This window comes from Phacochoerus africanus, chromosome 14, assembly GCF_016906955.1.
Source record: "Phacochoerus africanus isolate WHEZ1 chromosome 14, ROS_Pafr_v1, whole genome shotgun sequence".
In the NCBI taxonomy this organism is placed as follows: domain Eukaryota; kingdom Metazoa; phylum Chordata; class Mammalia; order Artiodactyla; family Suidae; genus Phacochoerus; species Phacochoerus africanus.
In genome coordinates, this window is record NC_062557.1 from 60,606,591 (window position 1) to 60,727,263 (window position 120,673).

Consider the following 120,673-nt stretch of genomic DNA (forward strand, 5'->3'; position numbering starts at 1 on the left):
GTGTTAGTCCTGGATGCCGCGTCCTGAGAACTCACTTGGGGCCTGTAACTGTGCGCTGTGTGCACCGCCTGCCTTCGCATCACAGCCTCGGAGGCGGGTCCTGCCTGCGCACCCACTTTACAGGAGAGAAGACGGAGGCACAAAAAGTTAAGTAAATTCCCCCCAAGGCTTCCTGCTGGTAAGAGGCTGAGCCGAGATTCAAGCCCAGTCTGTCTGGCTCTGGTGCCAGCCTCTCGGGTGCTTTGACGGGGTAAGGTCAGCAGCCAAGAAGCAGAGAACGGCCACCAACCCGGGCTGGGGCAGTCAGGACGGCTTCCTGGAGGAGGTGACACCTCAGCGGAGCCTGAAGGAGGAAGAAGAGGAGATGACGGGGCAATGACCTGGCAGAGGGAAGGGCCCTGAGCCACACTTGCAGGCCCGAGAGCTGGTCCACCCTGGCTGAGCCTGGGGTATGTGGGGGGGGGGACCAGGCCCAGGGGGCAGCAAGACTGGGGGCTCAGCACCCAGCTGGACTCCTGGATCGTCAGGCCAAGTGAGCCCCCAGCTCCTGAGACGGAGCGCGCAGGCGCAGGCGCGGGGGGCGGGGGGGCTCATTTACATCCTCCAGGTTGGGGGGAAACCCCGGAAGTGCCGCCCGGGCGCTAATCAAATCTCAGGCTAAGAATAAGCGTCCTGAGGAAGGAGTGGCCTGGGCCGGAGCAGCGGAGGTGACGAGCCCGGCGGGCCAGGAGGAGCTGCGTGAGTAGCGGGGAGGCGGGGGCGCGAGCCGGGGCTGGGCCGGGGCGCCACGGGCACCGGGGGGCTCAGGGGTGGCGGTGCCCACGCGTGGCTCAGGGGTGGCGGGCCGCCCCGGGGGCCTCCCGGGCCTGCCCGCCGAGGGCCTGCAGGCTGCGGCCGCGGGGCCCGGCCTGCTTTCGGGGGCAGAGCCGCAGGGCCGGAGGTGGGCCACACCTGCAGGAACCCCCGGGCCTCCCAGCCCTCACGGGTCCCGGGCCCAGAGGCACATCCCCAGGACGCCGTGCTGACATCCTGAGGCCGAGAGTCATGGAAGGCAGAGCATCTAACTAACTAGCTCTCTGGCAGCCGGCAGCCGGCCTCCACCTTCACACCCCCCGGGCGGCTGGACGGCTGCGAAGAGACAGCCACGCCGTGCGTTTTTGATTTGTCAATCCCTCAGTATTTACCTCTTAAAGACAAAAACACCTTAAAAAACAAAGCCCCAACTTTTGGGGGGAGCCATGACAACGTCTGCAAAGCGCCACCACAGGGCCTGCGTCCAGACTTGCGACTGCCTGGCCAAGGCCCGTTCCCGCCGATTTGATGACATCAGGGCCCAGACGCGTCCCTTTGGTTGTACGTCCGAATCTAGAACATTCCCACCCTGTCTCATTTTGTTCCCTTGCTGGTTTTTGAATGAAGAGGCCGGATCGTTTACCCTGGAGAATTTCGAGCAGGGCTTCTTTTGAAGGTTGGTTCAAACCTGGCAGCGTGGCTGGGCTGGCATCTGGCCATGTGGGCACCGCGTGCACGGCAGGTCCAGTGGCTCAGTGGCCTCCAGACCCTGAGTGGGTCTGGGGGCTCCCTCGGGCGGCCTTCGGCCCAGCCAACCCACCGTCGCCCCGGCTTCCCTGTGGCCGGGGCGGCGGCTGCTCTCTCCCTCTAGTCTCCCCAAATGACGAGAGGCCCAGGTTGGGCTCTTTCCACTTGTGTTTGGTCCCCTTTGCTTTGCTTTGCTTTCTTTTACCAGAAGGATAGTTGATTTACAGTGTTGGGTTGGCTTCTGTGCCCAGCTTCACACGCACACACACCTTCTTCGTCAGATTCTGCTCCAGTCTGGTTTGTCACAGGATGTGGCATATAGTTCGCCGTGCGACACAGCAGGGCCTTGCTGTTCACCTATTTTCTATATAGTTGTGTGTATCTGCTCATCCCAAACTCTTAAGTCAGGTCCTCTTGCTATCTATTTGTGTCTTATTTATTGATTTATTTTGCTTTTTAGGGCTGCACAAGTGGCACACGGAAGTTCCCAGGCCAGGGGCTGAATCAGAGCTGCACCTGCCACAGCCACAGCAATGCAGGATCCAAGCTGCTTCTGTGACCTCCAATGCAGCTCACGGCAACGCTGGATCCTTAACCCACGGAGCGAGGCCAGAGATTGAACCTGCATCCTCTTGAATATGAGTCAGGTTCGTTACCACTGAGTCAGGACAGGAGCCCCCTCCGGCTGTTTAAATTTGCTTTGTGAACAGTCGTCCCAGGCTGGAAGCCCAGAGAGTAGATTGCGGTAAACACAGCCGCTTTCCTCCCGGCCCTCCGCCCGCCCCGTTCCTGCCTCCCCCAGAATCAACAGCTTTGTTGAGATAATTTACATGCCCGCTCACCCGTTTACAGTAAACAATTCAGCAGTTGTAGGATATTTACAGAGCTGGGCAGCCACCACATAACCTAATTTTAGAACATTTTCATCACCCCAAAAAGGAACGCTCGTCTCTCCTCGTTCCTCCCCACGCCCAGCCCTACGCTGCCACGAACGTACTTTCTGTCTCTCAAGAGTCACCTGTTTGGGACAGCTTATAAAACCGGAATATGCTGTCTGACGACGGGCTTCCACCATCAGCACAACGCCTTCGAGGGCCATCCATGCGGCCTGGACGTGTTGGGACGTCACTCCTTTCTCGTGGCCCAATAACGTTCCCCATACGGAGAGGGCACATCGTATCCTGCAGCCGGGGACCGACGCTTGGGCGGCTTCTGCTTTCCGGCTGTTGTGAATGACGCCCTGGGAACATCCATGTACACGTATTTCTTTTTAAAGATTTCTGCTCATTTTCTGTATTTTTTTGTTTTGATTGCCACATTTTATCTTTATTTTTTAAATTACTCCATACATTTTATTACATTTATAGCTGTACAACATCTATAAGTAATATCATATGATATTCGTCTTTCTTGGTCTCACTTACTTCACTTAGCACGGTAATTTCTAGGTCCATCCATGTTGCTACAGATGGCATTCTTTCACTCCTTTTAATGGCTGAGTAATACTCCACTGTGTGTACGTACCACCTCTTCTCGATCCACTCCTCTGTCGAGGGGCGTTTAGGTTGTGTCCGTGTCTTGGTTATTGCAAAGAGTGCTGCAGGGAACGTTGGAGTACATGTGTCTTTGCGAGTCGTGGTTTTCTCTGGGTAGAAGCCCAGGCGTGGGACTGCTGGATGCGGGGGGAATTCTGTGTTCGTTTTCTGAGGCATCGCCATCCTGTTTTCCAAGTGGTTGCACCAGCTTACATCCCCACCAACAGCGCAAGAGGGTTCCTTTTCCTCCACACCGTCTCCGGCACGTATGGTCTGTAGACCTGTGGGTGATGGCCATTCTGGCTGGTGGAAGGTGGCCCCTCGCCACGGTTTTGAGGTGCCCGTGTCAAATATTTGGACGGACATGTTTCCATTTCTCTGGGGAGTGGAATTGCTGGGCCATATACTACTTCTGTCGCCCGGAACTGCCACTCTGCTTCCCAAAGCTGCAGCACGGTTTGCATCATCCCCGTTAACACGCGGGCTCCAGGGTCTCTGAATCCTTGCTAACACATGTTGCTGCACCTTCTTTCGTTACCGCCGTCCCAGCCAGTGTCTCAGTGTGGTTTTCATTGCGTTTCCCTGACAACAAACGATACTGATCATCTTCCCACGTGCTGATGAGCCATTCGATCCGTGGTTAATCGAGGTCATCCGTCTTTTCATTACTCAGTTGTAAAGATATTTATGGATGCTGGATACAAACCCCTTATCAGATATACGCATTGCAAATATTTCCTCCAAGTCTGTGGATTATCTTTTTGTCTTTTCTTTTTTATGGCCGCATCTGTGGCACATGAAGTTCCCAGGCCAGACACTGAATCCGAGCCACAGCTGCAGCAACACCAGATCCTTTAACCCACCGTGCTGGGCCAGGGATCAAGCCTGCGCCTCTGCAGCAACCCGAGCTGCTCTAGTCAGAGTATTAATCCGCTGTACCACGACAAGAACACCTGCATTATCTTTTTATCATCATTATTTTTTGGCCACCCCTGAAGCCTGCGGAAGTTCCTGGGCCAGGGCTGAACCCACACCACAGCAGCAACCCAAGCCTCTGCAGGGACAGGGCTGGATCCTGAACCTGCAGAGCCACGCGAGAACCCCCACCTTTTTATTTTCTTGATGGTGTTCTGGGAAATACAAAAGTTTTCAATTTTGATGACGCCCACACTCTCCATCTTCTTTTTTTTTTTGTCTTTTTGTCTTTTTGTTATTGTTGTTGTTGTTGTTGCTATTTCTTGGGCCGCTCCTGCGGCATATGGAGGTTCCCAGGCTAGGGTTGAATCGGAGCTGTAGCCACCGGCCTACGCCAGAGCCACAGCAACGCGGGATCCGAGCCGCATCTGCAACCTACACCACAGCTCACGGCAACGCCAGATCGTTAACCCACTGAGCAAGGGCAGGGACCGAACCCGCAACCTCATGGTTCCTAGTCGGATTCGTTAACCACTGCGCCACGACGGGAACTCCTCCATCTTCTTTTTAATCTCATGGTTCCTAGTCGGGGTCGTCTCCGCTGCGCCACGAGGGGCTCTCCTAGCTTCTTTGCAGTCACGTGCGGGCTTGGTCTCCTCGCCGAACCCCAACCATGAGCGTTCACGCCTGGTTTCTTCTGCAGGCTCTCTGCTTACACTGAGGTCTACGATCCGCCGTGAGCTGGTTTCTGGGTGCGCTGTGAGGTAGGGTCCAAACCACTTCTTTTTTTTTTTTTTTTTTTTTTTTTTTTTGTCTTCTAGGGCCGCACCTGCAGCATGTGGAGGTTCCCAGGCGAGGGGTCGAATCGGAGCTGCAGCTGCCGGCCTCCGCCTCCGCCTCCGCCACGCGGGGTCTCAGTTGCGTCTGTGACCCACACGACAGCTCATGGCGTCACTGGATGGTTGAGTGAGGCCAGGGATGGAACCCACATCCTCTCGGATTCTAGTCGACTCAGCCACAGGGGAACTAGGGTCCAAATTAATTCTTTGGCACGTGGGTCTCAGCAGCACTTTTTCTCTGCGGAGTCCTCTTGGTGCCCTTTTGGGGAGAGTCAATTGATCATAAATGTTAGGCTTTCGTTTTTGACTCTACATTCTGTTCTCTTGACCCGTGTCTGTATTGACGCGGCTCCCACAGGGGCTCACTCGCAGGGACTGTTTGTAGTAAGTTTTGACATCGGGAAGTGGGTTCTCTGACGTTCTCTCTCAAGAGCGTTTTACCCCCTGCGTCTCTTGCGTTTCCATGTGGCGTTAGGATCAGCTTCTCGCATTTTGCAGAAAAGCCAGCTGGGAATTTAACTGAGACTGGGTTGAATCCGTGGAATAATTTCAGGACTCCTGCTGTCCTAGCACGAATCAGTCTTCCATCCATGAACGTGGGATATTTCCCACCTTTTTAGTTCTCCTTTGATCTTTTTCAGGAACATCTTGTAGTTTTCAATGAACAAGGTTTGTGCTTTTGTTCAGTTTATCCCTAAGCATTTTATTTAAAGCAGGTTTTTGGTTTCTTATATTTCCTTACAGTGTTTCTTTAGGCACAAACGCTTATAAATGTATATTCGAATTTCTCCCCTTTTGCAAAGAGAAAGAAAGGGGGCTCAGAAGCCATGCTGTTGTGGACCTCGGTTTATTTTGATTTTTGGTTACCCGCTCAATATATCCGGGCATTCTTTCCAAAGCAGTATACAAAGAGCTTCCTTATTCCATTTTTATTTTATGTTACTATTTTTAGGGCTGCACCCGGGGCATATTAGAGGTTCCCAGCCTAGGGGTCAAATCAGAGCTGCAGCTGCCGGTCTATACCACAACCACCGCAACACCAGATCCGAGCCACGACTGTGACGTACACCACAGCTCACGGCAACACCGGAGCCTTAACCCACTGAGCGAGGCCAGGGATCGAACCTGCATCCTCATGGATCCTAATCGGATTCATTTCCACTGAGCCACGACGGGAACGCCTCCTTTTTCCTTTTTTACAGCTGCATAATAGTCCCGTGTATAGGAGCATATGACTTCATCAGTCAATCCCTTATTGCTGGACATTCGGGTTACTTCGGATTTTCTGCTCTTACAAACACTGCCGCTGTGCACGTATCATTTTGCACTGGGAAACAGATCCCAGAGGTTAATCACTGCACGAGCAGGGAAACACATCCACAACTTTGACTCCAAACTTTGCCGCCAAACGGCCTCCGCGAGGCTTCTCCCCACTTCCTCTCCTCCCAAACTGAATGGGGCCACTGTTCCCATGGCCCTGCCAAGAGGAGCTGTTCCTGAGCTCCCGGGTTTTTAACCGTCTGTTAGGGAGGAGATGGTCTCGGCACAGTGAGAAGTTGCTTGTCTCTCAGGAAAGCGGCCGGGCATCTTTAGCTGTGCGTCGCTATCGGTGCGCCGCCTGCTCATCACCCTTGCCCAGTTCTCTGTCAGGGGACTTGTCCTTCCTTTCTGTTTATTCTTTAGATACAAGCAGCAAAGGTTTCCGTCTCATTTTTCGTTTGTCTTTGGACTCTCCTTAAGGTGCTTCAGGCTATGCAGACGTTGTTTGGTTGGTTGGTGTTTTGGCAGAGTCTATTTTATCCGTCTCTTATGTGACAGATTTGGGATTTGGGGTCACAGTGGGAAAGGCCTTTCAGACGCGAGGGTTAGAAAGAAGTTGCTGAGCCGTGCCTTCTCTGGAAGGTTTTATAATTGTATTCTCTGTCACACTGAAATCACTGATTGAGCTGTTTTCTTTAAGCGAGGGGAAATTATTTTCTGTGCTGCGTTCTGGCCCACAGTCACTGTGTACCGAGAGTCCTTTCCTCTAAGTCTTAAAGCAAAGGCCAGGCTCTCTGCCCTTCATCCCCTCGAAGGGAGGAGATGCCGGCGGGGAGGGGCCACACGAAACGCAGCCATCATCCCGGCCCAGGGCAAGAACGAGGACCTCTTTCCAGTCACCGTCCTTGCTGCAGCCCTGTCGGGGGTGTTTGGACCTGGCATGATGGCAGGTGCCCGGCTCAGGGATGGGAGGCCGACGGCTTCCCCGCAAACGTCAAATGACACCAGAAGCAACATCGCCTGGCAGAGGGTACACAGGCCGCATGGTCACCCAGGACGGCAACCTATGACATCTGAGAGGCCAGGTGACACGACACTGACAGGGACAAGGGGCTTTGGGGTGTCCTGGTGCTTGAGCCACAAACAGGTTCCGGGGTCAGTTCACAGGCCTGGTGACACTATCACTGTCACTGATACGATGATGAAACGGCTGTCACCAAGCCCTCATACCTTAAACCACTCAGATCCGACAGCAACTAGCAGGCGGCAACCTAGTCGTGGGCCGGTTCCATGCCGGTCGGGTGCGTGTCCTTGAGGAAACTTCGGCAAAGGAAGGGCCGAGTCCCCCTGTACAGAAGAGGGGGACCGAGGCTGGGCTGCCGGGGTCCCCCAGGTGACCGGGTGGTGACTCAGAGCTGAGCTGTCCCCCACGGGCACCGACGCGCTCACACACTGTCGCTGAACCGTGGCAAATCGGTTTTCAGAATGAGCCTGCGAGAGGAGGCAGAAATGACACCGAGGAGCAGTCATCCCTGCCCCCTCCTCCTCCTCCTTCCTGAATCACACACGCGAGGGCGTGAATGAGCACACGTGTGGCCCAGAACGTGGGACCCTCTGGGACCCGCAAGCCCACCAGGTGCCCAGCGACAGGCTGGCCTCTTTGCTGCCAGCTCATCCGTTTGCCCCAAAGGGAACCCTCTGCAGTTCCCCCGCCCCGTCCTTCCTGCCCTGCACGTCCTGCCACTGCCCTGCTCGTGGACAGGGTCTAAGGGCTGTGTCCCCTCTCACAGGCATGTGACTGCTCCGCAGGGGACAAGACCCAGTTACCCCCCGATCCCTGCTCACGGCTATGACGGGGTGATTTCCCTGGGGCTGAAACGCCTTGATTTTCTCAGGCATCCACCCGCAGTTCTGGGGGGACAGCCGAGCCGCCTGTCGGCCAGCCACACGGACTTTCTTTTTTTCTTTTTTTTTGTCTTTTTGCCATTTCTTGGGCCGCTCCCATGGCATATGGAGGTTCCCAGGCTAGGGGTCGAATCGGAGCTGTAGCCACCGGCCTACACCACAGCCACAGCAACGCAGGATCCGAGCCGCGTCTGCAGCCTACACCACAGCTCACGGCAACGCCGGATCCTTAACCCACTGAGCGAGGCCAGGGACCGAACCCGCAACCTCATGGTTCCTAGTGGGATTTGTTAACCACTGCGCCACGACGGGAACTCCGACTTTCTTATCTGGGTTCCTCGTTTCCACTGGAGACGTTTCTCCCTCCTTCCTCCTATTTTAGCTGAGACGGGGCGCCCCTGGCCTCCCTCCACCACCGCTGAGCACCTCCGCCTTCTTCTCTGGGCTGGGATGCGCCCCGCTTTCCCCGCTCCCCACCACTGAAAACCCGTTGACCGTGGAGAGCCTATTCTGGGATTTCGTCTATCCCACTGACCTGCATGTCTGTTTTTTGTGGGGGATTTTTGTTTTGTTTTTTCCCCTCTGCTTTTTAGGGCCACACCCACAGCATATGGAGGTTCCCAGGCTGGGGGTCAAATCGGAGCTGCCACTGTGGGCCTCCACCACAGCCACAGCAACGCCGGATCCCTGACCCACTGAGCAAGGCCAGGGATCGAACCCATAACCCCATAGATGCTAGTTGGATTCATTTCCACTGCACCACAACGGGAACTCCCTGTGGTAAGTTTTGTAAGCGGAACAGCTGCATCCTCCGCCTTTGCTCCTCTTCGGGATTGTCTGGGTTATTCAGGATGAAATGAATTTTGGGGGGCGGGTTAATCTATTTGTGTAAAAGAGTCATTGGGACTTTGTTAGGGATTGTACTGCATCTGTAAGTCACTTTGGGTGGCACTCACAGCGTAGCAATATTAAGTCTTCAAATCCATGGATATGGGATATCTTTTGTTCAGGTCTTCTTTAATTTCAAGGTAAAGGTCTTTCGCCAATTTGGTTAAATTCATGCCTAGGTATTTTATTTACTTTTATGCCTTCGTAAGTGGATTTGTTTCCATACATTCCTCTTAGAATCGTTCAAGTATACACAAATGCAACTACTTTGTGTGTGCTGATTTTGTACCTGCAACTTTGCCGAACTTTAGTTATTTAGCGGTTTCTTTGTGTGGGAAACTTTTTAGAGATTTTACGTATGAGACCATGTCGTCCATTAGCTTTAGTCTCTCCTCGCCGGTTCGGAGCCGTATTTCTCTTTCTTGCCGAATTACTCTGGCCAGGGCTTCCAGGACCACGTCGGATTGAAGTCGTAAAAGGGAGCGTTCTTGCCGTGTTACTGGGCACAGGGCGAGGCTTTCTGCGTTTCCCCACGGAGGATGACGTCAACGGTGGGCGTTTCACCTTCGGCCTTTAATCGCATTGAAGGAGTTCGCGTCCATTCCTCCTTTGCTGAATGTTTTGTCCTGAAAATGATTTTTCTTCATCGAGATGATTGTGTCGTTTTCTTTCCTTCATTCTTTTAATGTGGTGTATGACACTGATTGATTTCCAGATGTTGAACCATCCTTGCCTTCTGGGGACGAATTTCATTTGGTTATAATGTATAATCCTTGCAATGTGCTGTTGGATTAGATTGGCTAGTACTTTGTGGAGAGCTTTACACATATATTCTGAGGCATGTTGGTCTGCAGTCTCCTTAAGTTGTCTTTATTAGGCTTGGATAGCAGTGCAATGCTGACCTCCGAGAATGAGTCAGGAAGTGCTCCCTCTTTAACTTTTTTGAAAGTCTGAGAAGGATTAGTTTTGATTCTTTTTTGCATGATCGATAGAATTTGCCAGTGAAGCCATCTGGTCCTGGCCTTTTTGGGGGAGTTTTCTGATTACTGATTCAATCTCCTTGTTATTGGTCTATTCGGATATTCTTTCTCCATGTATCAGTTTCTGCCGATTGACTGTTCCTAGGAATTGTCCATTTGTGTAGATTATCTAATTTGTTGGTGCACAATTTTCAATCTATAAAATATGTACTAATGCCCCACTTTCATTCCTGACTTTAGTAATTTATTTATTTTTTCTAACTAATTTAATTTTCCTCTTTTTCTTAGTCAAACCAGGTAAGGGTTTGTCAACTTTATAAATCTATTCAAAAAACCAAATTTTGGCTGTGTTGATTTTGTTATAACTCTTCTATTCTCTCTTTTATTTACCTCCACTCTAACTTTCACGATTTCTTTTCTTCTTCTTGCTTTGAGCTTTGTTTCCTTTTCTTTCTCCAGTTCCTCACGACATAGCGGCTGTGATCTGAGAAATTCTTTTTTAGTGTATGCATTTATAGCTATAGATTTCCCTCTTAGCATTACTTTCACTATATCACATAACTTTAGGTATGTTGTGTTTTTATTTTCACTTATTTCCAGATATTTTCTAATTTCTCTTGTGACTTTTTCTTGGGCCCATTGGCTTTTTAAGAATGTATTGTTTAATGTCCATTTATTTGTGAACTTTCCAATTTTCCTTCTGTTATGTTTAGTTTCATTTCATTTTGATCATAAAAGATACTTTGAATTATTTTAATCTTTTAAAACATATTGACTTGTTTTGTGACCTAATACATGGTCTGTCCTGGAGAACGTTCCATGGGTACTTGAGAAGACTGTGTAGTCTGCTGTTGCTGAGTGTGGTATGTCTGCTCTATGTTTGGTTTTAGTGTTTTTCAGGTCCTCTCTCCCTTATTGTTTTTTTCCCTGGTTCTTCTCTTCATTACTGAAAGTGGGGTATTGAAATAACCAAATATTATCCTAGAACTATTTCTCCCCTCAACTTCACTGCTTTTTGTTTGGCATGTTCGGTGGTCAGGCAGCGGCATGATCGACTCTTTGAGCATCTCCCGTCAAGTGTCCCCAGGTCTTCTCCTTTCGGGCAGGTGTCTCAGAGCAGAGGCTGCTCATCGCGTGCCCAGTGCAGGATGGGGAAGGAGACGTCTTTACAAAGCTGCCCGCAGCACTCCTTAGGTATGGCTGTAGGGGGAGTGGACCCCACTGCCACCCTCAGCCTCCTGCCTGGGTGGGCGAGAGGCCATGGCTTGCTGGGGTCAAGTCTTCTTTATGTAAAGTGCACGGCTTCGCCCTCCCATCTGCTGCTCAGAGGTACCTGGTGCCTCCGGTTCCAGAAACTCCCGGGTTCTATGACTCAGTTCTGCCTCCCTCCCCAAGAGCATCGATGTCATGCTCTCCAACGGACACCAGTCACCCCAGGCCACCTGCCTCTATCTCCAAGTGCTGTGGACATCTGTGCCCTCCCACAGAAACCTCATTCATTCTATCTTTGAGGACAACTATCTTTTCCTGTCCTTTTAGTCTGGTTTCAAGAGGGAAGGAAGACAAACGCACGTGCTTAAGCTGCTGTGTCAAGTGGGAGCTGCTGGTCTTTGCTCAATTCATTCATTCTTTCTTTTTTTGGTCTTTTTAGGGCTGTACCTGTGGCATATGCAAGTTTCTGGGTTAGGGTTAAATAGGAGCTACAGCTGCAGGCCTACACCACAGCCACAGCAACGTGGGATCCGAGCCACATCTGCGACCTACACCACAGCTCACAGCAATGCCAGCTCCTTAACCCACTGAGCAGGGCCAGGGATCGAACCTGCATTTTCCTGGAACTAGTTGGGTCCGTTACCACTGTGTCACAATGGGAACTCCAGTACTTTCATTAAAGAAGAAACACATAGGAGTTCCCGTTGTGGCTCAGGCATCAAGAACCCAACATAGTGGATGTGGATTCAATCCCTAGCCTGGCTCAGTGGGTCCAGCATTGCAATGGCTGTGGTGTTGCACCTCTGATTTGACCCTTAGCCCAGGAACTTCCATCTGCTGCAGGTGAGGCCATAAAAAGAAAAAGAAAAGAAGAAGAAGAAACACATGTTCCACAGGTGTTCTGATAAAAAGTAGTTCCTGAGAGAGAGCTGTGCCCGTGGCCCTCACCCTCCCTGCCTCTCTGCCCCACAGGGCCAGCGGACAGGGTGGCCATGGATCCCTGCCCCGAAGAGCAGTACTGGGACCCCCGGCTGACCGCCTGCCTCCACTGCAGATCCATCTGCAGCCATCAGGTTCCGCGCACGTGTGCAGCCTTCTGCAGTGAGTCCTGGGGCCTGAGCCTGGGTGGAACTGGCCCTGCTGCCCCTGCTGCCCCTGCCCCCGGGCCCGAGGAGGGGTGGAGGGAGGCGGACAGTGTGGCACCCTCCGCCCTCTTGCTCTCCTTGCTGCTTCCTGCTCCCAGCCTCAGGGCCTCTGCACGGGGACTGCATTTCCCCACGTCCCCCGGGCTCCTCCGACCCACGCTTCGGGTCTTCTCCGACAGCGTCCTCCTTGGTCCTTCTCTGTCCACACTTTCTTCAGAAATTTTGTCATAGAACCTATCAGCCAGACAGTGGACAGCATAATCAACCTGTGTACCCAGCAGAAGACAACTCTGCGCTTGTGGTCCCAAACCAATTTTTTGCTCATGCGGGTTTTTTTTTTCACTGCCAAAACTCTCATTTTTGCATTCTTTGCTCTTTTGTCTTTTTTTAGGGCCGCACCCTCGGCATATGGAGGTTCCCGAGCTAGGGGCCCAGTCGGTGTCAGCCTCCAGCACAGCTCACAGCAACGCCAGATCCTTGACCCGCTGAGCGAGGCCAGGGATCGAACCCACCACCTCATGGCTCCTAGTGAGATTCATTTCCGCTGCGCCACGACGGGAACTCTATTTTTGCATTCTTATGAACAAATGCTTAAGTGTTTTAGAGCAAACCCACGAACTCCTATCATTTTACTTTTAAATAGTTGGTCATGAGTCCCTAACACACAAGGGTCTTTAAATACAACCTCAATCCTTCTCCGCCAGCAAGAATTCCTTGACATCCTCTGTACTCAGGCCACGTCCGCTTCTGTCTTGAAGTGTATTTGCTTTTTTTTGTCTTTATTTTATTTTGTCTTTCTTTTTTGTCTTTTTGCCTTTTCTAGGGCCGCTCCTGCAGCATATGGAGGTTCCCAGGCTAGGGGTCGAATCGGAGCTGTAGCCGCCAGCCTACACCCGAGCCACAGCAACGTGGGATTCGAGCCGCGTCTGTGACGTACACCACAGCTCACGGCAACGCCGGATCCTTAACCCACTGAGCGAGGCCAGGGATCGAACCTGCAACCTCATGGTTCTTAGTCGGATTCGTTAACCACTGCGCCACGACGGGAACTCCTGTATTTGCTTTTGCTGTTCTTTTCACAGCGTCGTCTTTGCCTGATGGAACTCGGCACACTGTGTGTTAGGTTCTTGCCTGTGTGGCTGTTGGGTGTCTGTCTCACCAGCGTACTGTGAACTCCTGTCCTTTCTCAGGCCTGGCACAGTGCCCGACACAGAGTAAGGGCTTCCTAAACCCTGGCTGCGTGGGGCTCAGGGAAACTGGGTAACTCGCCCAAGATGACCCCGCACACGAGTGGCAGAGTTGGGCTTTGCACACCGACTCAGACTCCAAAGCCGTGGCTCTGAGCCTCCCTCGGAGGTAGAGCCTCCCTCACTCTGACTCCCAAGCCCCCGAACAGGGACAGGCCCTCCCAGGAGGTTATCCCCTACTGGCCAAAAGGTGCCGTGCCACACGACGTCACAGTTGGGAGACACCAGCTTCGGCTGGGGGCTGGGAAGTGCCCCGAGACGCACTGCTATCACGTCTGTGGGCACAGAAGCTACATGCGGGAGGGCACCCTGGAGGGACCCGCGTGGACAGAGGCGTGGTGCAGGCAATCTCGACGGGGAGCAGCGAGGCCCAGCGGGGAGCTCGAGAGGCCGGGCGGGGGGGGACTGTCGCCTGCAAAGGCCAGACGGGGGTCCGAAACCAGGGACAGGCCTGCCGTCAATCAGATTACCTCTCATGAGTGTCGGGTCAGGGAGACCCGGGGCCGGGTTGGGGGAGGGGAGGGCACTGGTCCCCTCAGGGCCCCGCGTCTCCCCTGAGGCCCCAGATCCAGGCTTCCGCGACGGTCGTTACTCTGAAAAAGATGTCAGGATGTGTGTGTTTGGTTCAAAAAGAGGCAGAAGTGGGAGTTCCCACTGTGGCTCAGTGCAAATGAACCTGACTAGTATCCATGAGGATGCGGGTTCGATTCCTGGCCTCGCTCAGGGGGTTAAGGATCCCTCGTGGCTGTGGCTGTAGTTCCGATTAGACCCCTGGCCTGGGAACCTGCACATGCCGGGGGTATGGCCCTGAAAAGACAAAAAACAAAAAATGAACAAAAAAAGAAGCCAAGGTGTACATTCTACTCAAAGCTTGAGCATGACTGACTGTGTGGCAGGCGCCGTACGGGTCACTTCAAGTCCTCCTCACAAACCCGAGTCACCGTCAGCCCGTCCTCAGCCCTCCCGGGAAAGAGGCGGCCAGGACACGGCGACGCCAAGCCCCCACGCGCGGTGGCCCGTCAGGGCTTCCCCAAGCCCGCGTGGCTTCAGGCTCTGGGTTCTCGGCCTCTGCCTCGCACCGCCTCCAAAATGCACCCTTAGGACCTGCATGTGAGATGCATTTTGATACGAGCAGAATCTTATTAAAGACACAAGAAACACGCTGTCAACGTGGAAATTTCTGTTACGCCCGCGAAGCCGCTCTCGGGCAAGTGTGCTCAGTTTACGCGCCTTGGCACCGGTACCTGTTTATATTGCTGCAACTCTCATTTATTGTTAAGACAGGAAAAACACTTTTTTTTTTTTGCTCTTTTGTCTTTTTAGGGCCACACTCGCAGCATACGGAGGTTCCCAGGCTAGGGGTTGAATCGGAAAGCTACAGCTGCTGGCCTCCACCACAGCCACAGCAATGCTGGGTCCTTAACCCACTGAGCAAGCCCAAGGATCGAACCCGCATCCTCATGGATACTAGTTGGGTTCGTTAACCACTGAGCCATGATGGCAACTCCAGAAAAAACACTTTTTTTTTTTTTTTGGTCTTTTTTGCCTTTTCTAGGGCCACTCCTGTGGCACATGGAGGTTCCCAGGCTAGGGGTCAGATTGGAGCTGTAGCTGCCAGCCTACGCCAGAGCCACAGCAACTCGCTCTCTGAGCCGCCTCTGTGACCTACACCACAGCTCACGGCAACGCCGGATCCTCAACCCACTGAGCAAGGCCAGGGATCGAACCCGCAAACTCATGGCTCCTAGGTGGGTTCGTTAACCACTGCGCCACGACGGGAGCTCCCAGAAAACCACTCTTACTGTGAGTCTTCCCACCTTCCTTCCAGCCCCTGCCCCAGCTTCCTCTCCATTCCTTATGTTTACATGAAACGTTTCTCCTTTATGACACTCAAAAAGTCCACGTAAAGAAACCATGAGACAACCAAGTAACCTGGACATCAGCTTTAAAAGATAACTAAAAAGTCCTTGCGTGGTTACAACTAAGAAATACACTTTTAAGCAATATATATGTCAAAGGAGAAATAATAACGAAAAACGCAAACATTTTAAATTACATATAGAAAAAATACTACATACCAAAGTGTGTGTGATGCAGCTAAAATAGGACTCGCATATTGGAAAAGGACTTGGATTATTCTGGGATTGCTTTTGGAGAACTGGACTAGGATTTTTTCCCTTGCACCAGCGGCATATCGAAGCTCTTGGGACAGGGAATTGAATCTGAGCTGCAGGCGACACCTCTGCCGCAGTTCTGGCAATGCAGGATCCTTAACTCACTGCACTCAGCCGGGACTGAAACTGCACCTCTGCAGTGGCCTGAGACACTGCAGTTGGAGCCTTAACTCAGTGTGCCACAGTGAGAACTCCCTAGGACATTTTTATTTTTAAACTTTGACACCCTTTGAGGCCAGACCTACAGTTGCAGCAAGTGTGGGTCACCCAGCAGCATCACACATCTGTCTTCCAGAGTCATTCAGCTGCCGCAAGGAGCAGGGCAGGTACTACGACCAGCTGCTGAGGGACTGCATCAGCTGTGCCTCCGTTTGTGGACGTCACCCCAGGCAATGCACACTCTTCTGCGAGAACAAGGTCAGGAGCCAAGGGAACCTCCCACCAGAAGTCAGGAGGCAGCGGACCGGAGAGGCCTCGACCAGGGCAGACAGCCTGGGGCGGTACCAGGGGTCCGAGCACAGAGGATCGGATGCGGGTCCAGGTAAGCCACCCGAGGTCGGCCGCTGTGGCGTCCAAGGGTCGGAATGGGAGGGAAGCGGGCACCCGGCCTCAGCAGGGAGGCCCTGCCAGGCGGCGAGCCCAGTGCAGGCAGGGGACCAGAAGCTGGGTGGGGGGGGGGGGGGAGTGGGAGGTCATCACAGGAGGGGGACACCAGGCAAGGCCTGCGGGCAAGGAGGAGGCAGGAGAGGGAGAAAGGCCCGACAGGTGGGAGCCTCGCATCGCAGGACGAACGAGTTCCTGAAACAAAGGGGAGCAAGGGGCCCGCACAGGTGACCTGTGAGCAAGACTCGCTTCCAGTGACGGGGGGTGGACTTCCTGAGAACGACGGGGAACAGGTCACCAAAAAGCTCACGGTGGGGGGCAGCCAACTTGGACTGTGAGAAGGGCCCTTGGAGGGGCCTCCACGACGCGCGAGCGTTGGCCTTGACCTGAAAACGCCTCGGCTCAGCTGCTCCGCTCTGTGCCCAGAAGGGGCGTGTGGCTGAGGACCCGCAGACACTGGGGAGGGTGGTGACACTGCTCCTGGCCTGGCGGGGCTGGCTGCCTCCCTCCTGCACGTGACCTTCCACGTGACGTCGTTTCCATGAGGCCAAGCCCTGCGTGTCCCTGTAACGGAGGGGCCCAGCCTGGCCCTTCATGGTCAGACTGCCACCCTTTGCTCTGCTCTCCCGTCAGGGAGCTGCTGCCACGTAGCCAACAGCTCCAGGGCCAGGGCTGTTACTGCTCACCGGTGTGGGCCTGGCTGGAGGGAGCCGTGCTCTGTTTGTCTCGCACTCTCCTCCTGGGGCCAGAGGGCGGGCGGGAGTGTCGGAGGCAGACGCGCAGCCTCTGGGCCCTTGGCAGGAGGAGAGCAAAGCCTCCCTGTGGGAGGAACTGCCAGTGCACAGGCAGGAGGCGTGGATACGGGGCAGACGATCAGAACCAGGCCGGAGCCTCCCCGTGCCCTGGCTCTCCTGTCAGTCTGCCCCGTCGTGGGGCGGAGGGGCCTCAGTACCAAAACATGGGGGAGTGGGGACCCCAGGCCCTCGTGAGGGGCTCCTTCCTGCCAGGGGTTGGGCACGGGGAAGGGAGCGGCCGCCCCGGAGCAGTGGGTGCCCGGGCAGAAAGGGGGTGGGCCCCTTGCAGGAAGAAGCAGGGGGGCCAGCTGGAGGGGCCTGGGAAGGGGACAGACAGCAGAAGTCAGAGGCCCTGTCTGCCTGGCGTTTTCCTGGAGGCTGGGGGCAGCGTCGGAAGGAAGGCCGTAACTGGCACCCCTAAGAGAGCGCCCCCGTCACGCTGGGAGACAGGCGGCGGGTGGCACAGCCCCTCAAGGGGACAGGTGGCAAGGACGGGACCGAGAGCAAGGGGACCGATCTGTTTGGGATTGGCAGGATGAAAGGGCCTCAGCCCCATGGACCCCACGGCACCGGGGGGCCCAGCACCCTGCCGGGAACAATGTCCTGAGGTGTCTCAAACAAAGCCAGAGGGTTAGAACAACCAGCGACACGGAGATACCATCAACATGGTACCTCAAAATATTAAACCAAATTAAATACTAAATCTAAGTATTACCAAAACGGCACAGCCTGCAACATCAGAACAAATCTAGGTGCTTCTCTATAGAAGCGTTTCCATAACCAGACGGTGTGGCGGGGGCCGTGCTGGCGGCCCGAGGCCTGCGGGCGGGGGACTCCCTGTGGACGGGCGCGGCTACCGCTCGGACGCCGGGCCACGGCCTCCCCGACGTGGGAGCAAAGGCAAAGTTCAGTGAACGTAAGACCGGCTTTTTTTTTTTTTTTTTTGTCTTTTTGCCATTTCCTGGGCTGCTCCGGCGGCACATGGAGGTTCCCAGGCTAGGGGTCGAATCGGAGCTGTAGCCACCGGCCTACACCAGAGCCACAGCAGCACGGGATCCGAGCCGTGTCCACACTACAGCTCATGGCAACACTGGATCATTAACCCACTGAGCAAGGCCAGGGATCGAACCCACAACCTCACGGTTCCTAGTTGGATTCGTCAACCACTGAGCCACGACGGGAACTCTAAGACTGGCTTTTTTTATTGAAGCCCACGGGGCCCCCAGACCCTATGTGTGGGCCCCTGGGTCCCAAGTTCAGAACTCTGGGTGGCGTGACCAGGGCCCCCTCAGCCTCTGGGTGACCGGAAGGACTCTGGGTGACTCTGTGCTACCCGGCCCCCACCAGGACAGTCCCAGCAGTGCCCAGCTCCAGGGGCCTCGCTGGGCGGGGAGGGTGCACGCGGGTCCTCTCCTGGGTTGGGGCACACCAGCTTCCCGCGGCTGCCGTGTCGCCACGCCACCACTGGGGCTTGAACACAGACCTCCTCTCAGCCTGGAGGCTGGACGTGTGCGCCCCAGGGCACACCCCTGGCTCTAGTTCCGCAGCCACAGCCCCCCCACACCTCTGCCTGTCCCCACGTCCCCACGGGGCTTCCCTGCGTGTGTCTGCTAAGGACACCTGTGCCTGAATCAGGGCTACCCTTCCCCAAGCCAAGCCCATCTCAAGACCCTAACTGGATCACACCTGCCAAGACTCCTTTTCCCCAGACGCAGGTCCCATGTCCTCTTGTGGGAGGGCCGTGTCCATGATGGCTGGGGTGGACGTGGCGGGAGGGGCACGCGGCTCCCTCCCAGGAATGAGCGCAGGGGGTCATCTCCGGAGCATCCCCCCCCCCCCCGGCCACATGTCACAGTGGAGACTGCCCCAGCCCCCCACCCAGGGCTGAAGCCAGGTCCCAGGATGGTGTCCTCACTGACCCCGCTTGATAAGAGGCTGGGGGCAGAAGCCAGAGAGGAGAGGGGTAGCTGTCCGGGAAATCGGGGCTGGGGAGGGAGCCGGAATGGGAGCCATGTCCCCCTTCCCTCCCACTCCCGGCAGCAGGACTGGGGGCCCCAGGCCCTGATCGGGGAAGCGGGGGGCATTCTGGAAACAGCTCCTTGCCTATTCTGGCCCAGATGTGTCTCCCAGGATGATGGCGGCCAGGTGTCCCCCCCAACACACACACATGGAGGAGACCCAGGTGTGCGGGCATCGCCCTAGTTCCCAAGCAGGCAGGTTGACAGCAGGCCGGGGTGGCTGCAGGGCCCAGGCTCCAATCATGTCCTGCCCTCGGCTACACTGGCTGAAACAAGGCCCCTCTGGACGGTCACAGCACTGCTTCCCATCCCAAGCCCATCCCAGGCCGCCACTGCTGAGAAATCCTGTTTCTAGGTGACACCTGGCTCTAAAAAACAGTAAAACTGAACAAACCAAATGGAAAAGCCACTTCGAAGTAAACAGTGCTGCCCCCAGGTGGCGGTGCTTGGAACTGCACCTGCAGGCTTGGTTTTCCAACAGGACAGAGGTCAGAAGTCACATCCTTTCTGAACAAGAGCCCCCAGGTCACTGGGGTGAGCAGACGGTGAGGGGCCAGCTGAGGCTGCCCTGTCCTGAGGCCCAGGTCACCGAGGGCTGGCAAAAGGCAGCATCCAAGCCTGCAGATCTCCACGACTCAATGACAGAGCAAAGCAGTCAGAGGTGGTGGGGACTGCGTCCTGCAGCCTGCAAGCCGCTGGGACTCCCTGACCCCCTCCTCCCATCTGGCCGGCCTCTACCTCAGCCTCAGCAGTGCAGCGGCGGCGGGCAGGCCCTGCTGCTTCCCCAGCCGGAGCGGACGACACGCACAGGTGGCGGCAGACGACGGAGAGGGCACTGGACGAGACTTTGGAGACGCGGCACCTGCTGGGCTTGCTGGCTCACCCGGACTCTGACCTGCGCAGGTTCCACACCAGCCGCACTGCAGCACCACCTCGCCCTTCCTGTCCACCTCCTGCCTCTCGGGTCTGGCCTATCTCAAGCCCGACATGCCGTGCGTTCCCAGCCGTGGACACCCCCCGACATGCAGCTGGTCCCCGGCTTTGGTTACACACGAAGCTCCTGCAAACGCCTGTGTCCACGTCGGGTGGGCTGGGGTGTCCCCTGACATGGAAGTGGGGGATCAACAGGAAGCTGGAAAGTGCATGCCCCAGGAGGCCCTCAGGGGAGGCCACCCACCAAGGAGGGGCCTGTTTCTCCAGCCTCCTGACACAGGCGGAAAATGATACCTTTTGCAGTTTTAACAGCCTTTTGCCTCTGGGTCCAGAAGCTTTATAAAGCATGTGCCAGGGGCAGGTGGCCAGGCGGGCACTAGTTCACTTCCCTCAGGAAGCCCCAAATCACAGGTCTGCCCTCCACCCTCCACCCTCCGGAGCAGGTCCCGGCTCTGGTTGTCTAGCACAGCCACTAACAGCCACTGAGAACTCGGTGGCCTGCAGACAAGCCCCCGCATCTTCCCGGCTGTGGGCTGCGGGGCTCAGCGCCGACACTGGGCTGGCCAGGCCTCACTTCTCCCCCAGGTCAGGGCGGCGGCCCTGCCAGCTGCACTTCTCATGCGGTGGCTGAGGGCACCTGGGAGGGCGGAAGCCGCGCCAGGCCACCTCAGGGTGCAGACCAGGCCAGCCAGGCCTGATCGAAGGGCAGGACTCGGGGACCACCTCTGAACACTTGTCGCCAATCTTGAGTTATCTGGGTGTCAGAAATTGCGCTGAAAACATCGGCCGAAAGACGCACGATCTTCCTTCTTGCGCTGACCCGGAGCTTCACTGCGGACTTAGCAGCATTCTGGCCGCTGGGAGCTCCGGCGCTGACATGAAGGCTGCCCGCCTCTCCCTGATGGCCCAGGATGATGCTTTAATTTTACTCTGGAGATGACCAGGGGCAGGGGCGCAGGTGAAAGACCTGGGCATTGGGAAACCCAGCTATCGAGGGCCCTGTGACCGTTCCCTGGGTCGTCTCACCCCTTAGGGCCTCCGCCTCAGGTCTGCAGAGCCGGGTTCGGTGTGCTCCCCACCCCCGACCCGGGGGCTTGGCTTCCCCTGCCCCGTGGCCTCTCAGAGACCTGGACCAAGGACACAAACACCAGCATCACACGCCCGGAGTGCTGACGTCAGCCCACCTTTGTCACTTTACAAAACGGACTCTAAGGAGCACACGGGAGAGACAGCAGCCACCAGCCTTGTCACCTCTGTGCGGCCAGCCCGGAGCCCTGGCCTGGAGTCCATCAGACTTATCCGTTTACTGCTCTGCCTTTGGGACCATGGGAACTGCATAGCTCAGTTGTGTCATCTGCAAAATGGGCTATAAAACGGTGCAACCACCGTGGCAGAGTCTACAGGTTCCTCAAACAGTTCAACACAGAGGTGCCACGTGACCCAGAGATTCCACCCCCAGGTCCATGGCCACAGGAACCTGTGCACGAACGCTCACAGCATGAAGCAGGCGGAAACACCCACAGGCCCCTCGTGAACGAACAGAGCAAGGAAGCATCCTTCAGTCCTGCACCCACAGGGATGAGCCTGGGGAACGCGCAGAATGGGAGGGGCCGAGCCCAAGGAAGGCCCCGTGTCACATGACTCCACAGATGCCAAGTGTCCAGAACAGGCGGCCACAGGGACCAGGCACGCGGCTGTGGCTGGGGGCGTGGAGTCAGGTGGGACACGCCCAGGCGGTGGTGACACCACACAGCCACACATCCCCTTTAAGTGGCGTGTTTGAGGGCGTGTGATTGCATCTCAATTTCTAAACGGAGGCGGTGGATCCCCCCTTGCAGGATAGGGAGGGGTATCGAGACCCTGCAGCAGTGTCGGCGCAGCCTGAGGGCGCAGCGGGCGGCCAGGAGCACGTCACGCTCCCTTACGTTGGCTCGGGCTCAGCAGTCCTTGCCCGGCCTGGGGGTGGGGGGTGGATCTCGAGGGACCGTGTCACGCCAGCAGGCTCTGGCAGCCACACCAGAGGCTCAGGGCCCTGAGGGGGCCCCCCTGCTTACACCTGCAACACGTTGTGACCCCGTCAGGAGACAGAGACACCCTCCCCAGACACCTGTCCACCTGTGCTGCTGCCCCAACTACGCCCCCCAGTGAGGGAGGCGGCGCAAAGTCCCCTCTGGGTCTGAGATCACGCTGGCAGGCTGGGGCAGGCCTCAGGGCGGGGAAGGCCCCCAGAGGTCTGGGCCCCGTCCTCCAAGGGACACGGTACCGCCTCGTGGTCTGCCTAGGGCCTGAGGAGGAGAGAGCCCACAGGCCAAGGGGTTGCGGGCGGGACAGGAAGCTTCAGAGGAGGCCCCTGCTGACCTCGGGGCCTCCTGCTGTCTTGCAGCCTCCGCAGGGCTGAGGCTGAGCGCGGACCAGCTGGCCCTGGTCTACAGCACGCTGGGGCTCTGCCTCTGCGCCGTCATCTGCTGCTTCCTCCTGGCCGTGGCCTGCTTCTTCAGGAGGAGGCAGGGCCAGTTCTCCTGCCGGCCGCCCCCCGGGCCATGCCGCATCCAGGCCAAGTCCTCCAAGGGTGAGCACGCACGGGCCCCCGTCCCCGCTTTCAAGTGGAGAACCGTGACCGGCTCTTTCCCAGCGAGCTGGGGGCACGTCCTGCCTTGCTGAAGCCAGCTCGAAATCAAGGCGAGCAGAGAGAGCAGGCACCGGGGGAAGGGGGCGGGCCTGCAGGGCAAACAGCCGAGGAGGTGGGGCCCTGGGCCAGGGTGACTGGGGGGCGGGCCGGAAGGGTGCCGGTGGAGGCCAACGCCCTCCCCACCCCCCCTCCCCGTGCAGATCACTGGACGGCAGCGGGCAGCGCGGCTGGGGGGCTGCCGGAGCCGGTGGAGACTTGCAGCTTCTGCTTCCCCGAGCGCAGGGCGCCCACCCAGGAGAGCGCAGGCGCGCCCGCCTCACCAGGGCCCGGGCCCGAGCACGCGGGGAGGTGGGCGCGCTGCGGCCCGAGCGCAGCCGGACAGCCCTGCGTGCGCGCCCCCGACGGCGAGACGGCGGGCATCGAGGTCATGCGCACGCCCGCCCAGGAAGGAAGCCCTCCAACGTGAACCTGGCGGAACGGTGAGGGGAGCTGGGGAAAAAGCGAGGAGAGAATTGGGGGGGGGCGGACAGGGGCGAGAAGGGGAGCGAGGAGGAGGAACGGGGTGGGGGGCATGGGGGGGAAGGGCCGGGGGGGCGGGGCCAGGCCTTGACCCGGGTCTCCCTGCAGGTCCACCATCACCCCCCCACACACACACCCCTGCTGTCCAGGCGCCACACCTGCAGGACACGGCGAACCCCTCTGCAGAAATAAAACCGCCCTCGCTGCCCAGTCCCGTCTCCCCGTGATCACTGCGCGGTCGGGCCCCCCACCCCCCGCTCGAGGGCTGGGTCTCTCCAGGCAGGTGGCCTCTGCGGCGTCGGAGGTGGCAGGTGCGCTGCCGCTTCCGTGTAAGAGGAGAAAGCTGCCGGCCTCCTGTGCCTCCTCAGGGAGGCGTGACAGCTGCTGTGCGCGCGCGGGCACGGGGTGCTGGTCCCTGTGTGCGGAAGGCCGGCCGAGGGCGCAGAGGAAGGGCGGGCGGGCTGCGCCCGGCGCCAGGCTGCCGCGTCCCCAGACCACCGCAGGAGCGCGCTCACTTAGACACGAACCTGCACGCTTCTTTAGAGAATCTTTTCTTCCCTTGTTTTAAGGGCCGCCCCCGCGGCATATGGAGGTTCCCAGGCTAGGGGGCTAATGGGAGCTGTAGCCGCAGGGCTACACCACTGCCAAGCCACAGCCACATCCAGGCCGAGGCTGCGACCTGCTCCACAGCTCAGGGCGACGCTGGATCCTTAAACCACCGAGGGGGGAGGCCACCCTGCGTCCGCACGGGTTCTGGTCAGACTGGTTTACCTCTGAGCCGCGACAGGAACTCCAGTCATCGTTTTCTTTAACTTAACCTTTGCTTCCAGACCCCCTCTCACCTCCTGCTGAATTTTCACGCATCCTGACTGATGGCGCTCATGACATCCAAGCACCACGTATTCGATGTACACACATCCCTGTTAGCACTGAAACCTCCATTTCAGCAGCATTTAAACCTGAAAATGCACGACTCCGAGAAGCATTTGCACAGAGAGATAGAGGCAGGGTCACGCACATCACCAGCCACCTCCCGAAACGGCCTGGCACACGGACACACATCCAAGGTTCACACAACACACTCTGGGTGGTGTGGACAGGAAGGGTGATGCGCTGTCTTCGAGCCACCCGTGGGCTAAGAGGCCCTGCCCGCTTCCAGGGCTGCCGTTTGGAGCACCTCACACTGGCGGCTCCACCTGCAGACACCTTGCCGTCTGAGGCTGGAGCCCATGGAGGTGTCCTCGGGCCAGTCCTGCGGAGGCCGAGGCAGGAGGAGCCAGGGCCTTGCGGACGGTCTTGCTGTGACTCCTCTCATCCTCTTCCCTCCGTGCAGCTGTCTCTGCATCCAAGTCCCCCCTTTTCATAAGCACCCCTGTGCCCTAATGGCCCCATTCTCACAGGACCATGGCTGTACGTCTCCAAAGAGGGTCGTGCCGGGTGGCAGCCAGGGTTAGGAGGCCACCTTCCAGGGGACACGCTCAGGCCAGGACACATGCCTCCCCAGGTCACCCCTGCTTCAGCTCTGTCTGAAGGCAAGTTGGCTTCTACCAAGTTCCTGCCCAAGACAAGTCAGCCCAGTGTGGGCTGGACATCTCAGTGCAGTGTCGCCTGTACAGCACTGACTCAACCCTGTACCTGCCGGCAACGCAACAGCACACTTTCGAGCTGCCCACACGCGCCAGACATGAAAGCCCCTCCAGGGAGTGGGTAGCCCCTCTCCCTCTGCAGTTCTCGAATTCTGCTCATCTGAACCCAAGGGGCTCTGGGGATGCTTCTGGGGCTGGAGGGGGCAGGGTATGGCTACCGAAAACGCAGGGAAATGAATGCCAAGCCATGGCTTTTGACAGAATAACCTTGCTTTTTGTCAGTTTTTCAATGGGTCTTTTGTACGTTTACATGGGTTTCGGACCGGGGTTCCTTGCTGGAAAGAAAATCTGAAAACTCTACATACCATCAATTTTATCTGCGTTCTGTGTTCTGCTGCTTTGACGTCCGAGATACACCCTGATTCCCAACACCTGCTGCGCCTCAAGCCGAGCTCCGGGGCTCCCCCAGCCCCCACGGGGCTCCCCAATGCCACCTGTGCCCTCCCGCCACCTGGCCCCTGCCGGACTCAGCAAGCTCTTCTGCAAAGGACCAGACGGCAGACTCTGCTGGGACTACCCGACGGCCACCTGGCTGTGGCCACGCAGCCAGAGCCAAGGGGAAACCTGAGGAGGCCGAGCCCCCAGGACCCAGCATGGGCCCCACTCCCGCCTGGCCGCCCTGCTCAGTGGCAAGAGCGTGCGTGACCTGAAACATTGGGTTGATGAGGCGGTGATGGGATACGGATTTGACACATGCCCACACAACTGCTCCCTCTGGAGGGAGCCCCCGGCACACCTCCCTCAGGTGCTGAGAGCTACTCTGCGGGGCACGTGTGACACGGCATCGACCACCACCAGCCGCGTCACACCCTCGGCCTCACCCCCAAGTGCACGCCCTCTGACGGGGGTCTGAGCACCCCCGCCTTTCTCTGAACACCCGTCCTTTTTGTGCCTCCTCCTGTGGCTTCGGAAGGCTGTTCGCCACACACACCTTCGCGCCATCCCAGCAACCTCATCCAGCAGCGTCACGTCACGTGTCCGGTGGTGACGCCCGGACCACACCTGCTGCTGGTTTTGCTCTTAGGTGTTCTGCACCTCCTGATGCACTTGCTATTCTGCTTTAGACACTCAAGTTATCTTTCAGAATGATTACAACTACGACAGGAGTTCCCCTGCGGTGCAGCGGGGTTGAGGAGCTGGCACTGTCACTGAGGCAGAGCTTCCACCTTCCGTGAGCACAGCCAAACATGCAAGTGAAAAAACCACAACGATGCCTTTCGAATCCACTTCACGCCTAGAAATCCTCATTTTCCGTGCGGCTCTGCCTCCTTCCCGCGGCAGAGTCCGCAGGTGGTGAATACTGTTCCTTTGCCCTGAACGTCTTTCTCTCACTTTTGAGGGGTTTTGGGGGCGTGCAGATTCTGAGCTGCCACTGTTTCCCTCCCCGTATTTCAGAGATGCAGCCCCACTCTCAGGCTCAGTTTTTGACAAGACAGACGCTCTACTTCCTATCGTCACTCTTTTCCCTTCATCTCATTTTATTAGCAGTTTGAATGTGACGTGTCTAGGAGTCTCTTGCTGTGAGTACATTTGTTTTGTCATCTATCCTGCTCGGGGTTCTCTGAGATGTTCGGATCTGTAGGTTGATTTTTCTTTTTTTTTCCCTCAGCCACACCTGCAGCAAGTGGAAGTTTCCGGGCCAGGGATCGAACTTGAGCCACAGCAACCCCCACCGCGGTGACAACTCGTCGTTAACTCGCTTTGCCGAAAGGAAACTCCCTTACAACTGCTGGCTGTCACCTGTCCAAATGTTTGATGTTGTCCCACAGCTGAGGTGCCCTTTTCTTTTGATCCCAGCAGGGACCCAAGGGGATGATGGCACTGCCCTTCCGAGCACATCAAATCCATCTTCCCCCGTAGGCGCCCCCACCCCCACCCACAGACACGCAACCACACAACCCAAGTGTTGTGCTGCCGACCTGGGGGGCCCGCGGCTGGGTGTGCACAGCAGTGGACACGGCTTGGCCAAAGGTGCAGCTGGAGCAGGTGGCTCACTCTTCCAGGGCCACACCGGCTGTTCGGCCCCTCAAGCATCCTTGGGACCAGGTGCCGGGGACAATCCCACAGGACGGGGACGATGGGATGTCTCTGCTGCGTGAAGGAGAGTCTGGCCACCCACCTTGTCTGAACTGAGATTGAGCCAAAAGCGCTGACCGATGCCGACTTAGGGGGAGAGGCCGACGGCTCTGCCAGATGGTGAAGGGCTTGGAAGGAACAGGTGTGAAAGACCAGACAGAAGACCTGGATAGGAAGGGACCTCTCAGAACGGGCAGACTGTGCTCACCGGCAGCCCTTCAGGGGACACCTGCCACCAGCAAGACCAAATACCAGATGGCAGGTGTGGGTGCAGGAACAAAGGGCCCATTAAGACGGCGGGGGGCCAGACCGGCTCCACCTGCAGTCCTCACCCCACCTCACCAGCTAACTCCTAATGCCTGGCAGGTGCCCACCAGGTGAGAGCCGAGCAGAAAACCCCCCGGGGCCATGTCACTTTCCACTGCCAAAAACCAGTCAGCCACCTGCTGGCAGGTCAAGTGCACGGAGGGCAGAGGCTGGCCGCCTCTAAAAGAAACCCATCTTCTGGACGTGGAGCGGGCCCCGCTTGTCAGCACCAACGCCAGGTCAGGCCCCCAAGCACAGAACGGGACACGTGGCAAGGGGCCTGCACCCACACAGCCACTTCTGAAGGCATGAAGGTCGGCTTCCAGGACAACCAAACGCCCTTAACCAAAGACCAGTGAGCTGACCACCTGCGGCCAAAGCTCTGGGTCCCAGGATGGAGGACGGGGCGGGATGTGGACGTTCACCAACCCAAGCACAGGCCTTCGTTCCCGGCCTGAAAACTCTGGTTTGAAAGGCTGAGACCCCAGAGTGAAGCCTCCTGCAGGGGACACGGCTGGGGACAGGGTGGGTACTCCGGAACCCAGGAGGATTCACAGGCGCTTCCGTGAAAGGACACTAAAGGGCCTTGTGACAAAGGCGCCCAAAAGGATGCTTCAGAGACGAAAGGCCAGCCTTGGCACACGGCCAGGCGCAGACGGCACGGGGCTGCCCCTGGCCACGCGCCTCTCCGACCATCGCCTCGTCTCCGGAGGAGCTCGCTGCGGGTGCAGGTCCCCACACCACGTCCCAGGCACGTCTCGGCATCACGCTCTGGCGACAGTTCCTGCATTTAAAACACTCCGCTTGGAGTCCCCAGCGTGGGTGAGGCGTCTGACCGCAGCAGCTCAGGGCACTGCGGAGGGGCGGGTTCGATCCCAGCCTGGTGCAGTGGGTTAAGCATCCGGTGTTGCCACAGCTGCAGTTTGGATTCAATCCCCGGCCCAGGAACTTCCACGCGCCTAGGGTACAGCCATGGCAAATGAAATCAATCAATGAAGACGGCCCTCAAGTGACTCTATGTATGTATGTATTTATTTTTGCTTTTCAGGGCCACACCTGTGGCATATGGAGGTTCCCGGGCTAGAGTCTGAATTTGAGCTGCAGCTGCCGGCCTGCACCACGGCCATGGCAACGGGGTATCCGAGCCACGTCTGCCACCTACACCACCGCTCACGGCAACACCAGATACCTAACCTGTTGAGCAAGGCCAGGAACGGAACCCGCATCCTCATGGAACCTGGTCGGGTTCATTTCTGCTGAGCCACACTGGGAACTCCCCAGGTCACTCTGAAGTAATCCAAGTCCTGGACTTGTCACCATCCTGCCCCTAAAAGGAGGAAATGCAGGCAGCAGGGACGTCCCGGCCCCAGGGCAGGTCTGGGTGGGAAACAAACTGGTCCCAGCCCCTCTCCTCGGCTGTTGGAGGCGCTAAGGGGAGAATAGGCGGGTTTTCAGAATAAAATGTAGCTTTATTGTAACAGAGGAAAGACCACAAGCCATTAAAGAAAGAGCAGAATCGAACGTCCCCTCAACTCGACAGGCCAAGGGAGGCGTGAACAGCTCGGTGATAAAGTCCACAGCACAATCACTGGAATCTTCTTCTCACGACTTTTGTTTTCAAAGTGAGAGTAAACGAAACAGTCACTGGAATTCTCAAAAGAACAGCAATTTCACAACGCGAGCATCCACACGAGCAGAAGTACAACAGCACAAGGAAAGATGTTGCAGGAGGCGGCATCTGGTCGTCCCGGCACCAGCGGGGCGCTGGAGGTGGCGGAGAGGGGCCCAGGGCCCGAGGGAGGCTGCCCATGCCCGCTCCGGACCCACTCGGCCCAGCCCCGCGGCCACTCCCCCAGCTTCTTGCTGGTCAAAATCCCCACTCACGACACTGAGGACGCAAGGCCCACTGCCTCCCTGGGAAGAGCTGCGTGGCAGACACGCTAGTGGGAGGGGTCGGCTGGTGACTCAGTGTTCGGACACCCAGGACAGCCTGGCCACCCCATGGCGTGGTTACGAGGACCGGAGACCGTTCTATTTAGTAGCTGGACTGAAAGAAAACAAATCCCAAGTCCATGGGGTTCCTGACGAGGCGAAATCAAAGGCGGACCTCCGTGCGGACGGCTCGGGGGGTGGAGCACCCCCCACCCGCAGCGCCTCCGGTCACAGGGGAAGCTCAGCAGCACAGAGAGAGGAAGCGCCCACACCACCAGCGCCGGGAAAAAGAGGATTCCCCTGGATGTCCGCATTCCACAGGACGTCCAGAAAGGACGCGGCCTGTCTCCTCAGCCCTCACGTTCCTGCAGCAGCTGAGCCCTCAACACGAGCGGGTGGCGGGGAAGGGGCGCGAGGAGGGACAGAGCGGGCAGAGGGGTGACCAGACTGCGGGAGACCTGCCAGAAACCCCGAGACCAGGACAACGGCTGTCCCCGCTTTGCCCGGGGGACGCCCCTGAAATGCACTGGCCACAGGTTGGCAGGAAGCCCCGGGACTCAGAGCCTGCAGCCACCATCAGCCAAGGGCCAGCCCCGCCAGACCTCTGCCCAGGGGAGCCCGCCCTGCAGTCACACGCAGACGGGCCACCTGTGGCCACGTATGAGGACGTGGAAAGTGGACCTGCCCACGCTTCTCTGAGGATGCCTCTGGGTACTGACAAACAGGCCTTAAGGCTTGTGTTCCCTGAATGTAGAAACACAAGGCAGACTGAAGCACAACCTGAACCCAGGCCTCTGCCCTACATGGTGACCCCGCGGCTGGACCCCAGCACCTCAGCACGGAGCAGCAGCCACTCGGCGCCTGCAACGCAAGCAGCCGAGGAGCCAGACCTGGGCCCCGCCGGCCTGTGTGCGGCCTGCAGCCAAGGACAGTGTGCTCACCCTACGTAGCAAACGAGCCTAAAACCTGGAGAGGTCTGAAAAGCATGTGCAATTCAAAGGTCCGTGTCCCCCCCAGGTTTTACTGGGACACAGCTTCGCTCACTTGCGTGGGACCTGGGGCAGAGACGGCACCGTCCACAGCCCCAAACAGCTACTGCCTGCCCCTGATGGGAGGTCTGCCGACCCTGCGACGGCCCAGCCCCTCCGGGAGGAGCCTCGCGGGTCAGGGCAGACTGGCTCCAGGATGCCCCCTGCCTGGGGCTCCGGCCTGTCACTCCCCACACGCAGACAACCCCCAGGGACAGTGACGCTGTGGCTGCCCCTCACCCACCCTTCCCAGGCGCCAGCCCCACCGCGCCTCCTGCTCCAAGAGAAAAGGCCGGATGCAGTGCCCACTGGACGACGCGGCAGGAGAGCTCTCAGGACGGCCGGGCGGCCGGAAAGGAGACACGAGGAAGGGAGACAGGCCAATTCCGCACCTTCACTCACTAAAGGATGAGCACGAAGGGGACCGTGCCTGCTGCGCCCGCCAGCGTCGACCAGGACACGGGCGCTCCGACCAGGGGCGGGGGCAACGAAAACAGCACCAAGTAAAAAGAAAGATTCACTCAGGGCAAAGGGAAGACAACCCAGTGTCAGCATGAGATCAGCAAACCCTCACGTCACTACCACTACGCCTATGAGACCCACCGTTAGAAAAAGAAAGAGAGGAGCCTAAGAAAACGCCTATTCCTAGAAAGCCGGGAGGGCACAGGCGGCCTCCTGCATGCAGGGTGGCGCGAAGTTATCTGCGGGACAGACCCACCGGCGCCTCCAGCCCCACAGGCTCCGGGGCTCCCGTGCCTAAGCCCGCGCCACGCACGACACACTGACAGAGAGACAGACCCCGCCAGGGCCGCCCCCTCCACTTGCCTGCTTTCTGGACCCACGAGAAACGCTGGCGCCTCCACCCCCGCCCCCGCGAGAAGCAGGAGCCACGGCCCAGGCCCCCCCGCACCCGGCCCACCTCCAGCCCACTGTCCGAACACCACGTCCTGGGCACTCCTGGGGCCGCCTCCTGGGGGCCCAGGCTGCAGGGGAGCCGGGGCCCTGGGGGCATCTGGCGGGCGGCGGGAAGCGGGGGCGGGGGGTCTGGATCACTCTGGGGGGCTTCCAGCTGACGGCTACTCGTACTCCAGGAACTGCTTGTGATAGAACAGCAAGTACCTGGGGGGAGAGAGCAGGAGCTCACGCCCTGCGGCACCAGGGGCCGAGCACGCAGGCCCCGGGCAGCAGAGACCCAGCGGGGAGCACCAGCGCCCCCACCCACACGGCCCAAGGTCTGCGCCTGCCGCTGCCGCCCAGGCCAGGTTCCAGCCTCAACTCCCGGCCCCGCCTCCCTGCAGCCCCAAGGCTGTCTCCTCAAACTCGGGCTCCACGGGGACCCCGCGGGACGCAGGCCAGCACACCCACCCCTCGCTGTCCAGCACGTCCTCAATGCTGGCCTTGGTGATGATGGCGTCGTCACACTTGAACCACTGGTCCTTGTGCTGCCGGATGAAGCTGGTGTAGTGGCCGCTCTCCAGCGTCCCCTGGTGGTTGACCACCGCAAACAAGGAGTACCTGGTTTGGGGGGGCGGCAGGGAGGTTCCCTCAATCCCACCAGCTCCCGAGACCGTGGTCCCCACGCTCAGAGGCCCGTGTGTGGGGAGCAGCCCACCGACCAACAGCGAGGGCCCAGAACGAGCGCTGACGGATGAGGCCGCGGGGACCGGGCTCAGCCCCCGCCCCGGCGCGAGGCGGTGGGGCCGAGGGTCAGTGCCGGGGACACCGCCGCCGCTCTGCCCTCCTTCCTCCCGCCAACGAGAAGGATGGGAGAGAAGGAGCAGGGACCCCACACCCAGGGCAGAAGGGCGGGCGCACGAGCCACTCGTCAGAGGGTGGGAGGCCCCAGCCAGGAAGCAGGCCAGCCGCCAAAAGCACGAGAACGGCCCCTCAAACGCAGCCGGGCAACGCTCTGGCCACCCCTGCCCAACCACAAGCCCACAGCCCGCCTCGCGCTCCAGCTGCCAGGACACACACAGGCACCGCTTACTTGTTGTCGTTACTGAGACTGTCCGTCGGCTGCTGGTACTGGCCGTTCATCCTGCTCTCCTTGCTGTAACAAAGGGCGGAGACGCAGCATCGTGTAGCACAATTAACGCAAGGCCTGCCGCAGAAATGATGCCAGCACCGTGCCAGGCGCGGCTGGTCCTGCCAACTCCACCCTCGCGGCCCGTGAGGAAACCCAGGCCCAGGCCGGCGGCGTGAAGCGTCGGGACGGAGGCTCGGAGCCGGGATGGGCCCGGCCCCACGGCCCCTGCCCCACGACTTCCGGCTGCCGGCCTCCAGGACTGGGGACGGGTCTCTGCCGCTTGACCCTCCAGCCTGCAGCTGTGCTCGACGGCAGCCTCGCTCATGAGAGACTCTCCTGGCCTCGGGGGAGGGTCCGTTTTAAGTGCTCTGCGACACACCGACTCCGAAACAAGGCCACCGAACTCTCCAAGGGCAAAGTCACACTGCTGCTCTGTGCTCCACGCTTGTGCCTTCAGCTGCAACGCTGCCCTGCGACCCCGTGTGGAGACCCCCCCCGCAGGAGCGCCCCCCTCACGCGGGGACGGTCTCGGGCTGAGTCAGGACAGCCTGGCGTTAGCAGATGCAGTGGCCCCACCAGGGACCTGGCAGCACCCCGCGCGCCCACCCCCCCCTGGGCCGGGGACAGACCTGGAGGCCATGAAGGGGGTCATGTCCAGCTCCAGCGGGAAGGACACGTAGGTGGTGATCTTCCGCCGGAGCTTGGCCGAGTGTTCGAACCGCTGCAGAAACGGGAGAGGAGGGAAGCGGTGTCTCCGCGGCCCCCCTTCCTTTTTAGGCTGCCTCGGCCACATCAGAGCCCAGGGACAGCTTCCACCCATGCCACGGCACCCATGGGCTCAGGCCAGCCGCCACAAGCACGAAATGCTGGGACGTGACCGGGGTGCAGTCGGGGTGTGGGGGGCACTGACACACCAGACCAGACACTTGCAGATCCAGCTCCAGACCTGCCGGCCAGGACCTTCCTTTTCTCCTTTTTAGGGGCACAGGGGTGGCGCATAGAAGCTTCGAGGCTAGGAACTGAACTGGAGCTACAGCTGCTGGCCTACGACACAACCGCAGCCACGCGGGATCTGAGCCGCACCTGTGACCCACACCACAGCTCTCGGCAACACCAGATCCTTAACCCGCTGGGCGAGGCCGGGGCTCGAACCCCATCCTCATCAGTACTAGTCGGGTTTGTGACCGATGAGCCACAACGGGAACTCCTGTCTTAGGTCTTTAAAAGGTCACAAAATAAAAGCAACAGAGACAATGATTTATACACAAAACCTGACAAATGTCCAAAACCAGCACATGCGCAACCTCTGCTGCGAAACCTCCTGCAACACGCTACCCACAGCTCGCGACTCGCACCCACTGCCGGCCTTCCCGGGAGAGGCCGGCCCGAGCCAGGACGAGACGGGAGCGGAGGGTCTTTGCGGTGGGCCTGCGGGATGCGCAGGGAGGAGGAGCAAAACCCTAACGCCGCCCTGAGGAACTCACCCCGGCTTCCTCACGAAGCAGCTCTTCTTTCTTTCCCTTTCCTGCCTTTCTAGGGCTGCACTTGCGGCATACCCAAGTTCCCAGGCTGGGAGTCAAATCTGAACTGCAGCTGCCGGCCTACACCACGGCCATAGCAACACTGGATCCGAGCCACGTCTGCCACCCACACCACAGCTCATGGCAACGCTGGACCTTTAACCCACTGAGCAGGGCCGGGGATTGAACCCGCAACCTCGTGGATACTAGCTGGGTTCATTACCACTGAGCCATGATGGGAACTCCTGAAACAGCTGCAGGTCCTCCCCCTCCTACTCCGGCCGCTGCCCCCCCGCCCCCGCCCCCCCGGCCTGGAGACGCCAGTGGAACTTACTTTGAGATGAAAACAGGCAACAATAGGCAGCTTCTTCATGGTGAGCTGCTTGGTGGACTCCTGGTAGCTGTGGCAACCGCTACACTTGATCTTGGCACTGCTCCCCAAGTGCTCGGGTCTGGTAAACCTGCCGTGCGTTGAAAAATGCAATTTCAGGAAAGAGGGATGGAGAGGTCGGGGTGAAAGGTTATTTTATCACGTTCAGCACTTTAAAAAATATTTTCTTTCATTTCCCGTTGTGGCTCAGTGGTTAACAAACCCGACTAGAATCCATCAGGATATACTTTAATCCCTGGCCTCGCTCAGTAAGTCAAGGACCCAGTGCTGCCGTGAGCTGTGGTGTAGGCAGGGAGCTACAGCCTGGACTGGACCCCTAGCCTGGGAACCTCCATATGCTGCAGGTGTGGCCCTAAGACAAAAAACAAACAAAATTTCTTAAAACTTTTTTAAAAGTGAAAAGTCTAAAGTGCCCACTACGGCTCAGCAGGTTATGAAACCCAACATTGTCCCCATGAAGAAGCGGGTTCAATCCCTGGCCTCGCTCAGTGGGTTAAGGATCCGGTGTGGCTGTGGCTGAGGCAGAGACCTCAGCGGCAGCTCCGATTCAACCGCTGGCCCAGGAACGTCCATAGGCCGCGAGGTGGCCCTAAAAATGAGGGGGGAAAAAAAATCTTGAAATGTGCGACTTCTAGAAATGGAGACCAGATCTGCGGCTGCCAGGAGCTAAGGAGGCAGTGGTGGTGGGTGGGCAGGCGGTGTGGCTGTGAGGGACCCCGCAGGGACTGCGCGATGCTGCTGGCCTGACTCTGATCCTGTGCTCTCACCTTACAGGATGCTACCCCTGGGGGAGCCGGGTAGAGAGCACGTGGGATCTCTCCGGGTTACGTCTTACAACTGCAGGCAAAACGTCAATTATCTCAAAGGAAAAAGGTTACTTAAAAAAAAAAAATGAGATTCGGGGAGTTCCCACTGTGGTGAGTGGGTTAAGGATCCGACTGCAGCGCACAGGCCACTGGAGAAGCGAGGGTTTGACCCCGGCCCAGCACAGTGGGTCGAGGCTCTGGCGTTGCTGGACTTCACCCTGAACAGCCTGGAGGCAAAGACGGGCCCCCCTCCTCCGTAACTCGCCTCCGCAGGCAGTCCGTGAGGGTCGTGGTCCCCGACGCGTGGCTCTCCCCGTTCACCACGCTGCCCTCACTGCCGGGGCTCAGCGGCCAGAAGGGCGTGGAGGAGCCAGGCAGGTCCAGGCTAATGTCCCAGAAAGGGTCGATGGTGGTGGAGACGCCGCTGGGAACGAAAGAGACAAGACGTGTGGGCACGGATGACAGGAGAGCGAGGACGCCGCTGGGCCAGGGGCACAGCGCGCAGACCACCCACGGCCAGGCTGCCCCTGCAGCAACGGCCTCCGAGCCCCAAAGATCAGCACGGCTGTTCCGGGAACTGCGGAAAAACACAAGCTCCTGGGCCTCCGCTGAGGAATCGACCACAGCGCCTGGACCGGGGGCTTCGGGCCCAGGAGCTGGGAGCTGCAGGCCTCGCCGCGAGCCGCCGTCCGGGGCACGCGACGCACTGCCTCACAAGCCGACTCCACCCGAGGAGCCCCGGCAGGGAAATGCTGCAGACAGGCCCACGGGACAAGACGCCCCGAGTCCAGACCCTGCTCGGTCGGCGGCCCGGAGCACCCTCGTCTCGGAGGCGGCGTCACACGGGAACCTGGCCCCTTCCCAATTGCAGGGCCCGCTCACCACAGGTTCGGAGTAGCTTCAGTGGACGACCAGGGCTTTTTAAAAACACAACAACACACCGAAGAGGAAGAAAAAGCAGGGAGGGCCTGAGGGGAAGGAGGGCTCATGACCTCCCCAGCCAGGCCCTCGGCCCCCCCGGAGTCAAAGCCGAGCCCAGGACGAGGGACGCTGCTCCCGAGAAAACGGAGACACAAGTGCGGAACCACCACCAGGGACACCCGTGGGAAGCGGAGACGTGGGGGAGGTCAGAGCAGCCTGGGGGAGGCCCCCGCCCCTGAAGGGCACCCGACGCCGCACCAAGAAGGCCCGGCTGGGGCACCGGGGTCTGAGCCCTTCGACCTCGGCCCGTGACCAGCCCCGTGACAGCAGCGGGCGGCACAGGAGCAGGCGGGTCTGAGGCGGCCCGCGTCGGTGGGAGGCACTTACTGGCACACCTGGCAGGTGACGTCGGACTGCAGCCCGCCCGTGAAGATCTGGTCTATGATGCAGTTGCAGTGGTTGGGGTTGTTGGCCTTCTTCCCATTGTCGTCACCTGGGGAGACCGCAGCCCTGTGATCCCGGCCCGAGGCGTCTTTCCCACGCGGCGGGGAGGGCCGGCCGCGTGCGTCCCGTTTCCTCCTTGTGCCCCTCCCGTGGACTCCCCACCACCCGCCAGGACCCGGAACGCGTCTGCCGGCAGCAACGGGGGAGGCAGGCGACGCCCTCTTCTCCAGTGGAAACGCAACAGTTTCTCACCGGGGGGCCGACACTCTGGCCAGAAGCCCCCAGAAGCCTTCTGCTCCTGGACCAGACAGAATGGGGTCCCTGCTCTAGGAGGCAGCCCTGCAGGACCCCTGCCCATCCCTGTCAGCTCCGGCCCTGGGCATCCGAGAGCCCCGATGGCACACGCTCCCCACACACCCGGCCGGCGGACAACCACACACGCGTGCTGCGGGGCCCGGGCTCAACTACATGCAGGGCACGGGGTGTTGTCTGGGCCCGTGTAAAGTCACGTAAAGCTACACTGTTACAAGGGATACAGGACGGCCGCTGGGTCTTCTGACAGCAGCTGTCTGGAAAGACAGGAGAGAAGACCCCAGAAGGATTTCAACCTTGGGCACAAAAAGTCAGGATACGGGAAACACACAAAAAGATGCCACGAAAAACCGGCCGAAAGTCACCTGAGGTCACGACCCACGTGCAGGGCAGGCCTGGCTGGACGGCCCTCCCTGTGCTGGGGGCCGGGAGACCTGACCAGCCCAGGGCATCCTGACGGCCAGGCTCGCCACAACCAGGCGCCCAGGACGCAGCTCCCTGTCCTCAGGGTCAGAGGCCACCCTGCTGCCCCACCCCTGGCGAGGTCAGCGTAGACACCACGCGACGTTCCCCGCTCAAGACGCACCAAGCAGCTCGCTGTGGACACAGCTCGCTGGGGACAGGGGCCGCCCCCGCCCCGGGACCCTCTCGGGCACCTTTGCAGTGGCGGTGCAGGACGTCCAGGGCCGCGATCAGGAACTCGTGCGCGTCCTGCTGCTCGTACCCCGCCAGGTGCCGGGCGTGCGTCCACACCAGGTGCAGCAGCTTGTACGGGATGTGTGGGGACCGGTGCCCGGAGTAAAACTGCTCAGAGAGAAGGAGAGCGAGCGCTGGACGCTGGGCGTGGAGCTCGAGCAAGACCCTCCGACCACAGCGAGCTCCACGGACAAGCCGCCGCCTCTCCTCCTTCAGCTCCGTTTTTATTTGGAGTTTTTGAGTCTGCACCTACTTTTCTCTATCCCACCATCCACTTCCCAGAGGTGAGCAGAGGGATGAAGTGGGACAAACATTTGTCAAAACAAATACATGCACAAAAAGGTGATGTTTGCTGCGTGTAAACTGTACCTTAATAAACTCGGGCCAAAAAACCAACCCCAGCAGCTGCTGGCAGGTTCCGGTAGGGGAACTCGTTAGGCTTGGCCAGCGGTTCGCCACCTCTTCCTGAAACGGGCCTGGCGATGAGCAACCCGGCTCTGCGGCCAGACGAGCGTGGACCAAGCGTACCCTGCTCTCGCCCCTGCCCCGGGCAGCCGCTGCCCCGAGAGAAACGCGGGGGCGCAACAAGGGTCCCGACACAGTCAGGCCAGGCTGAGGCTGCTGGCCCTGCGGGTGGACGCCTGACGAGCTGCTGGGCCTCCTAGCGGCCGAGGGGGCGGGAGCCAGGCCTGCGGGGTGGCGGGCGGCTGCAGCGGAGTGCAGTCCTGCCCTCGGGGCTGGCTCGGGGTACGTGGACGCGCGTGGCTCAGGGCAGCCTACGCGCCGTCAGACAGAACCTGACTTCAACACAGGCGCCCCGAGAGAAGCAGGATCCCAAGGTCGGGCCACAGAAGAGGAACCCGCCCACCCTGCGGACGGAGCAGGGCACACGCCCTCTGTGTCGTGCTGGACCCTCGCCCGCTGCTGACCCCCACTAGACCCCGGGGCTGCCAAGTCCTCCCCGACAGCCCCTTTGGGAATCCCGTGCATGCCACTGTCGAGGCACCTGTGAAACAGGCCCCCGCCCCGGGGTCCTGGCCCCCGCGGCCCCGGGCTCACCTCCTGGAAGAGCGATGACATCTCGCAGACCAGGCAGGAGCTGGGGCTCTGCATCTCGCAGCGGTGCCGGTCCGACAGGAAGAAGTCCCGCAGCAGCGGCGTGTGCGTGAGCGCCTGCACGATGCAGTTCATGAAGCACGTGTTCCCCAGGTTGATGAGGCCCCGCAGACCTGGCGCGGGAGGGCGGGCTGACGGCGCTGCGGGCAGGCGCTGCCCCCACCCCGCCCCCCGAGGCAGGACACGGGCAGGTCTCCAGTTTTACGCCGCTTTCCTATAAAACATCGGGGGGGGGGGGGAGGTCCCCCGCCCCAGGACCCGAGGTTGCGATGGCAGCGCCAAGGTGTTCGGTGACAACGGGAAGCCAAAGAGGAGCCTGACAAACTGGTGAACCAAGTGCGTACTTGCCGCCGCCTCAGGAGGCCTGGGGACCCGCTCACAGGTGCCTCTGCCCAGGACCCTGACCTGCAGCTGCCCACAGGATGCGCGAGCCCAGGCCCACCTATGGTGCAGTTGGCGGTGATCTTGCGCCTCTTGGGGTTGTGGGTCAGCAGCTCCAGCTCCCGCTTGGTGGGCTCCCAGGTGGAGAACTTCTCCCCGATGCCTGGGCGGACGGAAGGTGCCGTCAGGCGGAGTGCACGTCAAGGGGGGGCCGCGCACCGGGCTCGCGGAAAGCGCCTCACAGACGATCAGGGAGCGTCTTTCGGAGCCGGGGCCATGACCGAGCTGCCTTCTCGGGGGACAGGAGAGCAGCGCCCCGGCCCCCTTCTCCCCCGCCTGTGGCCCCGGAGCCCAGACGGCGGCGTCAGCACCCACGGGGACACCAGGCAGGAAGGCAGAGGACCCTCCTGTGAAGGAGCCAGACCCGAGAGGGGCCGGTGAAAGACACAGCGAAGCCCGGAACTGTGCCAAGACTGCCACGAGCCACTCTCCCCCCGACACACAGCCTGCTCCCAAGACCCTGGCTCCATGGACCCCAGATTTCTGCATAACAACAATTAAAAGCCACACCACCTGCGGGCAGGTGGAATCGAGGCGTGATTTCGGAAAGACTCCGACACGCGTCCCTGAGGTTTCAACGCTCCGCGCAAAGAAGTAACGTCCTGAGACTCAGCTGCCTGCTCCCCCATCCCCAGGCTCAGCTCACAAGACGGTTCTCCAGAGAAGATCTGCCAACCAGCTCTGTGACCAGCACTGTCTCTCCTGTTCTAAGATCTCACGTGAGGCGCTATTAAAGCAGAACAATTAAGGCAAAAAAGTGCAGGCCAGATGCTGGGTGTGCACACCCGCTGTACCAGCAACAGCTCTCCTAGGTGGGACATGGTCACAGTCCATCGGGCTTTTGTGTACCTGCGACTGCTGCCGTGGCCCACGGCCGTCTGTTAGAAGTGAGAACAAAATAAGCAAAAGAGAACGAAGAAGGAAAAGTATCGGGGCAACCGAAAAGAAATAAATGAACAAGAAAGCAAGCAGCCTGCATCCACCCCCCCACCCCTAGTCTGTAATCCACGTCCCCGATTTTCTTCTCTGTGGAGAGGTTCGTTTGTGCCGTAGATCAGACTCCAGATATAAGCGATACCATGTGGCATTTCTCTCTCTCTTTCCCACATACTTCACTTAGTGTGAGAGTCCAAGCCACGGCCTTTGGAGTGGACAAGCAGTGGGATCCTGCTGTACAGCACTGGGAACTACATCTGGTCCCCTTACGACGGAGGTGATGTGAGGAAAAGAAGGTACACAGTGTGTGTCACTGGGCCACCCTGCTGTGGAGCACAACCTGACAGAACACTGGAAACCAGCTGAGGTGGAAAAAATAAAAATCATTACAAAAGGGGGGGGTGCGGAGTTCCCGTCGTGGTGCGGTGGAAACGAATCCAACTAGGAACCATGAGGTTGCGGGTTCGGTCCCTGGCCTCGCTCAGTGGGCTGAGGATCCGGCGTTGCTGTGGCTGTGGTGGAGGCCGGCAGCTGCAGCTCTGGTTCAACCCCTAGCCTGGGAACCTCCATGTGCCGTGGATGCGGCCCTAAAAAGCAAAAAAAAAAAGACAGAAGCAAGCAAGCAGCTAGGCGACGCGCGTACCCCTGACTGTGTGCCGGGCGCGGACAGCGTCTGCCGCAGCCGTGGGGGCCGGAGGGCCCGCAGGGCACCATGGCTCCCGCGGGACAGGCGGCCCCCGCCTGCGGCCCGGCCCCGTCCCTGACAAGCGCCCCAAACCCGCCAGTGCCCTGGCCATGGGGGCCCCAGGAGAAGCTCTCGTCCTAAAGGTGAGAGTCCAGGGGTCCCCGGGTGGGGGCTGGTCAACAGCAAGACCAGGCGGGGAGGAGACGCTGGGGGTTTCCAGCCCCCCCGCCCCGACTCCACGTGGCAGGGGCGAGGCTGGCGATGCAGCGGAGGACCCGGCCTGCCTCCAGGAGGGCCCCACGCCGGCCCCGAGCGAGCGCGGGGCTCAGGGGCTTCCGGGCCGAGGGGGGGGCGGCACCCCAACCCCGCGGGGGCAGCCGGGGCGCTTCACTCCCAGACCAGAGCCCGCAGCCTCTGCCTGGAGCCGGGCCCCGGCTCGCCGTGCGGACGGCCGGGGGCGCGGAGCGCTCAGTTGAGGCCGCACCTTGCATCTTCCAAGCCTTCCGCTGCTCCTCTTTGGCGACGGCCTCGATGTCCCTGTCGTAGATGTAGTCCTGGCACAAGAAGCAGTAAACGCCGCCGTACACAAGCTCGATGGCTGAGGACAGAGAGGGAGACACCACGTTTACCGAAGACCAAAGCGGACGCCGCCTCAGGACACAAAGCAAACCACCCAGCTTCCGAGGCGTCTCGCGTCTGCACCCCCCGCACCCCCGAGAACCTGCAGCCCTTGAACCTGAGAAGCCCCAGGGGTCCCGCCAGGGGCCGAGGGACCTGAGAAGGCCCGTCCACACCTCACACGCTGTTTAAAAGGCGCTGTCACATCTCGGCAATTCTCACGATACTTGCGACACCTCCATCGTCACCGCATTTGTGCGGAGCTGTGGGATCAGGGACCATCTGCTGAGGCTCACACGACAGCCCTTTCCGGCAATAAAAGGGTGTTTTGGGGGGTCTGCACCCACAGCACCCGCAAGTTCCCGGCCAGGGATCAGACCCAAGCCACAGCAGTGACAACACTGAATCCTTACTGCTAGGCCGCCAGGGAACTCCAGCAATACAGTACTTGTCAACTGAGGTGTCCACCCTTTGAAAGACCTAATACTGCTATCACACACCTAACAAACTACAGCACACTGTCAACGTAATTTTTAAGTGCGGTGGGAAACCAAAAAATTTGCGTGACTCGTCATGGAGGTATCTGCTTCATTAAGAAGCCAACCCACAGTGTCTGCGAGGTCTGCCTGTACCCAGAAGGGATGAAAACATGTCAGCACAAGAACTCCTACGTGAGACCTGCCACGGTGGCCCAGCGGTAACGACCCACTAGTATCCAGGAGGACAGGGGTTCAATCCCTGGCCTTGCTCACCAGCTTAAAGATCTGGCGTTGCCATGAGCTATGATGTAGGCCGCAGACTCGGCTTGGACCCCGCGTTGCTGTGGCTGTGTAGGCTGGCAGCTACAGGGGATTGCAACGGTAGCCTAGGAACTTCCGCACGCTATGGGTGCAGCCCTGAACAGACAAACGCGCGCGCGCAGCCTCAAGCGTCATCATCCACAGCAGCATTATTCAAAACCCAAGACAGACACCCAAATGTACACGAGCGGCTGACCAGATGAGCAAACTGTGGAACAGCTGCCCCAGGAACTACTCTGCAACCACAAAGTAGGCCTGACACGTCACGGATGAACCCTGAAAAGCTGCTCAGAGGGAGAAGCAGATCCTAAGGCCCACATTCCAAGAGTGCTTTCACATCAAATGAAACCAGAACACACTCTCAAACTATGCACAAGGAATAAACTCAAAATGGGAGTTCCCGCTGTGCCTCAGGGGGTTAAGAATCTGACAAGCATCCATGAGGACTGGGTTGCACCCCGGCCTTGCTCAGTGGGTCAAAGGATCTGGTGTTGCCGTGAGCGGCGGTGTGGGTCGCAGACACGGCTGGGATCTGCGGTGAAGGCTGGCAGGTGCGGCTCCAATTCAACCCCTAGCCTGAGAACTTCCACATGGTGCAGGTGCGGCCCTAAAAAGCCAAAAACCAAACCAAACCAAACCTCACGATGGCTGAAAGAATTAAACATAAGACACCATAAAACTCTTAAAAGCTGTTACGTTGTGGCTCAGTAGTAAGGAACCTGACTCGTACCCATGAGGATGCGGGTTCGATCCCTGGGCTCACTCAGTCGGTAAAGGATCCAGCATTTCCGTGAGCTGCGGGAAAGGTCGCAGACATGGCCAAGATCTGGCGTGGCTGTGGCTGTGGCTGTGGTGTAGGCTGGTAGATGCTGCTGTGTCTCAACCCCTAGCCTGGAACTTCTATATGCTACAGGTGTGGCCCTAAGAAGACAATTAAAAAACAAACTCGCGGCGGCCTTGGTCTTTCGGCTTCCAGGACTTGATGGACCCTCAGAGCCTGACGCCAACGCTACCAGAACCCAGAACCGCGGGGGCAGAGGGGCTTTGCTCTGACTTTCCAATAAAGCTGTTGGTCTGAAAACAAAAAACCAAAAACCAACCAAACAAGAAACCTCCTAGAAGAGAACACAACTGAACATTCTCTGACATCTGAGAATTGACTAGGTGAGTCTTCCACGACCAAGAATTAAAAACAAAAATAAACAATTGGGACCTAATCACTCACAAGCTTTTGCACAGCAAAGGAAACCATAAAACAAGTGAAAGACCAACCCACAGAATGCGAGCAAACAGCTGCAAACGACGCGACCAAAAAGGGCTTGATTTCCAAAATACAGAAACAACTCATCCAATTAAACGGCAAATAAAACAAACAACCCCACTGAGAAGGGGATGGAAGACCTCAGCAGACATCTCTCCAAAGAAGACACACGATGGCCAACGGGCACAGGAAGAAATGTTCCAACAACGTAATCACTAGAGAATCCAAATCAGAGCCACAGTAAGGTACCACCTCACACCAGTCAGAGCGATCCTTGAGAAGCCCACACATCAACGCTGGAGGGGGTGTGGAGAAAAGGGAACCCCTGCAGTGTTGGCGGGAATGTAAACTGGTACAACCACTATGGAGAACAGTATGGAGATTCAGAAAACGAAATACACAACCACCACATGAGCCAGGAATCCCACTCCGGGAATATAGGTGGAAAAAACTTTCATTAAGAAAGATACACGGAGGAGTTCCCGTCGTGGCTCAGGGGTTAACGAACCCAACTAGGAACCATGAGGTTGAGGGTTCGATCCCTGGCCTTGCTCAGTGGGTTAACGATCCAGCGTTGCCGCGAGTTGTGGTGTAGGTCGCAGACGCGGCTTGATCCCGTGTGGCTGTGGCTGTGGTGTAGGCTGGTGGCTACAGCTTTGATTAGACCCCTCGCCTGGGAACCTCCATATGCTGCGGGAGCGGCCCTAGAAAAGGCAAAAAGACAGAAACATAAAGAAAGAAAGAAAAAGATACATGAGATGGGATTAAGACGGTGGAGGAGGAGAGCTGGAGCTCACCTTCTCTCATAAAAGCAGCAAAATTACACCCAACTGCTGAACTTACCTTCAACCAAATGGACTATAAACTATCAAAAAAGATATCCTACTCCAGAAGACAAAGAGGAGGCCACGTCAAGAGGCAGGAGGGGCGATTACATGATATGAGCAACCCCATACCCGCCAGGTGGGCAGCCCACAGACTGGGAGGTAACTGTATCACAGAGACTCATCTGTGGGAGTGAGAGTTCTGAGCCCCACGTCAGGTCCCCGCACCTGGGGATCTGGCACTGGGAGAGGGAGCCCCCTGAGCATCTGGCCTTGACGGCCAGTGGGGCTCGTATGCAGGAGCTCCACGGGGCTGGGGGAAACGGAGACCCCATTCTTGAAAGGCGCACACAGGCTTTCATGTGCACTGGGGCCCAGGGCAAAGCAGAGGCCCCCTGGGAATCTGGCTCAGACCTGCCTGCTGTTCTTGGAGGATCTCCTGGGCAAACAGGGGGTGACTGTGCCTCATTGTGGGGCAAGGACATTGCAGGCAAAGGTCTCAGGAATAGTCATCAGCGTGTGTTCCTCTAGAGGGGGTGTTTTGAATTTTTTAAAAGAAAAAAAAAATTTTTTTTTGGTCTTTTTGTCTTTTTAGGGTCGCACCCGTGGCATATGGAGGTTCTCAGGCTAGGGGTCGAATCGGAGCTACAGCTGCCGGCCTCCACCACGGCCACAGCAACGCAGGATCCAAGCCATGTCTGCGACCTACACCGCAGCCCACGGCAACGCTGGATCCTTGACCCGCAGAGCGAGGCCAAGGACTGAACCCACACCCTCATGTATACAGGTCGTCGGGTCGGGTCGTTAGCCACTGAGCCACGACGGCACCTCCTTTTTTTTTTTTGGAAAAATCTGGGCACACACATCAGGGCTGAGAAGCCCCAGGCCAAACAGTAATCTGGGTTGGAGCACAGCCCCACCCTTCAGGAAAAAGGCTGCCTAAAGAGCCCCCAGGCACACAGCCACCTCAAATCCCACCCAGACAAACCCCACCCACCAGGGGCCTAAGAATCAGCTCCACCTACCAGTGGGCAGACTTCAGAGCAGGAGAGGAAACCACCCCACTGCCTGCAGGAAAGAGACCACACCAAACCCCACGGTGGCCGTGCTCCAGACGAGGGAGCAGAAAACCCCCAGCAAAACAGCTGAGCAACCTGGAGACGATGAGCCTCCAAGAAAGACTTCAGATGGACGACAGGGAAGATGCTCCAAGACACTGGGGGTGAAGTGGAGGCGAAGACGGACACATTACAAGAAACGCTGAGCAAAGAAACACAAGAGTTAAGGATTAAGCAAGCAGAGATGCAAAATTCAGTAACGGAAATAGAAGACTCATTAGAAGCAACCCACAGAAGAATAAGGAGGCAGAAGAACAAACAAGCGAGGTGGCGGAGAGACCAGCGACAATCACGGATGCGGAGCAGAAAGAGAAACCTCCCCAACGCGCACGGGGAAGTTATCGCTCAGTCAAATCCAGGACGCACAACGAGTACCACATAAACCCACCGAGACTCGGTGGAACACCCCGAGACTCGGCTTAGTCGGACTGACCAAAATTAAAGACAGAGTGAAAACAATGAAAGCGGCTAGAGAAACGAAACCGGTAACACACAGGGAACCTCAATGAGGTTACTGGCAGATTTTTCAGCAGAAGCTCTGCAGGCCAGAAGGGAGTGGCAGGATACACTTAGAGATGAAAGGAAAAAAGCCTCCAACCAAGATCACTCTACCCAGCAAGGCTCTCATTCAGATTTGAAGGAGAGATCAAAAGCCTTACAGATTAGCAAAAGCTAAGAGAATTCAGCACCACTAAACCAGCTTTACAGCACTTACTAAAGGAACTTCTCTAGGTGGAAAAACGGCCAAAACTAGAAACAAAAGTATCACAAATGACAAGGTTCACCAGTGAAGGCACACATATGGTAAAGGCAGGAAATCACCCACGCACGAATATGCCACCAAAATCAGAAATCGTGAGAAGGGGAGGGTACAAATGCAGGACACTGGAGGTGCACTTGCAATTAGAAACCGACAACCTAAAACACTCGTGTGTGTGTGTGTGTGTGTGTGTGTGTAGACTCCTGTATCAAAACTTCATGGTAACTACAAACCAAAAATCTATAACAGAGACACAAATAAAAAAAAGCAATCCAAAGACATCACTAAAGACAGTCACCAAACTACAAGAGGAAAAGGGAAGAAAAAAGACCAACAAAAACAAATTCAAAACAGTTAATAAAATGGCAATGAGAACATATTTATCAATAATTACCTTAAACATTAAATGGACTTAAATGCCCCAACCAGAAGACTGTCTGACTGGACACAAAAACAAGACCCACACAGACGCTGTCTTCACGAGACCCACTTCACTTCTAGGGACACACACGAACTGAAAGGGGGAGGATGGAAGAAAATCCTCCACGCAAACGGGAGTCAAAGGGAAGCTGGAGCAGCAGTGCTCCTATCAGACAAAACAGACCTTAAAATAACACCATGAGAGACAAAGAGGGACGGTACCTGATGATCAAAGGGTCAGTCCAAGAAAGAGGTAGAACAACTGCAAACACATATGCGCCCAACACAGGAATCACCTCAATATAAAGGCAACTGCTACCAACCTTAAAAGGAAAAATCTACAGTAACACAATCATAGTGCGGGACTTTTAACACCCCACTTACAGCAACGGACAGATCACCCAGACAGAAAGTCCGCAAGGAAACACAGGCCTTAAAAGACACACGAGATCAGATGGCCTTAAGAGACACGTACAGAACACCACCTAGAAGCAGCGGGACACATGTTCTTCTCAGGTGCACAGAACACCCTCTAGGACTGATTACCTTCTGGGCCACAAATCAAAGCCTCAGTAAATTTAAGAAAACTGAAATCATATCAAGAATCTTTCCTGACCACAACGCTAGACGAATGGAAATCAACAAGGAAAAAAACGTGCAAAAAACACAAACACGTGGAGACTAAACACCATGCTACTAAACAACCAACGGATCAATGAAGAAATCAAAGAGGAAATTTAAAAATACCTAGAAGCAAACGACAACGAAGACACAACACTCCAAAACCTATGGGATGCAGCAAAAGCCGTTCTAAGAGGAAAGTTTATAGCAACATAAGCCCACCCGAGGAAACAAGAAAAAGCTCAAATAACCTAACTACATCTAAAGCAACTAGAGAGAAGAGACAAGACCTAAAATTAGCAGAAAGAAAGAAATCATAAAGATCAGAGCAGAAATAAATGAAATAGAAATGAAGAAAACTCTAGAATAAAGATCAATGAAACTAAATGCTGGTTCTCTGAAAAGATCAACAGAATTTTTTTTTTTCCCTCTTCTAGGGCCTCTTCCCTGGCCGGCCTCCACCACAGCCACAGCAACTTGAGATCCAAGCCACATCTGCAACCTACACCACAGCTCAGGGCAACCTGGATCCTTAACCCACTGAACAAGGCCAGGGATCGAACCTGCAAACTCATGGTTCCTAGTCGGATTCATTAACCTCTGAGCCACAAAGGGCACTCCTCAACAGAACTGATAACCTCTTAGCGAGACTCATTAAGAAAAACAGAGGACTCAAATCAATAAAACAAGAAATGAAAAAGGAGAATTACAGTGGACATCGCACAAATACAAAGGATCACAGAGACCACTACAGGCCACTACAGGCCACTACAGGCCACTAAAATGGACAACCTAGAAGAAATGGACAAGTTCTCAGAAAAGTACTACCTTCCAAGACTAAACCAAGACGAAACAGAGAAGATGAATGGACCAATCACAAGTACTTAAACTAAAAACTGTGATTAAAAAACTTCCAACAGAAGTTCCTGTCATAGCACAGCACAAACGAATTTGACAAGGAACCATGAGGTTGTGGGTTCAATCCCTGGCCTTGCTCAGTGGGCTGAGGATCTGGCATTGCCGTGAGCAGACGTGGCTCAGATCCTGGGTTGCTGTGGCTGTGGTGTAGGCTGGCAGCTGCAGCTCATCCGACCCCTAGCCTGGGAACCTCCGTGTGCCGCAGGTACAGCCCTAAGAAGGAAAAACAAACAAAAAAACACAAAACTTCCAACAAACAAAAAATCCAGGACCAGATGGTTTCACAGGCGAATTCTATCAAACATTTAGAGAAGAGCTAACACCTACCCTTCTGAAACTATTCCAAAAAATTGCAGAGGAAGGGACACTCCCAAACTCATTCTATGAGGTCACCATCACCCCAATACCAAAACCAGACAAAGATACCACCAAAAAAGAAAATTACACGCCTACATGACTGATGAACATAGATGCAAAAATCCGCAACAAAATACTAGCAAACCGCATCCAACACGACATCAAAAGGGGGGGACATCACCATGGATTTACCCCAGGGATGCAAGACTCAGCATCTGAAAATCAGTGTGACACACACGGACAAACTGAAGAATAAAAACCATGTGATCCTCTCAATAGATGCAGAAAAATCCAACAGCCATTTCTGACAACAACCCTTCAGAAAGTGGGCACAGAGGGAACCCACCTCAACATCGTAACGGCCATATGTGGCAAACCCCACAGCGAACGTCCTTCTCAATGGTGAAAAGCTGAAAGAATTCCCGCTGAGATCAGGAACGAGACAAGGATGCCCGCTCTCGCCACTACTCTTCAACATGGTTCTGGAAGTCCTAGCCACGGCAGTCAGAGAAGAAAAAGAGGTAAAAGGAATCCAAGTTGGAAAGAAAAAAGAAAACTACCACTGTTTGCAGATGACACGACACTATACCTAGAGAATCCTAAAGACGCTACCAGAAAACTGTGAGAGCTCATCCATGAATTTGGCAAAGCTGCAGGATTCAAAATTAACACACAGAAACTGACTGCATATCTATATACCAGCAACGAAAGATCGGCAAGAGAAATTAGGGGAACAATCCCGTTTACCATCACATTAGAAAGAATAAAACACTTAGGAATAAACCCCAAAGAGACAAGAGACCTGTACTCTGAAAACACCAACAGATGGAAAGACACACCACGCTCTTGGAGTGGATGAGTCAGTATCATCAAAATGGGAGTTCCCGTCGTGGCGCAGTGGAAACGAATCTGACCAGGAACCAAGAGGTTGCGGGTTCCATCCCTGGCCTCACTCAGTGTGCTAAGGATCCGGCAGTGCTGTGAGCTGTGCTGTAGGTTGCAGACGCGACTCGGATCCGGCGTTGCTGTGGCTGGGGTGGAGGCTGGCAGCTGCAGCTCCGATTAGATCCCTAGCCTGGGAACCTCCATATGCCATGGGTGTGGCCCTAAAAAAAAAAGACCAAAAAAAAAAATTTATATATATGTATGCCTAAATGACTGTACTACCCAAGGCAACTTACAGGTTCAATGCAATTCCTATCAAATTACCAAGGACATAGAGACGGCCAAAAACACAGGAAAACATGCTCCACATCACTGATTTTTAGGCAAATGCAGATCAAACTACTATGAGACACCACCTTACACCAGCCAGAATGGCCATCACCAAAAAGTCTACAAACTCTAAGTGCTGCAGAGGGTGTGGAGGAAAAGGAACCCCCTTGCGCTGTTGGTGGGAATGTAAACTGGTGCAACCACTTGGAAAACAGGATGGCGATGCCTCAGAAAACTAACACAGAATTCCCCCCGCATCCAGCAGTCCCACGCCTGGGCTTCTACCCAGAGAAAACCACCCGATGCTACAGTGTGGGGGCCATGTGCGCTGCTGTCCCTGGAGTTCCAGGAGGACTGCGCAAACATCAGAGGAGCGGATGTCAGAATGCAAAGAACAAGACTCAGGGCCTCGACCCCAAAGCCCGGCGGCATCTCGGGACCTTACCCAGGTTGTGCCTCTTCGACTTGGCATGCTCGTGAATGTGCTTCTTCGTGAAACAGCCAAAGAAGACGCAGTGGAGGCAAGAGTGCAGCCTGTTCAGGTGGACGCCACACACGTGGCAGACGCAAGACTTTGCCTGAAATCCAGAAAAAGGAATTAGAAAGCTGTCATTCTCCAGTGCCGGGCGCAGCTCAGAAGGAGGCGCGAGCCCAGGTTCCATCTCAAGGCCCTATTACTTAGCAGAGCACCTCCTTAATCCTGCCTATCACCCCAAAATGTCCTCAGGTCACCTAGCTCAGTGTGCGCTAGGAGAGCTCAGTCCGGCCTCAGGGACCAGGGCCCTCTGCCTGCTGACCCAGGTGAGAAGCCTCCAGGTCCTCCTGTGTCCCACATGCCCCCCAGAGCTCCTGCCCCCCAACCCTTAGTCTGGCCGTCATTTATTTAGTTTTTTCCATTACAGTTGATTCACAGCATTCCTTTATTATTATTATTATTTTTTTTTTTTTTTGCTTTTTAGGGCTACACCTGTGGCATATGGAAGTTCTCAGGCTAGGGGTCCAATCAGAGCTGCATTCGCCACAGCCACAGCAATGAGGCATCCAACCTGCACTACAACCTACACCGCAGCTCACGGCAATGCCAGATCCCTAACCCACTGAGCGAGGCCAGGGATCAAACCCTTGCCCTCAGGGAGACTGGTCAGGTTCTCAACCTGCTGAGCCACATGGGAACTCCATGGACGTTATTTCAAGGATGATCTGCCAGATTCCACCACCGTATCCATATCTAATTTATAATCCATCCATCGAGAGGGACATGGATCAAAGCGAGACACAGAAACAGGACAAACAGCGGTCAGTGGTGGAACCTGAGCAGAGACCCGACGGCTTCACTGCAGCCATGACGCGTGCGGTAGTAACACCTCTCACCCACCCAAACCTCCCAGGGACGCCCAGCAGGACGACCACACCAGCGCTCACCACGGACCCCACGCACGGGGCTGTCAAGAGAACACCCAGCCTCGGAGGGAGCCAAGGACACGGTCGTCTCGCTTTGATGGGGGTGCAGGGAGCACGGGGAGGAAGGGGGAGGTGAAGGCGAAAGGAAGTGAGGAGGGAAGTTACAACAGAAAGGGCCCAGGAGCTCCTGCTGTGGCCCTGCAGGGTCAGCAGCGTCTCTGCGGTGCTAGGATGCAGGTCCGACATCCACCCGGCACAGCAGGTTAACCGCCTGGAGACGGCTGCCGCTGCGGCTCATGTGCGATCCCTGGCCCGGCGTCTCCATTCGCCGTGAGTCGCGAAAAGTGAAATGCGGGGTGGGGGGGCAGGGGAAGGACAGCACCACGGACATGACACAGACTCCGTCCGGGGCTGGGCGTGGGGCCCACTAATGCCAACCAATCCTGGCGGCCAGTCCTAGAAGAGGCTGTAAGCTCTACTTTTCTTTCCTTTTTAGGGCTGCACCTGCAGCATGTGGAAGTTCCGGGTTAGGGGTCGAAGAGAAGCTGCAGTTGCTGGCCTACACCACAGTCTCACAGCAACGCTGGATCCCTGACCCACTGAGCGAGGCCAGGGATCGAACCTGCAGCCTCACAGCGGAAACTCCAGCTGTAAGCCCTTCCCACGTAAAGCCGCAGCTTACTAGTGCGTGCGCTGGTGACCACATGCGTAAGGACCCTTAGAAAGGGACTCCCGGCACCTGCTTACTGCTCACTCCAACTGTGGATGAAAAGATTAAGAGGTGTTCCTTATTTTATCTCTAAAGGCATAATCCTGATTTTGCAAAACTTCTCTGTGGACTTGATAAACAAGCAAACACGATTCTATTTATAGAATTCAAGGGAAGACTCAAGACTGGCCTCACCCTGAAGATATAAACAAACACACAAGGATAAGCACGTAATTCTAACACTATTATTTTCCCTTGAGCCCCACAAAACTTTGAAAAACAGGTCAAAATTAAGCTTTGATTCTTATTTTGTTTGTTTTAGCCAGATCCACAGCAATTGGAAGTTCCCCAGCCCGGCGACTGAGTCTGTGCCAAAGCAGCAAGCTGACCTGCTGCAGTGACAACGCCAGATCCTTAACCCGCTGTGCCCCAAGAGATCTCCAAGGCCTGATTTTTAAATGCAAATCTACATTGCCCGTTCTCTTGTAGAACCTCAAAAAGGAAGGAAACATCTGCCTAAAGAAAAAAAACCTTCAAGAATTTTAGCTGCACAAAAACAAACCACAGGAATTAAACAGAAGCAAATCAACTACAACCAGAAACAAAGGAACTGGTACAGGTGGAGGGAAAGAAAGCCTCAAATATAACCCAACACACACACGGTCTGACTAAATCTTTTCCACATAAATAAAAGCCATGCTCAGGACTCATGTGAAGGCAGCGAATCAGGTTTTATAACTGGAGCTCCGCTGACTGGCAGCCCCAAGCACAAACCTAGTTTCCATAAATGCCAAGGACTCGCCACACACTCAAGGTATGAACAACTCTTTGTGGTGCTTCCTAAATAAAAACGACCACGAACGGGCACCTCTTCACAAAACACTGACTCCCACACTGCTGGGCATGAGAGGAACAGGATGGCACAGGCTTAAGAAATTCCTACTGGGCAATCCTGGCATGATTTGAGTATATAAATTAGTAACAAAAAGAATGGATTACACTAAATAAAAAAACCACAGTCTTCCTCATAAAAGGAGTCCATCTAATGTAGCAGAAAAAAACAAAATAGAAAATCCTCAGCATTCCCGCTGTAGCGCAAAGGGATCAGAGACGTACTGGAAGCCCTGGGACACAGGTTCGATCCTCGGCCCAGCACAGTGCGTTAAGGATCTGGTACTGCTGCAGCTGTGGCTCATGTCAAGACTGCAACTCGGATCTGACGCCTGGTCGGGGGAACTCGGTATGCCTCGGGGTGGCAAAAAATGAAGGAAAGAAAAAAAAAAAAAAAGTGGAGAAAGCCCTCACTGTATAATCATCACAATAATAACTGATTCGGGCAAAAAAAAAAAAAAAGTCAAAACCATGGGGTAAAAACATATTGGGTCATTCACTGCAGTTAAAAGGTGGAAACAGGAGTTCCCACTGTGGCTCAGTGGTAAGGAACCTGACTAGTATACATGAGGGTCAGGGTTCCATCCCTGGCCCCACTCGGTGGGTTGAGGACCCTGCAGGGCCATGAGCTGTGCTGTAGGTTGCAGACGCGACTCGCATCCAGTGTCGCTGTGGCTGTGGTGCAGGAGCTCCAATTTGACCCCTAGCCTGGAAACTCCCAGGTGCCGCAGGTGCACCTTAAAAAGCAACCCCCCCCCCCAAAAAAAACGGGGGGGGGGGAGACAGCCCAAATCTCTCGTCTCTATTAAACTCCATCACGGATACACATAATGCCGTGTAGTCACACAACAGTCTCACCCAACCACATAAACCAGAAGGCAACGACGCATGCTACAGCATGGGCGAACCTTCAAAACACGCTAAGTGAGAGAAGTCAGACTCCAAAGGTCACGGAGCATGACCGAGTCCGTTGACACGAAATCTCCAGAGATGGCCAATCCACACGGCAGAGAAATGAGATGCGGCCGGGGGCTGGGAGAGTCTGGGGAGCAGATGAGATGGTTGGAAACACGACAGAGGCGGGGAGGCAAACGTACCGGACACAGCAGCTCATTTTTATGTGACCTTCACCTCAGGGTAAAAACAGGCAGGTGTACAGACACAGGCGTGTCACCGGTAAAGGTAACAGTCGGGGACATGGGTTAACAGCACCTGTTTATTTTTGATAACTTTCCCGTAAATCTAGAACTACCATGTCATTGATATGCATCAACCCACATACAAACGGGCACGAAGAAAAATGGGGGGGGGGAATAAAAGGGGTGGACGGTGTTGAATTCAAACACAACACACAAGAGAACAAAAAAAGAAATGGAAAAAAAAAAAGACTTACAAAAAAAAAATCCAAAACAATTAACAAAATGACAGTAAGAACATACATAACAGGAGTTGCTGCAGCAGCTGGGTGGTAATGAGCCGGACTAGTACCCATGAGGACGCGGGCCAGACCCCTGGCCTCGCTCAGTGGGTTAAGGATCCAGCATAGCCGTGAGCTGTGGTGTAGGTCACAGATGCAGCTCAGATGCTGCATTGCTCTGGCTGTGGTGTAGACCTGTAGCTGCAGCTCCAACTGGACCCCTAGCCTGGGAACTTCCATATGCCGCAGGCGCAGCCCTAAATAAAAAGATAAAAAAATAAAAAACCCCAGGACGTGTACACATGCCATCTACAAGAGACTCACTCCCGCCCTAGAAACACAGACTCAGAGTGAGGGATGAAAACAGGCATCACACACAAGGGAAAATCCAACTAGGGCATTCCCGCCGGGCTCAGCATCAACCCACCCCACTAGGAGCCATGAGGACACAGGTCCGATCCCTGGCCTCGCTTAGTGGGTCAAAGATGCGGTGTTGCAGTGAGCTGTGGTGTAGGTCGCAAGTGCAGCTCAGATCTGGTGTGGCTGTGGCTGTGGTGCAGACCAGCAACTGCAGCTCCCATAGATTTTAAAATAAAGACAAGTACGAGAAACAAAGTATGAGACATTAAGAGATCAAAGGATCCATAAAAAAATCAAAGACCACAGGACCAACCCCAGAGGAAAACACAGCAATTGTACAAATGTACATGCACCCCACGGATAAGGCAACTGTGAACAGACAAGTAAAGAGAAACTGCCCGTAATAGAGTCTCGGGGAGCTTCCACACCTCATTTACAGCAAGAGGTCATCCAGACAGAAAACCACAGAAGAAACATGGGCCTTAAATGACACATCAGACCAGATGTGCTAAGGCGACATGTACAGAACATTCCATCCTAAGGCAGCGGGATGCACATTCTTCTCAAGTGCACACAGAACATTCTCCAAAGCAGATCACAGGCTGGGCCACAAAGCGAACCTCAGTGAACCTAAGAAAGTTAAAACCATACCAAGCATCTTTTTTGGACCATAACGCTCTGAGATTAAAAATCAACCACAAGGACAAAAAAACGGCAAAAAACACAAAAATGTGGAGGCTCAGCAATATGCTATCAAATAGGGAGTTCCGGTCGTGGCTCAGCAGTAACAAACCCGACCAGTATCCGTGAGGACACGGGTTCAACCCCTGGCCTTGCTCAGAGGGTTATGGATCCGGCGTTGCTGCGAGCTATGGTGTAGGTCGCAGGCACAGCTCAGATCTGGCATTGATGTGGAGCAGCTACAGCTCCCATCTGACCCCTAGCCTGGAAAATTCCACATGCCGAGGATGTGGTTCTAAAGAGACCAAAAAAAACCAAAGTTATTAAATAGCCAACAGATCACTGAAGACATCAAGGAGAAAACCAAAACATACTTTGAGACAACAAAAAATGAGAACAAGTGATCCAAAACCTGTGACACACAGCAAAAGCAGTTTTTTTTTTTTGGTCTTTTTGCTATTTCTTTGGGCCGCTCCTGCGGCATATGGAGGTTCCCAGGCTAGGGGTCCAATCGGAGCTGTAGCCGCCGGCCTACGCCAGAGCCACAGCAACGCGGGATCCGAGCCGCGTCTGCGACCTACACCACAGCTCACGGCAACGCCGGATCCTTAACCCACTGAGCAAGGCCAGGGACCGAACCCGCAACCTCATGGTTCCTAGTCGGATTCGTTAACCACTGCGCCACGACGGGAACTCCAGCAAAAGCAGTTTTAAGAGGCAAGTTTTCAGCAATACAAGCTCACCTCAGGAAACAAGAAAAACCTCAAATTGGTGATCCCACTGCGGGACATGGGATCAATGGAGTCTCTGCAGTGCCTGGATGCAGGTTCCACCCCTGGGCTAGCACAGTGGGCCTAAGGATCTGGCACTGCCACAGCTTCGGCATAGGTCACAACTGTGGCTCAGGTCGGGGGAAAAATGAAGAAAAACCTCAAATACACAAACTTATGCCTAAAGCAACTAGAGAAAGAAGAACAAACACAACCCAAAGTCAGTAGAAGGAACAAAAATCATACGGAGCAGAAATAGATCAAATAGAGACTAAAAAAAGAGACAGAACGATCAGTGATACTAAAAGCCAGTACCTTGAAAAGACAAAACAAAATTGATAAACCTTTAGCCAGACTCATTAAGAAAAAAATGGAGTGGCATTTCTGTTGTGGCATAGCTGAAATGAATCTAACTAGTATCCACGTGGATGCGGGTTCGATCCCCGGCCTCCCCCAGTGGGTGGGAGATCTAGTGTTGCCATGAGCTGTGGTGTAGGTTGAAGACATGGCTTGGATCTGGCGTTGCTGTGGCTGTGGTGTAGGCCTGCACCTGTAGCTCCAACTGGACCCCTAGCCTGGGAACATCCACATGCCACAGGTGCAGCCCTAAAATGCAAAGAAAGGGAAAAGTTCCCACTGTGGTGCAGTGGGCGGAGACTACAGAGGCACAGGGCACCGGGTAGGCGTGGGTTTCATCCCAGACCTGGTGCAATAGGTTGCAACTGCAGCCAGGATTCAATCCCTGGCCCAGGACCTTCCACAGTTCCTGCAGCCATTAGAAAAGATAAAAAACGGAAGAAAAAAGATTAAGAATAGAGGAGTTCTCTTGTGGTGCAACAACTTAAGGATCTGACGTGCCAATGCAGCAGCTTGTATCGCTGCCACGGCACAGGTTGAATCCCCAGCCTGGAAACTTCCACATGCCATGGTTACAGGAAAAAAAAAGAGGGAGGAAACCCAAATCAAGAAAATTAGAAATGAAAAAGAGGAGTTCCCATTGTGGCGCAGTGGTTAACGAATCCGACTGGGAACCAGGACGTTGCGGGTTCGATCCCTGGCCTTGCTCAGTGGGTGAAGGATCCGGCGTTGCCGTGAGCTGTGGTGTAGGTCGCAGACGCGGCTTGGAGCCCGCGTTGCTGAGGCTCTGGCGCAGGCCAGCGGCTACAGCTCCGATTCGCCCCCTAGTCTGGGAACCTCCATGTGCCGTGAGAGCGGCCCCCAAAATGGCAAAAAGACAAAAAAATAAAAAAGAAGTTAAAACTGATACCACAGATTTACCTATGACCATAAGAAACTACCACAGGCAACGCTATGCCAATAAAACAGACAACCTAGAAAAAACTGACAAATTCTTAGAACAGTCCTCTCTCCCAAGAGGGAGTCAGGAAGAAACAGAAAAAAAGGAACAAACCAATCACAAGTACGGAAACTGAAGCTTTGATTTAAAAAGCCCAACAAAGACTGGGGCCAGATGGCTTCACAGGTGAATTCTACCAAACATTTAGGGAAAAATTAACACCTGTCCTTCTGAAACCATTCCAAAAAATTGCAGAAGGAACGCTTCCCAACTCATTCTATTAGGACATCACCACTCTGATACCAAAGCCAAAGATATACAAAAAAATAAAATTACAGGCCAATATCACAGATAAACATAGATGCGAAAATCCTTAACAAAATACTAGTAAAAGCAAACCCAACAAAACATTAACAGTATCATACACCATCATCAAGAGGGATTTATTCCAGGGATTCAAGAATTTTTCCATGTCCATAGGACAACCAATGTGTTACACCACATTAACACACTGAAGAGCAAAAACTATGCAAATCATCTCAACAGATGCAGAAAAAACTTCTGATCAAATTCAACAGCTGCTTCTGATAAAAACCCTCCAGCAAGTGGGCACAAAAGGAACCTACCCCAACACAGTAAAAGCCATATATGATAAGCCCATAGCCAACGTCACACTCGGCAGAGAAAAGCTGAAAGCATTCCCTGTAAGATGAGGAACAAGGATGCCCACTCTTGCCAGTTTTACTCAACGGAGTTCTGGAAGTCCTAGCCACAACAACCAGAGAAGAAAAAGAAATAAAACGGATCCAAATTGGAAATGGGAGTTCTCGTTGTGGCTCGGTGGTTAACAAACCCAACCAGGAACCATGCGGTTGAGGGTTCGATCCCTGGCCTCGCTCAGTGGGTTAAGGATCCAGTGTTGCTGTGAGCTGTGGCGTAAGCCAGCAGCTACAGCTCCGATTTGACTCCTAGCCTGGGAACCTCCATATGCCCTGAGTGCAGCCCTAAAAAGACAACAACAAAAAAGGAAACGAAGTAAAATCATCACTGTTTGCAAAGGACATGATACAAAGGAAATTCTAAAGACGCTACCAGAACTCATCAGTGACTCTGATAACACCATAAGACACAAATGTAATACACTGAAATCTAATGTGTGCCCTTTTCTGTTTATGGGCACACATGCAGAATATGGAGGTTCCCAGGCTGGGGGGTCGAGGTGGAGCTGCAGCCTACACCACAGCAATGCCCAATCTGAGCCAGGTCTGTGACCTACACACACCACAGCTCACAGCAATGCCGGATCCCTACCCCACTGAGAGAGGCTGGGGACTCAACCCACCTCCTCGTGGATATTAGTTGGGTTCATTACCACTGAGCCACAACAGAAACTACCCTAGTCCCCAAATCTTGTTACAAAAGAACTCCACAACCTGTTTTTTTTCCCTCCAACACTGCCCAAGTTAAATCAGAATCAGTATGGTCCCGAAGTGTCACTGCTTCGCTTCAGGTAAAGTATTTGGGGGCAGTTCCTGCTGTGGCGCGACAGGATCAGAGCCCTAACGAGAGGTTTGATTCCATAGGTTGAAACTGTGGCTTGGACCAGGTCCCTGACCTGGGAACTCCATATGCCGAGGTGGCCAAAAGAATAAAAAAGTGTTTGGGTTAAAACATTTACTGCGGCTACAAAAAGGGCTCTGGTTTGTGTGGGGTTTGTTTGCTGTTTTGTTTTTTTGGTTTTGGGGTTTTGTTTTGTTTTGGCCGTGCCTGAGGCGTACGGAATCTCCAGGACCAGGCACTGGACACAAACCTCAGCTGCGACCTGCACCACAGCTGCAGCAACGACAGATCCTTAACCCACTGTGCCACCAGGAAACCTAAGGGCTTTGTTTTTTTGAGGACACGCTGCTGGAAAATTTTAGAGTCACAGAAACAGTTCAAAGAAGAGAGATGTGATTATTTAAAAAAACATTACCTGTCCCCCAAAGTGAATACACACTCCAAATGCAACATAGACTGTGTTAAGTCCTAACATCCAGGAGAACTGAAAATTCCTGATGTCTTCATTGCCAGATGCCATTTTCACACACACTCATGTGGCAAGTCATATAATCAGAAACATGCAGATGGCACTCCGTCCTCTATCCGAGGAGTATTTTATGTCTAGTAGTACCCAAAGTTGTCAAGGCTGACCACTCTCTTCTCACTCTCCCTACCAAAAGAGTGATCAAATTTTGGGTATCAAAAACCGTTACCCACCTCTACCTAAAGGAAAGGGAGTTTTTTGCTTTTGCTTTTTAGGCCGCATCCGAGGCATATGGAAGTTCCCAGCCTAGGGGTCAAACAGGAGCCACCGTTGCTGCCCTATGCCACAGCCGTGGCCACCCCAGATCCCAGCCGCGCCTTCAACCTACACCACAGCTCAGGGCAATGCTGGATCCCCGATGATCCACTGAGTGAGGCCAGGTATGGAACATGCATCCTCATAGATACTAGTCTATTTCCTCTGAGCCACCACAGGAACTCGGAGGAGGAGCCGGAGTTTTGTAGCTACACTGTAGCTGAGACCTCACTGTAGCTTCTTTAAGTAACTTCAAAGAGACTTAACTTACATATAAAAAACTTCCTACTGTTAAAACCAACTGCTAAGCCTACTGAGAATCCCCAGTAAAGTGCCCAACATGAGAACATGCATCGCTCACTATTCATCAGTGTTAAACTATTTCTCAAACCAACTTGTCCCTGGCTGGGCCATTCCTAGGGACCAGAACTGCACAGGACCCCCGCCGCATTCAGCGCATTCAGAGAATACCGGCTGCTCCTGGGACAGGATCAAACGATACCGCAGTGCTGACACACCTGACCTCTGAAAAAGGTACTTCACCTCCTGCCTGTCTGTAGTTCAAGTTCCTACTAGCGAGTAACACAAATGTGGTTCAACAGCTTTCGAACTGGGCAACTGACACTAAAAGATCAAACCAAGCCACAGAGAGCAAAAAAAAAGGGGGGGAGGATTCCTTCCTTATGAAATTAGAAAAAGTCATAATAGGTTAAACAATACTCCTTCCTCGATGTTAAAACTGCAGCTGGAGGAGAGGGGGGCGACGAAGAGGAAAGACAGGCAAGGAGCTGTGGCGACGGGTCCCACATCTCACCCAACAAGCACAGCGGAGCAGTAACACACAAGGTTATCGTTGAAAACCGCAAAGGTAACCAGTCGGTTTTATTTCACGGGCGTACAATTCCATCAGCAAGGACCTCATTCCCATCCTAGCGGAAACCTTTCACCTCCAATTTAGTTCATCCTAAGAGATCGTGCTTCCCAACGCCGTTTCTGATCCAAGAAATTGGTGCTTAACGCTCTGGGCAGTCTCACCCGAGGTTAGTCTTCCCATTAAAAATGCTACTCAACGTGGACACTGCCAACTGCAGAATCGCGTTACACAGTAAAAACAAGGCGTGTTCATTGTTCAGGTAAAAGGAGAGAAAAACGCCGTCCTCAGATTCCCAGACCGCTAATAAGCCTAAGGGTGTAGATGGCCCGTTTCCTGAGCGCCTCAGGGAGGCGACTCGCGTCTCCCAGGAGGCACCGAAGTCCCACCTGCGGTCAGACCAGCGCCCCCCCCCCCCCTTAAACCCGCTCCTGCGCAGCTACAGGTGACGCCGCAAATCACCGTCGTGACCTCACGACTCAGCCCGGGGCCGGCTCTTTTCCGGGCGCTGCCGCGCGCCGCACCTGCGCCCTGCACACCTAGGGGGAGGGGCGCGTGCGGGAACGTCCCGCGGACCCTGGGCCCGGGACGTGCCCCGCGCTGCAACTGGGGGGGGGGGGAGTAAGCGCGTGTGCCCCCGCTGACATGGGGGTGAGGAAGGGGCGAGCGGCACCTCTACAGCATCCAGGGGACCCCGCCCGACGGCCGGCCCCCAGCACAGCGACTCCTAGGGCTCGGGCCGCAAAGGCCGCTTCCCCAGCAGCTGGGTCCGTCCTCTCTTTCTCCAGCGCCCCCATCCCCGCCCCCACCCCCAGCGGGAAGGTCCCTAGGACACGCCCCGCCCCGCAGCGTCGAAGACCCTCCCCCTCCTACCCAGCAACCGCGGGAGAGACCGCCCCCCGCACGTCAGCCCGCGCCCACCCCACCCCCGCCAGTGCCGCAAGGGGTGGGGGAGGGGAAAGCGAAGACCCTACCCCCCACCGTCCCGAGACAGAGGGACGGACACACACACACACACACACACACGCCGCCGCGTGTTGCGGGGGGGCGCACCTTGCGCTTGCGGGCCTCCGCCGAGCCGCTCCATACGAAGCACTGGTAGATGGCGCGCAGGTTTTGCTTCCAGTTGTCCACCTTGAAGCTGCCCAGGTGCGCGCAGCCTGGCGGCGTCACCACCAACTCCGCGTCCATGGCCTCGCCGTCCGGCTCAGGCCGGGGCGCCGGCGGGGACGAGGACGACGCCAGCGCGGCGCGAGGCTTCGGGCGGCCCGACCGACGGACCGGCCCAGGACAAAGCAGAGCTGCACAGCTGATATGGAGGGAGCCGCCCGCGCTGCGCTCGCGGGTCGCTGAGGCCGCGGCGGAGCTACGTCACCGCCGCCGAGCGCGCACCGCGCATGCGCTAGCCGCCCCCAGCCCGCCTGCTACCCGCTGCCCCCGCAGACTCCAGAAGGCGAGGGGTGGGGCCAGAGAGGCCCCGCCCCACCCCCGCCATTGGCCACCGCCAGCCGCGTGACGTCGCTCGCCCCTCCCCCTCCCCGCCCAGGAGGGGCGGTGCCAGACCGGTCTGTGCCGCCGGGCGTTGCTGCAGGGGCGGGGCGGGCACCCGGCTTGGCTGCCGCACTCGGGCCCTCGATCCGGTTCGGCCCAAGCGTCGGCGACTCGGGTGCGCCTGCCGCGCTTTAAGGCTAGGGAGTTGGTGTCCTGTCCGGGGGCGGCAGGTTGTGCAGATAGGTGAGTGCTTCTCGGGAACCAAGGCCGGAGCCCCTGGGGCTGCCCCGCTCGCCCGCATCGCCAGCGGGAAGGTAAAGATGGAGTCGCGGCAGCTGCAGCTCAGCAGCCAAGCCCAGGGGAGAAGCGCTCGTGGTGGGGACACCCCGCCAGCCCTGCGCCCGCAGCGCCGTCAGCCCCGGTCCACGGTCGGCCGCCTCAGGGAGGCAACGCCTGCCCCCCAGTGGGCCTGACAACCCCCGAATCCTTCATTTCCTTACCAAAGAATTTACTGGTTTAACTCATTGCATGAAAGCTCCGTGAGGGTAATGATTTTTGTGTTTTATCAGTCTCTGTATCCCCCACTGCCCAGAGTAGTAGTGGTTATATGTAGGTTCTCAAAAGTAAGTTTCTAATTAATTAACCCAAACAAACTGATTTTCAGAATTAAACATTAGTGAAGTTAGGCACGCTAGGGAAAGGAGTACCATTTTAGTGAGAAGTGAAATCAGTAATGGTAGTGACATGGGAAAGATATTACTGGAATCTGTATTCTTGTTCACAGAGCTTAAGAATGAACTTCACGAACACAGGCCGCGAGCAAGCAAGTCTTTATTACAGGAAAGCAAATAGCTGCCAGCACGGACACTGGGAAGGGGAAGAAGAGTCCGCCTTTCTAATCTTCTAAGGAGGTTTTATCTCTTAAAGACAAGGGTACGGGAGTTCCCATCATGGTGCAGCAGAAACATATCCAGCTAGGAACCATGAAGTTGCGGGTTTGATCCCTGGCCTCGCCCAGTGGGTTGGGGATCCAGTGTTGCTGTGAGCTGCGGTGTAGGTTGAAAACGCGGCTCGGATCCCAGGTGGCTGTGGCTGTGGCGTAGGCCGGCGGCTACAGCTCTTGATTAGACCCCATCCTGGGAACTTCCCTATGCCACAGGCGCGGCCCTAAAAGGACAAAAACAAAACATAACAAAAAACCCAAAAAACAAAAATAAAATATGACTAAAACTTAAAAAGAGATGACAAAATGTGATACAACTAAGCCTGGGAAAGGGAACTTGCTCAGGACCCACAGCATCAGCTGTGTCTAGACTTTCCATTCCTTCATGGACTCAGAAAAGAAGGCAGGATGGCTAAACCTGAGACTGGCTCCACCATTTACTTACCTGTGTCACCTGGAGAGGATCACTTATCTGTTAAAAGTGGTGTGACACCAACTCAGCGCCTACATTAAAGGCTTATGGCAAGGAATCAACGGTGAAACATGCCCAGCTCTTAGTACACGACTGTCAAGGAAACATTAGTAATTGACCTGAGAGTTGCTGGGCATTGAAATGATTAAGACAATATCCTATGTTAAGAATCCCATAGTGGGAGTTCCCTTGTGGCTGAATGGGTTAAGGATCTGGCATTGCCGCTGCTGTGGCACGGGCTGGGGAACTTCCACATGACAAGGGGGTGGCCAAAAAAGGAAAAAAAGGATCCCACACAGTAGTGGGATAAACAGCCACACGAGCAGGTAATTATAGTACCGTCATCTCTTCCTGACCGTGGGTACCTCATCCATGGATTCAACAACTTTGGGTGGAAAATATTTGAAATGAATTTCCAAAAAACAAAACTTGAATTTGCCCTGTGCTGCCAACTATTTACATGGCATTTACATTGTATCAGGAATTATATGAGTTCCCATCATGGCTCAGTGGTTAACAAAGGCAACTAGTATCCATGAGGATGCAGGTTCGAGGCCTGGCCTTGCTCAGTGGGTTAAAGATCCCGCGTTGCTGTGAGCTGTGATGTAGGTCACAGGTGCGGCTCAGATCCCGAGGTGCCGTGGCTGTGGCGTAGGCCGGCAGCTGTACCTCTGATTTGACGTCTAGCCTGGGAACCTCCATATGCTGCAGGTGCAGCCCTAAAGAAATAAAAAAAAAAAAAAGAGAGAGAGACCAAAAAAAAGGAATAAATAAGCTAGAGATGATTTGAAGTACACAGGGGAGTTCCCATCGTGGCTTAGTGGTAATGAACCCGACTAGTATCCGAGAAGACTTGGGTTCAATCCCTGGCCTCGCTCTGTGGCTTAAAGGATCCAGTGTTGCTGTGAGCTGTGGTGAAGGTCACAGACACTGCTCAGATCCTTCATTGCTAGGGCTGTGGCGTCGGCCAGCAGCTACAGCTCCCATTCAACCCCTACCCTGGGAACTTCCACATGCTGCGGGTGCAGCCCCAAAAAGACAGAAAAAAAAAAAAGTATACAGGAAGATGTGTATATGTCATTTTATATAAGGGGCATGAGCACCTGGGGGCTGGTGTCTACAGGGTGTCCGGGACCAGCGCCCCGAGGATACTGAGAGATGACTCTAACGCGACCCTGCAGAGATAAAGGCAGGTCCGGTGGCTGAAGACATTCTGACATCTCTCGCCCCGCCCCCGTCCAGACGGTTGCGGGGGAGGGATCCGGAAACGTCTTCCATGCCTTATCTAAGTGTAGAGGGATGGGTAGGAGCTGGCCAGTTGAAAAATAAGTGACACAGTGGGGTATCTGCCTCAAAAGGGATTTCCCACTGTCCACGGGACTAACATGGCCTAAAATGGTATTCTCTATATTCACGTTTTCTTAAAAAATTGATTTCAGGAGTTCCCGTCGTGGCTCAATGGTCAATGAATCCGACTGGGAACCATGAGGTTGTGGGTTTGATCCCTGGCCTTGCTGAGTGGGTTAAGGATCCGGTGTTGCCACGAGCTGTGGTGTAGGTCACAGATTCGGCTCGGATCCCGCGTTGCTGTGGCTCTGGTGTAGGCTGGCAGCTACAGCTCCAATTAGACCCCTCTTCTGGGAACCTCTGTATGCCGCTGGGGTGGCCCTAGAAAAGGCTAAAAAAAGACAAAAAAAATTTGATTTCAGATTTTCAATTTTTTAAATTTTTCTGGCTGTGCCCTCAGCATGTGGAAGTGCCCAGGCCAGGGATGGAACCCATGCTGCAGTGGTCAAGCTGCTGCAGTGACCATGCCAGATCCTTAACCTGCTACACCACAAAAGAACTCAATTTTTTTTCTTTGGTTTTTTTTTTTTGGAGGGCTATGGAGGTTCCCAGACTAGAGACCAAATCCAAACCACATATGCAACCTGCACCACAGCCCATAGCAACAGCAGAATGTTAACCCACTGAGCCGGGCCAGGGATTGAACCCACATCCTCATGACTAATCGGGTTTGTTACTGCTGAGACACGACAAGAACTCCTTTTTTCTTTTTAGATTTTTTGGCCACCTTGCAGCACATGAAGCTCCCGGGCCATGGATCAGATCTGAGACACAGTTGAAGCTGACCTACGCTGAAGCTTTGGTAATGCTGGATCCTTTAGCCCTCTCTGAGGGGCAGGGAGTTGAACCTGTGTCCTGGTAGCAGACACTTAAATCTCATTGCACTGCAGCAGGAACTCCTTTGCTAATTTTTTTTTTCTTTTTTTTTTTTTGGTCTTTTTAGGGCCATACCAGAGGCATACGGAAGTTCCCAGGATAGGGGTCAAATAGGAGCTGCAGCTGCCGCCCTATGCCACAGTCACAGCAAAATGATGGGATCCAAGCCATGTCTGTGACCTACACCATAGCTCATAGCAACACCAGATCCTTAACCCACTGAGCAAGGCCAGGGATCAAACCTGAGTCCTCACGGATCCTAGTCGGGTTCGTTAACCAGAGCCACAAAGGAACTCCCAAGCCTTGAAGTTTCTAAGGCCTGGCTCTGACATACTACTCAGCATCACGTGCAAAGAATATAGCTGCAAAGTGCCTTTTCTGCTGCAGAAATGGAGCATGGCCTGAACACACATCTTGTTGAACACGAATGAAACGGAAGCGAAGAGTACACCCTGTGGGGAACGCATCAGGCCATCCTGCATTTAACTTTCTTCTGGAAAACGTTCCAGGTATTATTAACCTTTGATGCTTCTTGAAACAACTGCTTTCCCATCCACACTGGTGTAACGGTCACGACAACCCTTGAGGCGGGCATCAGTTTTCATGTTGCCCACTCAGGAACGGAGGCTCAGCGACCCAACGCACAGGCCTTGCTCCGCCCAGCTCTTCCATGGCAGAGCGAGGCCTGGAAGCCTTGCCTTGTCAGCCTTTGATGATGGCAGCGAGACAGACAGGAACAGCAACGACCAACACCTACCGAACACCTGCTACATACCACAGACGATTCCGTGAAAGAAATCCCCTCACGAGAGCCCAGTGAGGCACCTGCTGAGACCAGCTCTGTCGCACACAGATGCATCAGACTCTTAAGCCCCCAAATATTTACCCTCCAAAAAGCAAAGAGGTTTACATTTCTAAAAACCTTTTGCATTCTGAGATGGGCCATGAATATAGATGCTTCCAAATATCCTTGAAGCGGAGTTCCTGTCATGGTTCAGTGGTTAATGAACCTGACGAGGAACCATGAGGTTGCAATTTGATCCCTGGCCTGGTTCAGTGGGTTGGGGATCCAGTGTTGCTGTGAGCTGTGGTGTAGGGTGCAGATGCAGCTCAGATCCTGCGTGGCTGTGGCTGTGGCTGTGGTATAGGCTGGCGGCGACAGCTCCAACTGGACCCCTAGCTTACGAACCGCCACACGCTGTGGGTGTGGCCCTAGAAAAAACAAAAAAGCAGAAAGAAACAATCAAACAAACAAATATCCTCGAAGGGAGTTCCTGTCCTGGCTCAGGGGAAACAAATTTGACTAGTATCCATGAGGACACAGGTTTGAGGCCCTAAAAAGACAAAAAAAAGTATAAATTAAAAATAAAAATAGGAGTTATTGAAAAGATAACTATAAACTAGAAAGAACTACAAAAAGCCTTGAAGTACAAACTCCAAAAGCTTGGCATCTATAGATAAACCATGTCTTGTTTTTTATTAATAAAAGAGGAATTCCTGGGAGTTTATATTGTGCCTCAGCAGTAATGAACCTGCCTGGTATCTATATGTGGACCTGCTCAGTGGGTTAAGGATCTAGTGTGGCTGTCAGCTGCAGTGTAGGCCAGCAGCTGCAGCTCCGATTTAACCCCTTGTCTCGGAACCTCCATATGCCGTGGGTGCAGCCCTAAAATGACCAAAAAAAAAAAAAAAGAGGAATTCCTGGTTTTCATCAAAAAGACACATTACCCAGTCAGAATTGAAGACTTGTATATAATGGTCTGAACTACACCCACCGTCTCTTTTCAGCTGTTGACCAGTTTTTCAGAAAGGCAGACTTCGCATGCATGCCTGGCAAGTGGACGCTTTCACTCAGTGCTCAGAACTTGTTCGTGAGACTTTTTCTTTCCTTCTTTCTTTCTTTTATTTTTTTTTTCTTTCTTTTCTGGGGCTGCACCCGTGGCATATGGAGGTTCCCAGGCTAGGGGTCTAATTGGAGCTACAGCTGCCAGCCTACACCAGAGTCACAGCAATGCCAGATCTGAGCCACATCTGCGATCTGAGCTGTGTCTGCGACCTACACCACAGCTCACTGCAACGCCAGATCCTTAACCCACTGAGCAAGGCCGGGATGGAACCCCCAACCTCATGGTTTCTAGTTGGATTTGTTAACCACTGAGCCACGACGGGAACTCTTTTTTTTGAGACTTTTTCTTTGACAGCACCAATAACATCATCGTGTTCCAGAAACTGGACACAGAAAAGTTTGGTGACCTGCCTGAGGCTGCCCGGCTGGGATAGGAAACCAGGCTTGCCTAAGCCCACTTTGACTCTCTCTGCCATGTTCCGGCCACTGCTTGACTGCTTAGCCCCTGCTCTGCTAAGGAAGTCGTTTCTTCCACATAATTGACTAACCCCTATTTTCTTTTCTAGCTTTGTCCTAGCCTCTGGTAAGATGAAAAATACAGTCACTGCCCATGCAAGTTTGGATGGGGACGTCAGATAGTGACATAGGCCCTGGAGGGGTGCACAGGGGCTCAGAAGTCCAGATGACGGCCCCTCACCCCGCCTTAGAGGTCAGAGAAGGCTTCCCAGAGGTAGTGATTAGAGCCGAACCTCAAAAAAACAAGAGTTACCCAGATAGGGAAAGAGAGGGTGGGGAGGAGTGCCCGTTACAGCTGTCCTGGTCATCTACTGCTGCGTCACAAATCCTCACAGTCAAGGGGGCTGACGAGCTTGGTCTCTTTCAGGATCTCTTACGGTTTCAGGGGGAAGGCTGGCTCTGGATTCATCCTGGAAATACTGATTGCTGACACTGGCTGGCTCTGGATTCATCCTGGAAATACTGATTGCTGACACTGGCTGGCTCTGGATTCATCCTGGAAATACTGATTGCTGACACTGGCTGCAGCCACAGCTGGGGCTATTGGAACTGCACTTGTGTTTGGACTTCCTCAGCTGGGTTCTAAAAGCAAGCCTCCCAAAGAGCCAGGAGAAAGCCATCCCACCCTCACTCGGACGTGAATGGCCTCATTTTTTGTTTGTTTCTTTGTTTGTTTTGCTCTTTAGGGCCGCACCTGCGACATATGGAAGTTCCCAGGCTACGGGGCGAATTGGAGCTTTAGCTGCTGCCCTACACCACAGCCAGCAACGCAGGATCCGAGCCGCATCTGCAACCTACACCACAGCTCAGGGCGACGCGAGATCCTTAACCCACTGAGCGAGGCCAGGGATTGAACCTGCAACTGCTCCTTTAACCACAAGATTAATACATCACTCATCAAAAGAGTGTGCGCTTTGGCCTGAAGATGATAGGAAGCAATGTATTAGAAGATAAGATTTCGGGAGTGCCCTGGTGGCTCAGGAGGTTAAAGATCCTGTGTTATCACTGCTGTGGCGTGGGTCACTGCTATGGTGTGGGTCACGGGCCAGGTTCCACCCCTGGCCAGGGAATTTCCACATGCTGCAGGGGCAGCCAGAAACAAAAAACAAAAACAAACTAAAAAAAAAATAAAAAGGAGATTCGATTATAACAAAAGCAGAGAATTTACACTAAAACCTGGTGGCGTGATTTTGGAGCTTATGGGGAAATACGGACTCAAGGATGAAGTGTTACCACCTTCACTTTTTTGGAGGTGTATTGTAACACAGTGAAGTGCACTAATCTTAAGGGTATAAACGTGAAGAATTTTTACGTATGCAAACACCCATGTAACTACCCCCAGATCAAGACGGAGGCGAATCCCCATCCCCGCCCACAGTGCCCCCTGCCCTATCACCATACCCGCCCGGGGAACCACTGCCTTGGCCTCCGCCGCCTCCAGCCAGCACCTGTTCCTGGACTCCACGAAGTGGCACGGTCTCTGTGAAAGATCCTCTTCACCAGGTCAGCCGCACGCCCACGACACTGCGTTCCCGACGCCTGGCTGACAGTCCATTAAACGAAGGAGCCCCAGCTGGCCTGCCGATGAACGGCTCGTCTTCTGGGGGTTCCGGCGACTCCGACTCGAGCGGCTAGGCGCGTTCTGACACTCCTCCTGGTGGGCCACACCCTCAGCGCTCGACTCGGCGGCTTCTTCCGCGGGGAGCGCGGGCGCTATAGCCACACCGCAGCGCAGGACCTCCCGCCGCCCTCCGGGCCCGGAGTCCGCGACTCGCGGACGAGGCTTCCAGGGAATCTCAGGCCCGGGGGCGCCCCGCCGGCAGGACGCCGGAAGTGGTCGCAGCCTGCTGACGTCTAATTGGCCCCCGGCCTGCAACAGGCGCCGGAAGTGCCTCCCCTGTGGGGCGGGGCGACCTGCAGGGCCGGTGGGTCTCCCGGCGGTGCGGCGGGGCAGACGTGTTACAGGGAAGGGAGGGATTTTTGCGAAGAGGAGGGAGCGGGGAGTAGCCGGCAGCTTCACAGGACGGGACGCCGGGAACCGTCAGCCTCCTCCCGTCTTTTCTTCTTTCTGGACCTGACGGGACCTCTCGATTGACAGTCGAGGGTTCGAACCGGCAGACAGACGCGCGGTGCGGGGACCGTAGACTAAAAGGCGGGGGAGGCCATGATTCCTGCGGGCGGGCCGTGGATCTGGGCGCCTCGACCGCCACCCAGACCCACGCCCAATCCTTCGGCGCTTCTCGAAGCTCCCGCGGCAATTTCGGTCTTTGGGGGCTGGACCAGTTGAGAGCGCCTGCCGGAAGGGGCTGCCTCCCTGGATGGGGGCAAAATTTGCATTTCTCCGCTATCAGTTCAGGGAGAAAAGTCAGTAACTCATCGGGATCAAAACTGTGACATCTGGAGTTCCCGCTGTAGCGCAGCGGGTTAAGGATCCGGTGTGGTCTGTGCGGCGGCTCAGGTTGCTGCTGGGATTCGATCCCTGGCCGGGGAACTTTATGCCAGGAGTGCCGCTGTGGGGAGGGGGGAGTGATATCTGATTCCCCACCAATTACCAGGAGGACAGTATCCACTTTATACTGACCAGGAAACCTAGAGTGAGGAAAGAAAATCAGACTTTAAATAAATTCCAGGCAGCAGGCGTTTCCTGTCCCTCAGTTAAGAGGATTGCCACCCTCTGTCCGCATCCAGTAATACACCAGGTGACATCTGGATCCCAAAGCGCTTTACCTCCGAATAATCTGTCATCCCGATTCAGTTTGTAGATAGGAGCCCCCTCACTTCCAACATCAGTACCTAAATTGCAAGGTGGAATCAAGACCATGTAGACACAGATCGAGGTATGAGGCTTTAAAGTTCCATGTCTTAGGTTTTCCTCAATAGAAGGTTATTGGGACTGACACCGGATCCTTTACCCACTGAGCAGGGCCAGGGATCTGCCCCGCGTCTTCACGGGTACTAGTAGGGTTCATTACTGCTGAGCCACAACGGGAACTCCTGACGGCTAATTCTTTCCGTCTGTCTGACACACAGTTGTCTTCGACAGGGGTAGAAACGCTTGGTGGAGGGAAGGCCTACAGACAGGCGCCCTGTCGGGGTCAACGTGCCTCACCTGGCTCATCCTGCCGCGCGCTCTGAGGCGTAGAAATGTTCTACCTCCGAACACTTGAAGTGTGGCTTATGTGACCGAGGAACTGAGTTTTCAAAAATTTTGTTTTGATTAATTTACACTTAAAGAGCCACTGGTAGCTAGTATTGTCTTTGTGCTAGCCCCAGAGGCCCCCCGCCGTCTGTGGAAAAATCAGTTTTATTAAAATGTCTCGGAGTTCCTGCGTGGTACAGTGTGTTAAGAATTGGACTGTACTGGCTCGGGTCGCAGAGCAGGTTGCACGTTCAATCCCGGGTCTGGCGCGGTGGATTAAAGGATCTGGGGTTGCTGCAGCTGCAGTGTGGTTCACAGCCTTGGCTCAGATTCCGTACCTGGTCCAGGAACTTCCATATGCTGCGGGTGCGGTTATAAAGTAACAATAATAATACCAATAAAATGTTTCTTCCATCTGATAGTTGATTAAGGATTTGAAGAAATACTGCATAGATATTATTTGTTAGAACAGGCAATAGAACACTACAAGACATTTAATTTTTATTTCCTTTTTTTTTTTAGTTTTTCTTTTTCAGTCACCCCTGTGGCATGTGGAGGTTCCTGGGCCAGGGATCGAGTCTGAGCTACAACTGCAGCAATGCCAGATCCTTAACCCCCGTGCCGGGCCAGAAATTAAACCTGTGCCCCAGAGCTCCAGAGACGCCAGCGATCCCATTGTGCCACCGTGGGAACCCCAAGCACTTGCTTTTCTAAGTTTGAGTAGCGGTAAGAGTCCCCTTCCGTCCAGGAACCTTCCCGGGAATGACAAATAACAGCAGGTGTGTATGTCTCAGCTTCGGGCTCTCTGGCCCCGCGGCAACAGCCTTCTTCAACCGTCACCTCCTCCCTGTGGTTCTTCTGACCATTAGTAACCTTGGCCTAACACTGAGCGGGAGGAAGGAGACAGGAAGTGCTGTGTAATATTTAGTAGCTGTGCCAGCTCCTGAGGGGGAGGCCTTGGAATCATCTCCCAGCTCCAAGCAGCATCATACAGAGCACCCATCAGGAGGAAGCAGGCTTTACCAAAAGACTCACAGGGTGCGGGTGGGGGTCGGGTCATGTCCGAGTTCCTGTCCCTAAAGACAAGGTCTCCTTAGAGCTGAAGGTTTAGCCTGGAAAACTCTTTTCTTTTTTGTCCTCCTCAGGAAAGCACGGTTGTGCCACTTTGTATTCTTGCAACAGTTCCACCTCGGAGAGCAATGAAAGCTGCAGCTACAATGTACGGAACAGGAACTCAGGACCGTACATTGTGTTTCACAACTGTTGCTGCCTTTGGTCTCACACTTGATTGTCTGCAGCTCAGGCTTCAGGATGAGAAGCTTGAGTCTGGAGGTGGTAAGAATTTCAATATCTGTCTGTTGCTTTTTTAAAAAAACCAACAACTTTATTTTTAATGAATGATGGACTCCCCAAAGTTGCAAAGGTAGTATACAGCATGATTACATTACACGGTCAAAGCCAGGAACCCAGCAGTGCATGGGTGGTGTGTGTGTGTGTGTAGATTCATAGCCACCAATGCAGTCAAAATGCAGAGCTATCCTATCAGCACAAGGACCTCCATCCTACTGTCCCTTTGCAGTCACTCCCCTCCCCACATTCCTAACCCCCTTTGACCATTAATCTGTCACTACAAGAATGTTATATAAATGGAAACCTATGTATGTGACCTTTTGCAGCTGACTTTTCCCCTCATCGCAGTGTTCCTGAGACCATCCAAGCTGTTGCATGTATCAGTACATCTTTCCTTTTCTTTCCTGAGTCATAGTCCATGCTCAGGATGTACCACAGTTTGTTCAAGCAAGAGGGACATTTTGGCTTGCTCCCAAGTTTTTGTCTGTTACAAATAAAGTTTCTGTGAACAACTGTGTTCAGGTTTTGGTCTGTTCCTCAGTTTCCATTTCTTTGGGATAAATGTAATTAGTAGGTTGGATGTTTAGTTGTTTTGTTTTTAGAAACTGTCAAATTGTTTTCCAAAGTGTCTGTACTGTTTTATATTCCCACTAGCAATGCAAGAGAAACGCACTTCCTCCGCAGCCTGTCTAGCATTTGGTATTGTCGCTTTTTTTTTTTTTTTTTTGTCTTTTTAGGGACATACCTGCAGCATAAGGAAATTCCCAGGCTAGGGGCTGAATCGGAGCTGTAGCTGATGGCTTACACCACAGCCACAGCAGCGCCAGATCTGAGCCGCATCTGTGACCTACAACACAGCTCACCACAATGCCGGATCCTTGGCCCACTGAGTGAGGCCAGGGATTGAACCCACAACTTCACGGTTCCTAGTTGGGTTTGTTTCTGCTGCGCCACAATGGGAACTCCTACTATTGAGTTTTGAGTTCTTTATGTAATTTGGATATGAATCCTTTTTCAGATAAGTGATTTTCAAAGATTTTCTACTACTCTGTAGTTAGTTTTTGCAGCCCATTAACAGGGTCTTTGCACAGCAAATGAGTTGAATTATATCATTTTTATCCATTCTTCCAATCTCTCTTTTTTCTTTCTTTTAGTATTGTAATTATTGTTGCTTTTCTTTTTGGCTGCACCCTTGGCATGTGGAAGTTCCCAGACCAGGGATCAAACCTGCATCATAGCAGTGACCAGTCACAGAAGTGACGACACCAGGTGCTTAACTCATTAAGCCACAAGGGAACTCCTTAATGTAATTATTAGTAAGTTAAGGTTTAAGTGTGTCATTTTTTATTTTCTGCTTTCTGTTTTTCAGTTTAGTTTTTTGTACCTTTCTGTTATTTGAACATTTTCGGATTTCATTTTTTTTTTTTTTGGCTGCATCCACAGCGTGTGGGAGTTCCTGGGCCAGAGATCATACTTGAGCAAGAGCAGCTACCTAAGCCACAGCAGTGACAACGTTGGATCCTTAACTGCTAAGCCTCCAGGAAACTCTTCTAGAGCTTTCTTTAGGTTTGTGTTTTAGGGCTGCACCTCGGGCACATGGAAGTTCCCAGGCTAGGGGTCAATTGGAACTGCAGCTGCCGGCTTAAGGCCACAGCCACAGCAACATGAGATTCGAGCTGCGACTGTGACCTACGCCAAACCACAACGCCGGACCCTTAACCCACTGAGCGTGGCTTCATGGATACTAGTTGGGTTGTTAACGCACTGAGCCACAATGGGAACTCTCCACTGACTTTTTAATTCACCTTTGTGCCAATATCACAGTGCTTTAATTATAATTTTATATGAAGCAAAATACATTCTCCATCTTGGTGTCACCTGCACACCCCCCCCCACGAGTTCCCCTTCGCGGAACTCCGAGACGACGTTCCCCATTTCTCCCCGGAAGACTGAGGGACAGCACTGACGTGAGAGGACGCTGTTCAAACCGGGGCGTGTGTACTCCCGACGCGCATGCGCACCCCCAGGGCTGGGATTGGACGGAACCACCGGGCTGGGCGAGGGGAAAACACGTCACGGGCGAGGCGGGACGATGGAGCTGACTCGCCATGGTCTCCGCAGCTACCAGGTAAGGCTGTAGGGAGACACCGCCGTGGCCAGAGGCGCGGCGAGTCCCGGCTCGAGCGCATCTCGCGTTCGAGCGTAGAGAAGCGGTGGAGAGGCCGAAGCCCAGAGAGCCTTGCTCGGTGGGCCCAGCTCGGGCCCTTGCTTCGGAGTCCGGCTTGGCGTTTTCTGCTTGGGGAGCTGCTCCTTCGCTGAGCCGTGAGCCTCGGTTTGCGCCGCTGCAAGTGGGTGTAGGCAGGCGGTGGACCCAGTTTCCCCGACTCTCCTCGGTGCGTGTCAGCCCCGCCCCGTGCAGGCTGGCAGCACCTGTCAGGGTTCAGAGTTAGGGAAGCAGGTACTCTCTTCGGAAGCAGGGCAGGGGTAGCCACTGTGGATCTCTTACTCCTCCCGCCCTTGCTCTGCCACTTCCCGAGCTGTGCTGCTTGGGCTTGCGTCCTGAGCTGTAACTTTGGGAATGATGCGTCCACTCCTGAGGCTGTCGTGACGCGTAATGAGATTGCGCGTGGCGCGTGGACTATACCAGCTAGCGTGTGGCACAGAATAGGTAGTCAACAAATGGTCCTACCCATAGAGCCTGTCTTCAGTTCCCTTTCCTACAGTGATTTGACAGTTGACTAGTTACTTTTTTGTTTGTTAGCTCTTCAGCCGCGCCGAGGCATGCCAGAAGTTCCCAGGCCCAGGATCCCATCCTGTCACTGCGCCACAGCAGTGACAACCCCGGGTCCTTCCTTAAACGCTAGGCCGCCGGGGAACTCCTAACAGTTTTTATTATTATTTTCTTTTTTTGCCTTTTCTAGGGCCGCTCCCGAGGCATATGGAGGTTCCTAGGCTCAGGGTCGAATCAGAGCTGTAGCCACCAGCCTACGCCAGAGCCACAGCAATGCGGGATCCGAGCTGCGTCGGCAACCTACACCACAGCTCACAGCAACCCCAGATCCTTAACCCACTGAGCAAGGCCAGGGATTGAACCCGCAACCTCATGGTTCCTAATCGGATTTGCTAAACACTGAACCACAACGGGAACTTATTTTTAAAATAACTTTTGGGCATCATATACACGTATGTTTCTTGAACATGATACTTCTCAGAGTTCTCTTGTGGTGCAATGGGTTAAGGATCCAGCATCGTCACTGCAGCAGATTGGGTTGCTGCTGTGGCTCAGTTTCTGTCCCTGGCCTGGGAACTTTGAGCTGCTACATGCATGGCCAAAAACCCCCAAAACTTGCTCTTCTTAGTGGAGTTACAAAGACGTGTGTTTTTCTTCTTTCAGCCTGTGTGTGGGGAGAACAAAGAGGAAGTCAGTTTCTAGCGAAGTGGTAGATAGAGGGGTTCCCATTGTGGCTCATTGGTAATGAACCTGCCTGGTAACCACGAGGATGAGGGTTTGGAAAAGACTTCTTTCCCCTTTTTTTTTTTTTACTGCCTGTATTTAGGGTAGTATACCTAAGAATAGACTCTGTAAGCCTGGACATAAAAGGGCTGGATGTTGGGGGGGGGGTTCTTGTATTACTTCTCTGATTTTATCATAATTAACTTTTTTTTTGCTTTTTTTTTTTTGCTTTTTAGTCTTGCAGTCAAGGCATAGAGAAGTTCCTTGGCTAGGGGTCGAATCGGAGTACAGCTGCTGGCCTACGCCACAGCAACAGCAACATGGGATCCAAGCCGCGTCTGCAACCTACACCACAGCTCACCACAATGCCGGATCCTTAACCCACTGAGTGAGGCCAGGGCCCAAACCCACATTCTCATGGATACTAGTTGGGCTCATTACCACTGAGCCACAGCGGGAACTTCCCATAATTAACTGTTTGTAATGAGGACGTCCATATCCCTTCTATTAGGCAGGAGATAAAGTGGCCTCTCTTGTGTCTGGGGAGTCTACCTGCTCGTTCCAATTAGGGTCCACCTGAAGGACAGCGAGAGCTTACTGGGTCGTTAGTGGGGTCTTGAGTATGTAAGGTGTCTGCATGGGCTTGGGCTGCCAGCCAGATTCGTTCCTTTGGGGGAGAGAGTAGAGCTAAGCATAGCACAGATATCTTGCCAGGTTAAATCAGAAGAGGGGAACTCCTGTCATGGTGCAGCAGAAACGCATCCGACCAGGAACCATGAGGTTGTGGGTTCGATCCCTGGCCTCACCCAGTGGGTTGACGATCTGGCGTTGCCGTGCTCTGTGGTGTAGGTTGCAGATGAGGCTTGGATCTGGTGTTGCTGTGGCTGTGGTGTAGGCTGGCAGAAATGATTAGGCAGAGGACAGGGGACATTTAGGGCCGTGAAGCTGTTCTCTGTGGTCACATGTCGTTCTACGTTTTTCCTTTTTCTTTTTTGCTTTTTTAGGGCCGCACCGGCAGCACATGGAGGTTCCCAGGCTAGGGGTCCAACTGGAGGTACAGCTGCCAGCCTGCACCACAGCTCACGGCAAGACCAGATCCTTGACCCACTGAGCGAGGCCAGGGATTGAACCTGCAACCTCATGGTTCCTAGTCGGATTCGTTTCCGCTGCACCACGACGGGAACGCCCTCATTCTACATTTTTCAAAGCCCATAGTGTCCCCAGCAGTAAAGCTTCACATAAACCACGGATTTGGGGTGGTTATGACGTGGGCTTGTTGGTTGTCACTAGTGCAGCTCTGTGATGGGAGGCGTGGTGGCGGGGAAGGCTGTGTGGGGGGAGGAGTGGGCGTCGGGAACTCTGTACTTGACTCGCTTTTTCTGTGATCCTAAAGTTACTCTAGAAAATAGAGTTTATTGATTGAATAATTGAAAAAACAATAGCAGCCCCAAAACAGTGAAATTATCTATTCAAAGAAGAAACTGCCAACCCAGAATTCTGAATTTTGTTTCTAAAACTATCCTTCGAGGAGTTCCCGTCGTGGCGCAGCGGAAATGAATCTGACTAGGAATCATGAGGTGGCGGGTTCAATCCCAGGCCTCGCTTAGTGGGTTAAGGATCTGGTGTTGCCATGAGCTATGATGTAGGTCAGAGATGTGGCTCGGATCCTGCGTTGCCGAGGCTGTGCCGTAGGCCAGCAGCTGCAGCTCCGATTCAACCCCTCGCCTGGGAACCTCCGTATGCTGCAGGTGCGCCCTTGAAAAGCAAATAAAATAAAATACAGGGAAAGCAAAGATACTCGCCGCAAACAACGACTGAGGTCGCCTACTGATGGCAGGCTTACCTTTCGAGAAATACTAAAGGCAGTCCTTGTAACCCCGGCTGGGCCTCAGGAGCACTGGGAATGGTTAATTTGTGGGCAGGTGAACAAGATTGTATAAATACATTTTTTTTCCTCTGTCTTTAACTTTTGTGACAGTTGTGAGATTGTGTTAAAGCCGTTATTATTTCATTATCGGCTTTGTAACATATTTAGAGGTAGCATATCTGACAATAAATGCCGAAGGGGACGAGCCGTGGCCCGAGCAGAAGTTTGATAAAGGGCTGCTGTCACCGGGAGTGACAGTCCCGTGTGGGACGGGAACGGGCGGCTCAGGGGGTGGGCGAGGTGGTGGAGGAGGGAGGTCACAGACCTGAGAGCCACGGAGGAAGCTCCCCAGTGAGTAGCCAGTCGCCAAGAGTTATGCTGCCAGGGGGTGTGCGGGCGGAGTGGCAGTGGGTCGGTAGCTCACAGTCCTCAAGCAGCTGCGGGGGAGGTGACCAAGAGGAAGGCAGGTGGTCGCGAGGAGGAGTGGACAGCGTCGCAGCCGAGGGACTTTGGGGAGGAGGGGACGTCGGGAAGCGCAGCGACGGCCGCCCGCCCCCTCGTGCTGGACTGCAGGGTGTGAAGGGGAGGTCCGTGCCCAGGTGGAGCCCGACCTGCTGGGGGCACCAGGGGAGAGGGCCTCTCGGAGCAGAGGTGGAGGATGCAGGGGCTTTGCTGGGGACCGACCCAGCGGACCGCTGGGTGGCAGAGCCCCGCTGCGGAGGGAGAGGGTCAGGAACGGCAGGTGCAGCGTGGCTCGGGGTGCAGGAGCCTGGGGCTGCCTCAGGGACCCCTGGTTTCCAGCCAGGCGCGGGGATGAGCTTGGGCCTCGAGGGGGGTGGGGGCCTTCCAGGGGGCTGCTCCTGGCCCCCTGTCGAGGGAGGCTGGGCGAGAGGCCATTCTCCTGCCCCAGGGCACGGAGGGTGGCGCATGGCCCGGTCGACTGCTGCAGAGATCTTCAGGGGCTTCTGCACCTTGAGATCATCAGAGGACGGTGGGAAGCGTCCAGATGCCCAGGTCTCCTCCTTTCTGGAATTACCGATTCAAGGGTCTGTGGTGCGTGAGGCCCTGGAGCTGCGCTCTCACGGGTGCACCTGAGGCCGTGAGTGACTCCGCTGCCGTGCGTGGACGTGGCTCGGGCCAGGGCGCTCTGGACTATGCTGGGAAGGGAGGCCTGGAACACCTGGTGATCAACTCTGTCGTCGCCTGGTCTCAGGTGCCCCCAAGGGACCCAGTCAGGACCCCGACCTACCTGCCGCCCCACGCAGATGCCGCTGAAACTGGACGTTGGCCCATTTGTTCCTCTTGGTGTTCTAGTTGGTGGTTTTTGATTTTTCCTTTTTTTTTTTTCCATTTTAGGGCCTCACCTGAGGCATATGCACGTTCCCAGGCTAGGGGTCAAATCAGAGCTACAGCTGCCGGCCTACACTGTAGCCACAGCAACTCGGGATCCGAGCCACATCTGTGACCTACACCACGGCTCACAGCATCGCTGGATCCTTGACCCAGTGTGCAAGGCCAGGGATCGAACCCCCATCGACTAAGGGGTACGAGTCAGATTCATTTCCTGTGCCACAACGGGAACTCTTATTTGGTGGTAATTTTAAGTCAATTTTATTTTGCAGGTTTGATACTAATTATTCCCTTTTCCAACCGTATTTTAGCAAAGCTGAGCCTGAAAGATTATAGACGTGTTCACAGATACGCAAAAGTAGAGCAAATTCCCGGGTAGCCTTTGCCCAGTTTCACCAGCCATCAGTGTTTTGTCAACTTGGAGGAAAGAAACTTAAATCTTGCATTTCCTGACTGACAAATTGGACTACTCTATGTATGTATTTATCTTTGAGGCCCCATCTGCCGCATATAAAAGTTCCCAGGCTAGGGGTCAGATTGGAGCTGTAGCTGAGGACTACACCACAGCCACAGCAACGCCAGATGAGCTGCAACTGCAACCAGAGCTGCAGGCTGCACCAACGCCAGATCCTTAACCCACTGAGCAAGGCCAGGGATTGAACCTGCATCCTCACACATACCATGTTGAGTTTTAACCTGCTGGGCCCCATGGGGACTCCTGTAAATTTGACTTTAAAATGTGTTCGCCTTTACCTCCTTCGTGGCTAAGCTTATTAATGCTAATATGACCAGAAAAATCTTTGTTATTTTACAGCGTTTATTGACTTTTTGGTTTAAATGCATTTTTTTAAATTTATTTATTTTTGGCCACACTCGTGGCATGCCCAAGTTCCCAGGTCAGGCATTGAACCCGCACCACAGCAGTGACAGTGCCGGATCCTTAACAGCTGGGCCACCAGGGAGCTCCAGTGCAGTTTTAAAAGCAATGGTCTTCATGCGGTTACACACCCTTAACAGTAAACATGGTGAATATAAAAAGAGTTCCCGTCGTGGTGCAGTGAAAGCGAATCTGACCAGGAACCATGAGGTCTCGGGTCCGATCTCTGGCCTCACTCAGTGGGTGAAGGATCCGGCGTTGCCGTGAGCTGTGGTGTAGGTCGCAGACGCGCCTCAGATCTGGCGTGGCTGTGGCTGTGGCTGTGGCTGTGGCTGTGGCTGGCAGCTGGAGCTCCCATTCCACCCCTAGCCTGGGAACCTTCCATATGCTGCAGGCGCTGCCCTAAAAAGAAAAAAAAAATAAAAGACATTTTCAATTTAGGACATTTTTTTCTTTTCATATAGGCTCTGGAATTTGCAAAATAGTTTTTTAAGCCTGAAAAGGCTCAGAGAGAGAATTAAGGGGGGACGTATCTCTGGGGAAAGTTAAATCTGCCGGCAGCTCTTAGTGGAATAAATAGGCTGATTGATGGCTCACTGCGGACCTGCCCTGAGGAGACACAGCTGTGTCCTCAGGGAGCTCTCTGGAAGGCCCTGGCAAGAGCAGGCGACGGGGTGCGGGCTGGGCTATTTTAAGTGCAGGCTTAGAAGCTGGCCCTGGATAAACTTTCTCAGTGATTGTGCCTCCCTTCCCTTCAGTCCTTCCAGCTGCAAAGTCCTTGCCATGCGTTTTCTGGCTTTAAAAATCGCTGCACCACAAGTTTAGGTAGAAGCATTATAAAAAACTGCTTTAGAAAAAAAAGAAAGGCACTTCAGAGAAAAGGGCATTCCCTGGTTAAATTTCACAGTAACGTTCTTCGGTCCCAACTCAGGGTGAAGCATCATCTTAAATAAATTGTATAAGAGAGAGAAGAGTGGACGGAAGTAAATAATTTGTCCAAATCCATGAGGAAACTAATTTGTTAGAATTTTAAAATAATCCAATTTCAGCTGTGAGCCTGCTTGAAATTAGCATTTAATGTTTGTTCGGTTTGGGTTTTGTTTTGCGTTTTAGGTCATATGGACGTTCCGAGACTGGAGGTCGAATCAGAGCTACAGTTGCCGGCCTGCGCCAGAGCCACAGCAACGCGGGATCCGAGCCGCGCCTGCGACCCACACCACAGCTCGCGGCAACGCCGGAGCCTTAACCCACGGAGCAAGGCCAGGGATCGAACCTGCGTCCTCACGGAGTAGTCAGATTTGTTTCCTCTGAGCCACGATGGGAGCTCCTGGTTTTAGTATTCTGTTGAGGATTTTTGTGTCACTGTTCAAAGGGGTTACTGGCCTGTAGTTTTCTTTCAGTGTTTTTCTTGGTGTCAGGGTAATGCTGGAATGAGTTAGACAGTTTCTTGCCTCTTCAGTTTTGGGGAGAAGTTTCAGAAGTTTTGGTATTTGTTCTTTAAATATTTGGTAGAATTTCCAGTGAAGCCATCAGGTCCAGGACTTTTCTTTGTTGAGATTTTTCTTTTCTTTTCTTTTCTTTTTTTTTTTGTCATTTTGCCATTTCTTGGGCCGCTCCCGTGGCATGTGGAGGTTCCCAGGCCAGGGGTTGAATCAGAGCTGCAGCCACCGGCCTACGCCACAGCTCACGGCAACGCCAGATCGTTAACCCACTGAGCAAGGGCAGGGATTGAACCCGCCACCTCATGGTTCCTAGTCGGATTCGTTAACTACTGCGCCAGCCACGATGGGAACTCCTGTTGAGATTTTTGATTACTGATTGAATTTCCTTAATGGCCGTAAGTCTATTTATATTTTCTGTCTTCATGATTTAGTCTCAGTAGGTTTTGTGTTAGTAGGAACGTGTCCGTTTTGTCCAGGTCATACAGTCTGTTGGTATACTGTGTTCTTAGTTCTCTTTTATAGCTTTTTTATTTCTGTAGGATCAGTAGTAACGCCCTCACTTTCTTTTCAGATGTTAGTAATTTGAGTATGGGGGGTTTTTGTTTGTTTGTTTTGTTTTTTCATTTTTGGTCTCTCTGCAGCATATGGAGTTCCCAGGCCAGGGATCAGATCTGAGCCCCATTTGTGACCTAAGCTGCAGCTACAGCAATGCCGGATCCTTAACCTGCGGTTTCTGGCTGGGAATTGAACCTATGTCCCAGTGCTCTCAAGACGCCCCAATCCCATTGCATCACAGTAGGAACTCCCAAGAGCGTGTTTTTAAATTGAATTTTCTAGTTTTGCTTTTGTTATTGATCTCTAACCTCACCCCACGTGGTTGCCAATGATTCTTTGTCTGATATCTGTCTTTTAAGTATTGAGACTAATTTGAGACTTCTTTTGCGGCCTAACGATGGTAATCCTTAATTTCTCCCTTACTGTCCCCCCCCCATTTTTTGCTGCACCTGAAGCACATGGAAGTTCCCAGGCCAGGGACCAAATCTAAGTCCCTGATGTGACCTATACCACAGCTGCAGCAATGCTGCATCTTTAACCCACTGTGCCAGGCCAGGGATCGAACCTGCACTCTCATGGCTACTAGTTGGGTTTGTTACTGCTGAGCCACAAGGGAACTCCCCTTATGCTCTGTTTATTTTTCTTCTCTTTTTTCTTCTGTTCCTCAGATTCCATAATTTCCATTGTCCTGTCTTCAAGTTCACTAACTCTTTTTTCTTCTTATTCAAGTCTGCCTCTGAATCCCTCTAGTGAATTTTTCATTTCAGTTTTGTTCTTTTCGGCTCCCGTATTTCCTTTTGGTTTCTTTTTAGGTTTTGTCTCATTATTGATGTTTCCTTTTTTCTTCATACATTATTTTCTTGACTCTGCTTCTTTCTTTAGTTTTTTGAACATCTTTAGACAGTTGTTTTAATATCTTTTTTGGGTAGACCTACTACCTTCAAGTCCTTTTCAGGGACAGTTTCTGTTGTTTTTTTCTTTTGAATAGGCCATGGTTTCCCATTACTTTGTGTGCGTTTTTGTTTTGTTTTGTCTTTTTGCCTTTTCTAGGGCTGCTCCCGCGGCATATGGAGATTCCCAGGCTAGGGGTCTAATCGGAGCTGTAGCCGCCGGCCTGCGCCACAGCCACAGCAACTCGGGATCCGAGCCACGTCTGCAGCCTACACCACAGCTCACGGCAAGGCCGGATCTTTAACCCACTGAGCGAGCCCAGGGATCGAACCCGCAACCTCATGGTTCCTCGTCGGATATAACCACTGAGCCACAGCGGGAACTCCTTTGTGTGCGTTTTGATTTGTTGAACATTGTGCATTTGAATCTGATACGGTAACTTGGAAAATCAGATTTTCTCCATTCCCTGGCATCTGCTGTTTTTTGTTACTGTCTTTATTATTATTATTATTATTATTTTAGCCTCTCTCTGTGCCGAGAATAGGCCTGATATATGAACATAAGGTCTTCTCAAGCCTTTTCTAAAGCTGTACCTTCCCCTGGGCAGGCATGGTCACTTTCTAATTTCCCCCATACATAATTTCAGTTGCTTTTGAATGTTCTTGTCTTTAATTGCCAGCTTTCAAAGAAAAAAATGAAGGGAGGACAAAACCGCACTGGCCCTTTAAACCTCTGGCATTCACCTCATTGGGGTGGAGGTGCAGCCACAGTGGCCTCCCCGCCCCTGCCCTGCCCCCCACAGCAGATTGGGAAGTGACAGGCAGCGACGGGGCACAGAGCCCTGCTCTTTGGAGGACAGGGTCACTTTTGCCTCCCTCACTCCCACAGGCCGTGTGCAAGCTGCTCCAGGGACACGTGCACAGCTGCCCGTCCCTGGGGAACCCTGTGCAGCTGCTCCTGCACTCAGAGCTGAAATTGGCCACAACTGCATCCCAGCCTCTCCAAGTATTTGCACGACGTCAGTGGACCCAGAGCTTCAGAGTAGTTCCATCAGACAGGTGCTGTGAGTGCAGCTGTGTACGAGTGAGGGGTCCCCTCTCTCTCTCTCCCTCGTCTTTCTAGAGCCCTTTCAATGTCTGTTTTGTTTGCTAATCTCCCACTGATGTGTCGTCTCCACGAGGACAGTGGTTTATTTCCTGCTTCATTCACTGTACCCCACAGCCTGGGAAAATGGACACCGTAGGTGCTCAGTAAATATTTATTCGGTGACTCTAGACTGTGGCACATAGTGGGTGACGCCGCTCCATCTTGCGTCCACCCCGTGGCGGGTGGTGGGTGACTGCTCCGTCCTGTGTGCAGATGCCGTGAGCGACCGTGTTTTACCCTCACGTTTCTGGGGCTGACGCCTGTGCACAGGTCCTGTAGAGGCACAGGTCTGGGGTCCAGAAACTCCTTTACACACTCCGTCTGACCTCACGTGGACCTTGGCGCCTTGTCTGTCTCACTGTTGTTGTTCTGTGTGGTTTTTCAGGTAACAAGCTGAAGCTCAGGAGGCACACACAAGCTGGCAGCCCCCTGGGCCGGGCGGTGGGCCGTCTGGGCTGTGAGTCAAAGCTTCAGGCGAGGCTTGTCCTCTAGGCAGGCCATGTTACCACAGTTGCAGTCGTTTCGTCTTGTGTGTCTTTGTTCTCCGTCTGTTCCTCTAGGTGCCACGAGGTAGGAACCCACGCTGGCTTGGTCTTTCACTCGCACTGCACGTCTGGCCACTTCTGACGGTGGAGCCCGAGGCGTCCCAGAGCTGAGAGGGTCCTCGGCACGTGAGCTGTGGGTAGGAAGTAGGAGCTTGGTCTTTTTGCCAAACGCGCCTGAACGTGCCCAGCCCTTAACGCTGCCTGCTTGGCCGCCTTGGCTCAGCTCCTTTCTGAAGTCCTGCCTGGAGCAGCCTCCTTTCGGTCAGTTTCAGCGGGACTCCAGCACTTACAGTGGGCTTCCCGTGTGGTGTGTCACTGGAATACTCACCCCCGTTTTGACGTTAGGACGCTTAGCTGCCGGGGGAGAGTGGATCTGCCTGCATTGCACAGTGAGGACGTGACCGAGTGGACTCGAACCTGCTCCCTAGAGCTGACTTGGTGCTTTGTCACCCCAAGGGCGAGTCCCTTGTGTGGTTTCTGTCGGGGGTCGGGGGTGCTGGGCCTCCTGTGTGCTCTCAGAAAGAGGGCAGGATCATTCTGGCATCTTCCAGTAATACTGACTTCACTTCATTTTGTTCTTGTCTATTTATTTTTGTTGTTTTTTTAGGGCCACACTCATGGCACCTGGAGGTTCCCAGGCTAGGGGTCCAATCGGAGCTGTAGCCGCCGGCCTACCCCACAGCCACAGCAACACGGGATCCAAGCCACGCCTGCAGCCTACACCACAGCTCACTGGCAATACTGGCTCCTTCACCCACTGAGCAAGGCCAGCGATCGAACCCGCAACCTCATGGTTCCTGGTCGGGTTCGTTTCCACTGAGCCATGACAGGAGCTCCCCGAGTTCACTTTAAAAAGCACTTCTTCTTTTTTTTTTTTTGTCTTTTTGTCTTTGTTGTTGTTGTTGCTATTTCTTGGGCCGCTCCTGCGGCATATGGAGGTTCCCAGGCTAGGGGTCGAATCGGAGCTGGAGCCCCCGGCCTACGCCAGAGCCACAGCAACGCGGGATCCGAGCCGTGTCTGCAACCTACACCCCAGCTCACGGCAACGCCGGATCGTTGACCCACTGAGCAAGGGCAGGGACCGAACCCGCAACCTCATGGTTCCTAGTCGGATTCGTTAACCACTGCGCCATGACGGGAACTCCCTTCTTTTTTTTTTTTTTTTGGACTTTTCTAGGGCCGCACCCTCGGCATATGGAGGTTCCCAGGCTAGGGGTCGAATCGAAGCTACAGCTGCTGGCCTATGCCAGAGCCACAGCAATGCAGGATCCGAGCCGCGTCTGCAACCTACACCACAGCTCACAGCAGCGCCGGAGCCTTCACCCACTGAGCAAGGCCAAGGATCGAACCCGCAACCTCATGGTTCCTAGTCGGGTTCGTTAACCACTGCGGCACAACGGGAACTCCAAAAAGCGCATTTGAAACCAGACTTGTGTCTTGGTACAGGGTGTCTAGGTAGCTGTCACAAGTGCTGTTCTTCACCCTGTACCAACTCTTGGGCCTGCACGGAGCGCCTGGCCGCAGCGCCCCGGCCTGTGTCGGGAGCCTGCACCTCGGGGTCTGCGGCTGCCCCCGCCCCCCCCCCCCCCCCCCCCCCCCCCCCGCCCTCCCCGGCTGGGCTGCGTCTTACCCGTCTTACCCGAGAGCAGTGCTCGCTGCAGCCTGGCTGCTCTTCCGGGGCTGGGCCCTTGGCGCTGGGCTCCAGAACTCTCAGGCCTTCCTTCCGGTGGTGTCTCCGTGACGCCAGCCTGCAGCCCTCTCAGCGGCGGCCCGAGGCTGGCCTCCCAAAATACACCCCGCAGGCTCGCGTCCGAGGCTCGTTCTGGCACCCCGGGAGGGCCTGCTGGCCCGCAGCCTCCGCTGGCCTCTGCTCTGCGTCCTCTGCCCCGGGTCCAAAGACCAGAGAAGACACGCGTGCCCGGACCCGCCACGGGCCCCTTTGCCGCCCCCGGAGGTAGGATGCTGTCCTGTCTTGTCAGCCAAAAGCGGCTGCGCTGCTGCGTCTCCTACGCGCGAGAGCAAGAAGGGGCAGCCTTCCTCTGCTCTAACGTTCTGAAATGAGCGACGCGTTTTTGGGTTATTTTCCGATGCGGGTCGTGCACGTGACCCTCCGCTCAGGTCACCTTAACTCGCACAGCTGTTGGAGCTGGCCATCCGCGGGGACGCACAGGAGCACCCTGGGCACCGCGTGTGCCACCCAGCGCTCCTTGCGGCGCGGCCCCGCGTCCTGCTGTCCAGCTGGAACCCTCTCTGCCCTTTGGCCCAGTTTTCTTGTGCACAACACGGCCCGTTATTTCAAGACTAATTTTAAGACCTGAACTCATTTTTGATTTTGGAGGGTTTTCAGATGTGGCTATTAATGGTGCCATTTCTATGTGTGGTTTCTGAGTATGTTCTAACTACCTGTTTTTATTTATGGTTCGACTTACTTTATTTTTTGTAATTGTTTGGGAGAAAAAAGGAATCTTAGGAACAAATTCTATCTGTGAAATGCCATGTGGAATTTTGTCTAAAGGGAGTTCCCATTGCGGCTCAGCAGGTTAAGAACACAACTAGTGTCCACGAGGACATGGGTTCGATCCTGGGCCTCACTGAGTGGGTTACGGGTCCCGCGTTGTCGTGAGCTGTGGTGTAGGTCGCAGATGGGGCTCAGATCCTGTGTTGCTGTGGCTGTGGTGTGGCCGGCGGCTGCAGCTCCGATTCAGCCCCTAGGCTGGGACCCTCCGCATGCCACGGGTGTGGCCCTGAAAAAAATACTTTTGGCTGAAGGATGGTGCCTGGATGAGCTGGCCTAAGAGGTGACATTTCTGCTCCGAGTTGCTTTCTTGGCAGTGGTCTCGCTTCTGGTGGGAGGTGCCGAAAGCCCTTTCAAAGAACCTCTGTAGAAATAGGAGAGCAGCTGAATCCGGGGGCACAGTGGGCACTGGGGCCTGAATGGCAGGTGCCTCCGCCTCCTTTAGGCTGCTCTGGAGCTCCGTCATCTGCTCCGTCATCTGCATGTGTGCTGGGCCGTGTGAGCGCCTGGACCCCAGTCCGCCTGGCCCTTGGCGCAGGTCGTGCTCCTGTGGCCTCCTGTCCAGGGAGCCTTGGGCAGACGGGTGCCATGTGCCTTTTGCAGAAAACAAGCCCCCTTTGACCTTGCTTTGGATAGAAGACTTATTTATTTCCTGGTCTGGACATGCGGCCAGCCAGGACGCAGGCCCTTCTTCCCCTTGCAGCTGTCCCTTTTGCTCAGAGAAGACCCCGCAGGAAGGAGTTGGCGCAGCTGCTGCTGAGGGTCCGGGCGGCCCCGGCACGGCCACACCTGCCGCACAGCGGAGCGAGAGCTGGGAGTTGGAAGAACTCCCGCAAAGAGTTGGGGTCGCCTCTCTTAGCAGCTTCCCCTGGTCAGGACGTTCCTCTGAAGTTGAAGCTGACCCCTGGGGGACGTCGAGCCTCCCACCTGGGTGGTTGCTGCGGGGGTCGAGCTGCTGCGCCAAGTCCTTGGTCCTGCGGGAACTTGCCCGACTGGGTGCCCACACGCTCCTTACAGAACGTGGGCTGAGACGGGCCCCCATAACCTGGCGGGGGGGTTCCCAGGGCCAGGAGACCTAGGCCGGCCTGCCATGTGCCAGGTGCGCGAGGAACGCCAGACGGGACGAGACGGTGTGTGGTCCCGTCGTCAGAGGTTGCTGGCGTGGGTTTTGAGCTGGCGCGTGGAAACGCAGCTGGGCGGGGGCTGTGCTCGGCTCCGGTGGGTGGCCTGGGGGGCTCGTCCTCCTCCCGCTCCTCCCCTGGCTGCTTGCTCCTGCCCTCGGCCTCGGCCACTGTTGCGCTGGCCACGTTTTCTGAAACAAACCTGGGGCTGTGTGGGACTCTGACGTCGGATGGGATTGGGGCTCCTTCTTTCTATTTGTCAATTGCATTAAACGGGACCTCGTTTTGCAGACGTGGGTGCGGAGGCCCCGGGCCCTGGGGTCCCTTACCTGGGCTGAACGTGGCCGAGCCAGGACGGGAGCCCGCCAGGCCAGGCGAGGGCTCGTCCTTGCAGCCCTGTGCTGCCGCCACCATCCGCACGTTTTCAGGCGGTCTCCGAAACCGCCGAGTTTGGGCACCGGTGGGCCGCGTACTGGCGCTCAAGCCCGCGTAGCCTTCTGTGGGGTCCGCTGCCGCCCGGGCCGTAGGGCTGAGACAGGCCAGCTCCCCAGACAGGGCTGCGGTCGCCAGGGCCGGGACGCTGACCTCCGGTCCTTATGGAAGCAGGGCCCCCACCTCCCTGGGCACCTTGGGCAGTGGCTGGGCCACCTTGCAGCTCACCTGGTGAGGCCCTGGGGACAAAGCTCCCCGCAGTCATGGCTCTGAAGTCGACCCACCCCTCCCCTGCCCTCACGTGAACGCTCTGGGACTGTGGGAACCTCAGGGCCTGCCTGCGCTGCCGGTTGCCATAATCTTGTGCTAAAGTTCCTCTCACACACTGGCAATCATTCCTGCCCTCACACCCCCAAGGAACACTCCTGCACCCTGCTGTCTTCAGGGGTGGGGCGGTGTGGCCCCGGGCAGCCCGCCCCGGGCAGGCACCCCTGGCAACACCCCCAGCAGGGCCCAGGCAGCCCCCCCAAGGCAGCCTGGGGGGTGGTGCTCACGCTTGCTCTGCCGAGGTACCTGGAGTGCTCCCAGGTGCCAAGCGCAGCAGCTCTGGGTCCCACCTCTCCCCTGGGACCCAGCATGGCCTGAGCATCTAGCTGAAGGCCTGGGCTGGTGCCAGTAGTACCCAGGCAAAGAGCTTGGTTCTCAGAGCCACCTGGGCTGCCCCGTCACTCATGGGCTGGCCTGGCACAGTGCAGGGTCAGGGGAAGCATGTCCACTCAGCAGACTGTGGCCAGGGTTTTTCAGAAGGAGATTAAGTGCAGGTTGGTAGGACGTGGTCGTCTTTGTACGTGCTTGTGTGAGAATGTTCATTTCTGATGGTGACCGAGAATTCAGGGAGCTCCCGCCGTGGCGTCCCACTGCAATGGGATCAGCAGTGTCTTGGGAGCACTGGGGCACGGGTTTGCCCCCTGGCCCGGCACAGTGGGTTAAGGATGCAGTGTTGCCGCAGCTGGGGCTTAGTTTGGATCTGATCCCTGGCCCAGGAGCTCCATATGCTGCGGGGAGGCCAAAAAAAAAAGAGAGAGAGAGAGAATTTAGGTGTATGCTGAGTTTCCTGGCAGCCTAGCTGTTAGGGATCTGGCATTTTCACTGCTGTGGCTCAGGCCTGGGAACTCCCATGTGCCACAGGTGGAGCCGAAGAATAAATGACTAACTATCTAGGTGGGGGGGCACGGGAGGCGCGCACCCCTCCGAGGAAGGCTCGGCAGCCTCGGGCTGGTTGCTGCCCTTGCCTCCAGCCTCCTGGTCCGCGAGGAGGGTCTCACTCACGGTGTCACAGCCCCAGGGGTGGGCTGGGTGGGCACCTGTCCTCCCCAGTAGCTCCTCCTCGACGTGGTTTTAAGCCCGTGCCTCCTGGTTTTCTAGTTTCACAAACACAGGCGTTGGAAGTGATACTGTTACGTAAGTGCCCCAAACAGATTCCCGAGGGGAGCCAGGTCGGTGCTCCCTGGGGCTGGTGCAGAGCCGCCGTCCCTGCGTGCGGCCAGGCCCACGGCCCCGCTGCCGGCTCATGTCCCTGCACCGCGAGAGCTGCAGCCTGTGTGCGACGCGGGAGGGGCCAGCGAGTTCCCTGGCCCCCTCCCGCCTCGTCACTCACCGCTCTGGCTTTGTTCCTCCAGGAGGAGTCTGCTGAAGGCGCGGGCTATGGACTTGATCACCTCCACGGCCATCCTGCCCCTGCTCTTTGGCTGCGTGGGCGTCTTCGGCCTCTTCAAGCTGCTGCAGTGGCTGCGCACGAGGGCCTACGTCCGCGACGCCGTGGTGGTCATCACAGGCGCCACGTCGGGCCTGGGACGAGGTGGGTCGTGGGGGCCGGCAGTGCGGGCACACACACAGAGGCAGGGGGGTGACCCGGCCACATGAGCATGTCGCCGTCCTCAGTCCGGGTGGAAGGCAGAGCCTGCGTGCAGTGAGGGGCGGCCAGGCCTTCAGCACCTGCTCGGAGGCCACGGCCAGGGAGCAGACGCCGTCTGCGTCTGGGCAGCTCCCGCCCCGTCGTGGGGACGTGCTCCCAACTTTCCAGAACAGACCCCGATGTAACAAGTGCTTCTGCCTCTGCGGGGGCCAAACAGAACAGGCCTTTTCCTGGGCCGAGCCGGCATCGCCAGTTTACACCTGGGTGTCCAGTTCCCACGCCTGCCCTGGCAGGGCTCTGCCCCCAGCTGCCCTGGGCGCCCCCCAGCCGTCCTGGGCCCCCCCCCGCCGTCCTGCGGAGCGCTGCAGCGTGGGTTTCATGCGTGTTGGCACAGCTCTCTGCCTGTCTCCTGCTGTGTCTCTTAAGCTCTGTGAGTTTGTCCTTGTGAAACAGTAGGAAGGCCGAGGGCAGGGCTGCAGCGTCCTGGGCCCTGAGGTCGTGCACGGCAGCTTTGAGCTGTAAGCCGGCTGGGCCGGGCCGGCAGCACCAGCGTGCCTGGCAGCCACCTCGGGGCTCTGCCTTTTCCCCGAAACCCTCCTGCCTCCTCGTAACAGCTTTTCCAAGGATGGAAGTGGCATCTCTCCAATCTCCTGTTTCCATTTCTGTCACTCTCTACGCAAACCTTACGTTGCTCCCTTTTGGCTTTGCCAGGAAGCAAAGCTTAAGCAGGATGCAGGGGACCGTTTCGGGAAGTTTTAGTCGCTGCCTCTCCCCACCCTGGATCCTTTTTTGGGGGGAGGGGTCTTTTTGCCTTTTCCACAGCCGCTCCTGCGGCGTATGGAGGCTCGCAGGCTAGGGGTCGAATCAGAGCTACAGCCGCCGGCCTACACCACAGCCACAGCCACAGCCACGCCAGATCCCAGCCACATCTACAACCTACACCACAGCTCACAGCAGTGCCAGATCCTCAACCCACTGAGCGAGGCCAGGGATCAAACCCTCAACCTCATGGTTCCTAGTCGGATTCGTTAACCACTGAGCCACAACGGGAACTCCCACCCTGGATCTTTGGTGGCGTCTCACAGAACGTGCGTGGTGTCCTCAGCTTGGGACAGACAGGGTCGGTCGTGAGAAGCAGCAGGGGCCTCTCTTTGGGAGGGGTTGTGCTGGTCCAGGGGGTGCAGCCCCCACCCTCCGCCCCAGCACCCGGAGGCCCTGTGGACGCTGAGCAGACCCAGCAGGGCAGCCGGGGCTGGAGCTCAGCCCACGGGGCCGGCCCAGCGGCTGCCGCTCCCTCTGGTTTGGCTCTGGTTTGTGCCCTTGGATGAGCCAGTGAGCAAACCGGCCGGGTCTTGGAAGACGGGCCCTGTCCGCTGGAGTCAGAGCCTCCGGAATCTGCGCCCAGGTCAGGCGGGCGGTGCCGTGGGGGTGGCCAGTGAAGGCCGACGCAGGGTGGCATCTGGAGAGCGGGCTCTGCCCCACCGTCCAACGTCCTGCCTCTGCTCTGAAGGACGCGGGCACCTCTCCCCTCCGCGCTCTTGACGCTTGTGTGGGGAGGACGTGCCTGGACCCCCACAGCCTCCTCCCTCCCTAGGTCCCTGGGGTTCCCACTGCGGCCGCAGGCCTGTCCCTCCTACGAGCCAGCGCCACCCAGGCTCTGCTTGACCGCCTGGCCTCTGAGACTCAGGCCAGGCCCCGGGGCTGCACGTCCGCTGGGGCTGCGGGTCTGGGCAGACCTGCTCAAGGGCACTTGAGGGTGACATGGCCTCCGGGAGAGCAGGCTGGGCCTCCTGGACCCGTGCTTCCATTTGCACCAAGAGCCAGTTTTCAGAACACTTTAACGTTAGTTGTTGTCAGGGAGTTCCCATCATGGCTCAATGGCTAATGAACCTGACTGGTATCCACGAGGATGCGGGTTCGATCCTTGGCCTCGCTCTGGGGGTGAAGCATCCAGCGTTGCCGTGAGCTGTGGTGTAGGTCACAGACCTGGCTCAGATCCCGTGTTGCTGTGGCTGTGGTATAGGCTTATGGTTGTAGCTCCAGTTTGATCCCTAGCCTGGGAACTTTCATATGCTGCGGGTATGGCCCTAAAAAGACACAAAAAATAAAATAAGTTGTTATTTTATTATTATTATTATGCTGCCACATGCAGTGGCTTAATGTGGGATCTCAGTTCCCAGACCAGGGATCGAACCCAGGCTGCAGCGGTGTAGGCACCAAATCCTAGCCACCAAACCATCAGGGAGCTCCCTAGAATATTTTTTTTATCTTTTGTCTTTTTAGGGCCGCACCCACGGCATATGGAGATTCCCAGGCTAGGGGTCTAATAGGACTGCAGCTGCCGGCCTCCACCACAGCCACAGCAATGCCAGATCCGAGCCACGTCTGGGACCTACACCACAGTTCACGACAATGCCGGATTCTTAACCCACTGAGCGAGGCTAGGGATCGAACCCGCAACCTCATGGTTCCTAGTTGGATTCTTTTCCGCTGCGCCACGACGGGAACTCCGAGCTCCCTAGAACATTTGAAAAGGGCAGCTTAGAAATACAGAACTAGGCGGGTAAAGAGCTTTGTCTCCCGTCATCCCAGCCGTTTATCCGAGTCCCCGAGGAGGAGGGTGAAGGGCGCAGGGGTGATAACTTCCCAGCATCACGGAGCCGTCCGCTCTGCACACAGCAAGTCTGACCGCGGCCCGTGCTCACCAGGAGCCGTGAGCTTTCGGGCACTGAAGCCTCGGCCGTGTTCAGGGGCTGGGCAAGCAGGGGCAGGAGGACCCCACCCCTGCCTCTGCCCCTCCCGTCAGCCTTGGGGTTCACCTGTGACCCTGGCTGGGCCGGTCCTTATGCTGCTGTCCCCACCATGGCTGATCCAGCCCCTGCCAAGGTTTTGACCCCAGAACTTGGAGGGAACAAGGCCGAGCCTCCTTATCTGAGGGGCAGTGGTGTCCGTGTGAGCCCAGAGTGTCTGCAGCCGCGACCCCCTCTTGGGGAGAGGCCAGGCCGGGGCGCGAGGTGGGGAGGGGCCTGCCTGGGCCGCCCCCCGGCCTTCAGCTCCTCTTCTCAGCACCGTGGAACCTCCTGATAAACCCTCTTCCCTCTGCCCTGGGGGGCTCCAGTCTCTTTTCTTGCCACCAAGAGAGGTGCCCGGGCAGTTTTGGACTCTGCCCGCCGATCTTAGTGGGCGTCGGTCGTCACCTGGTGCTGTAGGGACTCGGAGCAGCCCCTTTCCCCCCCAGAGCGGGAGGGAGCCCTCTCAAGATGCGGCCGACCCTGAGGCCCTCCGCTGTGCGGGCCTCTCCTCTCACCCCCGGCGGGCCGGCTGGACCCCAGCTCTCTCAGCCCCCGGCACTGGCCGGCCTCCCCGCCCCTCCGTCCGAGTCCTGTGCCCCCAACCCCCCTCCCCCCGCCTCAGAACCGGGAGGACCCCACGGGGATGTGCCTCTTGCAGAGGTGGCTTCCGAACAGCCGGGGTCACCACGGCCAGAGCATCCCGGGCGCGGCAGCCGCAGTCGGCCCTCGGCTCCTGCCTCCCTGTGGCCTGTGCACGTCTGTCCCCCTCCCCCTGGGGTGTGAGCGCTCAGGCGTGGCTCCCGGCTCCTGGCTCCAGCCTGCCCGTCAGGGCCAGTGCGACCGTCGGTCGGGGCCCAGAGAGGCGGGTCTCTGTCGGGGCGCGCCGCCGGGGGGCAGGCCCTGGCTTCCCGGCCGCCACGCTTCTCTCTCTCCCCAGAGTGTGCCCGAGCCTTCTCCGCGGCGGGCGCCAGGCTGGTGCTCTGTGGCCGGAACGCAGAGGCCCTGGAGGAGCTCAGCAGAGAACTGGCTGCTTCTCCTGCTGCCAAGGTGAGCACGGGGGGCAGATGCCCTCCCTCCTCCGCAGGCCTGACGTGCGCCCTGCGGCCCGCGGGCTCATGGCCTGGGGCAGAGGCGGGCTCGGGTCAGGGCCCTCCGTGGGCGCCCCTCCCCTTTGCCCGGCTCGTACCTGGGCATGTCTTGGTGGTGGCGGAGGCTGGCGAGGCCTTTACGCTTTGCATTGTGGGGATGTGCGCATAACGTGCTAGTTTTCGTCCATGGCCGTGTACAGGCCAACAGCTCCGTGGTGGCAAGCTCGTTCGCAGCGTCTGTCACTGTCACTGCTGTCTGTGCCCCAGACCTTCTCAGCATCCCAACCAAAGTCCCGTCCCGCTGAACAGTTCTGGCTCCACTCCCCTTCCCAGCCCTTCCCATGAATGTGCCCGTTCCAGAATCTTCATCTAAGTGGGAACACGTGCCCTTTGGTGACGGGCTGTTTCACTGAACCTCATGTCCGCAACTCATCCACACGGGTGTCCGAACGAACGGCTTTCCTTTCCGTGACGGGAAAATGTCCCGCAACGTGTGTACAGCTGTACCACACCTCGTCCATTCATTTTTGTGTGTGTGTCTTTATAGGGCCGCACCTGTGGTGTATGGAGGTTCCCAGGCTAGGAGTCAAACTGGAGCTCCAGCTGCCAGCCCTACACCACAGCCACAGCAACACCGGATCCTTAACCCACTGGGCAAGGTGAGGGATCGAACCTGCAGCCTCATGGTTTCCAGTCGGATTCCTTAGCCACTGAGCCACGACGGGAACTCCTCAACTACTTTGTGGTCTGATAGCACAGCCACCCTGGTTCTCCGTCGGCTGCCACTGCCGTTGTTGTTGGGGTTACCATGGCACCGAGGAAACTGCAGAAACTGCACAGCACAGCAGTGAGCACACTGGATTCTGAGCCTGCTGTGCCACAAGAGGACTCCTCTTGCTTACAGCTTAAATGAACTATGTCTTCTCATTCTTTTACCTTCAACCTACTTGTGCCTTTTTTTTTTTTTTTTTAAGGGCCGCACTCGCGGCCCATGGAGGTTCCCAAGCTAAGGGTCGAATCAGAGCTACAGCCACCGGCCTCCACCACAGCCACAGCCGCACAGGATCTGAACCACATCTGCGACCTACACCACAGCTCACGGCCACGCCGGATCCTTAACCCGCTGAGCAAGGCCAGGGATTGAACCCGCATCCTCATGGTTCCTAGTCGGGTTCGTTTCCCCTGCGCCACAACGAGAACTCCCGATCTTTATTTCTCCGACACGACTTTGAGTCCCACTGTCCAGCTTCCGTCCATTTTAAACCTGAGAGGCTTCATTCGGCATCTCTGGCAGGGCATATGTCGAGTGCTAACAGACTCCGTCAGCTCTTGTTCACCTGAGAACCTTAATTTCTCTTCATCTTGGAAGTTCTAGAATATGGGTATAGAATTCCTGGTGGCAGGTTTTTCTCTCAGCACGTTGAACACACTGACCCGTCTCCCAGGGTTTCTAGTGAGAAATCGGCTGGTCTTCCTGCGGCTTCGCTGTGATACGAGGGGTAGTTTCTCTCCGGCTGCTTTCAGATGCTGCCTTTGGCCAGTGGGCTGGTGACGTGGCACAGTGCGAGTCTGAGTGTGTGTATCCTCCATGGTGTCCAGCTTCCAGGATGTGTGGATTCGTGTCTTGCCTTAAATCGGGGCGTTTTTCAGCATTTCTTTCCTCGATGTCCTCTCTCCCCTCAGAGCCCCACGGTGCACAGGCTGGTCCATTTGACAGTGTCCTGCTCACCTGTCCTGATTCTTTTTGTTCTCAGATCTCATCATTTCCGTCTTCCCTCTTCACGTTCGTGGATTCTCTCTTCAACCGGCTCATGTCTGCTTTGAACCCTGTAGTGTGTGTGTTCATTTCAGTTACGGCACTTTTGAGCTCCAGAGTTTTGTGGTCTGTTTGTTTTGCTTTTTAGGGTCACACACGCAGCATATGGAGGTTCCCAGGCTAGGAGTCACATCGGAGCTACAGCCGCCAGCCTACACCCGAGCCACAGCAACTCGCTATCTGAGCCTCGTCTGCAACCTACACCCCAGCTCACGGCAACACCAGATCTTTAACCCACTGAGCGAGGCCAGGGATCAAACCCGCAACCTCATGGTTCCTGGTCGGATTCATTTCCACTGCGCCACGACGGGAACTCCCAGAATGTTTTAGTCATTTTTCTTTCCAGTGATATTCCATCTTGTTATACGTCAGTTTCCTGCCTTTGTGTTTTAAGGTCTTTGTCCAGTAAGTTTTCCTAGGCTTTTTAAGGAATGTTTCCTGGGGGTTTATTGCATTTTTGAGTACCAAAAAGCAGGTGCAACTCCTTTGAAGCCATTGGGAGCCACGTTAGCCAGTGGTGGTTGAGACTTCGGCACCTTGGCACCCAGAAGGGCATCTACCATCACAAGGCAGCCCTGCTGTTTGGAAGACCAGGGCCTTATGGTCTCGCTTGACTCCCTCGAGCTGCACCAGAAACACGGGCTGCCTCCCCAGAGCTGCCCCCGCAGGGATGGGGCCCCCCCCCCATGGAGCTAAGGCTGAAATTGGCCAAAATTGCCTGTAATTTGCCAGCCAGATATTCCCTTCAAGCGTTCAGATCGACTCGAGCATCTGAATTAGCCCTTCAGAGCGTCCCACCCGTGTGGCTGTCCAGGCAGAGAGATGGCTCCCGGCCCTTCCTCTCCGCCGGCGTCTCTGAGGCCACCCTCCCCTCCTTAGGACGCTGGGAAGGCCCGAGTTAAAGTGCTCGGCCGTGTACGCCTCGTGGCCTTCTTGTGGTTACAGGATCCGTCTGTCATCCCTCGAGACTGTTTGAGGACCGGAACCCACCCGGCTTGCTTTCTGTTCTGTCGCGGTGCCGGGCACATGGGGGGTACGCATGCGTCTTGGGAACACAGGCGTCCAATGGCCTTGGCCTGGGGAGGACGGCGGCTCCGATGAGCACGGGGCGCCGCCCCGAGCCGGCCCTGGCGCCAGGGGGGCCGCGATGAGCAGCTCCCGCGCTCACATTACACGTGGGCCCCGCTGTGGAACTTCCAGTCAGTGGGGAGGAGGCTTGGGCTGAGGGCAGGGCGGGCAGGGCCCTCCCAGGACCGAGGAGCAGGGCCTGTGGCTCACGCCCGCCACCCTGAAGGTGCGTCTGGCTTCTCTTGGCCTTGGCCAGGTGCAGACACACAAGCCTCACACGGTGACCTTCGACCTTGCTGACCCTGGGGCCATAGTCGGGGCCGCGGCCGAGATCCTGAGGTGCTTCGGCCACGTGGACGTGCTCATCAACAACGCCGGGGTCAGCTACCGCGGCGCCGTTGTCGACACCAGCCTGGACGTGGACAAGAGAGTCATGGAGACCAACTACTTCGGTCCAGTGGCTCTAACCAAAGGTAGCGTCTCAGCGGAGCGGGGGGCACCGGCCCCCGCGTCCTGCCCCCCCCCCGGGCCCCCTCCCTGGAGCTGGGGTCCGGGGCCGTCCTTCCAGCCCGGGCGGCGGCTTCTGCAGGCGGCACTTGCGCGCTCCCTCCCAGCGACAGCCGCGTCGGGGTGGGCTCGCCTGCCTGGCCTTCCCCTGCGTTTGCAAACCCGGAAGGGGGGGCCCGCTCGGTCCACGGTTCTCCCCGGACCGTCCGTGGTGGTGGCTGGGCCTCTGCCTGCCCCTCCCTGGTCCCCCCGCCCGCCTGCTGGCCCGCTGGGCACGCGGAGGCCAGAGTGCCGCCTGGGCTGTGGCGACCTCCGTCCCCCCCCGCCGCCCCCCCAGCGCTCCTGCCCTCCATGATCCGAAGGCGCCAGGGCCACATCGTCGCCATCAGCAGCATCCAGGGCAGGATCAGCATCCCCTTCCGGTCGGCGTGTAAGTGCTCCCTCTCCTGCCAGGCGGTGCTCCCTGCCCCTTTCTCCCGGTTAGAAGCAGCGCGTTTTCTGTCCAGAAGCGGTCTGCTCGCGGGGCGGCAGCAGAGTGTGCAGGGACTTGGCGGGGTGCAGGCCTGGCTCCACTGCCCAGCAGAACGCCCTGCCTGTTGAGTTCAGCCCTGCAGTAGCCCCACTGCTGCGCCAAGTGCGCCCTGGGCGAGGGGCCCCGAACGGCGCGGGGTAGCCAGGCGGTCTCGGTCATCCGCGAGCGTGTGCAGGCGCTGCCCTGTCATCACTTCGCAGCTCACGGCGCTGCTGACGCGTGCCACGTGACCCAGCGTGCAAAACCGGGGCCCCGCTGTACCTAGGCCTGTGGTGTGCTTAGTCTGCTCGCTGGCGTATCTTTCTCCGTCAGGATAGATGGATTCGCCTAATTCTTTGAAGTAGATACAGAGTCATTCATGGATTGGATATGACATAATTTGTTCAGTAGTTTTCCTGGATGTTTTCCCCTTCTGAGACCAGCAGCAGTGACGTGCTACATAAAACATCCTTCAATATTTATACCTCTGGGCACTCATGGGCAGGTTTTGGGAAGTTCTAAAAAGTGGAGATATTAGGACCAAAAAATTAAAACTGCCGGAGTTCCCGTGTGCCTCAGCAGAAATAAATCCGACTAGTATCCGTGAGGACACAGGTTCGATCCCTGGCCTTGCTCAGTGGGTTCAGGATCTGGCGTTGCCGTGGCTGTGGTGTAGGGCAGCAGCTACAGCTCCAATTCGACCCCTAGCCTGGGAACCTCCATATGCTGTGGGTGCAGCCCCAAAAAAGAAAAAAAAAAATTAAAACCGCCAAAATGACTTCCAGTGGAGACTCTCATCTCCTGTGTGAGTGGCTGTGCCTAGATGTTGAGATTACATTTCCTTCCTCTGCCCTCACATTGCACCAGCAAAGCAAACAGAACCTTGTTTTGTTAAAAGATCTTAAAGGTAGTTTCATAAACTGTCCTGGTCACTCCGTGCTTGACTCCACCCTCCGAAAGGAAACACGTCGTAACAGCCGCACCAGCCCAGTCGCTTAAGGCAGCCACGCGGGCGAGCTGGGCACGCTGCAGGCATGTGGGGGGGTGGGCAGAGCTGCCTCAGCACTAGGAGAGGACAGTCACACACGCCCAGCTGGACGACACAGGAGCCGCCCGTCACAACCCAAATGCAGCAGAACGTTCAGGATGTGACCCCGGCCCCTCCTCCTGGTTCCAGTCGGTTAGCAGGTGCAGGGAGCCCCTTTCCGTCTCAGAATCACTTAGGTGTCGGGTCCCGTGCCTTTCCGGGGAGAAGCGACAGCAGTGGCTATGTCTGCGGAGCAGCCAGGAAGGGGCGCAGGGCTCGCGTTGCACCTTAGCTCCTGCTAAGCTGTTGGGATAAACCCCACAGGCATTAGGTTTCGTTTTTTAACTTATTTATTTATTTATTTTTCGGTCTTTTTGTCCTTCTAGGGCCCCACCTGCGGCATGTGGAGGTTCCCAGGCTAGGGGTCTCATCAGAGCTGTAGCCACCGGCCTACACCACAACCATAGCAACGCCAGATCCTGAACCCACTGAGCGAGGCCAGGGATCGAACCCGCAACCTCATGGTTCCTAGTCGGATTCCTTAGCCACTGAGCCACGACGGGAACTCCCTCGAAGCTGCAGTTTTGATCAACGCCAGATCCTTAACCCACATGTGGGGCAGGAAACCGAACCTGTGTCCCAGTGGGAACTCCTCTTAACTTTCAGCTTAGAACAGTCTCACCCTTGAAAGTGGCAAGAACGGTACAGAAAACCCCACGAGCCCTTCACAGACCTTCCCCGCTGGTGTCTTACCGTGTTCGCCGCTTCCCGTCGTGTGTGCACACGCGCCCCACCTTCAGCGCTCTCCCTGAGCCACCCGAGAGAGGGGGTCGTGGTGCCCCTCCCGCCAAGGGTACCTCCTCAGACGGGGCGGGGGCACCGCTGACTCGGGGCGCATGCTGCCTCGATGGCACAGGGGGATCCATTGGTCGGGGGGGAGATGGAGGGGGCGGGCGGGCGGGCTTGTCCGCGCCGCGTCCCACCCTCACGGGCCTGCCTCGCCGGCCGCTGACCTCTGCAGACGCGGCCTCCAAGCACGCGACCCAGGCCTTCTTCGACTGCCTGCGCGCCGAGGTGGAGCAGCACGACGTCGAGGTGACCGTCATCAGCCCCGGCTACATCCACACCCAGCTGTCGCTCAACGCCCTCACTGCCGACGGCTCCAAGTACGGAGGTGAGGCCGGAACGCGACGCGGTGGTTCTGTGCTCGCTGTCATTTTCACTTGGAATCTAAGTATAAAACCCAAACATTTGAGGAGCTCCCACTGTGGCACATCGGGTTCAGAACCCGGCTCGCATCCGTGAAGACGCGGGTTCGACCCCTGGCCTCACTCTGTGGGTTAAGGATCCCGCGTGGCCGTGGCTGTGGTGTAGGCTGGCAGCTGTAGCTCTGATTCGACCCCAAGCCTGGGAACCTCCATATGCTGCGGGTGCGGCCCTGAAAAGCAAAAAAAAAAAACCCCGAAAACCTGAAAATCTGAAACACTTGGCATGTGGGTGTGGGTTGTATATACTGATGCCTCCACCACAGAGCACCCGTGTCCTGAGCACCCGGGGCTCAGGGGAGCCGTGGGGCAGCCCCAGGGCAGGGAGAGCCGCCTGCCAGCCCGTCGTGAGGTCGAGGGAAGGGGCCCGCGGGAAGTCCGGGTCGCCCCTCCCGAGGGAAGGCCCAATCCGCCTTCCCTCACTGCCGCCCCTGTGCTGGGTCCTGCCTCCCTGGATGTGCTCCCGATCCTGCGTTGGGTGCTCTCCAGGGGCCTCTGGGCCTGACGCCCAGCCCAGCCCAGCCCAGCCGGGCCTGCACCAGAACCGCCTGCGGCCCGGGCAGGGCCCTCCCACTCAGCGAGGCGCCAGAGGCCACACAGACGGCACGGCCGGAGAGGTTCCCCGGCACTTACCCCTAGAGGAATCGCTATCACAGTCTCCCTCTGGGAGTTCCCGTTGTGGCTCAGTGGGTTAAGAACCCGACCAGCATCCATGAGGACGCAGGTTCGACCCTCAGTGCGTTAAGGATCTGGCGTGGCTGTGGCGGAGCCCGGCAGCCGCAGCCCCAATTCGACTCCTAGCCCGGGAAGCTCCATAAGCCTCACGTGCGGCCCTAAAAACCAAAAACGAAAAAGCAAAACTCCCCTGTGGCATTTCAGAGCATTCTGCTGTTCTGCTGGCACAACGGGGATGGATCCCGGAGGGCAGCTCGGCCGCTCCCTGCCATCTGCGGGGCCGCTCTGCCTGCTGCTCACCCCCGCTGCCGTTGGCAGAAGTGGCCGCTGCTGAGCGAAGCGGGAGGTCCGGGCGCCCTTCCCCTGGCGGGTGCCCTTCCCCTGGCGGGTGCCCCAGGCCACCAGCGGGGTTTCTCCGCGACGCCTGTCCTACCCAGCTCTGCTCTGTGCCAGCTCGCCCGCCGCCGCCTCTCCCACCCGCACCGGGCTCCCGGCCCACGGCCTGTGGGTGCTCCGGGGGCCAGGATGCGCGTCCTGAGAGCCCAGAGGCTCGGAGGGGCTGCCTCCCCGGGACCCCGTCAGCTCAGGCCCGGCTTCTGTCTTGTTTCAGTCATGGACGAGAGCACGGCCCAGGGCCGAAGCCCCGCGGAGGTGGCCCGAGACGTCCTGGCGGCCGTGGGGCAGAGGAAGAAGGATGTGGTCCTGGCCGGCCTGGCGCCGTCCCTGGCCGTTTACCTGCGGACTCTGGCCCCCGGGCTCTTCTTCAGCCTCATGGCCTCGCGGGCCAGGAAAGAGCGCAAGTCCAAGCACTGCTAGTGCCCGGCGGCCCGACGGGCAGGTGGCAGCTCCTGCCCAGCTGCGGCCCCTCGGGGACAGGTGTGTGGCGGGGCTGCGGCCGGACTGGCCTCGGGAGGGCGGGAGGCGTGCTTCTGCCGAGCCCTGGCCGGGCCCCGCGCCGCCGAGGGAGGGAGGGAGCGCGGGCCGAGGCGGAGGCGACCCCACCAGTGGGCTTTGGACCCTAGGACGTGAAATAAAGGAACCGTTTGACCTCTGGAGGTGGAGTCCCCACACCCCCGCGAACCCCAGCCTGCGCCCTCTCCCAGGCCCACCGTGGGCTCTGCCTTGGGATCAGAGGATGCCCTGGTGAGGCCGGACCCAGGCCTCGTGTTGACTTGCTCAGCGCCGGGGCTGCGTGTCCAGGCCTGGGGTGGGGGGCTGCAGAGCTCATCTGTCCCCAGGGTCCCCCGCGTCTCCATCAGCTCGCCACAGGGAAGTATGTGGCTGGCCTTTGACCAGGGGACGCTGGCGCGGGCTTGTGTCCCTGTTGAGGCTCAGCCTGTAGGACTCCAAGCAGGCGAGTCTTCTAAGGAGGCAGCAGCCTCTGGGCTGAGCAGCACCTGGCCTGGTCTCACGTACCCTCTGGAAACGAAGGCTCAGGGCCGGGTCAGGTGTCCCTGAAGCAGAGGCTGGGGCCTGCTGGACGCGGTGCACTTGCAGTGGTGACTGCGGTGTAGCCGGGAAGGGTCCCTGCTTCCACCTTTCTCGTTGACTGAACACACCTGGGGGCTCATCGCGTCAGCTTCAAGCTCAAGTTTAGGACAGTTTCTTTCTTTCTTTTTTGTTTTTTTTGTCTTTTTGCCTTTTCTTGGGCCGCTCCTGCGGCATATGGAGGTTCCCAGGCCAGGGGTTGAATCGGAGCTGTAGCCACCGGCCTACGCCAGAGCCACAGCAACGCGGGATCCGAGCCGTGTCTGCGACCTACACCACAGCTCACGGCAACGCCGGATCCTTCACCCACTGAGCAGGGCCGGGGATCGAACCCGTTACCTCCTGGTTGCTAGTCGGAGTTGTTAACCACTGCGCCACGACGGGAATCCCGAGGACAGAGTTTCAGACCTTGAACTGGAATAAAGACCTCCCAGCCTGTGGTGCTGGCCTCTGACGCCCTGACTCTGGACCCGGGCAGCTGGCATTTGAAACAGCTGTCCCCAAGGTAACGATGGCCACGGCCAGCCCGGGTCAGGGCTTCCGGGCAGGAGGTGGCGTGGCACCTGTGCCCCTACTCCCAGCACAGCCTGGGGTCCAGGAACCTGGGGCTGAAGTGTGGACCCCTAGGGGCTTTTCCATAGAAACCGTCGGCTCCGGCCTGCTGGGAAGACGCCCGCTTAGCGTCCCCGTCCCCGTCCCCGCGGCCCAGGCCTGAGGTCCCTCCTGGAGGGCGTCTCTGCTCAGACACGTGGCGGCCCTTACGAGGAAGCGCCCTCCTCCCACTGCAGAGCGGCCCGCCTGGTGGGGACGACGTCTGCAGGCAGGAGCGCAGCCCCCACCAGGAAGGCGTCAGCCTGCAGGGGGGTTGGTGCTGCAGCCCCCGGCCTCACGCCCAAGCAGACACCAAGGGCCCCGGCGGAGCTTCGACACCCGAGCCGCTTCCAAGTACCGCTGGCTGTTTGTTTCCCCAACGTTAAAAACACTCAACCCACTGAAACTTTATTGTTACGGTGGGGGTTTTTTTGTTGTTCTTTTTGCTTTTTAGGGCTGCTCTAGTGGCACATGGAGGTTCCCAGGCTAGGGGTCAGATCGGAGCTGGAGCTGCCGGCCTGCACCACGGCCACGGCAACGCGGGATCCCAGCCGTGTCTGTGACCTACCCCACAGCTCACGGCAACACCGGATCCTCACCCCACTGAGGGAGGCCAGGGACTGAGCCTGCAACCTCATGGATACTAACCAGTCAGGTTTGTTACCACTGAGCCACAACAGGAGCTTCCTCTAAAACTTAACTTAGGAACTATTTTTTTAAACTATATTCTACTGTATAACACAAACAGAGCCACTGAAATCTAGTGGGACCTGGTGGCTCCAGAGGCTGGGTCTGCGGCCTGGACGTGGCTGGAGGTGGCAGGGGGTGGTGCTGGGTGCCCCTCCCAGAGGGCTGGGGTGGGGGCTGGCCCACGGGGCAGCGTCTGGAACACAAGGGCAGAGGGGCCGGTCGTGCTGTCCCAAGGCTCTGTCCTGGTGGGCGGCCACGCATGGCATGAGCGGGCTCTGCCTCCAGACCAAGTTCCCAGGCGCTTTCAGCTCTGCTCTCCAGGCCTCCTGGTGTCCTCCTGGTCTGAAGGCAGGAGCGGCTGTCACGCGTCATGACAGCATCAGCCTGAAAGATAAAACCCAAGAGAGATTTTCCGTGAAGCCGCCGGAGCTGCCCTCTGCCCCTCCCGCCCCCTCGCAGGGATCACAGCTGCCACTTCCTGACCAGCAGCTGCAGCGAGACTCTTGTTCTGGGCTCTGGGGGACCCAGTCCTGTGGTGGTGGCAGGGCTCCTGGGTGCGGCCTCTGAGGAAGCCCCGCAGGCTCGGTCTTTGGAGGCCAGGGACACAAGCCCTGCCCGGTGTCCACGGTGGGCCCCGAGGCCTCACCTCCTGGGCCAGGACACGCAGCTGAGACGGCCCTTGGGCACCGAGTCCACCAACAGGACCCGCGCCGCACCTGGCTTCTGTTCTGTTCCGCTCGGCGGACCCACGACGGCCACTGCTTCCCAGACGCTCTGTGTACAGGCCGGGAACAGGCCCCCTTTCCACATCGTGGCTGTCGGTCATAAAAACACCTCCCGTTTTCCTGCCCAGCCCGCTTAGCGGGGTCTGTCTAGGGCCCCTGCCAGTTTGCGCTTGTTCCCGACCGTCCTGCCAGCCAGCACCCAGCTGAGGGATCAGCACGTCCAGGCCCCTCGGAATCGGGTCAAGGTCTCGCCACCTCTCTTACAAGCCCTGGCTCTTCCCCCAGAAAGTGGCCCCCCGGCCCCCCTCCGTTACTCTCTGGGATGGGACCTTCCTGAGGCACCCTTTAAAACAAGGAGAAAGTCAGGCTGGTTGCCCTTTGAGGCGCCTGGCAGAGGTCTCGAGAGGCTGCAGGGCCAGGGCCCCGCCTCTTCGGGGGAACGTAAGCGGGGAGCGTGGGGCTCCCCTGGGCCTGGGCCCACATCGGGGCGGCCTCAGTGCTTTAAAGGTGTAGAGGTGGTTCCCGGGTCCTCCCGAGTCAGACTCCCTGGACACGACCCAGCCCCAGCTCTGCAGGCGGCCGCCTGGCCGTGCCGCCCACCTGTCCCGCCAGGTCCCTGAGCGGCACAGAGCAGTGCTGCCTGGGGCCGAGGCCGACGCGCTGGGAGGGTCTGGGCCTGCCCGTCGCAAGGGCTGACACCCGTGCTGCCCACGCCCACCAGGGCCGTCCCGGAGAGAGACACCGGACGGCCGGAGTGGAAATCCTCATCACTTTAATGGTCAGCAGCTCCGGGTGGCTCCGGATGGTACAGTTACTGGATGTGCTCAAGGACCCCCGAGCGCGGCCACCCCCCCGCAGCGCTGCTCCCACCACATCCTGCCGCCCCGTCGGAAACCCGCCCCGCCGACCCCGGGGTCGCGGGGCCCGCGTCTTCGTGGGCTGAGCCGGAGCGCCCCGGCGCCGCGGTGATGTGTCCTTCCGCTCAGCTGACAAGCGTGCGGCCGGCCGCCTCCCGGCTCACACGGCGCAGAGCTCGTACACCTTCTTGACACAGTACACCAGGGCCGCCAGCGCTATCGTGTTGTGCAGTCTCTTCCTGTGCAGGTCGTCCTTGCGGACCAGCACCACCGGCGTGGAGGAGGTGAGCGTGTGCAGGGGCAGGCGCGACAGTTTGTAGGCGTCGTACTCCACCTGGTACTTGCAGCAGGGGTCGAACTGCCAGGAGATGCCGTAGAGGGTGCAGCAGGCCAGGCTCAGCACGCCCGCGGGCAGGGAGACGTAGTGCGAGTAATCCAGGGGCAGCGCCAGCGGCGTGAAGAGGCAGGCGGTGCCCGCCAGCACGGTGGTCTTGTGCAGGCAGTTGCCCACGGTGATCCAGCGGGCCGTCTCGTCGCCGATGCGCGTGGGCTCGATCACGATGTACTTGTACTGGGCCTCCAGGGCCTGCTCCAGCTCGCACTCGAACTGGTCCTGCGCGTTCTCGCCGCTGTAGATCTCGTGCACGATGTAACAGTCCGTGGCCGCCAAGCTCAGCCTGCGGGGGGCGGGGGGAGAAAGGAGCCGTGAGCGGGGCGCCGGCTGGGGGGGGGGGGCCCGCCGAGCTCCGGAGGGCGCGCACGGCTCCCCGGGCCGCCCCCTTCCCGCCCCGCAGACGGGGCCGAAGAAGCAAGCCGTGGCCCGCGAGGGACACAGCAAAGGGGCCCTGGGGCTCCTGCGACGACATCTGTGAGGATGGCGGCCGACGACGGGGGCGGCCTGGCGGTTAAGGCAACGCAGGGTCAGACCCGTGAGGCAGCAGAGCCCCAGGGAGAGGGGGCTGCGGGCCCACGACGCCGGGACAGAGGCCTGCGGCGGCAGGTGCGCCGTGCCCTCAGCCCACCAGGGCCACTGAGCCCGCACGGCCCACCTTCCCGGGTCCGGCCGTGGTGGACGGAGAGCGAGCTGCCCGGGTCCTCCTGGGGCGGCAACGCCGAAGCGCCCCCCCCCCCGCCGAGGGCCGCCTGGCTGGGAGCGCCCCACTCAGTGCTTGGACCTGAGGAGGCAGAGACGAGGCCCTGGGCGCTGGGATGAGGGTCCAGGGGCCCCGTGTTCCTGCCGCTCTGACCCTGTGGGCCCAGGACTCTACCTACTGCCACTGAAGGCGTCTCACCCACGGAAGCAGCCCGTGCAGCGACCCGGCCTGCCGGGGACGTGACGCTCACCAGCAGACAGAGCCCAAGCCCGCGGGAGGCCTCAAGCGGGACCTCCCACGCCGGACGCAGGACCCAGCGCCTGTCACCCTCTGGCTCGTCCCCGCCCATCTAGACCCTCCACGTTGCCCCCCCAGCACAGCCGGTTCCCCCAGTTTGGTCTTCACTGCTCATCTCGCAAGAAGGCTTCTTCACCCCGGCCTCTCCCAGCTGGACCGGGTGGCTCCCTCTGCATCACGTTACCAGGCCCTGCGAAGCCACCTTGTCACCTGCCTTCCCTTCAGCAGCCCCTAGTCCCCCGACCTGGCTCCTGGTGGTCACTGTGCCCCCGGGTCCACGCCCCTCAACCTGGGGCTCTGAAGGGTGCCCCCCAGCAGCAAGAAGCACAGCGCCGAGGGCCCCGACCGCAGGACAGCAGCCCCGAGGGCCCCACGACTGCAGCAGGCCCGCCCAGACCCTCTCTGTTCAGCATCTCCTTTACTGAAGAGGGCAGTTCCGTGTGCAGGGGGCAGAGACGGGGCTGCCAGGCAAACGCCAGGGGAAAAGGACCGGTGGCAGGAGAGCCAGCCACTGAGTGCGCCTTCCTGTCGTGGCTCCCGGGTTCAGCAGTAAAAGCTCCCCCAGCAAGCAAATAAGCAAGGCCAGGAGGCAGGGCTTCCCCCCACCCCCGGGGGCGACCCGCTGCCTGACGCTCTCCTGGGTCCCAGGAGCCGAGCCTCAGGTGCAGGGGAGGCGGGTCCCCTGGGAGGCGCTGCCTGGGACTCGGTGGCTCTTTTCTCGAAAGAGCAACTGTAACTAAGCTGGGCTCAGGGACGCCTCCTAATTAAATCAAGGCTCTAATTAAACCCTGGGCTCCAGGGAGAAGCTGTCCCGGGGGGCAGCGGTGGGGGAGGGGACTGACTGCAGGGGCCCGTTGGCAAAGCTGCCTTTCTGGGCCGCCTCTTCCTTTGAACACTCAACAGGGTCCCTCCAGGCTCCTTCTCAGCCCTGACAGCACAGGAGCCACAACCGGTGGACTCGACAGTCAGGACGCCCCAGACCTGAGTGAGGGGTGCGGCCAGCGCCCCCACTCCGAGGCATCTAGGCCTCCCACGGCGTAAACCGCCCTCCCAGGCGCCTCGGGACGCAGGTCTTGGGAGCCAGGCCAGCAGGCCCGCCGCCCTGAGGCTCACCAGTTCCCGGGCTGGACCCAGTCAGGGAAGGACAGACACCAGGCCTGGACAAGCAGGTTTCCAGGACGTCACCTGAGGCACAAGGAGGGAGACTCCCAGGCAGGCACCCCCTCTGTCAAAGGACCCCCCCACGGCGTCAGCAGGCACACCTCCACTTGGCGGGAGCCACGTCTGTCCCTGCACATGCAGTTTTTTGGTTCTGTTGTTTTATTTTTCCGGCTGCCCCCGTGCGTATGGAAGTTCCAGGGCCAGGGACTGAATCGGAGCTGCAACCTATGCCGCAGCTATGGCAATGCCAGATCCTTAACCCACTGCACGGGGCCGGGGACCGAACTGGAGCCTCTGCAGTGACCTGAGCCACTGCAGGCAGATTCTCAACCCACAGCGCCATAGCGGGAACTCCCTGTAAATGCAGTTTTACAGGCTGCCTGGATCACCAGATCCAGCTCTGCCTTGGCATGAACTTTGCCTCAGAATCCAGGTAGCCAAGAATGCCCAGGAGACCCACAGCCACCCACGACCACTGAGCTACCCCAGCAGCCACTACACGTGGCCTGCTTGTTTCTGGGTCAAAAGCAACCCAACTAAGAAAGAACCCAGTTAGAAGGTCACCCTGAACCATCTCACAGCATCACCAGCCACCCTCCAACTCGAACCCTGTACACACAGGCCAATTAAAGCATTAAATAGCTGGGAGTTCCCACTGTGGCTCAGCAGGTTACGAACCCAACTCGTATCCATACAGGTTTGGTTTCGATCCCCGGCCCTGCTCAGTAGGTTAAGGATCTGGCGTTGCCATGAGCTGCAGTGTAGATCGTAGACATGGCTTGAATCCCACATTGCTGCGGCTGTGGTGTAAGCCGGCAGCTACAGCTCTGATTGGAGTCCTAGCTGGGGAACTTCCATATGCCGCAGGCGTCGCCCTAAAAGGCAAAAAAAAGCTGAAGTTCTGTGGTCAAGGATCCGAAGTTGTCATCACACTGGCTCAGGTTGCTGCTGTGGCACTGGCTTGATCCCTGGCCCAGGAACTTCCATGTGCCACAGGTGTGACAGAACCAAAACCAAAACCCAGTAACAGGAGTTCCCATCACGGCTCGGTGGTTAACGAATCCGACTAGGAACCACAAGGTTGTGGGTTCAATCCCTGGCCCTGCTCAGTGGGTTGAGGGTCCAGCGTTGCTGTGGCTCTGCCGTAGGCCGGTGGCTGTAGCTCCGAGTGGACTTCTAGCCTGGAAACCTCCATATGCCGTGGGTGCAGCCCTGAAAAGACAAAAAATAATAATAATAAACTTAAAAAGATAATAATTAAAGCATGAAATAAAATACATCTACATATACACAGAGAGCGTGCTAACAGTGGAAAGGCCTCCAAAGGGCCGTGAAGAGGCACAGAACAAAGGAGCTGCTCGGGGCGTTTCTCAAAGAGTGTACGTCTGCTTCAAGACGCACCCATACGCAAAGCCCTGGGGATCACGACTGTCCCTGGGAGGGGAAGACAGTGGCTCCAGAAAGAAAAGGGGTCCCTTTTTACCAAGTGGCTTCAGACCCTCCAACCGGGAAGGTTCCGTGGAGCTCGGGGAGGAGCAGGCCTGTGTGCCCGGCGCTGGACTGGCCTGTGCAGCGGAGTGCGGGCTACTGGCTGCAGGGGCACTCAGGCTGGCGCTCCAGACCCTGCCTCCCTCGGCTCTGAATCTGCTCTGGCAGCACTCAGGGAGGCCCTCAAAGGGACCCCCTGGAATGCTGGCAGCCCCCCCGGAGAATGGAAGGGACCAACCCCTGGGCCCCTGCGTGTTCGCCTGGCAGCCTGGCCGGAATGCAGCCCGCATCCCCCATGCCCACGTGCAGCCACGATGACAGAAGCAGTCTCGAACTTGGGTCCCGAGGTCTAGCGCCACCTCTCCGCAGCCAGTGCTGCACCAGGATGTTCAAAGCCGTACTGTCTGGTGACAGCAGAACAGGTGGTGACACCTCCACAAGAGCGAGAACAGTGGGGTCCCAGCCACCCAGGCTCCCGAGCACGCACGGGAGGGGAGGGCGCGTGCCTCACACCCACGTTCACCTCTCGTGGGGCGCAAGCATGAGTCAGGGTAATGCTCCCACTTGGTTTCTTCAGTCCTTCTAAATTACAGGAAAACTGACTATCCTAACCGCTTTTAAGCGTGCAGTGCAGCAGCGCGAAGTACGTGCAGTGCGGGACGGTGGGTCTCCAGAACCTCTGCATCTCCAGGAACTACAACTCTGTCCCCATCGAGCCACAACCCTCACCCCACTGACTGGGCTGCTGAGGACCTCACCTAAGAGGAATCGCCACGGGTCTTCTGCCACCAGCTTATTCCGCGAGGCACTGTGTCCCCCAGGCTCCTCGACGTTGTGGCGGGTGTCAGAGCATCCACTGTACGTACGGACCACGTTTCGCTACCCGGCCGCCCGCGGACGGGCTGCTGTGCACATGGGTGTCAAAACATCTGTTCAAGTCCTGCTTGTAATCTCTCTGGGTCTATCTAGAAGAGGAACTGCTGGATCATCCGGCAGTTCTACTTTTATTTTTTTTCTCTTTTTAGGGCCTCACCAGAGGCACATGGAGGTTCCCAGGCTAGGGGTTGAATTGGAGCTTAGCCGCTGGCCTCCACCACAGCCATGGCAACGCCAGATCCTTAACCCACGGAGCGAGGCCAGGGATCGAACCCGCAACCTCATGGACCCTAGTCGGATTCATTTGCGCTGAGCCACAACAGGAACTCTATCTATTTTTACTTTTTTGAGGAGCCTCCGAGACTGTTTCCCTCGGTGGCCAGACCAATTTACATTCCCACTAACAGGGCAGACGAGTTCCCGTCTGTCCACGTCTTTGCCGGCAGGCTTGTTTGGTTTTTTCAATAGTGACTGTCCCAGAACTGTGAGGTTGTGGTTTTCACTTGTGCTTGTCAAGTAACGGTTTACTGAGATAGCATTCACCCACTTAGCCCGCACAGGTCAGTCACGCGAGACTAAGTGGCGCCGCTTCCACCACCACCACCAGTTTAGCACCTTTCCCCGTGTCCCTGCCCCAGTCCCCGCGATCACCAGCCCGCCTCCTGGCGCTCCCCGCTCCCCCGCGCTCCGCAGGAACCCAGCCCGGACACCCGGGCCTTGGGGCTGGCTTGCGTCGCCGAGCCTCCTGTGTCCAGCGTCGTACACACAGTAGCAAGTTCCTAACTTTTCACATGTTGAAGTGCACTTCTGATGGATTTCGCATAATATTTAAAACTCCCTGACAAAACACCCGGGGGAGCATCGAAGGGGCTGCACATGAAAAAATGACAGCAGTTTTCTTTGGATGGTGGCCCAACAGGTGACTTTTAAATTTTCTTTTTCTTGGAGTTCCCGTCGTGGCGCAGTGGTGAACAAATCCGACTAGGAACCATGAGGGTGCGGGTTCGGTCCCTGCCCTTGCTCAGTGGGTTAACGATCCGGCGTTGCCGTGAGCTGTAGTGTAGGTTGCAGACGCGGCTCGGATCCCGCGTTGCTGTGGCTCTGGCGTAGGCCGGTGGCTACAGCTCCAATTGGACCCCTGGCCTGGGAACCTCCATATGCCGCGGGAGCGGCCCAAAGAAATAGCAAAAAGATAAATAAATAAAATAAAATAAAAATAAATTTTCTTTTTCTTCATAGTTTTCTGTATGTTTCAAAAGCAAAAGACAAACATGTGCTTCTTTTATGATGAAAAATTATACGTTTTCTTAAAAAGCAAAATCGTCCCACAGCCCTGTCCCCCTTGGGGCGATGAGACCAGACAGTGCTGGGCCCCCCAGCAGGGGAGCTGGAGGCACCTGGCTTCTCTTCTTCCTGGGCCGCAGAGTCCCACGCTCCCAGGACCAAGCATCCCCCGCCCCCGCCCCGGCTGAGTCGCCACGTGGTCTGAGACCCCGGAGGTCCTGCCAGGAAGGGGAGGAGAATTCCATTTCCCAGGGGTTCCCTCAAGCGAACATTGGCCTGCACCCCCCATCTTTTCTGATCCTTCTAGAACCAGAAGAACCAACCCTAAGTGCAGTGAAGTCCCCGCTTTAGGGCTGCTTCCTGGAGCGGCCCTGAGCTCACAGGCTCCACCTGAAACACAGAGGGAGATGGACTCGGAGCTCCCTGAAGGCAGTAACTGTGTTTTCATCACGGTCCCTTTGCACTGGGCCTGAATGTGACAGGTTCCCGACAGACGTAGAGGAAGTAGGTTGGAAATGAGTGACAGGAGACAAGAACCAGTGTGGTAATTAAGAGAACTCGGTGCTGAAAGGTAAACCAGGTCCACTCAGCAGGCAACCACCTGCGACATGCCGGCTGGAGGACTCGAGTTCTACCCCTGGTCCGGGAAACCCACTCCGGCTGACCCCAAATCGCTTCCTCGAGAGTCATCAAAAGCAGTAAAATTCTGTATTGTAGGTTCAAAGCCTGGCTAGGACAAGAGGCACAGGCTCCAAATATTGAGAAACGGTCCAAACAGGTGCCCGGTGTTTTCTCTTCCGAGGAAGCCACGCGCCAGAGAACGGGCGCCTGCGGCGCTCCGGGGACCGGGCCGCTCTGCTTGGGGACAAACACAGTGCACCAAGCGGGGGGCCAAGAGCCTGGGTTCTGGCTGTGTCCAAGGGCTAAACTCCTTGCTGCTCGGAGCCGGCTTTTCTTGTATCCAACGGGGCCACGGCCCCAGCCTGCCCAGAGGGAAGACAGGCCAGGTTGGGATGGGCATGCAAACAAAGTGACAGCTGCAAAGCACAACCAGCATAAGGCCCGAGCCATTTAAACTTAAGTAAAACTTAAAATTCTGTTCCTCAGACACCCCAGCCGCACTTCAAATGCTGGACAGCCACACGTGGCCAGTGGCTGCCCTAATGGACAGTCCCGACCCAAACCGCGTGACTTCTCGGGCACACAGCTCCCCAGCTCTGTGGCCCATAAAGGCACTGCTGGTGCCGGAAGGCCACCACAGGGGCAGCTAGAAGGCTCCCCATGGACTCGCCCCACCAGTGCCTCCTTCTTCCTCCCGCTGCCCTCGCTCTGAGCAGCTGGGCAGAGGCCTCCCTCAGGACATGCCACCTCTCGCTTCTTCAGAAAGTCAGGCCCGACTCAACCAGTCACTGCAGCGGGACCGGACAGCTTGAGTGAGTCAAGGAACGTGGAGATTGTGCCAGAGACCAAGGCCCAGCAGACCCTAACCTACAACATCCAGCCCCCGGGAGCAGCGCCTTCTGGCAGCCAGCTGAGCGGGACCCAGGTGCAGATGCTGAACGGGCACGGCGCGTCCAGGCCCCGAGGAGAGGCGCGCGCCGCACCCATTAGGGCCAGAGTGAGTCTGTCAAGAGAGACAGGAGACCCACACCCCCAGAGGTGCTCAGCTCTAAAAGAAAGGATCCAATCAGAGTGAGGGAACGTGAGCCTCCTGCCCACGTGGCCTCTGGTTGGCTCGTTCAGCTGTCCTGGGAACTGATCCCTCCAGCGGCATCCAGGACATCCATCCATCCAAGTCGCCCATTAAAAGTAAAGCTTTCGGAGTGCCCGCTCTGGTGCAACGGGACCAGCGGTGTCTTGGGAGCACTGGGACACAGGCTCGATTCCCAGCCCGGCACTGTGGGTTAAGGATCTGGCATTGCCGCAGCTGTGGCTTAGGGCTATTCTGCTACTCGGATCTGATCCCTGGCCCGGGAACTCCATGTGCCACGGGGTGGCCAAAAAAAGAAGAAAAGAAAGAAAAGAAAAGAAAGCAAGCAAAGCTGTCGAAGAGGGCCAAGTCCCAGGGAATAAGGCGCAGGACAGAGAGATGTGGACGTGACCGGGCAGAGCTGGCTGCCTGAAAACGCGGGCACAGACGCCTGCGGAAGCCAGAGGAGGGGAGGCCACAGAAGGGATCCGACCCTAAGACCCACGCCTCTAGTCCAGCACGCCCAGCCCTGCGAACACACCAGGCCTCCAAGCCGCGCCGCCCCCTCCCACGGAGACCAGACGCAGATCAAGTGTGTCCACACGCTGAACTCACACCCAGCAACGGCGGGGAACAGAGGACCTCGGGGCCCTGAGGGCAGGCAGACAGCGGGACAGCTGGCAGGTCTGGGAGATGGCTCGTCTAGGAAGGCGCCCAGTGGCACAACACTCAGATGCCTGCCCTCCTAGACGGGCCAGTGTGTTAAAGACACTGACAGGACCTGCGGCCATCTGTCTGGTGTGCTCACTGTCCGTGCCCCACTGTGGACAGGAATTCAGGTTATGGGAGTTCCCTCCAGGCTGAGAGGAGACGAATCTGACTGGCATCCATAAGGACACAGGTTCAATCTCTGGTCCGCTCGGTGAGTTAAGGATCTGGCGCGGCCGTGAGCTGCGGCATAGGTCGCAGACCCCGCATTGCTGAGGCTGTGGTGCAGGCCAGCAGCTACAGCTCCAATTCGACCCCTAGGCTGGGAACTTCCATATGCCATTGGTGCGGCCCTAAAAAGCAAAAAGAAAAATTTAATTGTCACAAGTGGCTAGCGACCACTGAATTAACACAGCGCGAAACTCAAGAACCAGGTGAAGAATCCGCACACTGTGTACTTTCTAAACTGGATCATCGCTAACACACAGCTGACAACATAACTCTTGGGGACAGTCTGGCAGGAGCTCTAAATCCAAGCGTGCTTCCATGTTTGCAGCCACCGGCAAATCTGCAAAGTCTGCCCAAAGCGCTGCTCTGTTCCAGCCCCTGCCCCAAACCAGGCAGTGTTTCCCACGCTTTCATCACGAAGCAGACTCCAACCAAGTGCGTGCAGCAATTCGGGAAAGTGGTCTCACAGCGTGAGCTGTAATCCGAGCCGGCACAGGCGTGACATGGGACAAAGTCATTTAAGAGAGCCCTGAACAGCCTACTTCAGTCCCAAGAGCCAACAACATGCCTGAGCTTCCATCTAGGGTGTGGGCAATCAATTCATCCAACCAGCCTGCCCAGAGTCTCCCCACCCCCGGGGCACGGGTGGAGGTGCACCCAGAAGTTAGCGAGCTGACCGAGGGCTGGCGGGTTGGGTTTCCACTCCCTGCTCAGCATGGGAGGATCCCAGGGACACCAGGACCAGGCAAACACTGCCACCAAAGCCCCGCTAGGCCCCACGGCACAGGCCAAGAGAGGGGCTCCCCGCCGCACTCCTTATCTGTAAGCAGAACAGACGGTACCACCCAAACCACAAAACCAGATGCGCCATTCCCAGCTGACAGAGACGTCTGGACGTGTAAGCAGGGCCTTCTGTTCCAGGCCAAAGGTTGCAACCTGAACACCCAGCAGGACCAGGCAGGTAAGGGCACCGAGTCGGCTGTCAGGTGAGGAGTGAGGAGCACCTGGCCTGACCAAAAAGAGCCACCATGCAGCTTTCCAAGGAGTTTCTCGTGAAACCTTTCCATCGCCAGGCTTTGGCAACTCATTTCAATCCTCTTAGAAACCCAGAGTCACAGTCGAGGGAGGACTGGATTCAGCCCGGTGGGAATCCTGGTTTGCAAACTTGGTTTTGAATTAACACCTGTCTCAAACCAAAGAGGAAAAAAAAACCCAACATCAAATCTATTGGATGAGTAGAAGCCTGACTGCTGCTAGCACAGCCCTGGGTGACGTCCGGGGCAGGCCCAGCCGGCCCCTTCCGTCTGCCTCCAGGAAGGAGGCGCGCTCTTGCTCTCTCGCTCTGTGACACCGAGTTTTCTAAACGGGTTATTTCTTATTCCTAAAGGACAAATGTCTGCAACAACGATCTTGAACACGATGGCTAGATTTTAAGGCCACGTGGAAACCACCGAGGTCGCCTCTTAACTTTTTATTTATTTTTATTTTTTTTGTCTTTTTGCTATTTCTTGGGCCGCTCCCACGGCATATGGAGGTTCCCAGGCTAGGGGTTCAATCGGAGCTGTAGCCACCGGCCTATGCCAGAGCCACAACAACACGGGATCCGAGCCGCGTCTGCAACCTACACCACAGCTCACAGCAACGCCGGATCCTTAACCCACTGAGCAAGGGCAGGGACCGAACCCGCAACCTCATGGTTCCTAGTCGGATTCGTTAACCACTGCGCCACGACACCACTGCGTCACGACGGGAACTCCACCTCTTAACTTTTTAGAGCCGGGTCTAAGAAACATACCAGGTGGACGCTGGAAAAACAAAGATACCTACGTGCTTGCCATTCATTCACTGCTTCTTTTCCAAGGCAGAGGAACTGAAGAATGGACAACGTTGGGTGACGCTGAGCTCAAGCATAAAATGCAAGTGAACACAACTAACAAAACAAGAAGGCAACAGCAACAAACGTGACGGAATCAGTCAAAGAAAAGGAACAACGCAGAATAGTTAAGAGACAGAACAGGGAGGGAAAGGGAGAAAAAGAAAGAACTTCGCTGTATTCCAATCTTCACAGAAAAGAAACGAAAAAGAAAAGCGAAGGTCCTGCTGACCTCTACTAGGCCACTCCGGTCCTAAGCGAATGGTCAGGGCAGTTCACACCAGGTGACTCCACCAACAAGCACCCTTTCCCAAATTTCTGGTGGGTGAACAGCTTCTAGTGGCTTCCACTAGCTAAACTGTTTTCTAGGAGCAAAAACTGTGAATTCGACACGAAACACGACAACTACTCCCACCTCGTCTTCTAGAAATGAGTCCTCTAAATCAAAATCCACCCTGAAAGAAACAAGCTCCTCGCTCCCTACTCGTAACACACCCTTCGTTAGGAAAGGTCACTGCAAAGGACTTCCACGGCAGGGGCGCTCGCAGAGAAGCCTCCAAAGTCCCAGGAATCGCCCCCGGAGAAAAGCGGCCGGCTTGGAGCCCGGAGGCCACAGAGCGGAAGGCTGAGGCCCCGGTAAACGTGCGGACCGCACCGCGCTTCCCGCACCGACCCGCGATGGGAAGGCTTCCCCTTCCCCCTCCGTCCCGGGAGCCACCCCTCGCCGCGGCCGAAAGAACCACCCGCGCGACCAGGCGGGCGGGCTCTGGTGCCGCTCGGCCCGCGGCATTCAGGCGGGCCCCGCGACGGCCCGACGGTGCCCGGGCTGCCGTCGCCCCTCCCCGAGCCCTCCGCGGAGGCCGGAACCGGGACCCCGCGCGGCCGGCGGATGCACCGGGGAGAGCCGCGGGTCGGAGGCAGGGGCCGTGCTGCAACCGCAAGGGTGTCGCCGGCTTCCCGCCCCGCGCCGCCCGCAGGGAAGGGAATAGCGCCCGTCTCACCTCTCTCGCGCGGGGCCGCCGCCGCCCGGGCCGAGACGCCTCCTTCCCCACGCGGCCATCTTGGAGACTCTCCGCTCGCGAAAGCCTCGCGCCGGGCGGCCTCGCGACAGCGCACGGGCGGGAGGGAGATGTAGTCCGGCCGCCGCCCCAGCCAGAGCCCCCGGCTGGGGCCGGGCCCCGCGGGACCACAAGGTCCACAATGCACCGCGCGCAGGAAAGGCCTGCCCCGAAGCCGCCCGGGAAACGCAGGCCAGCCCAGCGGCGCGGAAAGCCCACTTCCGGACTCGACTCCTCGGCGCCCCGGGCCGTTCCGGAGGTCCTGCCGGTCGAGGTCACCGAGGGGCCGCTCCCTCTCGTCCCCCACATTCTCGGGAGGCTGGGCACAAGCGGCTCCCGCCGCCACCGAGCCCTTGCTGGCAAGCCGTCGGCGGGGAGGGTCTGGAAGAGGAGAAGGGGCCGAACTTAACGTGTGGCGGCGGCTGAGAGAGACCGGGCTCCGCGCGCATATCCCGCTCCTGTCCGGCCGCGGTGACGAAAACACAGGCCAGCCCTCGGCCCCTGAGAAGGCAGCTGCTGGCCCATCACCCCGCCGACGGGGGCCCTGCCTGGACGCAGCCGCGACGGGAAGGCGGCGCAGCCCGGTGACTCCTGAGCGCTGTTCCCTCGGAGCCGGGGCCAATCCGGGGATCCCTGCAGCCTTTGAAGTTGTAGTCCCTCAACTGCTCTCCACACACAACGTGGCTAGAGGTGTTAGTTGGTCCCATAAATGTCTGAGCCACTGTCGTGCGGAAATCCGCTCCAGGGTCAGAAACGGAGAAGCACGGCCCCTGCTCTCAGCCCTCAGGTCTGGACGCACCGGGCGAGCCGGCGCCCCGATGCGGCTCCCACCACTGAAGGGTCCTCAGGGTTTCCTTGCCGTTCACATTCGCCAGTAGAACGAAACGTTTGAGGTCGTTTCACAGACCCTCATTACCTACCAGGCGCAGCTCCAGCCCGTCAGGGCAGCCTCGGAGCCCCTCCGTCCTTTGGAGGCTGCTCTCCTCTCCAGCTTCCGTCGCAAATTCCCAGCTTCCTTGCTGTGGCTAAAATGCTTTTCCTTCCCTGAGAAGTACCTGCTCTTCCTGTTGGGTCACAGTCCCACCTCCAGGTGCTGGCTCTGAACCCTTGTGAGTCGTCTGTTTCCTCTGGACCCGTGTGCTGATGCCGAGGGTTTCTAGGGACTCTAGAACAGGAACTCCACACTTCAGTTTTCTTAACTGTAAAATGGGGGTGAGCCAGTTCCCGCTGTGGCTCAATGGAAATAAATCCGACTAGTATCCATGAGGATGCGGGTTTGATCCCCGGCCTTGCTCAGTGGGTGGGGGATCCGGTGTCGCCGAGGCTGTGGTGTAGGCCGGCAGCTGCAGTTCTGATTCGACCCCTGGCCTGGGAACTTGCATATGCAGCCCTGGGTGCAGCCCTAAAAAAAGTAAGTACATTAATAAAATGGGGGTGATTTTACCTCTATTGGTCATTGTCTAATTAGGAAAAGAAAAACCCATCCTAGATATTTCAAGCAAAAGGAATTTAATACAAGGCGTTGTTTATGGATGTGTTCGGAGGGCCAGAGCAGCTGGGGGGCAGTAAGGACCCCCACAGCCTGGTGACTGAAGGGAGCAGCTGTGGCCCCTAAAGCTGAAGGAGCAAAACTGTTGTCCTGATTCTTGCTGCCAGAGCAGGAGCTGGGAGCTGGGTTTGGCAGTGAGCTCGATGGGTGTGTTGTGCTGTAGTGGAGCTTTCACTGCAGTGGCAGGAAATGGTCAGCCAGCAAGGAAACAAGAACAGTCCAAGAAGTGATAGAGGGTCAGAATGAGAGGGAGGGACAGGATGAGAGTGCCCAGGGAGGCGGCGTCAGCCTTTCCTCCTGCCTGGAATTTGCATGTGATATCTGGAGGGCAGCAGCCATTCTGTGACTACGAGGCCACAAGCACGAGGGCAAAAGCCACACCACATGAAGGATGATACGAGGAAAGATGCAAAGAGCCCGGGCCTCTCGGGACATCACGGCACCACAGCATGAGACCTAGACCTTCGTCCTCCAGACTTGGTGCTGCTTAAGATGAATGAAATGCCACACGAGTTGGCTTTTTCTAGCTTCTGAACACATGTCTAGCTAAAACACACCAAAATGACAAGGAAGATTAAACTAGGATGCTATCCAGAGGAAGCACCTTTCCAGCAGAGGGCACGGCAAGTGCAAAGGCCCTGAGGCAGGAACAAGCTTGAAGATTTGAAGAGCAGAAATGGAATGAGTGCAGCTGAAGTGTGCAGACCTGGACGAACACAGTGGGGGAGGACTGGGTCACGTGCTTGGGAGCACTGTCTCCCGGGATCTGCCCTGCCCCCGACCTGCCTTCCTGCCCCCAGCCTTACCTTTCAGTCACTTCTCCACACTCCGGACGCAAGAATGCCTTTAAAACAAATAGGGCCCACCTACCATCAGGCGATGCCTCAGGGATCAGGTACCAACCAGGGGACCAACTCTTTCACTGCCTCCGTCACTCCGTTTCCACATCAGGGACGGGAAGGAGAAACGGGCGTGGAGGGCAGCCTCGTTCCTGCAGACAGCTTACGACGGGGAGGGAGGCGGGGAGGCACAGCCTGGGTCCGGGGTCCGGGAAGTTCCGGCCGCCCACCACAGGCTGGCAGCATTTCCCTTTCCTCACCCACACCCCCAAGAGGGTCCCCCACGCCCAACCCCGTGTCTGCCCGAGGTCTCAGCTCCGGTTCTCCACCAACAGCAGCCTGGGATTTAGAGGTAAAGCCCGTTACTGCCCACCCCCGAACCGAAATGAAACGGTGCAGCAGGGACAGGACGGACTTGGGAGAGGTCCCACCGGGACAAGGGCGGGCAGAACCGGCCGCCGGGCAACGACGGGGTCGCCGCGGCAGGTGTCTTGGGCGCGGTGCGCGCCCTGCCTGGCCTGCCCCCGGCTCGGCTCGCCAACAGGCCTTCTCATCCCGTTCCTCTAGGGCTACACTTTCGGCAGCTCCTTTCCTGGCTTTTCTCTGAGCAACCACTCAGGGGCCCATGTTCCCTGCGGCCCCCGCTAGCGCCCGGGACAAGGACACGGGGCCCTCTGACGGCCCTGCGGTGCCTGGGCACCAGGGTCTGTCGCTCTCGGCCTTTGGGACTGATTGGCATGCGTCCGGTGCCCACCCCTGTGGGCAGGAACATTCCTTCTATGTCTCAAGTGTTTGCTGGCCCAGAGCCCCTCCCCGTGGGCTGCGCATTAACTTCTGCCTTTTGTGGGGGAGGGGGTGGCTGGCAGGAGACTAGGAGGCTGGGAAGGGCCGTCTCTGAGTCAGGTGGCTTCAGGGGCTGGGGCTCGTGACACGGTGCCTCTGGCCTCTGGCCCTTCCCAGGGGTCCTCCTGATGAGCCCCTCTGCAGGAGGCTCTGGCAACAGCTTACGTTATCCCGACTCTGCAGCGACCACTCTTAGAGCAGAGGTGGCCTCCAAGGAGGGGGCCCCCCAGGCACAGGAGGCTGGGGTGGGGTCTGACCTGACTGCGTCACAGCAGTGACCTCGCTCCCCCCAGGGGAAATGAACCCCGGACGTGAGCAGCATTTCATCTTGCCTGTTTAAGAGCCTGGGGTGTGGTGCCTCTGGACACCAAAGCTTGGGGCCAGGGGGCTTCTGACCACATGGCCTTGGCCATCGGGGCCACGGCGTG

The 120,673-nt window shown here is 56.6% G+C and overlaps 4 protein-coding genes and 1 long non-coding RNA gene across 12 annotated transcripts; 3 read left to right on the top strand and 2 right to left on the bottom strand.

Annotated features, from left to right (window-relative positions):
* Positions 1-508: 508 nt before the first annotated feature.
* On the top strand, positions 509-25,097 carry TNFRSF13B (TNF receptor superfamily member 13B). 7 transcript variants are annotated; one of them, XM_047757648.1, is made up of 7 exons: positions 509-738; positions 4,693-4,753; positions 12,046-12,174; positions 15,935-16,180; positions 22,371-22,556; positions 22,817-23,095; positions 23,244-23,345. In XM_047757648.1, exons 3-6 carry the CDS (start codon positions 12,066-12,068, stop codon positions 23,080-23,082), a joined length of 807 nt encoding a protein of 268 aa, XP_047613604.1. In that variant the 5' UTR covers positions 509-738; positions 4,693-4,753; positions 12,046-12,065; the 3' UTR covers positions 23,083-23,095; positions 23,244-23,345. The 7 variants fall into 7 exon arrangements, with proteins under 7 accessions (XP_047613604.1, XP_047613599.1, XP_047613598.1 ...); XM_047757647.1 differs by lacking the exons at positions 509-738; positions 4,693-4,753 and adding exons at positions 2,155-2,186; positions 2,479-2,793; XM_047757643.1 differs by lacking the exons at positions 509-738; positions 4,693-4,753; positions 23,244-23,345 and adding exons at positions 819-1,353; positions 23,966-25,097.
* Positions 25,098-28,611: 3,514 nt separating this feature from the next.
* Positions 28,612-61,471, bottom strand: USP22 (ubiquitin specific peptidase 22). Its single transcript, XM_047756670.1, has 13 exons — positions 61,121-61,471; positions 49,775-49,907; positions 40,902-41,015; positions 38,798-38,899; positions 38,299-38,468; positions 37,200-37,347; positions 36,175-36,280; positions 35,132-35,290; positions 34,004-34,130; positions 32,779-32,870; positions 32,111-32,173; positions 31,489-31,638; positions 28,612-31,242 (listed from the first exon to the last, which is right to left on the bottom strand). Exons 1-13 carry the CDS (start codon positions 61,256-61,258, stop codon positions 31,200-31,202), a joined length of 1,545 nt encoding a protein of 514 aa, XP_047612626.1. The 5' UTR covers positions 61,259-61,471; the 3' UTR covers positions 28,612-31,199.
* Positions 61,472-69,471: 8,000 nt separating this feature from the next.
* On the top strand, positions 69,472-72,564 carry LOC125115031 (uncharacterized). The gene is made up of 2 exons (XR_007131965.1): positions 69,472-72,032; positions 72,374-72,564. It is a non-coding gene; the product is annotated as an uncharacterized LOC125115031 (long non-coding RNA).
* Positions 72,565-74,139: 1,575 nt separating this feature from the next.
* Positions 74,140-101,848, top strand: DHRS7B (dehydrogenase/reductase 7B). Of its 2 annotated transcripts, XM_047757413.1 has the most exons (8): positions 74,140-74,175; positions 83,372-83,541; positions 89,922-90,100; positions 93,887-93,996; positions 97,178-97,394; positions 97,766-97,858; positions 99,988-100,140; positions 101,517-101,848. In XM_047757413.1, exons 1-8 carry the CDS (start codon positions 74,140-74,142, stop codon positions 101,720-101,722), a joined length of 1,164 nt encoding a protein of 387 aa, XP_047613369.1. In that variant the 3' UTR covers positions 101,723-101,848. The 2 variants fall into 2 exon arrangements, with proteins under 2 accessions (XP_047613369.1, XP_047613370.1); XM_047757414.1 differs by lacking the exons at positions 74,140-74,175; positions 83,372-83,541 and adding an exon at positions 84,070-84,311.
* A 3,307-nt stretch (positions 101,849-105,155) lies between these two features.
* TMEM11 (transmembrane protein 11) lies at positions 105,156-117,099 on the bottom strand. The gene is made up of 2 exons (XM_047757655.1): positions 116,958-117,099; positions 105,156-105,934 (listed from the first exon to the last, which is right to left on the bottom strand). The coding sequence occupies exons 1-2, from the start codon at positions 117,014-117,016 to the stop codon at positions 105,418-105,420; spliced, it is 576 nt and encodes a 191-aa protein (XP_047613611.1). The 5' UTR covers positions 117,017-117,099; the 3' UTR covers positions 105,156-105,417.
* Positions 117,100-120,673: the final 3,574 nt, after the last annotated feature.

What these genes read in the sequence shown, in the direction of transcription:
- TNFRSF13B (XM_047757643.1), top strand. Translation starts at nt 1,239, where the DNA reads ATGACAACGTCTGCAAAGCGCCACCACAGGGCCTGCGTCCAGACTTGC. An exon ending in CCAGACGCGTCCCTTTGGTT is followed by an intron (nt 1,354 to 12,045) that starts GTACGTCCGAAT and finishes TCTGCCCCACAG; the next exon opens with GGCCAGCGGACAGGGTGGCC. An exon ending in AGGATCGGATGCGGGTCCAG is followed by an intron (nt 16,181 to 22,370) that starts GTAAGCCACCCG and finishes GCTGTCTTGCAG; the next exon opens with CCTCCGCAGGGCTGAGGCTG.
- USP22 (XM_047756670.1), bottom strand. Translation starts at nt 61,258, where the DNA reads ATGGACGCGGAGTTGGTGGTGACGCCGCCAGGCTGCGCGCACCTGGGC. An exon ending in GTCGAAGAGGCACAACCTGG is followed by an intron (nt 41,016 to 49,774) that starts GTAAGGTCCCGA and finishes CTCTGTCCTCAG; the next exon opens with CCATCGAGCTTGTGTACGGC. An exon ending in TGTCATCGCTCTTCCAGGAG is followed by an intron (nt 37,348 to 38,298) that starts GTGAGCCCGGGG and finishes CTCTCTGAGCAG; the next exon opens with TTTTACTCCGGGCACCGGTC.
- DHRS7B (XM_047757413.1), top strand. Translation starts at nt 74,140, where the DNA reads ATGGAGCTGACTCGCCATGGTCTCCGCAGCTACCAG. An exon ending in CACGTCGGGCCTGGGACGAG is followed by an intron (nt 90,101 to 93,886) that starts GTGGGTCGTGGG and finishes CTCTCTCCCCAG; the next exon opens with AGTGTGCCCGAGCCTTCTCC. An exon ending in CATCCCCTTCCGGTCGGCGT is followed by an intron (nt 97,859 to 99,987) that starts GTAAGTGCTCCC and finishes TGACCTCTGCAG; the next exon opens with ACGCGGCCTCCAAGCACGCG.
- TMEM11 (XM_047757655.1), bottom strand. Translation starts at nt 117,016, where the DNA reads ATGGCCGCGTGGGGAAGGAGGCGTCTCGGCCCGGGCGGCGGCGGCCCC. An exon ending in GGCGGCCCCGCGCGAGAGAG is followed by an intron (nt 105,935 to 116,957) that starts GTGAGACGGGCG and finishes CGCCCCCCGCAG; the next exon opens with GCTGAGCTTGGCGGCCACGG.